The 140,832-nt window shown below is 43.3% G+C and overlaps 3 protein-coding genes, 1 long non-coding RNA gene and 2 pseudogenes across 7 annotated transcripts; 4 read left to right on the forward strand and 2 right to left on the reverse strand.

Moving 5' to 3' along the window:
- Positions 1–216: 216 nt before the first annotated feature.
- On the reverse strand, positions 217–87,027 carry MFSD14B (major facilitator superfamily domain containing 14B). 3 transcript variants are annotated; one of them, XM_055117861.1, is made up of 12 exons: positions 87,009–87,027; positions 46,015–46,110; positions 32,047–32,109; positions 22,760–22,887; positions 20,182–20,296; positions 16,099–16,317; positions 14,346–14,459; positions 9,741–9,812; positions 7,070–7,182; positions 4,821–4,918; positions 2,686–2,828; positions 217–1,975 (listed from the first exon to the last, which is right to left on the reverse strand). In XM_055117861.1, the coding sequence occupies exons 2-12, from the start codon at positions 46,021–46,023 to the stop codon at positions 1,724–1,726; spliced, it is 1,326 nt and encodes a 441-aa protein (XP_054973836.1). In that variant the 5' UTR covers positions 46,024–46,110; positions 87,009–87,027; the 3' UTR covers positions 217–1,723. The 3 variants fall into 3 exon arrangements, with proteins under 3 accessions (XP_054973836.1, XP_054973835.1, XP_063450388.1); XM_055117860.2 differs by lacking the exon at positions 87,009–87,027 and adding an exon at positions 86,476–86,994; XM_063594318.1 differs by lacking the exons at positions 46,015–46,110; positions 87,009–87,027 and adding an exon at positions 35,979–40,123.
- LOC117977860 (threonylcarbamoyl-AMP synthase-like) lies at positions 25,886–29,118 on the forward strand (annotated as a pseudogene).
- Positions 87,028–101,285: 14,258 nt separating the features above from the next.
- Positions 101,286–107,865, forward strand: LOC100975401 (prothymosin alpha). The gene is given in 3 exon segments (XM_024930205.4): positions 101,286–104,662; positions 104,665–104,799; positions 104,802–107,865. Coding segments are annotated over 3 exon segments (327 nt in total). The 5' UTR covers positions 101,286–104,553; the 3' UTR covers positions 104,885–107,865.
- A 5,635-nt stretch (positions 107,866–113,500) lies between these two features.
- LOC100982438 (proline-rich nuclear receptor coactivator 2-like) lies at positions 113,501–115,687 on the forward strand (annotated as a pseudogene).
- Positions 115,688–123,431: 7,744 nt separating this feature from the next.
- LOC117981758 (NUT family member 2G) lies at positions 123,432–137,972 on the forward strand. Of its 2 annotated transcripts, XM_057298688.2 has the most exons (8): positions 123,432–123,662; positions 126,301–126,997; positions 129,904–130,032; positions 131,001–131,140; positions 131,640–131,697; positions 132,058–132,340; positions 132,819–132,935; positions 134,550–137,972. In XM_057298688.2, the coding sequence occupies exons 1-8, from the start codon at positions 123,647–123,649 to the stop codon at positions 134,586–134,588; spliced, it is 1,479 nt and encodes a 492-aa protein (XP_057154671.1). In that variant the 5' UTR covers positions 123,432–123,646; the 3' UTR covers positions 134,589–137,972. The 2 variants fall into 2 exon arrangements, with proteins under 2 accessions (XP_057154671.1, XP_034823729.3); XM_034967838.4 differs by lacking the exon at positions 134,550–137,972 and adding an exon at positions 133,298–134,404 and having other exon boundaries at positions 123,632–123,662; positions 131,640–132,340.
- Positions 127,838–137,697, reverse strand: LOC134728573 (uncharacterized). The gene is made up of 2 exons (XR_010109121.1): positions 137,608–137,697; positions 127,838–128,491 (listed from the first exon to the last, which is right to left on the reverse strand). It is a non-coding gene; the product is annotated as an uncharacterized LOC134728573 (long non-coding RNA).
- Positions 137,973–140,832: the final 2,860 nt, after the last annotated feature.

Consider the following 140,832-nt stretch of genomic DNA (forward strand, 5'->3'; position numbering starts at 1 on the left):
AGCATCTGTAGTTAACGATGTTTTTTCAAGGAGCATCTGTAGTTACGATGTTTCTGAAGGGAGACTTTGAAGGAATTTTGTTAAAAATAAAATTTTTTTGAAAATACATACCTTTTGCATCAACTGAAAGATTACAACTCAGTTTAATTGAAAACCACCCAACAGAGAACCCAAAAGAGCAATACTATTTGCTTTAAAAAAAAGACACAAAAGACATAAAAGTAACCACTGTAAATTTATTATGCATTAGGAAGCTTAACCTAAAAACCAATAGCATAGTAAAAAGATATGTTATCTCTGTTCATAGCAGAACAGGTTTCAAAATATATTTTCTTTTAAATGTATTCAGTCAGTACACAATCCTTTATAAAAGTTGTATATATTTTTTCTGTCAATACCTTCATTACATTTATAAATACAAGATTTACACAGCACCCCATCAAAAAAAAAAATTAAAACCCTTTACAAATATCTACATATATTTCATACCTATAAAACTTTCAAAGGGGTGCTCTGTTAAAGGTGGGCCCTAGTTAATGGTCCATTTACTGGTGCAGCAAAATACATATAAATCTGTAAAGTTTTCTTTGTCCATAAAACATCTCAAAAAATAGCAAGACACTTATCGTGAAACTCAGCTTCATAAAACCTTATTTTAGAAAGGAACTTAATGTGCGTATTCCCATGCGATTCAAAAGTTAAACAGATTGAAATAAAGATGAATTGAAAACAAATGCATACTCAGAGCAGTTAAGGCAGGAGTGTGATGGATGAGAAAAACTTTTGAGAAGCAGGACATGGAAGACATGGGAAGAAGCAAATCATAATAATGCCTTTGAGTCTGAACTTGGATATAAACTTCACTCGTATCCAGTTACTAACTCTCATCCTACTTAGGAATTTCCAAATTGTTAATAACTTTCTTAGAAGCAGCCTACAATCTCTATGTTGCCACCAGAATGCTTGAGTTGTTTTTTTCTTCTGTAAAATCACCTTGGACCCAACCAGGACACCAGGTCCAGGAATCTGAGTTGTGAGTTTTACATGATTTAAGTTTGTAATAAAAATTTCTTTCATCTAGTAAAGGTAATTACTATTCAATATTATTTTTGTCCAGAAGTGTATATATGCTGAGTTTCATTCTAGCTAAGAATAGAAAGTAGAATAAAAGGAGACTAGGTTTTTATTTGACCTTTGAACAAAGACAGTAGATCCCTGATACTGAGTGACTCTTTAAGAGTGGCCACTCATCAACACCTATGGGCTGATTCAGAGAAACAGGAAGGTAGAAATTAAGAAGAGATTCTTTACCTGAAATCTTGCCAGAGATGGCAGTCCCGCTACTGTTCTGTGCCTTCTGCTGAAAAGGGCATGGAAAGATTGCTGCCACTCTTACTCTATAGTCATTACAGGAAAGCCATCCTTTCTACCAGAGAGATGACTTTTTCTATTTGAGTTTCACCTTGGGAGTTGCACATTATTTGCAAGGAAGTATTTCAAATCTTATCTTGTTCTAATGTATAAACAGGAAAAAAAAAAAAAGAATGTAAGAGAAAAAAAAAACAGGAGGAGGAAGAGCAGAATGATGGCGGTGGTATTTATCAAACTTGGCCCTGAAGGATGCCGCTAGCGTCTCCCATCCAGCACCATGAAGTCACCAGGGGTGTGGCTCCCTCCATGGCTCTCAGAGATGGCGTATGCAGAATCCCACTTTCTGCCGAGTTTACAGCTCAGTGCACTGATTCCCAGGCTCCTCAAATGAAGAGAGCTCCCAGATGCTGCTGTCTTGCAGTAGTGGCTCAATGTCCTCATCACTGCCCCGTTCTGGGGTGTTGGTCAGGCTGCCGCTGCTGCTGTTATTGTGTTTTTGAACTCCACTGGCTTTACTGTATTCGGGAATGAATAAGGCAACCAGAAAAGACATAAGGACTATACATGCCCCAAATAAAAACGGCGGGCCTGGGATGACAGCTCCCTGATGAATGTGGAAAACAAGTGGAGACAAAGAATACAGTTAGTCTTTTAACTCAAAATTATTCCTAGATTACCCAAAAAAAACCACACCACCAAAAAGTGAATCATATTCTCATAAGCAAATGTTTCATTAAATGTCAAGGCAAACTCCACTAGAGCTTGGTGTTTGGAATATGACAAAGGGCAACTAATTAACTGCTTTTTGTACCACTTCCAAATAGCTTAAGCAAAACTGTAAGCTTGTAAGCAACAGCTGTTTACCTATAATCCCATCCTATGACTTCAGATCATGCACCTTTGTACATGAACATTAATTCCAGCTTTGTATAGATATCTATACTAAATATGGCTTAGAGGGAACAAGGGAAGAAATTTCAAACAAATAGTACAAAAAGTACCCTACCTCAATTTTTAGCTAGATTTTTAGGTCATTTCAAATTTTAACTAGCCTGGGCTTATCCAGAGAATAGTGTAGTGATTGTGTAGGTGAAAATATAATCTGAACAAAGTTAAGACATATCTTTTACATAAGATATTAAATCACTAAAATGACCCCTCCCTGATCCCGAGAAGCAATGAACACAATACCTATTGCTGCCAAATAAAATATAGTAACATACAAGTAAGAATGCTCTCCAAATTTAAGGTCACAAGATTTTGCTATAATCATACATAATTGTTGTTACAAAACTAGACTTATGACCAAATTACCTGCAGGGGAACGTTGTTAGAATTCAATTTCGGGCCCAACTCAGTCAGTTCCACATGGAACATGTAGAATATGAAGCCATACAGTGCTGGCCCCAGGCCATTGCATAGTCCTCTTATTCCAGTTATGATCCCCTGGGCAACTCCTAAATCAGAACAAAGAAAATAATGCCAGTCTTCTCAGAAGGGCATCTCAAGATTTGGAGCTGCACAGTACTTTCTCATAACCATGATACACTAATTCGGCAAGACTGAGGAGAAGAGGAGAAAGCATGCTAATGAAAGTAGATTAGAAGACTTTATCCATTATAAAATAAAATCCAAAACTAATAAAACCATATAAAACATATAAAATCACATAAAAACATATACAATCCAAAACTTTAATATCTTCCCATTTCAGGCAATGTCCACTTTTCTGTCAACTGAGATTTCCCTGCTCTGGTCATTTACTGGTGCTTTCACAACAAAAACTTGCCCTTCACCTCTGGCAGCCCTGGTGTCAGGAATACAGACCAGTCCCCAGTAGGCAGACTTCATCTTCACAGGTGTATTCCAGCCTATCTCCCTAGAGACCTACACTGAAAAACCCAGAAGTGCCAAATTCCTAAATATCTCTGCTTTCTAACATAGCAAGTAAAAAGTTAGCTTGAACTGTATGAAATGAATGTTTCTGTAAATCAAAAATGGTAGTATATAATTCAGCCTAATACAATGTGTTCCAAAACTTTTATATGCTGACATTTAGAAACATGTATATTGACATGAATAAGTATAAAAACAGTCAAAAGAAAATCCATGCCCCAAATGACAGGACGGTGTCTGTCAGATGCCAAGGCAGTGACAGTCCTCCACGGATGGGTCACATCTTCACTTCAGACACAGCACCTCCCTAAGGATGCAAACCAACTGAGTTACTGTAGCCAGGAGTGACATACAGAATGTGTGGTCTTCAAGGGACAATATTTAACAATGAATATGAGTAAGATACCTAACTTCTGATATAGAAAAAAAAAAATGCAATGAATAAACCATCCTTTCCAATATAGTTTTTTACTAAAACTTTTAAAAGGGCTCTTAGGCATTAAAAATTTTTTCTCCCTCTAAAATTGTCTTCTGCTTCCTGAATACAATAAGGTGAGCCATTAGGAGATAGAGAAGGAAAGAGATTAAATCTAGCCATGGGAACTGCTTGAAAGGAAAGCAGTCCAGGCATGGGGGCTCACACCTGTAATCTCAGCACTTTGAGAGGCCGAGGCAGGCAGACTGAACCCAGGAGTTCGAGACCAGGCTGGGCAACATGGCGAAACCCCATCTCCACTAAAAATACAAAAAATTAGCTGGGCATGGTAGTGTGCGTCTCTAGTCCCTGGTACTTGGGAGGGTGACTGGGAGATCACTTGAGCCCAGGAGACGGAGGCTGCAGGGAGCCAAGATTGCACCACTACACTCCAGCCTGGGTAACAGTGAGACCCTGTAAGGGGTAGGAGGTTGGGGGTGGGGGGAGGAAGGGTGGGAAAAGAGGGAAGAAGGGATGGAGGGAGGACAAGACAGGACAGGAAGGGAAGCAGAGGCACGGGAAGGATGGGATATGGATCTAGATGGTAGAATGCTATTTTCCACATAGCAGTCTTAATTTTAATTTCATCTCTCACTCAACATCTAACTATCAACAACCACACAGACTTTTTCTTACTACTCTCGAACTATTTTCTAAATTAAGCTCAAAGACTTTGAGTTTTTCCAAATAATTAGTGAATAAAGTAATTAAGTAACTCGTGGTTAACTGGTTTTTCATTATTTAATAGACATCTGTTAAAATGTGATTATAGTCTGCTTAATTGTGACACTAAAGAAGAAAAGATGTATCAAAACTGAAAAGGGAAAATGAATAGTTCTATTTCTAATTGTTAGCAATCTGAACTGCTAAGTCTAGCTTTAAAAAACATAAGTGTAAGATCAAAGCAGAGAGGAAAATAGAATGTTCCTATCTGCCAAAGTAAATAGGTATGATAAAAGGGGCCACATGGCTGTCGGCTCCTGCTGTTGATGGGGAGAACTCAGAGCTTCTCCTGCTTCCAGCAGGGAGGTCTCCCGTTGAAGGAGAAAAACAAGGGGGGGGGGGGCAGTGACCTCACCTTGCTGATCTGACTCTGCATTCCGAGAGACGAGGGCACTGATTGCTGGAAACGTGATGCTGGACATGGCGGCCACGGTCCCTGCTGCCCACATCATCCTGCAATGACAGGACAGGCACAGTCAGGCAGCAGGTCAACCTCAAGGAGCTCACTATCCGGAATGCAATCAGTGGCAAAAGTACAAATGCCTTGTTTTCTCCTGTTACATTTTATTTATTTTTTCCTCTTTAAAAATGCATTTTTTTTTAACCTACAAGGTTACACGTGACACTGGAGAAAACGAATGGCCTAGGATGGGGACAGAAGGGCCAGGAAACCTTTGTGTCTTGATTTTACTTCTTTTACAAACTTTTCTTCTCCCTGGTCTCCCTACTGCTATCTTTAGACATAAGCTCAATGAAGTTTGCAAGGAGATTTCTTTTGTTGCTATAAATACCACATTTTCTCCACTGACTTTTCATTTTTTCTTTGTACCTCTCGAAGGCTCACTTTCACACTGCCCTCGAGCTACAGCTTGCTACCCCTCAACAGAGAGAGCATGGTGTGCACCCAACTGGAAAAACAGACCTGCCTTCCTCTTTAGACCTTTGTCCTCCTCTCAATAAGAGTCTTGACTATGTATCAATATGAAGTGTGAGTGAGTAAAGTGAGGCCCCAACTTTGGGATGGTCATTACTGAAAAAGAAAAACCTCACATGATGACAAAGTCTTTTTAACACTACATGAATGTGACTAAATCAGCTACTGAACCAAAGTTCACAGGAGCAAAATCAAAAAGAACAAGGAGAATCAAGCAAGTTAATCTGGTAAAAAGTCACAGACGGCTAGGGACAGTGGCTCATGACTGTAATCCTAGCACTTTGGGAGGCCAAGGCAGGAGGATTGCTTGGGCCCAGGAGTTCGAGACCAGCATGGGCAACATGAGACCTTGTCTTTACAAAAAAAAAAAAAAAAATCAGAATATTAGCCAGGCATGGTTTAAAAAAAAATCAAAATATTAGCCAGGCGTGGTGGTGCGTGTACATACTCCTAGCTACTCAGGAAGCTGAGATGGGAGGATCGCTTGAGGCTGGCAGCAAGGCTGTAATAGTAAGCCATGATTGTGCGACTGTACTCTGGCCTAGGCAACACAGCCAGACCCTCTCTCTCAAAAAAAAAAAAAAAAAGGAAAGAGCAAGCGGATCAAATGAAATTCCAAAATTCAGAAGGGGCACATGTACTTACTCCCCAAACTAAACATGATAACTAAGGCAACTCTAGTTTCTCTAAATTATGTTGTCTGTTTGTGTCCAAAGTAAGGACCAGCTCTACCGTCTAAAATGGAGAAGGCATTTCTGCATTTGCCCACCAGGCACATGGAGAAACCTGCCACATTAACAAAACAAAACTCACGATTCCTTCTAATTTTTCTTATTCCACTGAGCTTATTTGGACCTTCCTTCCTGTTTATGGGAATCTAATATGGTAGTAATAACTGCGGCAGAATGCACATGGTTTTGGAAGAAATTTTAGTGTTCAAACTCAAATGATTTATCAAGGTTATGTTACTGATAGCTAATGATAGTCATAGTGAAGCTTGCCATAATCAGTCATTTTTTTTGTATCTTCTTGTTTTGCTTTTGACTATATTCAATGTCTCTAAAAATTGGCATATGTGGCCAGGTGCGGTGGCTCATGCCTGTAATCCCAGCACTTTGGGAGGCCGAGGCAGGCAGATCACAAGGTCAGGAGTTTGAGACCAGCCTGGCCAACATGGTGAAACCCATCTCTACTAAAAATACAAAAATTAGCCGGGCGTGTGGTGAATGCCTGTAATCCTAGCTACTCAGGAGCCTGAGGCAGGAGAACTGCTTGAATCCGGGTGGCAGAGGTTGCAGTGAGCTGAGATCGTGCCACTGCACTCCAGCCTGGGCAACAGAGTGAGACTCCGTCTCAGGGAAAGAAAAAAAAATTGGCATATGCTTTAAAAAGTAGACATAAAACTTTATTTGGGGGCTGGAGGGAAGAGAGAGATACATTCAATTAAGGAACAATTCTGTGTAAGTCCAATGACATAAAGGCAGTCTTTATAAATAATCCTGTTATCTAGCTCCACATTTCCCCAAATTAAAGCCTAATGGTTTCTGCAATGTTGAATACACCAAACCAGCAAAATAACCCTTGCTTCCTTCTCATCACACCCAACCACCCCAAGCTCCTCTAAGAGGCATCTGTCTGGCAGTTCATGAGAATCTAAGAGTGAGGCTTACCAGGCCTGTGATCCAAAACCGTACCAGGCTAACTGGAGCATCTGGAAGCCCAAGCCAAGGAGGACAGTATTCTTATTTCCTAATGATCTCATCAAGATGCTAAGAAAGGCCGTCTGCAAAGTAAAGGAGACAACTCTGAAAAACCACATCAACACACAGAATTAAAATACAAGCTGTGTGTGTGAAGACCCTTCCCTGATGAACAGTCTGGGCACACTGCCTGACCTGCAACCTCAGAGTCTGGACAGTACTGATGACCTTCTACAGGGGTGGAGTGTTGGGGGCTCCCAGCCTGACCTGGGGCTCAATGCTTTCAGCCTCCTCCCTAAGAAGCCTGTCTACCTGGTGCTCTGCTGGCACTTCCTGAAAGGATATCACAACTGTTCACCAGTTACCATGACTGAGAGGGACAGCCTCAGTCTCTGGAGAAATACTAATCACTTAAATATCTGTGAATAGCAAACTCCTGCTGAACATTTACAGAATATGAGAGCTTCTGCTGGAAGTTTACAAAGTTGGAATTGGGATGTAAGTTTGATTTTAACAAATATATACTCTGCTAAATATAACTAGTTGAGAAAGTCCAAAAAGGGGTTGGATAAAAGATGACTGGGCTGGCCGGGTGCGGTGGCTCATGCCTGTAATCCGAGCACTTTGGGAGGCCGAGGCAAGCAGATCACAAGGTCAGGAGTTCGAGACCAGCCTGGCCAGCAGGGTGAAACCCTGTCTCTACTAAAAATACAAAAATTAGCCAGGCATGGTGGTGCACACTTGTAGTCCCAGCTATTTGGGAGGCTGAGGCAGTAGAATCACTTGAACCCGAGAGGCAGAGGTTGCAGTGAGCCGAAATCATACCACTGCACTCCAGCCTGGGTGACAGAGCGAGACTCCGTGTCAAAAAAAAAAAAAAAAAGATGGCTGAGTTTATGTTTGATTTTGTAAAAAACCAAAATGATCAACTTGAAAGGTTAACATAATTTACATTTGCAACACATTTCAACAAAAACAAAAATATAAACGGCCTTTGTTTTGATGCATTCCCATAAGCCTTGTCAAATGTCGTAGTTTTGCGGCCTTCTCATTTCTCCTTCAGAGAGGTTACCACAGAAGAATGCTCTGCTTTCCTGGTAACCATTTCAGGGAAAACAACCCCTAGGCAGTACCATAAAATATAGTGAATGTGCCTTGGCACAACAGTGAATTAATTTAAGGACAATATGCTTCATCTTTTCTGGTACTGTATTTACAATAGATAGGGAAATGGTTAATGCTCTCTACTCACTGAAAATCATGTATCAATACCTATATATAAAATAGATAGTTATATATAATATCTATTTTATATATATGTATATATATGTATATATATGAATATATGTATATATATGAATATATATGTATATATATGAATATATATGTATATATGAATATATATATGAATATATATATGAATATATATATGAATATATATATGAATATATATGAATATATATATGAATATATATATGAATATATATATATGAATATATATATGAATATATATATGAATATATATATATGAATATATATATGAATATATATATATATTCCCCCTCTCTCTTTTTTGAGATGGAGTCTCACTCTGTCACCTAGGCTGGAGTGCAGTGGCGCAATCTCGGCTCCCAGCAACCTCCACTTCCCAGGTTCAAGCGATTCTCCTGCCTCAGCCTCCTGAGTAGCTGGAATTACAAGCACATGCCACCACACCCAGCTGATTTTTGTATTTTTGGTAGAGACAGGGTTTCACCATATTGGCCAAGCTGGTCTGGAACGCCTGACCTCAGGTGATCCACCTGCCTCGGCCTCCCAAAGTGCTGGGATTACAGGTGTAAGCCACCGTGTCTGGCCCTCACTGAATATGTTTTAATGCTCTGATTCATATTTCTTCAGTCCTGGGAACAGCTGGAGTTGAAGCAGTTACAGATTTTCATTTCTGCTTTTCATTTCTACTTACTTTTCAACATTAAAATAACACTGAACCATTTTCCTAGTTGATTTTGCAATCCAGAGATAGATTATAATTATTTACTATTTCGGTTGGTGTAAAAGCAAATAAAATAATTGACCCAGCAGAGGTTACGACAAATATTCTAAAACATAGGGAAAGTTGTATCAAAGTTCTCCTAAATCATCTTTTCTGAGAAAACACTAAATGTCAGATGATGCCGGTGCAAGGGGAGCACCAGAGGCCCCCAGGGGCCTGGGATGGGGAACCACTGTGGCTTCCGAGACTTAGGCAGTGGCATCGGGGCCAGGGCCCCTGAGCTGAGGAGGCAAGGCTGAAGACAAGAGTGGATGCCAGTCACCAGGCTGGGCTGCCTGGTCAAGGATATAATTTTAAAAACATTGTTTTAAATAAAAACATAAAAAATTTCCCCTAAATTACAACCTCAAAAAAGAAAATAACCTCTACACATTATATAAGAAGGAACAGTTCTGTGGACCACATTCACATCAGTTTCTTGATCTGATATTATACTATAGCTTGCAAGACCTTACCATAGCAGGGGGTGAGGGACTGAGGTAGCAGCTCAGGGAATATCTTCCTGCATTTTTATATGTGGCTTCCTGTGAAACTATGGTTATCAGGATATTTTTAAAATTTTTTAAGTATAGATAAAATGATACTCACCTGAGCCACAATAGACAGAATTCCTACCATAGCTATGAATGCTGCAATTTTAACAGATCCAAAACCTATGACCTATGGAAATGGAATGAAAACACGTTAGTAATATAGATATTATAAAATAATAAGGAACATTATGTTCTATTACAATGATAAGTCTAGGAAAATTCATAAAACCAGTGGCAAATTAAGACATGCTGAAAGCTGAACCTATATAACCAGTAATTTATATCTAAAACTGATGTAAGAAATCGTTATAAGCAGGCACAACTTAAATTGTGAAATGTTTTATAGACATTTTCTATTATATGTCTACCTGTTGTTTTATATACCCTCTCCATCCCCAACCCACAAATTGATAAATATGGTATCAAGTAATAAAAAATGAAACAAAATGACTGACTTTTGATGCTGCCAATACAGCATTGCTCATTAGCAAAGCCAGTGGCTCTCAACTTTGCCTGCACATTAAAATCATGATGTAAGCAAAAGACAAGGGATAAGGAGAGCAAGGGAAGGAGAGCAGTGAGATGCTGGAAGACCACTGGAGACCAGTTAAATCAGGCTCTCTGGCGGTATGACCCGGGCACAGGTATGTTTTAAAAGCTCCCATGGTGATTCTAATAAGCAGCCAAAGTAACCTGGCATTGATTTCTAAGCCTCTGACCGTAACAGTATCTCTGAAATGTCTACAACTTTTAAGACTTAAATATCAAGTTTTTAAAAAGTTACGTTATTTTGGGGCTAGGCGCAGTGGCTCACGCCTGTAATCCCAGCACTTTGGGAGGCCAAGGCAGGCGGTTCATCAGGTCAGGAGTTCGAGACCAGCCTGACCAACATGGTGACACCCCGTCTCTACTAAAAATACAAAAAATTAGCCGGACGTGGTGGCGTGTGCCTGTAATCCCAGCTACTCAGGAGGCTGAGGTAGGAGACTAGCTTGAACCTGGAAGGTAGAGGTTGCAGTGAGCCAAGATTGTGCCACTGTATTCCAGCCTGGGCGACAAAGTGAGACTCCGTCTCAAAAAAAAAAAAAAAAAAAAGTTACATTATTTTGCCCTATATTAAAATTCAGGAAAAGGACCTTAAAAATTATGGGATTAAATTATATACATTATTCTCATTTCACAAATGAGTGTCTTCCTTCCAGGGACACAACTGGCTAATGAAAAGTCCTAGGGCTAGAACCTCTGGACAGCCAATCCAGTGCTGCTGACATTAACATTTTGTTTGAAGTTTTAAAAACTGGAACCGGAAAATGTAGATTTAGGGATTCTCAGCCTTTATTTGTAAATATATATTATTGTTAAAGAGCTTTATTAAGATAGAATTTAAATACCATACAATTCACCCATTTAAGTGTGTAGGTCAATGGTTTTAGTATATCCAAAGAGTTGTGCAACCATCAGCACAATCAAAAGTATTTTCATCATTCCTCAAAGAAACATAGCAGCCATTAGGAGTTCTACTCCCCTAACCTTCCCATCCCCTAACCGTTAGTCTACTTCCTGTCCCTATGGATTTGCCTATTGTGGGCATTTCATATAAATGAAATCATATAATGTGCAGTACTTTGTGACTGGCTTCTTTCTCTGAGCATGTCGTCAAGGTTCACCTATGTTGTAGCACGTATCTGTACTTCATTGCTTTTTACTGCTGAATAATTAACATTCTAATGTATAGGTATATTTGTTAATCCATTCATTAGCTGATAGACATTTGAGTTGATTCTACTTTCTAGACATTATGAATGATAATCTGTGTACAAGTTTCTGTGTTAGAAGTGTGTTTTCATGTCTCATGGGTATATATACCTAGGAGTATGTTTGCTGAGTCATATGGTAACTATATGTCGAATATTTTGGGGAACTGCCAGGCTGTTTTCTACAGCAGCTGTACCATTTTACATTCTCACCAGCAAGTATGAGGGCTCCGATTTCTCCACATCCTTGTCTGTCTTTTTGATAGCCATCCTAGAACATGTGAAATGGTTATCTCATTGTTGGTGTGACTTGCATGTCCTTGACGGCTAATAATGTTATTCTTCTTTTCCTGTGCTTATTGGCCTTTTGTAGATCTTCTCTGCAAAATCCTTTGCCTGTCTTTTCAACTGAGTTGTCTCTTTATTGTTGAGTTATTGTAAGATGCTATTAAGTCTTTTATTATAAAAGTTCTACATGTATTCTGGATACAAGTTATTTATCAAATATATGATCTTCAAATATCACGTGCAAATTTAACTAAAATGTTAGTCTGTTAATTGTTCTTAGCAGCCAGCAATAATGTAAAATAACATGGAATGATTCCGATTTGTCATAATTGGTGGTGGTGGTGACATGAGCGTATGTGTAGGAGAAAAGCTAGAAGAATAAAATAGTCATAGTTGTTTATTACCTACATAAAGAGATGTAACTTTTTTTTTAGCTTTCTTCCTTGGACTGTCTCATCTTCCTACATTATTTTCTGTGTTAAATGCATATGTAATGTAATGCACAAATTAATTTAGACGCAAGTATAATTTTCTACACTATCTCACCATTCTTCCCTCTAAATCTCTAGCATACAACCACCAAAAATGAACAAAAGAGAAATGTCTGGGAAAGGTCGGGTGTAGTGGCTCATGCCTATAATCCCAGCATTTTGGGAGGCTGAAACAGGCAGATCACTTGAGACCAGGAGTTCAAGACCAGCCTGACCAACATGGTAAAACCCTGTCTCTACTAAAAATACAAAACTTAGCTGGGTGTGGTGGCGCATACCGATAATCCCAGCTGCTTGGCAGGCTGAGGCACAAGGATTTCTTGAACCCAGGAGACAGAGGCTGCAGCGAGCCAAGATCACGCCATTGCACTCCAGCCTGGGCAACAGAGCAAGAATCTTGTCTCCAAAAAAAAAATAAAAATGTAAAAAGGTTTTATTTATATGCCACCACGTAAAATATTAATCCCATACCCTCAGGAAAACTATCAGAATGAAGAATTTAATACACTTCATTTTTAAATACAACCAGAAAAAGAGGAATTTATCTTAGGAGGAAGCTTGCTGTGTCAAAGTAAACCATTAGGAAAAGGCCTGCCTTCCAATGAAATCAGTAAAAGACCACAGGATGCAATGGAAAGGCAGCTTAGGTCTGAGCAATCCCAGAGAGCTGAAGAACAGTTGAAAGGGGAAGTTTTTTGTTTTCTTTTTTTTTAATTGCTTTAAGTCAATTATCTGTTTTGGGGGACAAAATAGGGTATAAATTTTTTTAAAGTGTAAAATACTCTAGAGAGGGAAGATTTTGATTAATGCTTTTGAGTCCCCCTGAAGTCCACAGCAGCAGTTGAGCTATGACCTACTGAAGATGCCTCAGCAAGCTGGCTTCAATCAGACCTGGAACAAGGGCAGGTCTGAAATAAGTTTTATCTGTTAAATTTAATTAATATTATTAAAGATTTAAAACATTACAGTACATGAATGTTACAGTAGCTTCATGCACAACTGTCAAAACTTTAAAGCAAGTAAGGTGTCGTTCAGTGGGTGAATGGATAAACTGGCAAATCCAAACAAATGCCAAAAACAAAATGAGCTATCAAGCCATGAAAGAACCTTAAATGCATATTATTAATTGAAAGAAACCAATCTGAAAAGGCTACATACTGTATGAAAAAAGGTAAAACTATGGAGACAATAAAGAGATCAGTGGTTGCCAGGGGTTGGTGGTGGAGGGAGAGATAAACAGGCATAGCATAAGGGATTTTTGCAGTGAAAATTCACTGTGTGATACTGTTAAGGGTTGATACATGTTATCATGTCATCATATGTTTGTCCAAACCCATAGAATGTACAACACTAAGCATGAACCCTAATGTAAACTGTGGACTTTATGTTAAGATAATTTGTCAATGTAGGTTCATCAGTTGTAAAAATTTCCCACCCTCGTGGGAGATGTTGATAGTGGAGGAGGCTATGCATGTATGGGGATAGGGGATATATGGGAAATCTCTATATCTTACTTTCAATTTTGCTGTGAACCTTAAACTGTTCTAGAAAAATAGTCTATTTAAAAAAAAAAAACAAAAAACAGGCTGGGCACAGTGGCTCACGCCTGTAATCCCAGCATTTTGGGAGACCGAGGCGGGTGGATCACTTGAGGTCAGGAGTTCGAGACCAGCCTGGCCAACACGGTGAAACCCTGTCTCTACTAAAAATACAAAAATTGGCTGGGCATGGTGGTGCATGCCTGTAATCCCAGCTACTCGGGAGGCTGAGACAGGAGAATCGCTTGAACTCAGAAGGTAGAGGTTGCAGTGAGCCAAGATCGTGCCATTGCACTCCAGCCTGGTGGACAAGAGCAAAACTCCATCTCAAAAAAAAAAAAAGATAAATTATGTTTCTGCTAATTCTGGTTAATTCTCAAGAAAAAAAAATTTCCACAGTAATTATCTTACTATAAATCATTGCATTAAAGGTGCCCTGTTTACTAATTATATGCCAGCACCTACATTTATAACTAGAAGCAAGTTCACATGTTTTTTCCTCTGCGGTGGTTTCCTCAAAATATCTTTAGACAAATCTCCATCTTTGATTTTCCTGGTATTGAAAGGCTACTAGCCACTCACTACTCACCTGCCTGAGATAGAGAAAAAAACTTGAATACTGTCCAGCTTCAGGAAGGTATGAAAGAAACACGGTGATGCAGATTAGTAAGACAGTAGAATCTTTTCCAACTTTCTTCAATGACTGAGAATAAGCAGAAAGAACACACTTAAAATGCCAATACACATTAATGTTGCCAATGTTCTGGGACATCAGCTTCATTATTTTGATCTATTAAGATGAAAAACAAAAGTCAAATGGTTAATAAAAGGAAGTTCTATCACCATCTTTCTGAGGAAGTTACAAGTCTTAATTTCAGAGGTATGTATTTCAAATCATATAGCTAGAAAAAAAAGAAAAAAAAAACCCACAAAACACACTTACTCATCTTTGTTAACACACTGATTAAAATCCCTGAACAGATCCCGAACTTCCTATAAACAGAACCTGGAAATATATTCCTACAGAACCTTTTAAGAAAATCACTTCTCTCAATTCATAATGTAACTTCTTTAAAGCCATATTCAGTACAGAGGTTTCCGTATATGTAAATTCACTCTATTCTTCAAAGTGTTCATGTTCAACTTTTATATCTGGTAGACAAATAAGTACGCTCCAGCCATAAGGTCAAACTGGTAAGAACTTGTTGAATGTTACAACCTTGTTGAAAAATCCTTCTTACATACATTGGATTGTTGAATAGAACGAAATGGTAAGTTAATACCAAAGGAGTGGAAAGTGCTACAGAGCTTCTAGCTCATCAGACCATAGCTTTTATGTAATTAATACGCAAAAGCAGCTAATGTTTGTTGAGACTTTGCTGGGCAACAGACACTAGGCTAGTTAATTTACACACATTAACAGTAATCCCCACGATTGCCCGGAAAAGTAAGCCACAGTAGCTCTACTTCACAGAGGAGCTTCGATGCATAACTTGATCACTACAAAGGAAGGTGGGAAGCCTAACTGGCTGGCTCCCAACCCCACTACTGGCTTCCTTCTCTAAATATTTCTTTTGGTGTCTGACATTGTGACAATAATAGAACAGGCAGGATCCCTAGGTCATGCCCTCCGGGGGTATTTTAGAAAAAGTAATTTCTGATTGATTACATGAATTTTTCTGAAAGGTAAACTTGGGGGACGAAAAGCAGAAACCAAACTGCTGGTTCTTTTTTTGTCTACAAACTTTTTTTTTTCCCCAAGAACAATTTCAAACCAGGTAGGGTAGAGAGAAGGTGAGAGATAAGATATGTTTTCCAGTGACACACCACCTTCCCATGCCAAAAAAGAAGGGGGTGGAAAAGGAGAGGAAAGGAAGGGAGGTAGAGAGGGAGAGAGAGACATATTACAGAAAACAATACTCAATCTGTAACAAACAAATTAAACGTCTCTGGTCAAAATTAAAATAACTCATTCAAACCAAAGGCATTTATCCTTTTTGAGTTAAAATGAGTGAAAATGACCACTTCAAATGACCACTTTCACTTATTTTGTTTAAAAAGGATGAAAACAACCATGCAAAAAGAAACTCTCTTCCCAAACTCTCACCAAGAATTAACTAGACATTTTCTCTCTCTTCGTTTATGACATGCTTAAGTACCAATTCTATATATTTCTTAATACAAAGACTAACTCAATCCCTTACTTGCAATTAATTTTTTCTATTTTTACTAAAGAAATAAGTCAACAACTGCTAGGATCCTTGAGGCTGCACATACATACTTTCATTTGCTTGGCTTAGAAAGACATTTAGGAAAGTAAATATTTCCATATTTTTATTTACCGCAAAAGGGTCTGCTTGTTTCCAAGAAATCTGAGCTCCCCAGGAAACCGGTCTCATTTTCTCAGGCAGAGATTCTGGAACAGCCACTAAGATGAAGCAGATGTCCAGAAGAGCCACCACTGTGGCCACCAGCACAACGAGGCTGTCTCCGTAACTGGCAGAAAGATATGCTCCAATGGCCGGGCTGCTGACAAGACTAGCCGCAAAGGTGGCTGAGACCTGTGGGAAAGCACACTCTCACCCAGGGTCCCATAGGTGAACACCTCTGGGGAAAGCATATCCTTACCCAGGTCTGCCTGCTGCAGGTACACACCTCCAGGAAAGCACACTCAACCAGGGTCCCACAGGTGCATACCTGCAGCCATGCTTCCCTGGCTTTAAGTAAGACAAAAGAAATGTGTTGCATATAAATTTTAAGAATGAAAGAGAATTAAAGTGATTTAAGAATGTGTTCATAAACTATTAACTGGAGATACCCTGCAGAGCTACAAGAGTAAAAAAGGATTATCTTATTACAAATAAAAATTGTAAAAACCTTCTCCACAAATAAAACATTAGCTCTTTGGTCTTCTTTAACTGGGGACCGGGGATGTGAGATGGTATGAAAAGAATTCCTGCAGGGCTGATGATAAAACTTACAAACTACTCAAGTACTGTGCTTGATTTAATCTTCTAAAAACTCTGCACTGTTTGAACATTTTATCATTTGGTGGTCATTTCATTAGCACTGCCTGGGGTCAGGGGGAACCCTCTGCTGTTCTTAGAAAAAAACTATTAACAACAACAGAGAATTTGTTGAGGTGGAAGTTGAAGCTTTTTGACTAGACAGCTGTAGATTTCTGTGTCTCTGTCACCACCTGACCCTATCCAGTATAGAGACCACAGAGCCAGCTAAGCACACCCACAACCTGAAGCCACATTGAGCCCCTTCACAGTGCACTCCTATAAGCATGTGGAATGTCCACTTTATTTTAGAACACAATCTGAATGATCAGATGCTTATCGGGCAAACTCCAAATTATAACCACACTAAATGTCAAATGCATATCTATAAGTTAGCTTTTTAAACTTCTAATGGATTTTATTAAAAATCCCAAAAATTCTGGCAATAAAAAATTCTTTTTCATCCATCATCTCCCAACTGAATTAAAAAACACAGTATATCTGAAATTAGTATTATACTAAAAGTACTATAAAAGCTAAAACTCAAGTATTTTTGGAGGGGAAAAAAGAATGTGGAAAATTCCAATGTGGGGAATAGGAATCCTTTGTTCAATATTTACTGAGAATCTACTATGTACCAGATGAAGAAGACAAAGCTCTTGCCCTCAGGTTTTCCCACTTTATTCAAGAATATCAGGGCAACCAAATAACTGCATTATAAACTGCAACGACAAGCAAACAGTTATGGGAACATTCCTACACTATTCTCAGGTGTTAAGGGGGCACTGCTGCAGCATCTTCAGGTGTTAAAGGGTCTATGGCCTCATGAAACTCTATGCAAAATGTGTCTATCTTAAAGCCTAAAGTAGCCTACTTGCTTAGTCTGTGTTTTTATCTAAACTCCTCTTTCACTTAACATTCAATACAACTCTGATGAATAAATCTAAAGAATGACTTCCCCACAACAAACTCTTAGTAAGTGTTAACTCACTTATTAACATGACTAATCATTGCCGTAGCCCTGAAAGAATTACCACTTTCTTGGTTTACTGAAGAAGTCTGAGTAAGGAAGGTGTACACATTTTTATATTGTTCTTTAATGGGTCTCAAAATGCTCCTTAGAACTTGACTGACACGTTCTGTAATTAATTGGCAATAAATTCTCCTATATCTAGAAGATAGGTAAACTGCAATCCAGGCAGCCTTGCATGCTGAGTTGCTTCTGCTGGCTGGGAGCACACTTCAGCTAAGTGCCGTCTCAGTCTGGATGTGTGCGCTCACTGATTGCTCTCAATGCCCCTGTGAGTAGATATTAACCCTAACTGCCATTATACAATGAGGAGCTGAGCTGGAGAGGGTAATTAAGTCACAGGTGCTTCTGGTTAGAACTCTCTTAAATCTTTCCTGAAAGCACTACTGCTCAGCACAACAGCTGTGTGAAGGGTTTCCCAGCTGAAAGCGAGAAACAAAAATCTAATATTGCAGAAAAATGAGTATCTCAACAGGTATTTCCCATGCTGTAGAAGAAAGCTGTCCCTCACTACTCTGTTGGCCAAGCCTTATGGGCACAACTTGAACAACCTGCCTTCTTGTTTTTGTTTTTTCTTTTCTTTTTTTTGGCGGGGCGGGGGGAGGTTGTTAATTTTTGGAGTTTTGGGGGACATTTTTTTTTTTGAGGCGGGTCTGACCGTCGCCAGCCTGGAGTGCAGTGGCGCGATCTTGGCTCACTGCAACCTCTGCCTCCTGGGTTCAAGCAATTCTCCTGCCTCAGCCTCCCAAGTAGCTGAGATTACAAGCGCACACACCACGCTCGGCTAATTTTTGTATTTTTAGTAGAGACGGGGTTTCACCATGTTGGCCAGGATGGTCTCGATTTCTTGACCTCATGATCCGCCCCCACCTCAGCCTCTCAAAGTGCTGAGATTACAGGCGTGAGCCACTGCACCCAGCCTATTTTTGTTTTTGGTGTTCCTGAGTGAGCTCCAAATCTTGTCTTCTTCAAAGCTTTCCTATCAGCTTCTATCTTTGTCCTCCTCCATCAAGACTCTGAAGATGCTCCTTTTTAGGGCATGACATGAGAGGGACATTCAGGAGTGGAGGGAAGAAGCAAGGAGAGAGAGAGAGGGAAGGTAGAAGAGTCAGAGGGAAGTGGGGTTGAAAGAGTAGTTTTCAAACTACTGATGTCTAAAGTCAACAAAGTAAAAATTGTTGTGTTTTGTGGAATAGTAGTAACCCATTTACATGCCCATCATTGATTCAGGAAGTTATTCATTCAGTCAGCAATGAATGAGAACTTACTCTATTCCAGGAAGTAGATTTAAAAGACCCAGGAAAAGGAGATAAATAACCTAAGTTTCTGGCATTCAATCTCCCTCCAACCTATTCCCCACAACCTAGCCAGATCATCTTTCTTCTTCCACTTTCTTATTCTGGATATTTTCAAATACAGAGGAAGACGGGAGAAGGGTACAAAGCATACTTCCATGTCTCACAGGTTCAGGCATGGAACACACATGCCCACACATGCACATCCACATGCTATGCTATCTTTTCCCCTGAACCATCTGAAAGTAACTGGCAGAGTCCTGACACTAATGTAAAACGCTTCAGCTATCTTCTAACAAGTCTTTCTTCTACATAATCATAATGCCATTATCATGCCTGAGAAAATTAGAAACACTGTCAGGTTTTAATTATCAGAAAAAAAGGTCTCCTATAACTTTTGTTATTCAGCAACTATGGATTTGATGAATGAGTGAATGTAGCCCTTTTCTACATACCATGTTCCAAATGTATGTCCAAAACACACAACCACTAATAGAGTTAACAATGGATTAACATTGCTGAGGTTTAGCACCTCTCCAAATTAGGTGCACAAAGAGCTTGTGCAACTTGACTGCTTAACGCTCCTCAGGGGATCAGTTAACAAGAAACAAATCAAACTAATTTTTTAAAAAATTCAAATGTTCAATTGTAATCCCCAATGTTGAAGGTGGGGCCTGGTGGGAGGTGATTGGATCATGGGGGTAGTTTCTCATGAATGGCTTAGCACCACCTTCCTTGGTTGTTAATAGTGAGTGAGTTCTTGTGAGATCTGGCCGTTTAAAAGTGTGTAGCACCTTCCCCTTCACTCTCTCTTCCTCCTGCTCCAGTCATGTGAAGATGCCTGCTCCGGCTCTGCCTTCCATCATCATGAGTAAAAGCTCCCTGAGGCCTCCCCAGAAGCAGAAGCCTCTATGCCTCCTTTATAGCCTGCAGAACTGTGAGACAATTAAACCTCTTTTCTTTATAAATTACCCAGTCTCAGATATTTCTTTATAGCAGTGCAAGAAAGGACTAATAAACTCACTTTCCAGTAAATTTCTAATACAATGTTAATTACTGTTCTGGTTAAAAAATATGTATAGTCTATTATCTTACCCATCCATAAGCTGTACTTCGCTCGTGCTCCTGAGTGACATCAGCTACATAGGCAAATATAACAGAAAACGTGACCGAGAAGACTCCAGACACAGAAATCATCGCAAAATACCACCTATAAAAAGATTATTTTAATGACCCAAGGGAAAGGGAGTGTATGTTCACTTTCATTACCTGAGCCAAAGACATCATGTAAAGATTACGCACCAAGAAATAAGTATACTTGTATATGTATGTATACTTAAATATATCAAAAAAATTTTAAGTTAAGACAGGAAGAAGTAGAAACATTCTAATTTCATCATTGTTCAAAGGGGGTCAGTACATGCCCCCTAAAAAAACAAAAGAAGAGGAAAAACAAAGAATAAGGGGATTAGGTAAAAGTTATATTTTTAAAGGTAGCCAACAGACAGAAAAAAAACTTCTCAAATATCCTAGCTGTAAGTAAGGAAAAGACATACAACAAATGATTTGAAAAGATCTACATAAAAGCAGAAGTCATAATGAAAAATATTAGTGTACTTAAGACTAAAAATTTATATCATGTGATAGATGCTTTTTTTAAAAACCCAGTTTAAAATTAACAAAGAAAAACCTTATAGAACAAAAAGTGGGGTTTACTCCAGGATAGAAAAATATTTTAATATTTAAAAATCTATTAATATAATTACTCATTTTAGTAGCTCTAAAGAGAAAAGGTGGGCGGATCACGAGGTCAGGAGATTGAGACCATCCTGGCTAACATGGTGAAACCCTGTCTCTACTAAAAATGCAAAAACTTAGCCGGGCGTGGTGGCGGGTGCCTGTAGTCCCAGCTACTCAGGAGGCTGAGGTAGGAGAATGGTGTGAACCCGGGAGGCGGAGCTTGCAGTGAGCCGAGATCGCGCCACTGCACTCCAGCCTGGGCGACAGAGAGAGACTCCATCTCAAAAAAAAAAAATAAGAGAAAAGGCAAATAATATCCATTAATGCTATAAAGTCATCAAATAAAATCTGACATGTACTCAATGTTTTTAAAAAATCTGTGGATACAATAGGAATATTTTTCAGTCTAAAAACCAGCTTAACACCTAATGATGAAACATTACAATACTCCCTTTATATATATGAAGAAAATAAGCCCAAAATCTTCACTTTGATTTACTAATATTCATTAGTCAAAGCAATTAGCAAAAGCAGTGAGCAGTATGAAAACTGGAAGGAAAGAGAAAAAATTATTTACAGATGACATTAATATACCTAGAAAACCAAGCAATTAGAAGAGCTCATGTTGTAGCAGAACAAAAAGGATAAAATTTATAGGAACAAAACTTAAGAAATGTATAAGATCTAAAGAAAAAATATTAAGCCAAAAAAAGGACATTAAAAAGTCCCAACTCATTGGAAAAGCATGACATCTTGGACATAAAGACTCAATACCAAAAAATTCATCAACTCATAGAAAATAAAATGATTATAAGTACCCAATAAATTTAGAATGTGATAGGTGTTAGCATAAAATTCCTACCAAATAATCAAATGAAAATATTTTCACACGAGCTAAAAAAAAAAAAAAAATCTATTAATAGGATTAAAAACCAAAACAAAACTTCCATATGTAAGTGTGTTCTTCACATAAGAAAGAGCATCTCTGCAATAGGAATACATACCAAAATACCATCTTCTGTTATCCAAAAAAAACAACTAAGTTACAGCTCACATGCAAATTCCAACCAACCTTTGGTAACTAAATGGGCTTTGGTCACATGCTAAATACTCTCCCGATTTATACAAAGAAAAAAAAAAAAAATTCGGCTGCGCGCTGTGGCTCACGCCTGTAATCCCAGCACTTTGGGAGGCCGAGGCAGGTGGATAACCAGGAGTCAGGAGTTCAAGGGAAGCCTCACCAATATGGTGAGACCCCATCCCTACTAAAAATACAAAAATTAGCTGGGCGTCTGTAGTCCCAGCTACTCAGGAGGCTGAGGCAGGAGAATTGCTTGAACCTGGGAGGCGGAGGTTGCAGTAAGCCAAGATCGTGCCACTGCACTCCAGCCTGGTCAACAGGGCAAGACTCCGTCTCCAAAAAAAAAAAAAAACAAAAACGAACTCAAATTCACATTATGATTTAAAATAGGCTATCAGCCTTATTATGGTATATTTTAAAGTGACTCCCGCCTATTATGATATAAACTATGTTTGTGTCAGTGCCCCACAGTGATGAGCTGACAAAAATAATATATTTACAAAGTCAACTAAAAGTCACAGTGATGAAGACAGGATTGTTAGCCCATTCTCAGGGTTAAACTCCCATACCTGACATCATGGCAACATCAGCTGCCTGAAGAGGCATCTTTTATTTCTATTTTTTCACCTAAGTAACTTATCTCAGACTTAATTCTAGAATGTCTTCACTACCCCATTTATAAAATGGATATAATGACAACTGTCCAAACTGGTTTTCAGTATTACCAGAGAGATCAAATGAAAACACAAGCACAACTGCTTTGTAATAGTTAAGAAGTGCTCTGCAAATATAAGTATAATTTACATGTGACTCAAAACAAGCAGTCAGGAGGTGAAGGGCCAAGTCACTCACCATGGGCTGATCCTCATCAGTGGGATTGGGAAGCAGGTAAAGAATACAGTGCCGAGGAGAAAGGGCTTCCTCCCCCACACATCAGACAGGGCACCAATGAGTGGGGCACTCAAAAAAGAGAGCAGACCCTGGAGAAGAAATCAAAGCAAAGGTTAGTTTTATAATCTGATCCCTCAATTACCTGTAATTCATATTTTCTAAATGCATTAGCTCTAATTCATTGTACTGCCCCCAAAACAGAATAATACTTTGAAACATTAAATACAAACTACAACTAAAAAAATAAAATTAGGCCTGGCGTGGTGGCTCATGCCTGTAATCCCAGCACTTTGGAAGGCCGAGGCGGGTGGATCACTTGAGGTCAGGAGTTCAAGACCAGTCTGGCCAACATGGTGAAACCTCGTCTCTACTAAAAATACAAAATTACAAAAAGTTAGCCGGGCGTGGTGGCAGACGCCTGTAATCCCAGCTACTCGGGAGGCTGAGGCAGGAGAATCACTTGAACCCGAGAGGCAGAGGCTGCAGTGAACCAAGATCACGCCTTTGTACTCTAGGCTGGGCAATAAGAGCAAAACTGTTGTCTAATTAAAATAAAATCTAAAATACAATTATAACCAAAAATGTAAATGTTCTATCAGAAAGGGAAGGAAGAAGTAAAAAAGCTTGTTTTCCAGAAGAAATTAGAAAAGAGCGATGACATGATATATATATATACCCACATTTGACCCTTAAGATGAAAACACACCAAGCATATGGGAAGAAGCTAGAAATTTGAATCACTTTAATAAATATATATGGCATATCAATTCTGCACAAAACTGCATTAACTGGTACAATGACACCCAAATGAATGTACACCATATACTATACCCAGGGCCTCACAGGGATAAAGAAGAGGAATGTACATATGCTTAATGATCAAAAGAAAACTAGATTCTTTGTCAACTTTGTCAATCAAAGTAAAGTTCTCTCTGCCTGATGAGTTTAGGAAGAAGGAGATAATCCAACCTGAACAACAACTACAGTTGAAACTAAGGGGAAGAGAGTCTGACATAGATAACACCACACAGAAGCAAAGGAAGTCAAGGAACTCACATTCACTGCTTGCCCACTATTTGCCAGTCACTCTGTTGGCTGGCCACCTTCATTTCAATGCTACAGATAAGCAGCAGGGTGGGGAGAGCAGGGATGGACAAGAGTAGAAAAATGCTGATGAATAATGAAATAGGTGATGAGTACACAGGTATTCATCACACTATTCTTTTGTGTATCTGAATTTTCATGATACATCTTAAAAATTCCTCAGCACATCACATAAATAGGACACTCCAAAACCCGGCTCCTGACACACATCCTCTGCTGTGGCTGCATGCGATACTTCCAGTTTTCTGGACATACAATGTTCCTGCGTGCCAACAGGCCTTTGCATGCATATCCATCCCACACTTGGAGCCTGGAAGCTGCTAGTGATTCTTCCCAACCCTGGGAGAGAAGCACCTCCTCCTCTATCTAGTCTCTTAGCTCTTCTATTATAATTTCAGCACTCCATTAAATCACTTGTTATTTGTCTACCTTCTCTACTGGATTCAAAATTGAGATTAAGGTCAGAAGGATGACATTTCTTCTTATCTCTGTACCCGTGGTGCCTATCACAGGGCCTGGTAAACACTGGTTTTCAAATACGTTTGGTGAATTGAATAGAACTTTTCAGAGAAAATCAACTTACAGAAGTCTCCAAGTTCACATAATTGGAAAGAAAAAGGAACAGATTCCAACCCCCTATCAGCCACCAACTGATTAACCCAGGACAGAGGACATAGGTAAACTGATAAGAGGAGGGACTCAAAGTGAAGCAGCTTCGTTGTCTGGGGAAATACCTGCAGTTCATCATCTTGCACCAAGAAGATTAAGGACATGGGCACACATGGGTGGGTGAAGGAGGGGAAAGTTTAATAGGCAAATGAAAGAAGAGAGCTTCCTCGTACAAAAGAAGGATTATTATTAATACTTTATATAAAAGAAGCTGTGGGTAAGTTTAGCTTCAGGCATAGCTAGATGGACACAGGGAAGGAGTTGTTCATATAGTGACATCTGGGTTCTCTCACCAATTCTTAGTAAGGTGTCTCAATATAGTAAGCAAGACAGTTTTTGCAATCCTAGGCTTACTACAAGTTAAGTAACCCCAGTAGACTGAGAAAATCGCAATACTTCTAGCAGAAAATTCCTCTGGAGAAATATCACTGATCTAGTTTGGATCATTTGCCCATTGTCCATGCAACTAGTTTAAATCTCTACACAGCCAACCCTCTGTATATGGAGGCTCCATATCTGTAGATTCATCCAATCATGGATGAAAAATATTTGGAAGAAAACAATTAAAAATAAGAACACAACAATAAAAAATACAAATTAAAAAATACAGTGTAACAACTATTTACACAGTATTAGGTATTATAAGTCATCTAGAGATGAATTAGAGTATAAGAAGACTGAGAATGAGTGGCCTAACAGGTAGAAAGAAAACTATGCTAGGTCAAGTGAAGAAAGCAAGTAAAGAAAGCCTTTTAAGAATGAAAAAGGGGCCAGGCATGGTGGCTCATGCCTGTAATACCAGACATGCTGGGAGGTTGAGGCGGGCGGATCACCTGAGGTCAGGAGTTCAAGACCAGCCTGGCCATGGTGAAACCCCATCTCTACTAAAAATACAAAATTAGCCGGGCATGGTGGTGCGCACCTCTAATCCCAGCTACTCGGGAGGCTAAGGCAGGAGAATCGCTTGAACCCAGGAGGCGGAGGTTGCAGTGAGCCGAGATCCTGCCATTGCACTCCAGCCTGGGCAACAAGAGCAAAACTCCATCTCAAAAAAAAAAAAAAAAAAAAAAAAAAAGAAGAAGGAAAAAGGTTCGGAATAATTCTGGTGGAAACGTGAGTGCGGAAGTCTACTTGTAATGAATGTAAGATAGCATGGCAAAGAAAGAAATGGGGTAGTAGCCTGAGGAGAAAAGGAAAAGAGGTTTTGTTTTTAGATTGGAGAACTAGAATGCTTGTATGCTGGTAGGAATAATGTAGAGGGAAAATTTAAAATACTGGGGAAAAAAGGCATAACTGCTGAATTCTTGAGAATGGATGAGATATGTGAAGAAGCTGGCTTTAGAAAGGAACAAGGACAGTTCATCCTTAGAAACAGGAGAGGAGGTAGAGTATATGAGAACAGATACATGTAGGTGGATAGTAGATGTGGTGATGGGAGACTGAAATTTCTCTTTGCATTGCTTCTATTTATTTAGTGACACAGTTAAGGTCATTAGATGGTGGAAAAGGTATTGCCTACAGACAGAGTAGCTGGAGAATTAAATTTTCAAGCATTGGGGTTTAGCCAACCAAGTGTGACAGAGTAAAAAGAGGGCACGCTTTATATGCAAAGCAGTAATTATAATGATTGACCACAGAATTTAAGCCAAGAAAGATGAAAGTGAGGATACATGGGTAGGGGTGACAGTGAAAGGCAGGTAGGATGGGTTTTCAGTGCTGATATACTGAGCTGTAGTAAAAAATAGAGTAAGCTAGAATGGTAAGGAGGTAGTGGTTGAATACTAGGATATATAGAGAAACAGTATGTATAATGGTTAGAGTTTGGATTCTGGAAGCAATACTTTTTGGGATAAAATTCTGATTTGAGCAATTGCAGCTGTGAAACAATGGGCAAATTATTTATCTTTCTCTCTCAATTTACTTACCTATGAAAGGGAATAATGAGTACCTATCTCTTAGAAAGTATGCCATTATTAATACTGTGTAATGGTTAGACTTAATTATAAGTGAATGGCTAACAGGGTGGAGTGAAATAGATCAAGGAACTGAAAGACCACTATTATTGGAAGGATAATCTGTGTGGATATTGAAACCACCAAGAAATAAGACAGGTCTTTGCCGGACACAGTGGCTCACGCCTGTAATCCCAGCACTTTGGGAGGGCGAGGCGGGAGGATCACGAGGTCAAGAGTTTGAGACCAGCCTGGCCAACATGGTGAAACCCCGTCTCTACTAAAAATACAAAAATTAGCCAGGTGTGGTGGTGTGTGCCTGTAATCTCAGCTACTTGGGAGTCTGAGGCAGGAGAATCACTTGAACCCGGACAGCGGGGAGTTGCAGCAAGCCGAGATCGCACCACTGCACCCCAGCCTAGGCGACAGGGTGGGACTCCGTCTCAAAAAAAAAAAAAGACAAGTCTTGAATATTGCTAAAATTTCCCATTCAGCCACTGGTAGGATTATATTGTTGCACATTAGTGGTAAACACAAATTACCTAAATTTGGTCATAATAGTTGTTAAAAACAAAATTTTTAAAGTATTGATTTTAAAACTATTTAAGTTTAATGTAGAATATTTTTTGCTAAATTTAAAATTTTACCCTAATTGTTATTTCACAATTTTTTCTTTTATATTTGTAGAATATACTTCAACAACAGCAGCAAAAGGTTTCTCAACAATCTAGAGTTGTTCAGAGTGAGACTGAAAAGTTGTATTAGCAGTTCATAAAGGTCTGTTGTATGTGGCAACACAATACATTGTTATAAAGCATAATGCATTTATGGAAGTAGAAGGTAGTTCTTTCCAAGTTTATGAGAAAAAACATTTCAGATTTTTAACTACTTTCCATTTTGAATTCATTGTTTCTTTCCAAGTTTATGAGAAAAAACATTTCAGATTTTTAAGTACTTTCCACTCTGAATTCGTTGTTTCTGATGTAAGTAATAAATGTATTTTTACTTTAGGATTCTAATGGTTTTGTGAGGATTATTCCAAACAAAAGAGTGGTAAATTGGGAATTTTATTTAGAAATGTACTTATGCATGAACTCTGTATGCTACTAATACTTTAGTCATAGTTCTCTGTTTTAACTGGAAACAGAAAGTCTGTAAATCATGTCTAGGTTGTGTTTCACTTGTTTATGTATCCAGTGTTTGTTAAATAATAAAAAGTACCCAAATGGGAGGATGTCTCTGGCACACCCAGCTAATTTTGCATTTTTAGTAAAGACAGGGTTTCTCGATGTTGGTCAGGCTGGTCTCAAACTCCCAACCTCAGGTGATCCGCCCACCTCGGCCTCCCAAAGTGCTGGGATTACAGGCATGAGCCACCGTGCCCGACCTACCCTGACTTTTTTTTTATGCAATGTGTCCTTCTGAACACTGTAGACCAAGCCCCAGAAGCTGCACCTGTGGGAAAGGCTGTATTTGTTATCTGTAGTCAGTCCAGGGGGATCCGAGGGCCACAGTGGCTGCCAGTGTGGGACAGAGCGAGGGGGCAAGCCCAGAGTGTTCAGCCATGGCTGAGCTGTACACCAGCACCATGGTAGCCATCCCACCAATATGCCACATGGCCTGGCCTGCCCGGCAAGCTGCTCAGTGGCCCTGCGCATTGTGTACCGTCTCAAGGGCTGCAGGAAGGCCAAGTTACTGGCTGTATGAGAGTAGTACCCCAGGAGCTCCTGAAAGACCTAGTGCCAGGACCAGTGTCCCTGGTGATGGAACGTTCAGAGGAGCTCAACAATGACCTAAACCCCTTTACTCCTCTTACAAGGTATCCGGATTCCAGATTATGCCTTTATGCAAGACTTGGCCAAGATGTATGAGCATCCTCTTGCTCTCACTAGTGCTGACCTCAGCTCCCAGGACAGTTCTCTGAATGCCATGGAGTTATAAGACCTCTGGCCTCAGTTGTCCTTGGTCATTGATGGGGGACAAACTAGGGATAGCCAGATCCCTGAGTGTTACCTTGGCTCAACTGTGGTTGACTCATCTGTGCATAGAAAGTTTGGCATCATTCGTCCAGGCTGTGTCCTGGAAAGTACTACAGCCTTCCTTCAACAGAGGTATGGGTTGCACCCCTCATGTGCATCCTACTTGTGAAACTCAGGAAGCAGGAAGGCCCATGGTCTGGTGCTGGACACTCTGTGTCCGTCCACTGATAATTGCCAAGCCCTCACTTGCAGAAGCCACTGGGGCTCCTGCAGTAGTCTGACTTTTTTTTCTTTTTTCTGAGACGGAGTTTCGTTCTTGTTGCCCAGGCTGGAGTGCAATGGCACGATCTCGGCTCACTGCAACCTCCGTCTCCCAGGTTCAAGCAATTCTCCTGCCTCAGCCTCCCAAGTAGCTGGGGTTACAGGCATGCACCACCACAACCGGCTAATTTTGCATTTTTAGTAGAGACAGGGTTTCTCCATGTTGGTCAGGCTGGTCTCAAACTCCCAACCTCAGGTGATCAGCCCACCTCGGCCTCCCAAAGTGCTGGGATTACAGGCGTGAGCCACCGCGTCTGACCTAGCCTGACTTTTTTTTTATGCAATGTGTCTTTCTGAACACTGTAGACCAATCCCCAGAAGCTGCACCTGTGAGAAAGGCTATATTTAATACTTGTAGTCTCATATATCAGCCAAAAGCTGAATGGAGAGATTAACAACATTCCTAGGTGGCATTATTCTAATAAGTTTATTTTTTTAATTGAAAAGTAATTTAAATAGCAGATTTAGAATCTAATGAGAGCCTCCTTTCTGCTGGGTGGTAGCATTCAAAATGGTTCAGACCAGCTACAAGTGCCAATGCTGTTTAAAAAGTCTCAGGTGACCAAAGGCATGGGTTGGCCTCCTGAAGCTGGAACCAGGTAGAGCCACGGGCCAAACACTCTCTCCTCTGAACCAGTGGAGCTAGTGGTGTCAAATACTGTAATTGCTGGTGGGGAGAGCAGTCATTTTGATCTAACGCTGGGACGTCGGCTCAGTTGGTGGGGGTGGTCCAAATTAAAGAATATTGAGAAATAAATCTCCACTATCCTTTTCAGCCAGGGACTTTTTTCTTATTTATTCATAAATTAAGTTGTAGTTATACCTGTAACACTTTTATCTAAGTCCAGTGTTCTCAGTAGCCTTTGGTCTATTTATGTGTATAAGTGTTCAACATAATTACTGTTGGGCATTTGAACTCGGCTTTTCTTTAGTAAAAAGACATACAGCTATAAAAAAAAAAGTACCCAAATGATAAAAAATAAATAAAATGCCATTTTACATATAAATATCCTCAAATTACTTTTGAAAACAGGCAAATAATAAATATTATTTATTAATATTTAACATTATTTATTATATGAATGTTTTTTAAGAGCTATGAAAATAACGAATTACAATGGCTAAATTCAGCACATTACTAGGGCATAATTTTTTTTTTTTTTTGAGACGGAGTCTCGCTCCGTCGCCCAGGCTGGAGTGCAGTGGCGCAATCTCAGTTCACTGCAACCTCCATCTCCCAGGTTCAAGTGATTCTCTTTCCTCAGCCTCCCCAGTAGCTGGGACTACAGGGGCCCACCACCACGCCCAGCTAATTTTTTGTATTTTTGGTAGAGATGGGGTTTCACCATGTTAAGCCAGGATGGTCTCCATCTCCTGATCTCGTGATCCGCCTGCCTTGGCCTCCCAAAGTGCTGGGATTACAGGCGTGAGCCACCGCGTGCAGCCTTGGGAATAATTTTAAGTATGTTGTTCAGTACAATGTATAATTATGCATAGATTGACATTATCTAAACTGGAAAGCACAAATTAGACCCTATACTCATATGCTTTACTATAAGAGACTAAAAAATACTATTATACTTTAAACCCCTATTTAACTCTTTTCCTATTTAGAGAAAACAAGTGCAGCTCACTGCCAGCATTCATATGATTTCACATACACACACTCTTTGAGGCTGAAGCAAATATGATTGATTTTTCAATGTGAAAATAAAATATAAAAAGTGTTCTTGGAGTTATTTCTAAACAGAACTAACATCAGAATCACCTGAATCATCAGAATTGTCTATTTCAAAAAAGTGGATTCATCAAATGAATCTTCAGCCGGTAACTGTTCGAGAACAATGTTAACATCACAGGTAGAAGTGCTGCGTTTTCCAGGATTTGACATTTTCAGTGATAGAGTGTTACTATAGTTTGTAACTGGAAACACCACTACTAAAAACAGAATACAGGCCAGGTGCAGTGGCTCATGCCTGTGATTGCAAGACTGTGGGAGGCCAAGGCGGGCAGATCACTTGAGGTCAGCAGTTTGAGACCAGCCTGGCCAACATGGTGAAACCCCATCTCTACTAAAATTACAAAAATTAGCTGAGCGTAGTGGTGGGCACCTGAAATCCCAGCTACTCAGAAAACTAAGGCAGGAGAATTGCTCGAACCCGGGAGGTGGAGGTTGCAGTAGGCTGAGATCGCACCACTGCACTCCAGCCTGGGCAACAGAGCGAGACTCCATCTCAAAAAAAAAAAAATTATTTAAAAGAATGAGGAACAGTCAGGTGCAGTGGTTCACGCCTGTAATCCCAGCACTTTGGGAGGCCAAGGCAGGCAGATCACGAGGTCAAGAGATCGAGACCATCCTGACCAACATGGTGAAATCCTGTCTCTACTAAAAATACAAAAATCAGCTGGGCGTGGTGGTGCATGCCTGTAGTCCCAGCTACTCGGGAGGCTGAGGCAGGAGAATTGCTTGAACCCAGGAGGCGGATGCTGCAGTGAGCCGAGATCTCACCACACTGCACTCCAGCCTGGTGACAGAGCGAGACTCCATCTCAAAAAAAAATAATAATAAATAAAGAATGAGGAAAAAGAATGCTATCAATAGAATGATGTCTTTTGTTCCCAAAGTCTATATACTAAAGCAATGCAAAAATAATAATAAAAGCAACATGTTTTGTGGCAAAGTTATCTTGGAGTAAATGCAGCACCGCTGGTGAGTATTCTCGGTGCAAACAGGAAAACGGTTTAAAGCCGTTTTTATATATATCATATTAAAATCGACATAATGAATTAAAACTAATTAAATCAAGTGGCTGAGTTATTACAAAGCCATGGCCAGTGTTACCAGCTTGGCTTCCTTCTTCCTCAGATATACTTCTTTTTAGTATACCTAAAAAGGAGATGGTAGCAATTGCCCACTTTATTCTGTTGATAGGCAGAGAAGTTAAAAGTTACATAATAATTAAGCCCTTTTGTGTACACAATAATAAAAATGAAGTTAGGCCTATAGAGTATTCACACTGCTATTTGCCAGTAAACCATTCTATGCCTTATGTATTTGTGTTGTATTTTAAAGTGACTTTTAATAACCCAGCTAAAAATTTAGATTTCAGTCTCCAGAACAAATAGTATTTGTTTCCCAAAGTCCCACTAAAACTTCCAGAGTTAAACTACCAAGGATTCCTGACTTTGGTTCATTACAAACCACATAAAAATTTTTTCTTACCTTTACACCTTGAATGAGACCATTCATGAGGAATGTGTGTTGAGAAAATGTTTCATGTAGAACCTACAAAAAGCAAACAAACATCAAGACAAATTCAAATTTAAGTTAAAGGAAAAATTTTCTGCCTCTCTTAATGGCATGCTACATAAATGAGCCCTGCAATGAAAAATTATAAAATATCAATAAAATCAAAACAAATAAATAAACAAACTGTGGTACATCCAGACTATCACTAAAAAGAAATGAGCTACCAAGCCACTAAAAAACATGGAGGAACCTCAAATGCACATAGTTAAGTGAAACAAACCAATCTGAAAAGGCTACATATTGTATTGTATAATTCCAAGTATATGACATTCTGGAAAAGGTAAAACTATGGAAACGATAAAAAGATCAGTGGTGGCCAGGGACTGTGAAGGAGGGAGGGATGAATAGGCAGAGCACAGGGGATTTTTAGGGCAATGAAAATGCTTTGTATGATACTATGATGGTGGATACATGCATTATATATTTATCAAAACTCAGCATATAGAATACCAAGAGTGAAACCTAAACTACAGAATTTGGGTGATAACAGTATGTCAATGTAAGTTCATCAAATAAAACAAATGTACCCCTTTAGAAAGGAATGTCCATAGTAAAAAAAAAAAAAAGGGGGGGGGAGGTATGCATATGTAGGGGAAGGGATACAAGGGAAATCTCTGTACCTTCCTCTCAATTTTGCTGTGAACCTTAAATGACTCTTTAAAAAATTAAGTCCTTAAACGGAAATTAAAATCTACTCACAAATTATTTCCAACCTTTCCTCTAACAACATTATTTTTAAGGTTTAGAAAAAGTTTGTCATCTCAGCTACTGACATTTGAACTCTACTTGCCTGTACTGAAGAAAAAGAAAAGCAAATGAAGGACACCAAATATTTCAAGTGAAATACCAAAGTTATAAGAAAAAATCTTCCAAAAATAATAAATGTAAGTCACAGAGATACAGAAATTTTCTTTAAAGAATATAAAGACTAGAACTGTTGAATAACTTGATTTGTCACATGCATCACAAAAACATGGTAAAATGCAAAACAAAAACGTATTTTTAAAAAATGCTTATCGGATCATGTCAACTTTTTTTTTTTTTTTGGAGATGGAGTCTCACTCTGTCGCCCAGGCTGGAGTGCAGTGGTGCAATCTCAGCTCATTGCAACCCCCGCCTCTCAGGTTCAAGCGATTCTCCTGCATCATCCTCCCGAGTAGCTGGGACTACAGGAACCTGCCACCACGCCCAGCTAATTTTTGTATTTTTGGTAGAGGTGGAGTTTCACCATATTGGCCAGGCTGGTCTTGAACTCCTGACCTTGTGATCCATCCACCTTGGCCTCCCCCAAAGTGTTGGGATTACAGGCGTGAGCCACCGCTCCCGGCCTGATCATGTCCATTATTAACCCATTGTCTCTCAGTCCCACATTCTCCCTTCTATACTCTTATCAGATCAGAGATAAGAGATTATGGACATTCCTCTGACTCCCTTTCCCCACAGGCTTCCTCTTAGTTTCTTTCAGTGGGAAATACAGGGTGGAGTGAGTGCTGGTCAACACTGCACCAACACCTCCAGGGTTCTCTCATGCTGTCAAAGGAGCAGCAGTGCTGATCCTTCCCTGCCCCCACCTCAAACCTCACCCTCTCGACCTCAGACCACTGCTAGAATTCTACATGGAAAATGATGCAAACCTGCATTCCCTTTGTACAGGTGATGCAGTTTAGGAATAAGAGATCATCATTTTAATTTGGCAAAACCGTATCTATGGATGAATGACAAAATACATACTTAATGAGTTGCACACTAAATAGATCTCATGTAATTTCTGACCATATGGGCCCATTTCTGAGCAATCAAGCTACCATGCAGGCAATTCCTCTAAAAATGTTCAATCCATGCTTTTAAAAACTTTTCTACTGTTTTCTACCCACCCTCCCCCAAAAAAGGAAACAGTGAAATCTTACTAAAGAAAAAAGTAAAACAAGTCAATAATAATTTTAAAAGGCTAACCTTCATAAAATAAAGCAGTTGTAAATAAAACAGATATATTCTACTCAGGCTTATGATAAAGTTTAAAAACCAAAATAAAGTATGTAAATAATTTAGCTACAAAAGGCAACAAATGTTATCAGAATAAAGTAAACCTAATAATAAAAGGTGTATTAAATGGAGAAGATCAAAGCTTTCATTTTTAACATCTCTGTATGAAAAAAAATCTCAAGCTTAGCCAGGCACAGTGGCATACACCTGTAATCCTAGCTACTGAGGAAGCTGAAGTGGGAAGATTGCCTTGAGCCCGGAAGATCAAGTCTGCAGTGAGCTATGATTGCACCACTGCACTCTAGCCTGGGCAACAGAGCAAGACCTTGTATCTATCTATCTAGATAAATAAATAAATTAAAATAACTCAAGGAAAATATCCCCTTTAAGTATTCTTGAGAAGGACTACAGTAAACATAAAATAAAATGGCATTTGCCTGAAAAAAATAGGAAACATTTTAAAAGAAAAAAATGACACTTGCTTATCACTTTTAAAACAATAACTATAAAGTTTTAAGAAATGAACTGTCTTCCAGTACAACAAAGCTTAGAAATATCTACATGTAATAAACATACACAGAGCTGTGTTTCTCCACTTCCACAGATATAACAGAAAAAACATGAAATTAAATTTACAGCATTCCTAGAAAGCCAAGAATCATAAGGCGCTTCTGGATGATACAGAACAGATGAGAAAAGACTGACAACAAAAAAAGAGCTGAAGAAAAGTAGCACTTGAAGGTGAAAGAGAAGACCTTGAAGAAGTTCATTTTCCAGAACCCAGAAAGAAACCTCCCAAATCAGAGGAGTAGGAAAAAATAGCCATAAATGAAAGGGTACTAAAAGGTCACAAAGTAAGCTCCCTGGTGTCTTCCTCTCAAAGCTGCTGACCTACAGATATGGCACCAGGATAACAATCACAAGCATAGTTCTCTGAAAACTGTGGGACTTCTAAGTGGGATACTTGCAGAATTGAATGGAATGAGATTCAAAAAGGATGGTGCCCCAGATCTCTTATGGCTGCCAAAAGTGCACAAAGTCCTATGACCACATAATCCTATAGAGTACTTCAGTACTCTAGAATATCCGCACTTTCACAGAGCAAGAGTGCCTATAACCAGTCCCTGCATTAAATTTTAGGGAATAAGGCTTTCCACCTGGGCTGAAGAACTACACTCTAGTAACCACAGGTATCTAGACTACAGGTGGAAAACTGGCTACAGCCTGACTGTAAACTTGAAACAGCCTTTGCAAAATTATGACTGAGACAGTGAAAGATCTAACTTAACCGACTCCATCTTACTTCTAACCTCCAAGCTGTCCTTGTTCATTCCTGGGCATAGCATGAACTTTGGGAGAAACTTAGTTTATAGTTTTTTAAAACAAAGACAATAATAGCCCTTTCCCAAAGCAGACCTCCTTCTTGCCTGGAGACTAGACTGCCTTTGTAGGACCAACATTAGCCACAAGATTAGAAATTATGGTTTATGAATCAGGTAGCTAGAGGCTATAGGATTCTGACCCTCCCCAAACTGCTCCTAATATCACTGCTTGAGATATTTTGCAGACCCTGCACTTAATGGATCAGCTGACACCACCCAGATCGATAAACTGGCTCATCTGATCTTGTGGCCCCAACTCAGGAACTGACTCAACTCAAGAAGACAGCTTCAACGCCCCATGATTTCATCCATGACCAATTCTGTAGTGTGGCTCATTTTCCTCAAGATTGCCTTAGTCTAAGCCTTTTTTATGTCTCCATATATTTTATAATCAGCTCTTCAATAGCCACAAAATAACTTGCGAAGAATTTTGATTATGATTGCATTGACCACAGAATAATTGGGAAAGAACAGACATACTGTCTTTTTGTTGTTGTTTGATTCAAAGTCTCACTCTGTCACCCAGGCTCAGGTGCAGTGGCACGATCTCGGCTCACCACAACCTCCACCTCCCGGGTTCAAGCGATTCTCCTGCCTCAGCCTCCCGAGTAGCTGGGATTACAGGAGTGCGTCACCATGCCTGGTTAATTTAGTAGAGATGGGGTTTCGCCGAGGTTGATCTTGAACAAAATAGGGAAACAGATGTCATTAGACAAATACCACAGTATAAACTGTTGCAGACAAGCATTTATGGATGCTAAAATTAGTAGGACAACAGAAAAGGAACAAGATATCTGGACAGTCTCAAAGTATTTCTCCACAACATACTCACTTGAGACCAGGAGTTCAAGACCAGCCTCGCTGAAACCCCATATTTATTATTTAAAAAAAAAAAAAAAAAAAGCCAGTTGTGATGGCACACGCCTGTAGTCTCAGCTACTCAGGAGGTCGGGGCAGGAGAATCACTTGAACCCAGGAGGCAGAGGTTGCAGTGAGCTGAGATCTAGCCACTGCACCCCAGCCTGGGCAACAGAGTGAGACTCTCAATCAAAGAAAAAAAAAAAAAAAAAAAAGCAGAAAACAATATGTCCATTCTTCCACAATCAATCTATAGTCAATGCAATCATAATCAAAATTCTTAGCAGATTATTTTGTGGGTATTGAAGAGCTGATTATAAAATATATATATACAGACATAAAAAAGGCTTAGACCAAGGCAATCTTGAGGAAAATGAACCACACTAAGGAATTTATACAAGATATTATGGCTGGGCGCAGTGGCTAACACCTGCAATCCCAGCACTTTGGGAAACTGAGGCAGGCAGATAACCTGAGGTCAGGAGTTCGAGACCAGCCTGGCCAACATGGTGAAACCCAGTATCTACTAAAAATACAAAAATTAGCCAGGCATGGTGGTGCATACCTGTTATTCCAGCTACTCAGGAGGCTAAAGCAGGAGAATCACTTGAACCCAGAAGGCGGAGGTTGCAGTGAGCCGAGATCGCACCACTGCACTCCAGCCTGGGTGATAGAGTGAGACTCCATTGCTCCCACCCGCCAAAAAAAACATATTACTATAGAAGTTAACACAGGATGGTGTTGGCACAAGGAAATATAGCTCAACAGAATACTAAAAAATTTAGAAACAAACCCATATATGGACGGTTGTCTCATTTATGACAAAGGTGACACAGTACAGTGGGGAAAGAAGAATTTTTTCAATAAATGATGCTGGTTCAACTATATATTCTTCTGCAACCAAAGTGAATACCGACCCCCTACCAAACACAATGATCTTTTTGGATGATAGGACTACATGAGAACAATAAACCAATTAAGGTTTGTGGTAGAAAAAGTTGTCTTAAACAGGATTTTTTAAAAACACTAACCATAAGCAAAAATAAATTCAACTACATAAAAACTTAAATTCAATTAAAATTAGTGTCATCCAAAGACATTAAGAGAACAGAAAGGCCCTGACATTGAAGAATTCAGGTGAAGATGCCGCCATTCTTGAACCCTGAAAGCCAAACTAGAATCTTCAGAGCAGCCTCAGTCTTAAAATTCAAGCTTCTTTTTCCTACTTTTTATTTCAGTGATATTTAGGACACTCTATACTTCATAAAAGTTATGATCTAACTGCCTCTATAAGCCCAAGTATAAAAATCCTTACCACCTAGCAAGAGACCCACAGAACTAGTCAGTAGTAAGACTGAGGTCACATATTGGAAAAAATATACTAGACCAGGGTTATACACAGGGACCATCCAGCAATAGAGATGTTGCTGGCAAGTAACCATAGTGGTGGGTGACCACTAGCGAAAAGGGCTGAAGAGACCTCAGAAGGTTATCCGGGTTATCTGGGTAGACCTGTGTCTTTTTCCATGCCCGAGGGTCACGACGTCACTATGCAGGGCACACGTGGCTTGGTTTAAAGGTCACCTTAATCTTAGCAAATGTAATAAATCATTTTTTAGATCCTGAAATTTATAATAAAAATACTTTACCTACCCTGAAAAAAAAAAAAGAGAGAGAACAGAAAGGCAATCCCAGGCTGGGCATTCTGGCTCACATCTGTAATCCCAGCACTTTGGGAAGTCAAGGCAGGCAGATCACTTGAGGTCAGGAGTTCAAGATCAGCCTGCCCAACATGGTGAAACCCCATCTCTACTAAAAATACAAAAATTAGCCAGGCTTGGTGGCACGCGCCTGATTCCAAACTACTTGGGAGGCTGAGGCAGGGGAACTGCTTGAACCCGGGAGGCAGAGGTTGCAGTGAACCCATATCGCACCACTGCACACTCCAGCCTAGGCAACAAGTGCAAGACTCCATCTCGGGAAAAAAAAAAAAAAAAAAAAGGAAGAAAGACAATCCAAGAATAAGGAAAAGATATCAATAATAAGTATATGTGTGCGTATAGAGACAAACGTACACATGAAAAAAATTGTACCTAGAATATATAAAGAACTCCTACAAATAAGAAAAAGGGACACAACCCGATTTTTAAAAAACTGATGAAACACATGAACTGACACTTAACAAAAAGATATTCACATGGCCAATAAATATATGTTATACGTAAAGGGGGTTAACTTCATTGGTCGTTAGGAATATGCAAATTAAGACCATAATGTACCTACCAGAATTCAAATTGCTGGTGAAGACATGGAGTCTGCCTGGCTGAAGAGTAAATTGTTCACCCACTCTGGAAAACTTTTAGCACTACATAGTGAAGCTGAACACAACCATGCAATTTTACTCCCAGATATATACTCCAAGAAACACGTATACATGTTTACCAAAAGATATATACAAGAAATATTACAACAGCAATATTTGTAATAGGCAAAAACCGGAAACCCAAATGTCCAACACCAGAATGGATTTGTGTCAATAGACTCCAGGACCATCTCTAAGTTCAGCAATTTGCTAAGAGGATTCCAGGACTCTGAAACTGTTATACTTACAGTTTATTACAGCAAAAGGACACAAAGCAAAATCAGCAAAGGCAAAAGGGACATCAGGCAAAGTCTGGAGGAAGCCAGGTGCATGCTTCTAAGAGTCCTCTCCCAGTGGAGTCACACATAAAGCATTTAATCCCTCCAGCAATAAACTGTAACAATGGCCAGGCACAGTGGCTCAAGCACTTTGGGAGTCCGAAGCGGGTGAATCACTTGAGGCGAGGAGTTTGAGACCAGTCTGGCCAACATGGCGAAACCCCATCTCTACTAAAAATACAAAAACTAGCCGGGACTCGGGAGGCTGAGGCAGGAGAATCACTTGAACCCAGGAGGCGGAGCTGCTGTGAGCCGAGATAGCGCAACTGCACTCCAGCCTGGGCAACAGAGCCAGGCTCTGTCTCGGAGGAAAAGAAAAGAAAAAGAGAAACTATAACAACATTATGTGAAGTGTTGTCTGCTATGGAAGCTCACAAAAGCCTAGGAGCCCAGGGTTTTTCTTGGCGGGTGATCTTCAAGGCACACAATGAATGACCAGCTACCAAAGCTCTCTAGTTCATGAGAAGGAAAGGTGTTCACCATAAATAATGCTGTTTGCACAAACTGGAACAGTCAAGTTCAAAGATTCAATCACACAAAACGCAAAATATTCCAAGAGCTCAATTCTGGCCTGTCAAGGAACAGTCACAGAAAATGGTCCTCTTGGGAACATGAAAGACTTGAGCAACTTGGGCCTGCTGAATTAATCCTTTCCTGCCCAAGATAACAGAAAATCATATGTGGTTATGTAAGAACACACTATACAACAATGAAATGTTGCTACATACAACATGGATTAATCTCATAAACGTACTAAGCCAAAAAAGCCAGACAACAAAGAGTATACATTGTATGATTCCACTTACATAATATTAAACACACAAACACAAAGGCCAAACTGTCATATTAGAAATGTGACAAGGACAGAAATTACTTAGGATTGTTTCTGGGAGTGTGGTATAGTACTGGATATATAAGTGTACTTACTGTATAAAAATTCATCAAGCTGTGTATTTATAATTTGTACATCTTTCTGTACACATTATACTTCCATTAAAAGCTTACACAAAAAGGTATCTGGTTCCTATTTTATTTTAGCCATGAGGAAACTTTAGGAAAATATATCATTCTATAGAATCATATTTTCCTCAGATCAAACTCCTAACACAGCTCAAAATCCTATAATTTTATATTGCGAGGGTAGGAGAACAGCTTTCCTATTTTCTGGTTTTTAGGACAATCAGGGAAATACAGAAATTGAAAAGTGCATAAAGTATTGAGATATCAGCTAATCCACTGGATTTTCTAACTATATTACTCAGAAATATTATAGGAACCCTCTAATGGTTTGATTTAAATTTCTTTATTTATTTTTTAATTTTAATTTTAATTTTTTTGAGACAGAGTCTCACTCTGCTGCCCAGGCTGGAGTACAATGGCATGATCTCGGCTCACCACAATCACTGCCTCCTGGGTTCAAGCGATTCTCCTTTCTCAGTCTCCCAAGTAGCTGGGACTACAGGCGCATGCCACCATGCCTGGCTACTTTTTATATCTTTAGTAGAGACGGGGATTCACTATGTTGGCCAGGCTAATCTTGAACTCCTGACCTCGTGATCTGCCCACCTCAGCCTCCCAAAGTGCTGAGATTACAGGCGTGAGCCACCACGCCTGGCCTTGAATTAAAAAAAAAAAAAAAGTATTATAAACCCAATATCTACAAGAAAAAAAAATTGTCAGACTTCTCACATTTGACATGACAGTATAAAAAGATTAACAAATTATCTTTCAGTACAGCTGTATAAACCTATTTCAGTGCTCTGGAATTCAACCAAAGGCATAAAACAAACTGGGAGCATTTATTTATTAAGTTACTGAACTTCAGGCAGAAATGGTGGTTTTCAGTTTTGAGCTGCTACCAGACTCCTGCCCCACCCCAACCCCAGCTCTGTGGGTATTAGTTTAAGCAGGGCATGCTGCTGCCTGAGAGGACTCGTTGGATTTGGAGTGTTGTCAAGTTAATGGGGCAAACACGGAAGACTAGTGGATTAGGCCAGGGATATAACAGGTAGTTGTAGGAGGTGAGACAGCCACAAGAGGCTTGAAAAGCTCTCCCCAAATTGGTTGACTCTAGACGATACACACACATATAAGAGACTGGAACACACTCAAGCCACTCATACATCCTTGGCCATCAGAAGCTGCACATACAGAGATTTCAAGAGAATCTGGCAGACAGCAAAAGCCAGGGAAGAAATGAAAATGGCCTGAAGTAAGAATGCACTTCCAGCTCACATACAGATCCATTAGTAGAGAGCTGAAAGTTTACTGGCTCGAGGTGTTTAACTATAATCTCTTACCAATCTGACTGATCCCTAAATAATGGAGACAGAGAACCCAAGGAAGCCAAGCTTAAAAATAAAAATAAAAATAAAAACTGAAAAGAGACATCAGCAGCTGCATACTGTAGAGACTTCAAAGATTTAGTCCAAGCAAGTTACTAAACAAGCAAAACAAAAACAACCTTCAAGGTGAGAAAAAAAATCAAAATCCATGGCCAAGTGTAGTGGCACATGCCTGTAATCCCAATGCTTTGGGAAGCTGAGGTGGGAAGACTGCCTGAGGCGAGGAGGAGTTCGAGACCAGCCTGGACAACATAGCAAGACCCCATCTCTAAAATAAAAACAAAAGGCCGGGTGCAGTGGCTCACGCCAGTAATCCCAGCACTTTGGGAGGCTGAGGCGGGCGGATCACGAGGTCAGGAGATCGAGACCATCCTGGCTAACACGGTGAAACCCTGTCTCTACTAAAAATACAAAAAAAAAAAAAAAAAAAAAAGAGCCAGGCATGTTGGCGGGCGCCTATAATCCCAGCTACTCGGGAGGCTGAGGCAGGAAATCGCTCGAATCCAGGAGGCGGAAGTTGCAGTGAGCCAAGATCGCGCCACTGCACTCCAGCCTGGGCAACAGAGAGAGACTGTCTCAAAAAAAAAAAAAAAAGAAAAAGAAAAAAAAGTGGAAGCTTTAGCCAAGCATGGTGGTGCACAACTGTAGTCTTAGCTACTCAGGAGGCTGAAGTAGGACAATTGCTTGAGCCCAGAAGTTTGAGGTTGCAGTGAGCTATTATTGTGCCACTATATTTCAGCCTAGGCAACAGGGCAAGACCCTGTCTCTTAAAAAAACAATCCAAAATTGCAAAACTATATTATCTAAATATACAGGTTTTAACAAAAAATGATTGCAATATGCAAAGAAACAAGAACATATAACTCACTCAGGTAAAAAAGGGAGTCAACAGGAGGAGTCTCTGAGTGTTCCCAGATGTTGAATATTGCAGACGAAAACTTCAAAGCAGGTACTATAAATATGTTCAAAGAACTAAACGAATCCATGTTTAAAGAATTAGAAGAGACCAGGTGTGGTGGCTCACACCTGTAATCCCAGCACTTTTGGAGACTGAGGCAAGAGGACTGCCTGAGCCCAGGAGTTTGAGACCAGCCTAGGCAACATAGTGAGACACCACTCGTAAAAAAAAAAAAAAAAAAGAATTAAAGGAAAGTATGGGCCAGGTGTGGTGGCTTACGCCTATAATCTCAGCACTTTGGGAGGCCAGCCGAGGCAGGCAGATCACTTGAGGTCAGGAGTTCGAGACCAGCCTGGCCAATATGGTGAAACCGTGTCTCTACTAAAAATACAAAAATTAGTCAGACGTGGTGGCACACACCTATAGTCCCAGCTACTCGGGAGGCTGAGAATCGCCTGAAACCAGGAGGTGGAGGTTGCACCTCGGCAGTGAGCCGAGATCATGCCACTGCACTCCAGCCTGAGTGACAGAGAAAGACTGCGTCTCCAAAAAAAAAAAAAAGTATGTGAATCACTCAGTGAATAGGAAATTTCAACTAGAATATAAAAATTATAAAAAAGAAATGTGGAAATGCTGCAGTTAAAAATCTGGTAATCAAAATCAACAATCCACTAAAGTGACAACACAGACAATTTAAGATGAACAAAGAAAGAAACAGTAACCTTGAAGACAAATAAATAGAAATTATTCAAACAAAAGCATAGAAAACAATTGGCAAAAAAATAAAAATAAAAATAAAAATAAACAAATAGCTCCTCAGAGATGTATGAGACATTATCAAGTGTAAAACACTTACCTATGACCAGGCACGGTGGCTCATGCCTGTAATCCCAGCACTCTGGGAGGCCGAGGCGGGCGGATCAGGAGGTCAGGAGTTCGTGACCAGCCTGGCCAACATGGTGAAACCCCCGTCTCTACTAAAAATACAAAAATTAGCCGGGCGTGGTGGCACACACCTGTAATTCCAGCTACTTGGGAGACTGAGGCAGGAGAATTGCTTGAACCCGGGAGGTGGAGGATGCAGTGAGCTGAGATCATGCCACTGAACTCTAGCCTGGGTGACAGAGCAAGACTCTGTCGGGGGGGTGGGGTGGGAACTTACCTATAAGGAGAGTCTCAAAAGGAGTAAAGGGACAGTAAAAATATTTGAAGAAATAATGGTCGAAAACTTCCCAAACGTGATGAAAAGCATTAATCTACAGAAACAAGAAGCTCAACAAACCCCAAGTAAAATAAACAAAAAAGACATTCACACCTACACACATTGTAGCATAGTCAAACTATCACAGAGTTGGGTTTGTTTGTTTGTTTGTTTTTGAGAAAGAGTTCTGCACTCGTTGCCCAGGCTGGAGTGCAATGACACGATCTTGGCTCACTGCAACCTCCATCCCCCAGGTTCAAGCAATTCTCCTGCCTCAGCCTTCCGAGTAGCTGGGATTACAGGCGTGCACCACCACGCCCAGTTAATTTTGTATTTTTAGTACAGACGGGGTTTCACCATGTTGGTCAGGGTGGTCTCGAACTCCCATCCTCAAGAGATCCACCTGCCTCAGCCTCCCAAAGTGCTGGGATTACAGGCGTGAGCCTCCGCGCCCAGCCTAAAGTTTCACTTTTAAAAGATGAAATGAGTTTTAGAGATGGCTGGTGGTCACAGATACCCAACATAATGAAATGTATCTAATACTACTGAACTGTATACTTCAAAACAGTGAAAATGATAAGTTTGTTATGTGTATTTTACCATAATTTTTTAAATGGGAAAAAAAGTGATTTGGTTTATCTACATTCATATTAAAAATGTGTCCTGAACAAACACATGTATTTGTTCAAAGAATATATTTATTAAGCACCAATTATATCCCAGGCAGCACTATGCAAACAGTGAGGAAAATTAGAATCTCATGAAACTCAAAATGGGACTAATTATCCTCATTAACTAATAACTAATAACCTACTATAGGTTTCCTACTATGAAGGAAAAACTACTGCAATAAGAAAAAAAGGATTAAGGATGCAGGCAATTTTTAAGTCCTTGTTCCACCCAAGTTATAATTTTAATGAATAAAACTGTATTTTTTTTTTTTTTTTGAGATGGAGTTTTGCTTTTGTTGTCCAGGCTGGAATGCAATGGCACGATCTCAGCTCACTGCAACCTCCACCTTCTGGGTTCAAGCAATTCTCCTGCCTCAGAATCCTGAGTAGCTGGGATTACAGGCATGCGCCACCATGCCCAGCTAATTTTGTATTTTTAGTAGAGACAGGGTTTCTCCATGTTGGTCAGGCTGGTCTCGAACTCCCAACCTCAGGTGATCCACCGCACCAGGCCTCAAACTGTATTTTAAATGTGCCAGAAGAATTAAAAACTTTAAAAGGTTCACAGCAAAGTCTTATGTAAGGCTAACGGGCTAACAGCCACTCTCTAAAGTTCTCTGCTGTCTAAACCTTATTTAAGAACAAAGATTATCCGTACCCAGAGGGATTCTTTAGTAAGGCAAAATGATGATTAGGAAGAGTTAAGCTCCAATTTTTTTTTTTAATTTTTGTTTTTTTAGAGATGGGGTCTTGCTATGTTGCCCAGGCTAGACTTGAACTCCTGAGCTCAAGCAATCCTCCTGCCTCAGCTTTCTGAATAGCTGGGCCTAAAGGCATATGCTACTGTACCCGGCCCATCAATAATTTTTAAAGAATAATTAAGACAACTGAAACTTAACTCCAGTTTAAAATATTTTATTAAAATTAAGTGATAAATAGTTGTAAGCCACCTAATATCTGCCCCCGCCATCTTTTCTTTGGCATCTCTCTTCCTTCTAACCACATCATAGATGAAACGTAAAAGTTCTTGCTAAGATATTCAATACCACCTCTGAAGAAATGGCTCTAGATAAGCTACGAAAAACTGAAATTTAGACATTCCTACAATTATTACTCATTGTTACAAAGTACTCACCAATCTGCTATTTACTATGTTCTTAAGTCAAAGACCATTAACATCCTCCTAAAGAAGTTACAGACTTCAACAATGCTCTGCAATTTCCTGTAGGACAGGACCCTATGAGTCCGTGGCCTGTTATGAACCCAGCCACACAGAGCAGCAGGCGAGCGAGCATTACCACCTGAGTTCTGCCTCCTGTCAGATCAGCAGCAGCATTAGATTCTCATAGGGGTGCAAACCCTACTCTGAACTGCGCATGTGAGGGGTCTAAGTTGCGCTCATTATGAGAATCTAACTAATAATGCCTGATGGTCTGAGGTGGAACAGTTTCATCCTGAAACCATCCCCCAACCAACCCAATTCTGTGGAAACATTGTCTTCCACGAAACCAGTCCCTAGTGCTAAAAAAGTTTGGGAGTTGCTGCTGTAGAGTATCTTAAAGATCTTCCTAAACATATACAGTTCATTTGTATAACAGCACCCCCAAGTTTACTTCAACAGGAGTGCAGTGCTACCCAGGAATATTTAAAGAGGTGTTCTGTGTTACATGTGGTTCAGAAACCACAATGGAAAAAAAAAAACAAAACAAAACAATGAAACAAGCTGTTTTAAATCACTATCAAGAGCTACTCCCAAACACGTATCTAGACATACACAGTGATACATGCCTAAGAACTTATCTCTTTCTCTTACAAAACACAAACCCAGTTCAGCAATACTTACAGTCAACATTGGAGTTGTCAACAGGCCCCACGCAAAGAATTCAAGGAAGATGACAATAGCAGCATGGTACACACTTGGTCGGCCAAAGCCTTGTAGCTAAAAAAGAAAGTTATTATGAAAATTAGCAAAGAAATATAAGAAATCTATTATCTTAAAATGGTATAAAAAAATGTGTAAAAATGTGTAAAAAAATTTAGGGCCTACCTCTGTCATTTAAAATAAAACTTCTGTGTTATCTTTGATGCCTTCACTTTCCCTAATAAAGGAAGGTGCTAAGATTATAGACTTTCGGTTGGGCGCGGTGGCTCAAGCTTGTAATCTCAGCACTTTGGGAGGCCAAGGTGGGCAGATCCCAAGGTCAGGAGTTCAAGACCAGCATGGTTAACATAGTGAAACCCCACCTCTATTAAAAAATACAAAAATTAGCCAGGCATGGTGGCGGGCTACTTGGTCCCAGCTACTCGGGAGGCTGAGGCAGGAGAATTGCTTGAACCCGGGTGCCGGAGCTTGCAGTGAGCCAAAATCCCGCCACTGCACTCCAACCTGGGTGACATAGCAAGACTCTATCTTGAAAGAAAAAAAGATTATAGACTTTCGATCTATCCCATCGACGCAAATCACTGGAGCTTTAGTAGAAAATCAACTGGATCTTCAAGAAACTAAGTTTCCAAGATCTGACTGCTCTGTCCCTTACGAATTACGTGTTCCTTAGCAACTTAACTTCTCTAGGGCTGAAGTTTCTTTACCTACATAATAAGAGAGATGGGTATGGGTATCACATGCTCAAAGGCCTAAGGGGCAGCTCGGATGACTTTACATCAGTATGGAATATCTTGAGATATCCCAATTCCAGAGATGTTTAGAAGCAGAGGATGAAAAGTGTGCAATAATGTCTTTGCACACTCTTATTTATCATCTCTCCCACAGATTACTGCAATGACCTGTTAACCCTGCCTTGACTCGTTTTCCCTGTCCCCTCCAAACTTGTGATATTACACTCAGAGTGAACTTTTTAAAAATACAAATCTTATTCCATCACTCCTGTGGAAAACTGCGAAAACAAAGAACTGCAAAAACAAAGAGCTACAAATTGCTCTCATTCCTGTACACACACATTTTCACAATATGACTTTGCTGCCAATTCCATCAAAAGGTTCAATCTGTTTCTCCATGTCCCTAGATCAAAGCTGGTTTGACAACTTCCTCTAACCAACAGTCAGGTGAAGACAAAACATGGATTTCTGAACCTAGATTGCCAAAGATCAAGACTACCACAAGGAGAAATATCTTCCTGCCACAGGCATATGAGAGGATAAGAAACTCTCCCTATCAAGGCCTCACAGGCAAACCAGTTAACAGCCATCACCAACTGTCAGACATAGGAGCAAGGCCATCTTAGACGACCCAATTACAATCAGGCCTGCAGGTCACTGCAGAAGCATGAGACACACCGAGAGAAATCAGTGAAGAACTCTCGCTGAGTTCCACTCAAACCCCTAACCCAAAGAATTGTAATAAATGGTTGTTGTTTTAAGCCATTAAGTATAAGCGTTGTTTCTTAATTAGCTTTTTTTTTTTTTTTTGAGATGAAGTCTCGCTTTGTTGCCCAGGCTGGAGTGCAGTGGCGTGATCTCAGCTTACTGCAAAGTGCTGGGATTACAGGTATGAGCCCCCATACCCGGCCCACATTCTTTTTAATAGCTAACTACTCAGTATCTCATTGTATGAATGTGCCATAATTTTAACCAATCGAATATTGATAGGAGTACATGGAATTTTCACTTATTTAAAACTGCTGCAATTAACTTTTTAAATTTTGGAATAATATTAAACCTACAGAAAAGTTGCAAAAACCAAGAGTTCCTGTATATCCTTCACCCAGCTTCCCCAAATGTTAAAATCTTCTATAACCATGGTATAATTATCTAAACCAGGAAATTAGCATTGCTACAAAACTTTAATCTACATACCTTATTTGAATGTTGCCATTTTTCCCATTTTCTTTTTCTGGTTCAGAATCTAATCAAAGATTTAACACTGCATTTAGTTCTCACATTTCTTTAGGCTCTTCCAATCTAAGTCAGTTCCCAAGACTTTTATTTTTTTACTTTCATGATCTTGATACTTTCAGGGAATACTAGTATACTCTTCACCAATAATTTTATAGAGTGTCCCTCAATTTGAATTAATCTAATATTCTCTCATGATTAGATTAAGGTTATACATTTTATTTTTTAAAAATATGTCACATCTCATAAAATTCACCATTTTCAAGTGCACACAAGTCAGCGGTTTTTGGAATATTCACAAGATTATACAACCATCACCACTATCTAACTCCAGAACATGTTTATCACCCCCCAAAAGAAGCCCTACACCTATTAGGAGACATTCTTCATTTCCTTCTCCCCCTACTTCCCCTCAGAACCACTAATCTACTTTCTGTCTCTATGGATTTGCCTATTCTGGGATCATACATAAATAGAATCCGTAAATGGAATCACACAACATGTAGCCTTTTGTGTCTAGCTTCTTCCAATCAGCATATTTTCAAGGTTCATCCATGTTGTAGCATGTGTCAGTATTTCATTCAATTTTATAGCTAAATGATATTCCACTGCATCGATATACTGCATTTTGTTTATCCATTCATTCATAGACACTTGGGTTGTTTCCATCTTTGGCTATTATGAATAATGCTGCTATAAACATTGATGTGCAAGTTTTTGTATGAACATGTTTCCAGTTCCCTTGGCTATACACATAAGGGTGAAAATGGTGGGACTATTAATATCCTTTTATTAGCATTCTAGGATAAATTTCTAGAAGTGAAGTTGCAGGGCCAAAGAATATACACATTCTAATTTAGAATCCAATTATAATTTTAAAGTTTCACTAATTAGGAGTCAAAAAAATACTTCATCTTATGTCACCTAATCAACTATCTCTAACATATAAAAAGCTTCTAAAAATGTTAAGAAAAAGACTAACAGCCCAATAAAAAGATTGGCAAGAAATATGAACCAGTTCACTGAAATCAAATGTCCCTTAGTAGCCTCACTTGTATTAAGAAACATGCAAAATTAAGCTAAATTCAAACACAAGTTCTCAGTATCAGACATTAAAAATTCAAAAATTCAAATGTTTGTAAACTATTGATGAAGCAACTGAAAAGAAACACAAAGTGCAAATAGGAATGAAAAATGGTACACCACTATGGAAGAAAATTCAGCAACATCTAGACAAATTACATATTTACCCTTTGAAGCAACAATTCTACTTTATCCCTAAACTATGAGGTGCCATATGCACAAAGCTAAAACACTGTAACAGCAAAAATTAACTCTGGGCCAGGGGAAGTGGCTCACACCTATAATCACAGCACTTTGGGAGGCTGAGGCAGGCGGATCACTTGAGGTCAGGAGTTCATGACAAGCCTGGCCATCATGGTGAAACCCCATCTCTACTAAAAATACAAAAATTAGCAAGGCTTGGTGGCAGGTGCCTGTAATCCCAGCTACTAGGGAGGCTGAGGTAGGAGAATGGCTTGAACCTGGGAGGAGGAGGTTGCAGTGAGCCAAGATCACACCATTGCACTCCAGCCTGGGCAACAAGCACGAAACTCTGTCTCAAAAAAAAAAAAAAACATCGGCTAACGAATGAAGAAAGGAATAATTAACTTAGAATCCTGCCACTTCACAGCCTTACTGAAATAGTGAATCTAGGCCATGACCATTAATGGCCACTGAAATCACTGGGTAAAAGCTGACAAGGTACAAGGGAATAATCAAACTGATAACACGTGAAACCTGATCAATCATAACATCACAGACAGAGATCATTTGCCACATGATGTAATACAACAAAAAAATACCACCACTTAAGAAGTATTCTTTGAAAAAACAAAGTGAAACAAAAAACCTGGATTCAATGCAGTCAAGACATAAACCAGTATACAGAAAATGCAGGTAAAACAAGATTGGCCTTGTTGCAGTAGGGTGATGAATATGGGGAGGTATTCCTAATAATATGTAAAGGTAACCACAAAAAAAGCTTTAAACAGATTGCTAAAAAGAAAAGAACTTACAGTCTCATTAACAATTTAAAAAAAGAACAACTTACAGTCTCCTTAACAATTCTGGAGGATACCTGTCCTGCCATATCCTAAGACTGCATAATAATTTTTTAATTTTTTGCCAGGTGCGGTGGCTCATGCCTATAATCCCAGCACTTTGGGAGGCCGAGGCAGGCATTTCAGGACCAGCCTGGCCAACATGGCAAAACCCCATCTCTACTAAAAATACAAAAATTAGCCAGGCATGACGGCAAGTGCCTGTAATCCTAGCTGCTCAGGAGGCTGAGGCAGGAGAACCACTGGAACCCAGGAGGCGGAGGCTGCAGTGAGCCAAGATCACACCACTGCACTCCAGCCTGGGGGACAGAGTGAGACTCCATCTCAAATAATAATAATTTTAAAATTTTTGCTAATTTGATTTTTTTAATGGTTATCTAATTTTATTTTGTATTTCCCTTACTCCCAATGAAGCTGAGCTTCTTTCCTATGATTAGGAATTTGCATTTCTTTTTCTGTGAACTGCCTATTCATCTTCTGTCAATTTTTTATTGGTGACTTTAATCTTTCATATTGATTTATAGGACCCCTTTAGAATCAATATTAAAAACATTTATACAATGCAACATCAAATTATCATTCTCAGCCAGGAGCGGTGGTATGCACCCGTAGTCCCAGCTGTTTGGAAGGATCACCTGAGCCTAGGAGTTCAAGTCCAGCCTGGGCAACACAGCAAGAACCCCATCTCTTAGGGGGGGAAAAAAAATAGGCCCAGTGCAGTAGCTCATGCCAGTAATCCTGGCACTCTGTGAGGCTCAGGCGGCAGGTGGGAGATTTACTTGAGGCTAGGAGTTCAAGACCAGTATAGACAACACAGTGAGACTCGATCTCTCCAAAAAATTTAAAAATTAACCAGGCATGGTGACATGTGTCTGTAGTACCACCTCCTCAGGAGACTGAGGCAGGAAGATCGCTGGAGCGCAGGAGTTTAAGGCTACAATGAGCTATGACTGCACCACTGCACTCTAGCCTGGGCCACAAAGTGAGACTCCAGTCTCGTTTAGGAAAAAAAAAAAGCCATCGTCCTCACCTACCGGCATCAATACTCTCTAAAAATAAAAGGCACAAATACACAAATCAACAATAGCTGGAGACTTCAATACCCATTTTCAGTAACTGATAGAACAATTAGAAGATCAGCAAGAAATAGAAGACTTCATTAACACTGTACACTAACTAAACCTAACAGACATTTATTGAACACTCTTCCCAACAAGATATAAATCCTCAAGTGCACATGAGAAGACTGTAAAACAAGTTTGAATAAATTTAGAAGGAGTTAATTTATACAAACTATGTTCTTGACCACACAGAATGAAATTAGACATCATTAACTTAAGAACATTTGGAAAATTCATGAATATTAAAATATTTAAACATACTCCTAAATAACAGATAAAAGAAATCACAAGGAAAGTTACAAAACTTTCATTTGAACAAAAATGAAAATGTAACACACCAGTTGAACGCAGCTTAAAGCAGCACTTAACAGGAAGTGTACAGCTGTAGATGTGTGGTTATAAAAGATCTCAAATCAATAATTTAACTTTCCACCGTAAGAAACTAGAAGAGAGCAAACTAAACTCAAAGCAAGGAAAGAAAGATCAGAGCAGATACAAACGTGATACAGAATAGAAAAGCAATACAGAAAAATCGACAAAATCAGGCCGGGTGCAGTGTGAGCCTAGCACTTTGGGGGGTCAAGGCGGGCAGAACACTTGAACCCAGGAGTTAAGACCAGCTTGGGCAACATGGTGAAACCCTGTCTCTACTAAAAATACAAAAAAGAAAAAGTTTACCCAAGCATGGTGGCACATACACCTATAGTCCCAGCTATTTGGGAGGCTGCAGTGGGAGAATCGCCTGAGTCCAGGAAGTTGAGGGTGCAATGAGCCATCATCATACCACTGTACTCCAGTCTGGGAGAAGGGAGTGAAACCTTGCCTTAAAAAAAAAAAAAAAAAAAAAAAAAAAAAGGTGGCCGGGAGCAGTGGCCTGTAATCCCAGCACTTTGGGAGGCTGAGGCAGGTGGATCACGAGGTCAGGAGGTCGAGACCATCCTGGCTAACAGGGTAAAACCCCATCTCTACTAAAAATTAAAAATAAAAAAAATTAGCCAGGCGTGGTGGCGGATGCCTGTAGTCCCAGCTACTTGGGAGGCTGAGGCAGGAGAATCGCTTGAACCCAGGAGGCAGGGGAGTTTGCAGTGAGCAGAGATCGTGCCACTGCAATCCAGCCTGGGTGACAGAGCGAGACTCCCTCTCAAAAAACAAAACAAAACAAAAAACAGAAAAAGGAAAGGGAAGAGAAAATCAACAAAACCAAAATTGATTTAATGAAAATATCAAACTAATGGACAAACCAAGAAAACAGAAGACCTGAATTACTAATACCAGAAATGAAACAGAAGATAATAATGGTCAACCTTACAGAAACAGGATTATAAGGGAGTCTCATAGACAATTAGCCAACAAACTGGATAAATGAAACAAAATGGATAAACTCCTAGAAACACATAACCTACTAAAAATGAATCATGAAGAAACAGAAAATATAAATAGACCTATAACTAGTAAGGAGACTGAATCAGTAATCAAAAACCTCCCAGAATTCCAGCAGAGTTAAAGAATTAAACCTCTTCCCAAGACATGAAGAGGAGAGAGCACTTTCTAACTCACTCTCTGAAGCCAGCATTACAGTAGTTGCCCCCTTATCCAAGAGGGATACATTCCAAGATCCCTAGTGGATGCCTCGAAAAGTACCAAACCCTATACAGCTGTTCCTCGACTTACAAAGGGGTTACGTCTCAATAAACCGACTGTAAGTTGAAAATATACTAACTTGAAAGTCGCTTTAGACTTATGATATATTCAACCTACGATGGGCTTATCCAGACAACCCAATCATAAGTAGAGGTGCATACTCAATGCATATTGCTTTTGCATGAAGGTAAAGTTGAAAAATCTTAAGTCCAACCATCAAATTTGGGACCATCTGTATATACTGTTTTTTCCTACACACACCTATGATTGAGTTTAATTTTTAATTAGGCACACTCCTCTTGTGCTTTTGGTCATTATTAAATAAAATAAGGGCTACTTGAACACAAGCACTGTGATACTGCAGTCCATCCGATAACTGATGGCTGACTGACTGACAGATGGGCAGCATATAGAGTGTAAATGCTGGACGAAGGAATGGAGCAAGATGGCAAAATATTTCATCACACTACTCAGAATGTGACGTGTAACTTAAAACTTACGAATTTTTATTTCTGGAATTTTCCATTTAGGATTATCAAACCTCAGCCCACTTCGGGTAACTGAAACCATGGAAAGCAAAACCACAGAGAGCAAAATCACAGATCAGGGAGTACTGCCATACTCTAAAAAAGCCAGACAAAGACACTATAAGAAAACTACAGAGCCAGGCACAGTGGCTCATGCCTGTAATCCCAGCACTTTGGGAGGCCGAGGCGGGTGGATCACAAGGTCAAGAGTTCGACACCAGCCTGGCCAACATAGTGAAACCACGCCTCTTCCAAGAATACAAAAATTAGCCGGGCGTGGTAGTGCATGCCTGTAATCTCAGCTACTCAGGTGACGGAGGCCAAAAAATTGCTTGAATCTGGGAGGCGGAGGTTGCAGTGAGCTGAGATCATGCCACTGCACTCTAGCCTGGGTGACAGAGCAAGACTCCATCTGAAAAAAAAAAAAAAAAAAGAAAACTACAGACCAATTTTCCTTACGCACATTGATGCAAAAATCCTCAACAAAATATTAGCAAACCAAATTCAACAGTTTATTAAGCAGTTTATTATGGTTATACACCATAACCAAGGACTTATTCTAAGAATGTAATAACAGTTCACCTATGAAAACCAATCAATGTAATACAACACATTAAAATAAAGAGGAAAAACCCACATAATCATCTTAATTGATGCAGTAAAAGCATCTGACAAAATTCAACACACTTTCATAATAAAAACACTTAGAAAGCTAAGAAAAGAATAAAATTATCTCAAATAATAAAGGCCAAATATGAAAAACCCATACTTCACATCATATTCAATGGGGAAAGGCTGGAAAAAGGCTGGAAACTTTTCCTCTAAGATCAGAAACAAGACAAAGATGCACACTTTCCCCACTTCTATTCAGTATAATACAATACTGGAAATTCTAGCCACAGTAATATGGCAAGAAAAAGAAAGAAAAGGCATCCAAACTGGAAATGAAGAAGTAAAATTATCTCTGTTCGCTGATGACAAGATCTCATAAGACCCTAAAAATTCCACACACAAAAAACCTGTTACAACTAATAAATGAATTTAACAAAGTTACAAGATACAAAATCAACATTAAAAATCAGCTGCATTTCTATACACTAAAGATTAACAATGTTAAAATGAAACTTAAAAAATTCAAATTGGGCTGAGTGCAGTGGCTCACACCTGTAATCCTAATGTTTTGGGAGGCCAAGGCAGGAAGACAGCATGAGCTCAGGAATTTGAGGCCCTCCCAGGTGACATAGTGAGACTTTGTCTCTACTAATAATCAAAAAATGGCTGGGCGCAGTGGCTCACTCCTGTAATCCCAGCATTTTGGGAAGCCGAGGCAGGCAGATCATGTGAGGTTGGGAGTTTGAGGTCAGCCTGACCAACATGGTGAAAACCTGTCTCTACTAACAATACAAAATTAGCTGGGTGTGGTGGTGCCTGCCTGTAATCCCAGCTACATGGGAGTCTGAGGCAGAAGAATCGCTTGAACCCGGGAGGCGGGGGTTGTGGTGAGCCGAGATTGCGCCACTGCACTCCAGCCTGCAACGACAGTGAAACTGTGTTTTAAAAAAAAATAATAATCAAAAAACTTAGCCAGACGTGCTGGCGTACACCTGTGGTCCCATCTACTCAGGAGGCTGAGGTGGGAGGATCACTTGAAACTCGGAGTTCAAGTTTGCAGTGAGCTATGATCACCCCACTACACTCCAGCCTGGGCAAGAGTGACACCTAGCCTCAAAAATAAAAAAAAATAAAAAAAAATAAAAATTCAAGTTGCAATAGCATCATAAAGAATAAGATACTTAGGAATAAATTTAACCAAGAAGGTGAATGACCTCTATGCTTAAAACTGTAAGACACTGCTGAAAGAAATTAAAGAAGGTATAAATAAACATAAAGACATCCCATGTTCATGGATTTAAAGATTTAATATAGTTAAGGTATCACTGTTACCAAAAGTGATCTGCAGATTCAATGCCAGTCCTATCAAAATCCCAATGATGCTTTTTGCAAGAAGAGAAAACTCCATCCTAAAATTTATATAGAATCTTAAGGGATCCCCAATAGCCAAAACAATCTTGAAAAAGAAAAAAAATTATCTCACAATTTCTGAATTCAGAACTTAGTATAAACATATGGCAATCAAAAACAGTGTGGTTCTGGCATAAAAACAGACATATAGACCAACGGAATAAAAAGCCCAAGTGGGCATGGTGGTGTGTGCCTGTATTTCTACCTACTGAGGAAGCTTAGACAGGAGAATCACTTGAGCCCAGGAGTTCAAGTCCAGTCTGGGCAACATGGCAAAGCCCAGTCTTTTTTTTTTTTTTTTTTTTTTTTGAGACGGAGTCTTGCTCTGTCACCCAGGCTGGAGTGCAGTGGCGCGATTTCCGCTCACTGCAAGCATGGTCCACCTCCCAGGTTCATGCCATTCTCCTGCCTCAGCCTCCCGAGTAGCTGGGACTACAGGCGCCCGCCACCATGCCCGGCTAATTTTTTGTATTTTTAGTAGAGACGGGGTTTCACCATGTTAGCCAGGATAGTCTCGATCTCCTGACCTCGTGATCTGCCCGCCTCAGCCTTCCAAAGTGCTGGGATTACAGGCATGAGCCACTGCGCCCGGCCTAGTCTTTTAAAAAAATAAATTAAAAGCCTGGAAATAAAAAGCCCAGAAGTAAATACATACATGTCACAAATGATATGCAACAAGGGTACCAAGGCCATTTAATGAGAAAGGAAGGACAGTCTTTCAGCAAATGGTGATGGAAAAACTGGATATCCACATTAAAAAGAATGAAGTTGGATCGCTACCCTAAACCATATATAAAAGTTAATTCAAAATGGACCAAAAATCTAAACATAAAAGCAAAACCTATGAAACCCTTAGAAGAAAACATGGAGGAAAGCTTCCTGGTATTGGATTTGACAATGACTTCTTGGATATGGCACCAAAAGAACAGCCAACAAAAGAAAAAATACATAAAAATCAAACTTCATCAAAATGAAAAACCTTCATATATCAAAGGATACTATCAAGACAGTGAAAAGGCAATCTACAGAATGGCACAAAATACATGCAAATCACATATCTGATAAGAGATTAATACCTAGAATATACAATAAACTTTTTCAACTCAGAGACAAAATAACAACTCAATTAGAAACAGGCAAGGAAACTGAATAGACCTCTCTAAAAGAGATACACAAATGGCCAAGAAGCACATGAAAAGATACACATAGGCCGGGCGCGGTGGCTCATGTATGTATGTAATCCCAGCACTTTGGGAGGCTGAGGCAGACAGATCACTTGAGATCAGGAATTTGAAACCACCCTGGCCAACATGGTGCAACCCTGTCTCTAGTAAAAATACAAAAATTAGCCAGGCATGGTGGTGCATGCCTGTGTTCCTAGCTACTCTGGGGGCTGAAGCAGAAGAACTGCTTGAATCCGGGAGGCAGAGTTTGCAGTGAGCCAAGATTGCACCACTGCACTCCTGCCTAAGAGACAGACCAAAAATCTGTCCCCCAAAAAAACAAAAAAGAGAAAGAAAAAAGAAAAGATACACATCACTTATCATTAGGGAAATGCAAATCAAAACCATGAGGTATCACCACATACTCATTAGGATGGCTACTGTCTTAATCTGTTTTGTGCTGCTATAACAGGATACTTGAGACTGGGTAGTTTATAAATAACAGACATTTATTTTCTCACAGTTTTGGAGGCAGGGAAGTCCAAAACAAGGTATTAGCATCTGGGGTGGACAGTCTTACAGCATCCTCACAAAGCAGAAGGTGGAAGGGCAAAAGAGGATGAGCCCTCTCCCACAAGCCCTTTTTAATAGCAGCATTAATCCATTGATAATGGTGTAGCCCTCATGACATAAACCCTTCCCAAAAGGCGCCACCTCGCAATACTCCTGCACTGGGAATTAAGTTCCCAACACATGAATTTTGGGAGACACATTCAGATGACAGCAGCTGTGATTTTTTTCTTAAATAAGAAAATAAGTGCTGGCAAGGACATGAAGAAATTAGAAGCCTTGCACACTGTTGGTAGGAATGTAAAATGGTGCAGCCCCTATGGAAAACGGTTTGGCAGGTACTCAAAAAATTAAAAATAGAATTACTCCATGACCCAGCAATTCCACTTTTGGCTATCTATTCAAAAGAAACAACAGCAGGGACTTAAACAGATTTTTATATACCCAAATTCACAGAATTCTCTCACAACAGCCAAACCGTAGAAGCAACCCAAGTGTTCAACTTATGAATGTTTAAACAAAATATGGTACATGTATACAATGGAATATCATTCAACCTTAAAAAAAAAAAAGGAAACTGACTGTCACAACATGTATGAACATTAAGGACGTTGTAGTAAGTGAAATAAGCCAGTCACGGCTGGTAATGGTGGCTCATGCCTGTAATCCCAGCACTTTGGGAGGTCGAGGTAGGTGGATCACCTTAGGTCAGGAGTTTGAGACCAGCGTGGCCAACATGGTGCAAACTCGTCTCTACTAAAATACAAAAAAATTAGCCAGGCGTGGTGGCGGGCGCCTGTAATCCCAGCTACTTGGGAGGCTGAGGCAAGAGAATCACTTGAACCCGGCAGGCGGAGGTTGCAGTGAGCCGAGATCGCACCATTGCACTCCAGCCTGGGCAACAAGAGTGAAATGGAAATGGAAATGGAAAGGAAAGGAAAGGAGCCAGTCACAAAAAATCAAATATGGCATAATTTCACTTATATGAGGTACCTACAGTAATTAAATTCATAGACAGTAAGTAGAATAGTGACTACCAGGGGCTAGGGAGTTATTGCTTAATGGGCACAGAGTTCAGTTTGGGATGATGAAAAAATTCTAGAGACAGACAGTGGTAATGAGTACACAACAATGTGAATGTACTTAATGCTACTGAACTGAAACTTTAAAAACTATGTTATGCATATAAACTAAAATAAAAATAAGTAACTCAAACTACATCATGCATTAAAAATAAAATGCAAAACTATTAGCTTCTAGAGGATTATTAGGAGAAAATATAAGTGAACTTGGTCACATGGTTTCAAGATGAGTCTGTAGGTACAAGACTAAAGTCATGCCACATGCAAGAAAAAGTTGATATATTGGACTTCACTAAAATTAAAAACCTCTGCTCTGCAAAAGACACTGGTAAGTGAATGAAAAGATAAGCCACAGACTGGAAGAAAGTATCTGCAACAATCTTATCTGATAAAGAACTTAAGAACATAGAAAGCGCCCTTACAAGTCACTAATACAACAACCCAATTAAAAAATGGGCAGATGATCTGAGAAAAGGGAGAGATGGAGAGTGACAGTTAATGGATAGATATAGGGACTCTTTTTGGGGAGATGAAAATGTTCTAGAATTAGATAGTGATAGTTCTACAACACCGTGAATATATATTAAAAAACCAAACTGTATACTTTTAAAATGATGAACTGTATGGTACGTGAATGTATCTCAATTTTTAAAATGCAATAGAGAGAAAAGAGAGCAGAGATTCTTTTTCTGCCTCTGGAATACTTTAACTGTATGTGAAGCCTAGAACTGTCAGAGGCGTGTGAACCAGAGCGACTCCATCTTGAATAGGAGCTGGGTAAATGAGACTGAAACCTACTGGGCTGTATTCCCAGACAGGAATTCTAACTCAAAGGATGAAGATAGGGAGCACAAGATACAGGTCATAAAGACCTTGCTGATGAAGCAGGTTACAGTAAAGAAGCTGGCTAAAACCCACCAAAAACAAGACAGAAATGAGAGTGATCTCTGGTCATCATCACTGCTATACTCCCACCAGTGCCATGACAGTTTACAAATGTCATGGCAACGTCAGGAAGTTACCCTATAGGTCTAAAAAGGGGAGGCATGAATAATCCACCCCTTGTTTAGCATATAATCAAGAAATAGCCATAAAAATGGGCACCAGCAGCCCTCAGGGCTGCTCTGTCTATGGAGTAGCCATTCTTTTGTTCCTCTACTTTCCTAATAAACTTGCTTTCACTTTAGGGACTTGCCCTGAATTCTTTCTTGTTCAAGGTCTATCCAGGAATCCTCTCTTGGAGTCTGGATTGGGACCCCTTTCCTGTAACTGAACTATGGCAGCCATCTTGAGACCATGAGAGCCAGACAAATCAACACACTGAAGATGGAAAGAACCTGGTCCTTGACGCAAAATCAAGGACCAATCCTGGAACTGTCTTTCCATCAGATTTTTTGTTAAATGAGGTAATAAATCCCGATGGTCAACAAGAAAAAGGGGGAGGGGTGACAGGACCGCAACAGTCTCCTCAAAGATGATATACAGATGGCAAATATGCCTATAAAAAGATGTTCATTGTCGGGCGCAGTGGCTCACGCCTGTAATCCCAGGACTTTGGGAGGCCCAGGTCTTGATCACCTGACGTCAGGAGTTCAAGACCAGCCTGGCCAACACGGTGAAACCCCATCTCTACTAAAAATACAAAAAAATTTACTGGTTGTGGTGGTGGACGCCTGTAATCCCAGCTACTTGGGAGGCTGAGGCAGGAGAAAATGCTTGAAATCGGAAGGCGGAGGTTGCAGTGAGCCAAGATCGCGCCACTGCACTCCAACCTGGGTGACAGAGTGAGAGTCCGTTTCAAAAACAACAACAAAAAAATTAGCCTGTGTTTGAGGGTCCTCTTTTCTATTGCAGTTGACCCCACATGAAAGAGCGAAACTCCGTCTCAAAAAAAAAAAACAAGAAAAGATGTTATGTGTCACTGTCATTTTAAAATGCAAATTAAAACAACAAGATTGTTAGAAGAATGGATCTGAAATGCATATTGCTAAATGAAAGAAGCAAGTCTGAAAGGCTACAAAGTGTAAGATACCATTTAAAGGGCATTCCGGAAAAAGCAAAACTATAGATAGTACCATATCAGTGGTAGCTGGAGTTGGAGGGTAGGGTTAAATGTATGAAGCAGAGGACACTTTCAGGTAGTAAAATTGTTCTGTATGATATTTTAATGATAGGTAAACAGCACCATGCATTTTTCAAAACCAGCAGAACTTCAGAGAACAAGAGTGAGCCTCAGTACATGTTAACTTTTAGAAAACATTTCAGAGGTGGAGAATCCCAGGATGGAATGCAGAATGTAGCAAAAGAATCTAATTGCAGTACAAACACATGAAACAACCTCACTAAAGGGGGTATGGGGAAAGGCAGTGATCCAAGTAACTCTGGGAAATAGTGGAGTCTTTTTTTTTTTTTCATTTGGAAGCTGGAATTTTATCATAGGCAACAAATATTATCAGTTGTTTTTTTTTTCCTTTAAGACTGGAGGCAAAAAAAGTTGCGCATAAATGAAACTGGCTCAATTTCCCCATAGAAATTATATGTACAGGTCTTTGAATAAACATAGAAACTGACCCTTCCAGTTTTAAAACCTAAAACTTATATTTGTCTCCAATGAGTTCTTTCCTCAGGCAACGGACTGAAACTCACCAAATCACCATTTGACAATGAGACCCCAGACACCTCTTTCCCCTCATAGGTCAGGACTGCTTCCTTATCCTTTTCCTAATTGCTGTTTTCCTCACACATAGTTACATTCCTTTTTTCGGTACATAAACTCCCCAGTTTTAGTTGGTCGAGGAGGCAGATTCGAAACTGATCTCTCATTCTCTTCTTTATTAGGCAACACCTAAATAAAAAGGCAAAATTTTTCTCTGGCCGGGCACAGTGGCTCTGGGTGTAATCCCAGAACTTTGGGAGGCCTAGACGGGCGGATCACCTGAGGTCATGAGTTTAAGACCAGCCTGGCCAACATGGGGAAACCCCCCATCTCTACTAAAAATACAAAATTAGCCAGGCGTGGTGGCACACGCCTGTAATCCCAGCTACTCGGGAGGCTGAGGCAGGAGAATCGCATGAACCCAGGAGGCAGAGGTTGTAGTGAGCCGAGATCGCACCATTGCACTCCGGCCTGGGCAACAAAAGCGAAACTCCATCTCAAAAAAAAAAAGGCTTTTTCCCTGGCAATACTCAACTCAGTGATTGGCTTTCTGTGTGGCGAGAAACAGGACCTAGATCGACCACCTGGCATTTCTGTAACTTAAACACTGTTGTGCTATAGTTGAAAGTTGTACCCCATGGAAATAAAGATTAACAATTCTGGAACCATGTATGCTGTGATTGACCAATTAAATAAACTGGATGGCAGATGGTGGGAGCCAGGTTTCTCACTGCTGGAGTGGAAGGTTACAAATAAACAAGAGAAGGAAGCAAGAATGATCCATGTAATCATGGATTAGAGTTGGGCACATCATTATGAACTCATTTTTAACTTCATATAGATACAGATGGTCACAAATGGAAATACAAATGTGTGTATTATATACACCTGTTTCCTCACTCTATCAGCTGAAAGAGCCTGAAAGAAACTACACCCTAGAAACTCAACAGCAATAAGCATATCTAGTGTGACACATCTTGGTTTCAAATGCCATTCTCAAATAAAAGAAACCAGGGCTCCTTGGAGAAACAGCTAATTCTGGGACTAGAGTGGGAAATATGTAAGAGGAGCGTGGAGTATCTTGTAATCCCAGAATATAAGCATGGCAGGCCAGGTCTCACTAACTCAGGCCCCCAAAACAACTGTTTCTGTACAGACTGAGTAGTTAAGTTAAATGTTAAAAGCTGAAAGAGCCAGCCGGGCACGATGGCTCACATCTGTCATCCTAGCCACTCTGGGAGGCCAAGGTGGGCAGATCACCTGAAGTCAGGAGTTCGAAACCAGCCTGGCCAAAATGGTGAAACCCCATCTCTACTAAAAATACAAAAATATTAGCTGGGTGTGGTGGCAGGTGCCTGTAATCCCAGCTACTTTGGAGGCTGAGGCAGGAAAATCGCTTGAACGCAGGAGGCGGAGGTTGCAGTGAGCCAAGACTGCCCCACTGCACTCCAGCCTCAGTGACAGAGCAGAGCAAGACTCCATCTCGGAGGGCGCGAAAGGTGGGGGGGGCGGGGGGGGGGGGGGGAGAGCCAGTACCCTTATGCAAAGGCTGGAATTTAACAAAAGCCCACCAAGAGTTTTGCCTAGGCCTTTCCTGGGCCTTAAAGCATGACAAAATAATGAAGGAATTCTTAAGGCCCATTTAGGATTAAACAAGTTTTACTGTGGGTCTAAAGAAACTTCCCAGGCCTCCACAAACAAGTTTATTGGGGTGTGAAGGAACTCCCAAACCTCCGTGATTTAGCAGGAGACAAGATAACGGTAATCACTCCAGCACCTGGACCCATTTAGATTAAGTAAATTTACTGAGGCTCCAGAAGAAGGTCTTTAAGACTCAGACCTTAGTTATGGACCAAAAGAAGTTAATCATTAAGATGAATGCACACTTACAGGCAGACATATAACTTAGAAGGTATATAAGCTATGGAAACTTTGTAATATTGAGTTGGCCTGGTGATAATTTCCAGGTATTCTCCCTGTAACCCATTGCAGAAATAAAAACTTTCTTCCTCCCCAGTTCATCTGCATCTCATTATTGGGCCTTAAGAAGTAGCAGCCCAACTCTCAGTTTGGTCCGGGAACATAAGTGTTTTAAAAAAAAACAAAGATAGGGTTATATATGTCAAAGCACTCCCAATGGCCAAAGCTAGAACAATTTGAACAAGAAAATAAAGCAATATTGGATTTGGGGATAATCCAAAGTACAAAATAAATATCTATGAGTTCATACTGATAAAATGATTAAATAGAAAAGAACAAGCAAATCTCCCATGCAGAGGAATTCCAAATAATTTATGCAGACACTCTGCCCCCAAGTAGGTGGAATATAACTACTCATTCTGAAAGCGTGGGCTGCACAGTGACTTCCTTCCAAAGTGTACAGTATAGAAACGGGTAAAAGAGCAACTTTACAGTGGAGAAATCTGATAAACAGTATCTCAGCCAGGTGATCAAGGTTAACATCAACAGTGGCACATACTGTTGATATCACATAATGAAAATGGTACTTCATCTCTATGGGCTTCTTCCCAAACACCCATAATTCCACTCTAATCATGAGAAAAACATCAAGATTAATCTCAATTGAGAGACATTCTACAAAACACCTGATGAGTCCTCCTCAAGACTGTCCAGGACATCAGAAACACGGAGCACCTAGGAAACTGTCACAGTCCACAGGAGCCCAAGAAGACACAACAACTAAATGTAATGTAGTAGCATGAGATACTGGAACAGAAAAAGAGCATTCAGTAAAATACAAGAAATCTCAGTAAAGTATGTATGGACTTTAGGGGTTTTTTCTTTGGCAGTGGATTTTTTTTTTCTTTTTTTTTTCCAAACACTCTCCCAAGTAGCTGGGACTACAGGCACACACCACCATGCCTGGTAATTTTTGCTTGTTTGAAGAGCGATGCCCAAGCTGGTCTTGAACTCCTGGTCTCAAGTGATCCTCTGGCCTCACCGTCCCAAAGTAGTGGGATTACAGGTGTGAGCCACCATGCCTGGCTGCTTTTAGCTGATAATAGTGCGTGGACATTGGCTCATTAATTTTGACAAATGTACCATGCCAATGTAAAATGTTAATAATAAGGGAATATGGGTATGGAGTATAGGAAAACTCTATGCTATCTGCAATTTTTCTGTGGATATAAAACTATTCTATAAAAAAGTTTTATTTAAAAAAATAAATGGACAAGAATATAAAAACATCCTGAAGGAGAAAAAGAAAGGGACAGAGGAAAAATTAGTACTATTAAATGTTAGAGGCCGGGCACGGTGGCTCACGCCTATAATCCCAGCACTTTGAGAGGCCGAGGCAGGTGGATCACCTGAGGTCAGGAGTTCAAAACCAGCCTGACCAACATGGAGAAACCCCATCTCTACTAAAAATACAAAATTAGCTGGGCGTGGTGGCGCACGCCTGTAATCCTGGCTACTTGGGAGTCTGAGGCAGGAGAACTGCTTGAACCCGGGAGGCAGAGGTTGTGGTAAGCCGAGATCCTGCCAGTGCACTCCAGCCTGGGCAAGAAGAGCGAAACTCCGTCTCAAAAAAGAAAAAAAATATATTAAGAGCAGGGGTTAGCTAACTACAGCCCACAGTCCAAATCTAGTCCACTGCTTATTTTTATAAAGTTTCACTGATATTTAGCAATGCTCGTTCATTTACATATTGTCTGTCTATGGCTGCTTTTGTGCTATACTGGCATAGCTGAGTAACATATGGCCAAAAAAACCCTATAACATTTATTACCAGGTCCTTTACAAAAAAAGCTTGCCAACCCCACCCCACTTTGTTTTCATTTTACTTTAATTTTTTGGAGACAGAGTCTCCCCATCTGTTGCCCAGGCTGGAGTGCAATGGTGCAATCTCACCTCACTGCAACCTCCGCCTCCCGGGTTCAAGACATTTTCATGCCTCAGCCTTCCCAGTAGCTGAAACTACAGGTGCGTGCCACCACAGCTGGCTAATTTTTGTATTTTAGTAGAGATGGGGTTTCAGTATGTTGCCTAGGCTGGTCTCAAACTCCTGAGCTCAGGCAATCCGTCTGCCTCGGCCTCCCAAAATGCTAGGATTACAGGTGTGAGCCACTGCGCCTGGCGCCAACTCCACTTTGAATAAATAGAACCCAATGCAGAGTTCACAAATACCAATTATATGGGTATATCACAAATATACCCATATAATTTATTATCTGAGCAGCTGCTGATATCCCATGACTTGCCTAAGCAGAGGCAGGTACTTCACTGCCATATCCCTATAGCTTCTTTTCCATTTAGCACACATCCTCCTCCTACAATACACAACTCTTTCAAAGACAGGCTCTAGTAATATTTCTCTAAACGTATCCTGAACTCAGAGATAGCAGACATTTGTTGTGGCAGAAAAGGCTGGCTTCCTACACTGCCCACTCCTCAGCTACTCAGGAGGCTGAGGAGGATCGCTTGCTAACATCTTCTCAGTTTTGTTCATGTTTCATTAACTGCATGCTTAAGCTGACCATGGTCACCATCTTGAGACTGCAGGCCAGAGAGCTCACTAGGTCCTGGAGATGAATCTAATTCAACCATAATAATTCCATGATTTAAGACAGGAATGAGCTACATGGCCCAACTGTGGTCAATGAGATATAAGGGAAGACATGTGGGAGGGCTTGTGAACGGTTTTTCACTCTCTAAGGGACGCATAACAAAACAGTTTACTTCCAATTTGGGGGCATTGCTGTGTAATGATATGCTACAGTTAGTTGCTCAGTCATCTTGAGACCACAAGGGGTCAATCCTGAAGATCAAAAGCCAGCACACTGGGAAGAGCAAAATAAGAATATAATGAGTCCAGGTCCTCAGCAACATCATTAAGCTGCTGTGCTAAGCACTCTATTCCTGGAGTTCTTATGTGCAATAATAAATCCCCTTATTATCAAATACATCATGTATAGGCATTTTGCACAATGCTAACTTATTTAAAATGAAATATTCAAGTTTTATTTTTATGAGAAAGTTAAGAAATCAAGAATATAACTGTCTAAACTGTTGACTCTACTGTACTTCTAAACAACAAAAAAAATTATTCTAAAATATATTCAAATGGAAAACTAGTGCTCCCTAATTTGAACATACTGCCACAAGGCCAAGCATGGTGGTTCATCCCCGTAATCCCAGCACTTTGGGAGGCTGAGGCAGGTGGATTACTTGAGGTCAGGAATTCAAGACCAGCCTGGCCAACATGGTGAAACCCCCTCTCTACTAAAAATATAAAATTAGCCAGGTGTGGTGGTGCACGCCTGTAGTCCCAGCTACTCGGGAGGCTGAGGCAGGAGAATCACCTGAACCCAGGAGGTGGAAGTTGCAGTGAGCCAAGATCACGCCACTGCACTCCAGCCTAGGCGACAGAGCAAGACACCGTCTCAAAAAAAAAAAAAAACAAAAAAAGTACTGCCACAAGACTCATAGTCATTTCTGTATTAGTAGTGAAGACATATATAAAAAAGTATGTTTCACTGTAAGCTGCCAATATCTTCATAATTCACATATTTGCTATTTTTTGCCTATATCACTTATAGCTATCTGGTTAGTAAAATGTTCCATCTAAAAAATTACTTATCTGGGCCAGGCACAGTGGCTCACACCTGTAATCCCAGCACTTTGGGAGGCAAAGGAGCTCAGGACTTCAAGACCAGCCTCGGAAATGCAGTAAAACCCCATCTCTACTAAAAATACAAAAATTAGCTGGGCCTGGTGGCACATGCCTGTGGTCCCAGCTATTCAGGAGGCTGAGGTGAGAGGAACACTTGAGCCTGGGAGGTGGAGACTGCAGTGAGCCGAAATCCTGCCACCACACGCTAACCTGGGTGACAGAGCGAGACTTCATCTTGAAAAAAAAAAAAATTCTTTATCTGAAAGTTTTTACATAAACATAAGGATGTAGAAGATGAACCATTTTAAAAACCAAACAAATGACTATATACTTGAAGACTTTGCAATTTCTCCCCCTACCTAATAATAATATTGGAATACAAGCAGAAAAAAGAATTTTACTGGTTATCTCTCCAGATAAAATAACTTTTCTATAAAAATTATAAAAATTGTATCAGCACTGTATTAAATGGTTGAATAAATGGCATGCCTATCTCATTGGACAGACCAAGCAGCATTCATTAAATATTTACAAAATAACTGCTTTTCACAATTTTCAAACAATTTATTAACCACCACCCAAATTAATGCAAACTAAGAGGCCAAGAACTGTTTTTGTAAGTACTCTTATCTCTACCAAGATTTTTTTTTATTTTTTTGTGGGTACATAGTAGGTGTGTATGTCCAACATTCTTTAAGAGTGAAAATACTCAACTCCAAACGATTCATTCACTCAACAAACATTTGTTAACCTTGACTATACCAGCTAGGTGTTGGGGACAATGGTGAGAAACAGGATACGGTCCTTGCTCTCATTTCACGGAATGTAAAATTATAAATGGAAATATACGCTCTGAAGGAAAAGGACAGAGGTTATTGAGTATATTATAAAGACCCCTGAGCAACATCTGGGCAAAAAGTATAATTATCTTATAACAGCAGCAACAATAGCAGCAACAGATATTATGTGGGGCCCTAATCAAAGCACATTGTATATACATACCTTCATTTTATCCTCACTACAACCTTTGAGATAGCAACTATTATTATCCCGATTTCATAGATGACAAACTCAGATGCAGAGAATTTAAGCAACTTTCCCAAATCACATAGTAAGTGCATGAACTGGTATTCCACCAAGATAGTCACACACCTCCAGAGTATGTGCTACTAACCACTGTAATACATTACTTTTCTTATACAGCCCAAATGTTTCCACAAATAGAATCAGTACATACATATGGCAGCCAGCCTGCATTGCTGCAACCTGAGTAAGTGACAGGAGTCAAACGTAGCTAGTTCCTCAGGCAAAGCAAAGCGTAGACCTTCACTTGACCACTAACCCTGTTCCCCACACTAAGGAGTTCTAACCTGCTACTGTGTACTTGAGCAAAAGGGCAGTCTCTACCAACCCCTTTGCCTACTTTCTCAATATGACCCAAAAAGTTCAGATGAACTAGGCACCTGGCTTTTCTCAATCAATCAGGTCATCTGCTGTCCATCAAAAAAAGATAAGGTTGGAAGCTGTTCCCATACATGATGGCCAACTCAAAGATCACAATACACAGTAAATATCAGCAACGTGAAAGCAAAAGGAGATAGACTGTCATTTCCCCTGGACATGCAGTGTCATGGCTGTTCTTCCTCCTTGGCTCTGCCTGCTTTCTAATTCCACATGGATGGCCAAGAAGAGTTCAGAGGCTAATGGACAGACAAGATAACCACCTCAGTAAGAGAATTAATCACTAGCTTTTCATGAGATAATTTTTAGAAGGGGGTGGTAGCAGCATGTTATTAGTCCCAGACACAAAATGTGACCATTCCTATAAAGTAAAATCTAGATAAGATGCCTTAATTGGGAGGAAATACTAAAGATGATCATTGTGTAATCTTAACTTAAAATTGCTTTTAAGCCGGGTGTGGTGGCTCATGCCTGTGATCCCAGCACTTTGGGAGGCAGATCACAAGGTCAAGAGATCGAGATCATCCTGGCCAACATGGTGAAACCCCGTCTCTACTAAAAATACGAAAATTAGCTGGGCATGGTGGCACAAGCCTGTAGTCCCAGCTACTTGGGAGGCTGAGGCAGGAGAATCACTTGAACCCAGGAGGCGGAGGTTGCAGTAAGCCGAGATCACACCACTGCACTCCAGCCTGGCAACGGAGTGAGACTCCGTCTCAAAAAAAAAAAAAAAAAAGCTTTTAAATACAAAGAAAATACTCCCACTATACTGCAATCTTTCAGTTCAACTGAAGATCTTGAGACAGATATCACACATTTAACAACAGCTATAATCTTCCTCAAAGGCAGTCTAAGGAGTCATGAGAAGTCAGGGTGGAGCCACAGTTAAGAGAAGGTACAAGGCATGTATAGTCTGAATGCTGAAAATAGGAAGCCCACCACTAGGAAGGATCAAGAACAAGTATCAATAATAAGGATGGACAGCATGTATCAGGAGAGCAAAATATCAGAAATGTCAGCATTCCCAAGAGTTTCTTTAGAGTATCACTTCTCCCACCCCTCAATCTCCTGCTCTCTTTCAATCTTATGGGCTCAGTTGACACTACAACTTTGATATAAATAACCAGTGTCTCTGCCTCCAACATCTCTCCCTGATTCCTATCTCTAGATTTTCTCACCATCCAGCCTCAAAAACACATATCAGGAAAAAATAAAGGGGGTGGGGGGGAGGCGCAATGGTTCATGCCTGTAATCCCAACACGTTGGGAAGCCAAGGCAGGAGGATCACTGGAGCCCAGGGGTTCAAGACCAGCCTGGGCAATTTAGTGAGACCTTGTCTCTACAAAAAAAAAATTTTTTTTTGACACAGGGTCTCGCTCTGTTGCCCAGGCTGGAGTGCAGTGGCGCAATCTCGGCTCACTGCAACCTCGTTCAAGGGATTTTCCTGCCTCAGCCTCCCAAGTAGCTGGGACTACACGTGCCAACTACCACACCTGGCTAATTTTTTGTATATTTAGTAGAGACGGAGTTTCACTATGTTGGCTAGGCTGGTCTCAAACTCCTGAATAGAGGCAATCCGCCCGCCTCAGCCTCCCAAAGTGCTAGGATTACAGGCCTGAGCCCCGACACCTGGCCAAAATATTTTTTAAAGAGTTCACATCCAAGTGCAGTTAGCACTCTCAAAATCAACAAAACCAAAAGAAAACTAATCATAGTAATTAATTTCTCCTCCTGACTTCTCTAGTGATAGTACTGTACTGATTTTTTACCTGATTACATTTTCTCATTACCCAAAATTCAATCTGCTTCTAGCTCCTCTACTAGTTCCTTAACATCTCTCACATTAATCACTTTCCTTTTTCCTTTTTTTTTTTTTTTTTTTTTAAGACAGAGTCTCGCTCTGTTGCACAGGCTGGAGTGCAGTGGCCTGATCACAGCTCACTGCAGCCTCGACCTCCCAGGCTCAAGTGATCCTTCTGCCTCCCAAGTAGCTGGGACTACAGACACACACCACCAAGCTCAGCCTCTTTTTTTTTTTTTGGTAGAGACATTAGGCTGGTATCAAATTCTGGGGCTCCAGCAATCCTCCTGCATCTGCCTCCCAAAGTACTGGAATTATAGGTGTGAGCTACCACATCCAGCCAATCTTTTTCCACTAGGTCAAGACCCTGGTCCAGAAGCTCTTTTCTCCCAAAGTTTTGCCTCCTTATCAATCACTTAACTCTTGTGTCTCTCCACACTCAGGCACTGCATCAGATAAATCTTCCTGAAGAACAATCATGAGCATAGTTTCTCATTGTTCCCATGATCAAACTTGTCTAAACTTGTGAAGAAAGGAAGTAATAAGCTATGCATAGTTACACAGGCAGCCTTTGAATTGAGGTACTCCTAATTCCTAGAGACTGTGCTCTTCATCAACCAGCCTTGCATGTATCAGTACTACCCGACACTTTCCAGCCACTATCAAAAAAAGTTGTTTCATGGTCTGTGACATAAAGGAGAAGGTAAGAAAAGAAATTTAACAAAGTATTACATATTTCAAAACATAAATGTTCAGGCATGTCTACACTAGACAAAAATCAAAGCAGTCACATGTGCACATCCATATATGGGATCAACATGTGTCCTCAGGCACGCATATCATACTGGGTAGCCCATTATTTCATCTTCCTAAGCTGAGCTCACTAATCCTTCCCCAATAAGATTAAAAATTAATGGACCGTCTTGATGCAGCTTCAACTATCATCTCCAAACAAAAAATGCTCACAAACATATCCCTCTCTAAATGATGTCTCAGCTACTTTTACCGACTAGAAAATAATGACTTAGATGTCCTGGCAACACCTTCAATTCAACATATGAAAAGCACCTTACTCTACAAACAGCCTTTCCTTCCAACCATTCCAATTTCTATTCATGGATCCTGGTTACAGGGTTAGTCTGTATGACACTTTCCATTATGCCTGTTTCCCTTATGAGCGGGGTAAACATTTATCACACAAACGAGAACCTTTTTTTTTCTTTGAGATGGAGTCTTGCTCTGTTGCCGAGGCTGGAGTGCAGTGGCGCGATCTCGGCTCACTGCAAGCTCCGCCTCCTGGGTTCACGCCATTCTCCTGCCTCAGCCTTTTGAGTAGCTGGGACTACAGGTGCCCGCCACCACGCCCGGCTAATTTTTTGTATTTTTAGTAGAGATGAGGTTTCACTGTGTTAGCCAGGATGGTCTCGATCTCTTGACCTCGTGATCCACCCACCTCGGCCTCCCAAAGTGCTGGGATTACAGGCGTGAGCCCCTGCACCCGGCCAAGACACTTTTAAGAGTAAAAGAGGGGTCAGGCATGGTGGCTAATGCCTGTAATCCCAGCACTTTGGGAGGCTGAGGTGGGAGCACTGCCTAAGGCCAAGAGTTTGAGACTAGCCTGGGCAACACAGTGAGACCCCATCTCTGCAAAAAAAATAACAAATTAGCCAGGCATGGTGGTGCACACCTATAGTCCTAGCTACTCCAGAGGCTGAGGTGAGAGAATCACTTAAGCCCAGGAGTTTGAGGCTAAAGTGAGCCATTATCGTACCACTGCACTCCAGCCTGGGCAACAGGGCAAGACCTTGTCTCAAGTAAATAAGGAATAAAAGGGGGTCCTTTTTAAGAATTAAGCATAGGCTGGGCACGGAGGTTCACACCTGTAATCCCAGCACTTTGGGAGGCCAAGGCGGGCAGAACACTTGAGGTCAGGAGTTTAAGACCAGCCTGGCCAACACGGTGAAGCCTCGTCCCTACTGAAAAAAATATATATATACAAAAATTAGCTAGGGGTGATGGTGTATGCTTGTAGTCCCAGCTACTTGGGAGGCTGAGGCAAGAGAATCACTTGAACACGGGAGGCGGAGGTTGCAGCGAGCTGAGATCCCACCACTGCACTCCAGCCTGGGCAACAGAGTGAGACTCTGTCTCAAAAAAAAAAAAAAAAAAAAACAGAATTAAGTGCAGACAAAAGGCATAAATTGAGATGTCTGATCACCCTACTTATGAAGAGCACACATAATATGGAAAAAATTCTCAAGTAGAAGCAAGGAAACCTGAGTTCTATTCCTGGCTCTGCTGCTAACTATTAATAGCTTCCTGTCTTTAACCAATTTTCTGGCCTTTAGTGCTCTCATACATATACTGAGAAAACTAGGACTGGCATCTAAGGCCCCTTATAGCCTCTAGTGCATATATATCTGAAAGCAGGATCAACTCACACAAAAGGGGGATCCTTAGACAGGCAATGAGGAAGGACGGAAGATAGGTCAGAAAACAAGAAAGAGCTTGAGGCAACCCAAACACTCAGGACCAGGAAGTCTGTGAGGCAACGGTGTGTCTAACTTCCAGTAGTCATGTATCCTTTCCACTGGTCTTTTTATTTTTTTTCTTTTGGCTTTGTAACTCATACATGTTTAGTAGAAAACATATAAATGAAAATAAAGAAACAGGCAAGAAATTATATTAAAATCAACAAAAATCTCAATATCAGCAATGATCACTAGTGTTTTAAAGTTTGGTATAAACCCTTTCAGACATTTTTCCATGCAAATATATAAATGTATTTTTAATGTGATAAAAGTTGTGTAGCCGATTTACATAAAAATAAATTCACCATATTCATATCAATAGGCATATAGTCATTTCATCACTTTTAACGGCAGCTTAGTACTCCACCTAATGTATGTGCCACAACTGTTTCACCAAGTCCCTTTTAAATTACAATCTTTCATGAATATATACAATTAGCACATACATATTTTACAAATATACCTCTGTGGTCTTGTCCCAATAGTGCCTTACAGTAAGTTCCTTGAAGAGTGACTGCCAGGTCAATGGGTATGGGCTTTGTTTTAGTGTACATTAACTGGCCTCCATAAGTTTCCCACCCAAGGAGTATGTAACAAAAGAATGGTAATTTAAGAACTGAAGATTTCTCCAAAGCAGTATCCAAGATGCCTAAAGCTAAAAATAATCTTCACATTTCACCACACAACATTTTATGACTCTTTTTTCATGACCCATGATACTCACATGTATCTGGCTGACTAATAATTTAAAATATAAAGCCACTATTTTTCTTCAGGGAACATATTACCATGCTACAGATCTTAAATGAAGTTTCTGTACTTCTATTGCATCACAATATAAAGAGGTATTCCACATTATGTGCAAAAGATACTTTCATTAATTACTTAAGTACTTCAAAGATCTATGCACAAAGAACTACTAATATATAAAATTCATACTTTTGCTATTTTTAAATTGAAGCAGTTAGTCAGATGAATAGTAATTACCAAGAAGCACATTATCCACAGAATTTTAAGTTTTTCTTCAGATCTCCTCGTGGCTTGACCTAATTTAACAATAGACAATGTAGAGCAGGGGAGCTATTTAGGCACGGAGTGACTACATGACAATGCCTAACTCTGTGACAGCACACAAATGACAACAAAAAACAATGCTCAGACAACTCAGGAGTCTTCTTCCTACCTCTACTCTTGAATACGAAAAACAAAATTGCCTATATAGGCAACATAAGGAACTAAGCTGTCAAATAAAAATTAGATTTGAGAACAGAGATGAGGAAAGTCCCAGCTCCATTGTTCAGTCAGCCTGGTCACTTTCAGCAAGTCAATTTATCTCCATGCACTGATGTTTCTCACCATTAAATCATGCACTGCTCTATCGCCTACTTCAAAACTATCATGAGAATTGATGAGTCATAGTCAATAAAAGCATATCACATTCCTTAGAACATTCATTAGAATATTCATGAATTCTAAAAAAAAAAAAATAGCAAAACCAGGTGAGATACACTCACTTAATTAAGAAGATTAAATTTAAAAGGCAGGAAAACATTCAGGTTTTTAGGTGCTTAGTTATTCTGCCTCATTGGAAAGGTCTAATACTGTATATAAACAATATTAATACGATTTCTAGTAGAACAGTAGATTTCAAAAGAAGTAAGTGCAGAAAGGGATGTGGGAAGCACAGGAAAATGAAGATGGTGAGGGAAAAAACTTTTTTACATCATACATAGTGCCTTTCCTAGGAAGTGCCCCTTCCCACCCACCTTAATGAATGTCACAGTAGACATGAGAGTGTTCTCCACAAAAATATTAAAAGGATGGCCCAGGGCTGATGCGAAAGGAAAGAAAAGGTAGAAAACCACCGAGTATGGGGCAAAATAGTAATATTCATATTGAAATACTGATTTTGTAAGAGGAAGAAACTTTTAAGCCAGAGAGAAGACAATTGTTAATGTAAAATTAATATAAATGGATACTAGAAAAAAAAGTCTGAAAAGCTGAGTTTTTCATCCATCTCAAGAAAGAGCCACAAAATCAATCTTTAACAAAGTGGAAAAAAAAATAGTTAACAGTAATCAAAATTACCCCTCTGCTTTATACAACCAAGACACACTGGATGCCAGGCAATGAAGGTCAGAGATCCCTGAAAATCAGGAAAGAAAAGATGTGCTGTACTATTATCCCAGCTTACTGCCTGATACAGATTCTAGGCCTCTGCTCTGGTAGGAAGAACCCAGACAAAGCCTGGAGGACAACTTTCTGAGTTGACATGAAAGTGAGAGCTAATGGAGATCAAGGCAGAACAGAGTAATGGAGGGAAGAGAGATAGAGAGAAGCCCAGAGATCTGCAGAAGATCCACTTCAAGAATTCAGCAGGGTACTGATAAGCACACGCATGTGACATAACTATCAAAAACCAGGGAAAAAACATCTGAACAGTATACAGATCTGGCCAGATGTCACTCTGAGCCTATGCATGTTTCCACCATCTAACCTTAAAAAACTTTTTTCACTCACATAGTGCTGAGTACAAAATCAGGAAAACCTTGCCTTAGTGGAGAATAATTAGTCTTACAATGAGCACTGCTCCAAATGTGCCTAATAAGATAACTGCAGATTAGACAATGCAGAAAAACGATACAAACACATGATATGTTCTATACATACATGAAATTAAGAAAGTGATTTCATTTATAACAGCATCTAAAAGAAAAAAAAATACCTAAAAATAAATTTAACCCAGGAGGTGAAAGACTCATACACTGAAAACTACAAATCGTTACCGAAAACAAATTTCACCTAAATAAAGACATTTATGTCCACAGGAAGGAAGACTTACTATCACTAAGCTATCAATACTATTCAATGTGATTTACAGATTCAATACAATCCCTATCAAATTCCCAAAGACTTTCCTGCAGAAATGGAAAAGCCCAGGAGTTTAAGATTACAGTGAGCCATGACCACACCACTGCACCCCAGCCTGGGCAACACAGCAAGACCTTCTCTCAAAAAAATAAGTAAAGAAAAAAAAGGAGGTCCTTATTCAGAATTCAGGATCACCTCAAATTCATATGGAATTGCAAAGAACACCAAACAGCCAAAACAGTCTTGAAAAATTACAAAATTGGAAAACACACACTTCCTGATTTCAAAACTACAAAGCTACAGTGATTAAAACAGTGTGGTACTTGCTTAAGAATAGACATACACCAATGGAACAGAATGGAAACTCCAGAAATAAGCCATGTATGGCCAACAGATTTTGAGCAAGGGTGCCATAAAAGAATGGTCTCTTGAACAAATGCTATTAGAGCAACTAATGTTTGGCATGTGAAAGAGTAAAGTTGGACCCCTACTTCACACCATATATTAAAATTAACTCAAAGGGATTAATGGCCTACACATAAGAGCTAAAAACATAAAAGAGATAAATCTTGGATTTAGTAATAGATTCTTATATATGACACTAAAAATACTAGAAAAGAGAGAGAGAGAAGTTGGGCTTTCTCAAACCACAAACTTTTAAAATGAACCAGACCTATCATTAGGCTTAAAACTATAAAACTTAGAAGAAAACACAGGGCAAAAGCTTCATAGTATGAATTTGGCAATGACTTCTTGGATATGACAACAAAAACCCAGGCAACAAAGTCAAAATAGATACACTGGACTTTATCAGAATTTAAAACTTATGTGCATCAAAGGACGCAATCAGCAGAGTCAAAAGGTAACCTACGGAATGGGAGAAAATTTGCAAATCAACTACCTGCAAGGGAGTGTCTCAGTCTATTTTGTGCTGCTATAATAGAATACCACAGACTGAGTAATTTATAATGAAATGAAATTTACTGGCTCACAGTTCTGGAGGAGGAGAAGTTCAAGAGAGAGGGAACAGCATCTGGCCAGTGCCTTCTCACTGCGTTATCCCAAGGGAGAAGGCAGAAAGACAAAAAAGAGACAAAGGGGAGCCAAACTCATTATTTTATAAGGAACCTACTACCAGGATAACAAAACTCACTGCATTAATCCATTAATTAAGGGCAGGGCCCTCACAGCCTAATCACTTCTTAAAGTTCCCACTATTTTTTTTTTAACCATTTTCTTCAAAAGCCCTGACAGTCCCACCTCTTAATACTATTACAATGGCAATTAAGTTTCAAAGTGAGACATTTGCACCATAGCAGGGAGTTAATACCCAGAATATATGTATAAAGAATTTTACAACTCAACAATAAAACAAAACGCAAATAACCCAATTTAAAAATGGGCAAAGAGGCCAGGAATGGTGGCTCATGCCTGTAATCCCCGCACTTTGGGAGGCCAAGGCGGGTGTATCACTTGAGCCCAGGAGTTTGAGACCACCCTGGGTAACATGAGAAAACTGCAGCTCTACAAAAAATACAAAAATTAGCTGGGCCTGCTCGTGCGCGCCTGTACTCTCAGCTACTCGGGAGGCTGAGGTGGGAGGATCGCCTGAGCCTGGGGAGGTCGAGGCTCCACTGAGCCGTGATCATGCCACTGCACTCCAGCCTGAGCAACAGAGAGAGAGAGACCATGTCTCCCCCCACCCAAAAAAAAAAAAAAGGAAAATTTGACACACAGCACACATGGACAAACCTTGAGGACATTATGCAAGATGAAATAAGTCAATCACAAAAAGATAAGGATGAATATGGTATGATTCCATGTATATGAGGTATCTAAAGTAAGTCAAACACATAGAAACAAAGGAGAATGGTGGTTGTCAGGGAATGGGAGGGTGGCAAAAAATAGAAAGTTGTTGTTTCATGGGTATAGAATTTGTTTTGAAAGAAGAAGTAGTTCTGGAAATTGGCTGCAGAACAATGTGAATCTACTTACACTACTGAAGTCTACACTTAAGAATGGTTAAGATGGTAACTTCTTTGCTATGTGTATTTTACCACAATTAAACAATTTTTAAAAAATCAACCGTATTTCTATATGCTGGCAACAAACAATTGTGAATTTAAATTTTAAAAAATTACATTTATGTAATGATACCATTTACAATAACGTCAAGAAATATGAAACGGAATAATCTGACAAAAGATGGGAAAGATATGTCAACTGAAAACTACAAAACTCAGCTGAAATTACAGATCTAAAATAAATGGAGAGATACTACATTCATGCTGATATCAGAAGACTTGATCAATTCTTTCCAAACAGATCTTCATGGCAAAAGAATACCAATAACAATCCCAAAAGGCTTTCTTGTGGAAATTGCCAGGCTAATTCTAAAATGCAAAGACCCAGAATCACTAAAACGACTTTAAAAAATAACAAGATTGGGGGACTGTTAGTTTTCAAGTCTTATGAACCTCCAGTAATCAAGACTGCAGGGTACTGATGTAAAGACAAATAGATCAAAGGAACAGAATAAAGAGTTCAGAGACTGACTAATATACGGACAATTGATTTTTGACAAAGATGCAAAAGTAGACCAGGCACGGTGGCTCACACCCATAATCCCAGCACTCTGGGAGGCCAAGACGGGTGGATAACGAGGTCAGGAGTTCGAGACCAGCCTGGCCAACATGGTAAAACCCTGTCTCTATTAAAAATACAAAAATTAGCCAGGTGTGGTGGCATGCGCCTGTAATCCCAGCTACTCGAGGCTGAGGCAGGAGAATCGCTTGAACCTGGGAAGTGGAGGTTGCGGTGAGCCGAGATTGCGCCACTGCACTCTAGCATGGGCGACGGGAAAAGACGCCATCTCAAAAAAAAAAAAAAAAAAGATGTAAAAGCTATTCAATGAATAAAAACATATTTTTCAGCAAATGAACAACTGTTCATAAACAAATAATTTCCATCCTTATTTTGCACCATATAAAAATGTAATCAAAATTAAACACAAACCCAATTGTAAAATCTAAAACTATAAAGCTTCCATAAACACAGAAGGAAGGCCAAGCACAATGACTCACGCCTGTAATCCCAGACTTTGGGAGGCCGAGGTGGATGGATATTAAGGTCAGGAGACTGAACTCATGCCTGTAATCCCAGCACTTTGGTAGGCCGAGGCAGGTGGATCACGAGGTCAGGAGATTGAGACTATCCTGGCTAGCGTGGTGAAACCCCGCCTCTACTAAAACTGCAACTCTACTAAAAATACAAAAAATTAGCCAGGCGTGGTGGCGGATGCCTGTAGTCCCAGCTACTCGGGAGGCTGAGGCAGGAGAATCGCTGGAACCCGGGAGGCAGAGATTGCAGTGAGCCGGAGATTGCAGTGGGCAGAGATTGTGCCACTACACTCCAGCCTGGGCGACAGAGAAAGAGACTCCGTCTGAAAAAAAAGAAAAAATAGAAGGAAATTCCTATGATTTGGGATTAGGCAACAATTTCTTAAATATGAAACCAAAACCCTGATCTATAAAAGAGCAAATTGATAAATTTCATCAAAGTTTAAAATTCCTGTTCTTCAAGACACTGCTGAGAGAATGAAAAGATGGACCACGGCCTAGAGAGAATGTATTTGCAAATCATTTGACGAGGGACTTGCATCCCAAATATATAACGAACTCTCAAAACTCAATTACAAGAAAACAACCAACCAACAACAACAACAAAAAATAGGCAAAAGACAAGAACAGACATTTTGCCAAAAGGGATATACAGAAGACATATAAGCTTAGGGAAGTTGGGCACATGGCTCACACCTGTAATCCCAGCACTTTGGGAGGCTGAGGCAGGCGGACTACTTGAATCCAGGAGTTCAAGACCAGTCTGGGCAACATAGTAAGACCCCATCTCTATAAAAAATTAAAAAATTAGCTGGGTATGGTGGCATACGCCTGTAGTCTCAGTTACTCGAGAGGCTGAGGTGGGAGAATTACCTGCGCCCAGGAGGTCAAGGCTGCAATGAGCCAAGATCACGCCACCGCACTCCAGCCTGGGCAACCAAAGTGAGACTCTGCCGGAGGAGGAAAAAAAAAAAACCTATGGAAAGATACTGAATGCCACTAGCCATAGGGAAGCACAAATTAAAAGAACAATGAGACATCACTAAAGACCAATTGGAAGGGCTAAAATTGGCCAGGTGTTGGTAAGGATATGGATGAACTGGAATTATCATACAGTGCTAGCTGCAATGTACAACTGTACAATTACTTTTAAAATAATTAGTTTGGCAATTTATTTTATTTTATTATTTTTTTAAAGACGGAGTCTTGCCATGTTGCCCAGGCTGGTCTCAAATCCCCGGGCTCAGGCAATCCTCCTGCCTCGGCCTCCCAAAGTGCTGGGATTACAGGCATGAGCCACCATGCCCAGCCAACAGTTTCTTAAAAAGTTAAATACATCTACCATATGACCCAGCCATTTCACTCCTATTTACTTTTAAAAAAGTGTATTCTGTACAAAGATTGGCACACAGATGTTCACAGCAGCTTTATCTGTAATAGCCAAAAACTGGTGAGAAGCCGAAAGTCCATCAACAAGGGAATGTACAAATCGTGGTTCATCCACAAATGGACTACTACTCAGTAATTAAAAAGAATGAACTACCGATTTACATAACACTGATAAATCTCAAAATAATTTATGCTGAACTTTTTAAAAGCCAAAGAGGAGAATATGCTGTATTTATAAAATAACAACAACAAAAAAAAGCTAGAAAATTCAAACCAGCTGGGGGCAGTGGCTCACGCCTGTAATCCCAGCACTTTGGGAGGCCGAGGCAGGCGGATGGTCTGAGGTCGGGAGTTTGAGACCAGCCTGACCAACATGGAGAAACCCCGTCTCTACTAAAAATACAAAATTAGCCTGGCATGGTGGCGCATGCCTGTAATCCCAACTACTTGGGAGGCTGAGGCAGGAGAATCACTTGAACCCAGGAGGCGGAGATTGTGGTGAGCCGTTATCACGCCATTGCACTCCAGCCAGGGCAACAACAGTGAAACTCCATCTCAAAAAAAAAAAAAAAAAAAAAAAAAAAAGGAAGAAAATTCAAGCCAATATATAAGTGACAGAGTAGATACATTATCGCCTGGAAATGGAGGTGTAGAGGGAGGTAAAAAGAAACATTTGAGGGTGATGAATATGTTTACTATCTTGATTATGATAATGGTTTCACAGGTGTATAGACATGTCACAACACAAAACTGTGCACTCCAAACACATACAGTTTATTTTATGTCAATTAAACTGAATAAGGTTGTTTAAAAAAGACAAGCAAATACAAAGCTAACTATAAAAAAGTCAGACTAATGCTGGGCACAGTGGCTCACACCTGCAATCCCAATGCTTTGGGAGGCCAAGGCAGGAGGATTCTTTGAAGCCAGGAGTTCGAGACCAGCCTGGACAACAAAGCAAGAGCACATCTCTACAAATAAAAATTTAAAAATTAGCCAGGCATGATGGGACGTACGTGTAGTCCCAGCTACCAGAAGGCTGAGGCAGGAAGATCACTTGAGCTCTGGAGTGCCCGGGTGCACTGAGCCATAATCACACCACTGCACTCCAGCCTGGATGAAACAGTAAGACTCTTGTCTCAAAAATAAATAAATAAATACACATTAAGAATAGATTTCTCTCCAATTCTCACAGAACAATGCTCTTGCTATGCCATAACCTCTTTCTCCATAGCATATCTAAGATTTCAAAACCACTTGTGAAAGTTCTATGACATGCTGAACTGGAGGAAGGGAAGAGGGAAAGGGGAAGAGAGAACACATGTAAGAAACTGAGAAATTTCTTTTTTTTTTTTTTTTTTTGAGAAACAGTCTCGCTCTGTCGCCCAGGCTGGAGTGCAGTGGCACGATCTCCGCTCACTGCAAGCGTGGTCCACCTCCCAGATTCACGCCATTCTCCTGCCTCAGCCTCCCAAGTAGCTGGGACTACAGGCGCCCACAACCACGCCTGGCTAATTTTTTGTATTTTTAGTAGAGACGGGGTTTCACCGCGTTAGCCAGGATGGTCTCAATCTCCTGACCTCATGATCCGCCTGCCTCAGCCTCCAAAAGTGCTGGGATTATAGGTGTAAGCCATCGCGTCCAGCTGAAACTGAGAAATTTCAAAAATGCTTCCATAGGGTAATAAAGCACGTTTACGTGTATACAGCCAAAAGGATACCTAACAGTAAGAAAAAATTAATGTATTCCTGTTATGTAGAGGAGGTTGTATGCACTTTTACCATTACCATTGAATACTTTCCTGGATATTCTAGTTCATTTAACATCAAAGTAAGATATAAAATTATCAACATATGCAATATTTGTGAATATTTATCCAGAAGATCCCACAAAATTAAATATTTTTTGAAAGACAAAGCACGAGTTATCAATGCAGAGTACCAGCCAGGCATGGTGGCTCATGCCTATAATCCCAGCACTCTGAGAGGCTGAGGCTGGAGGATTACTTGAGGCCAGGAGTTCAAGACAAGCCTGGACAACACAGTGAGACCCAATCTCTACAAAAAAATTTAAAAACTAGCCAGGCATAGTGCCACGTGCCTATAGTCCTTGCTACTAGGGAGGCTGAGGCAGGAGGATCATTTGAACCCAGGAGTTTAAGGTTACAGCAAGCTATGATTCTGCGCCACTGCACTCCAGCCTGGATGACAGAGTGAGGCCTCACCTCTTAAAAAAAAAAAAAAAAGGGCCAGGCGCAGTGGCTCACGCCTGTAATTCCAGCACTTTGGGAGGCCAAGGCAGGTGGATCGCCTGAGGTCAGGAGTTCAAGACCAGCCTGGCCAACATGGTGCAACCCCATCTCTACTAAAAATACAAAATTATCCGGGCATGGTGGCACATGCCTGTAATCCCAGCTACATGGGAGGCTGAGGCAGGAGAATCGCTTGAACCCAGCAGGCAGAGGCTGTAGTGAGCCAAGATCACACCATTGCACTCCAGCCTGGGCAACAACAGTGAAACTCCGTCTCAAAAAAAAAAAAAAAAAAAAAAAAGGAAATGCACACCAAGAATCCCTACAGAAGGTGAAAAGAGCCTACGAGGTCATTATTCACAACTTTATGCCAACTAATTTGACATTTTAGATAAAATGGGCAAATTCCCAACAAAACACAACTTACTGAAACTGACAGAACTAAAAATCAAACAGAAAACCTACGCTGTTCTAGAATTAATCTCCAAAAGGCCAAGAACTATAAAGTTCTAGAACTGTATTACCAATCTTACACAAATTCTTCCACAGAATAGAAAACCAAACTACCCAATTTGTTTTTAAGGCAGATAGCATTTGGATATCTGTCTCCTCCAAATCTCATGTTGAAATGTGACCCCCAGTGTTGGAGGTGGGGCCTAGTGGCAGCTGTTTGGGTCATGGGGGCTGATCTCTTCTCAGTTGTTTGGTGTCCTTCTCACAGTAATGAGTGAGTCCTCGCTCCATTAGTCACCACAAATCTGATTGGTTTTGTTTGTTTTTGAGACAGAGTCTCACTCTGTCACCCAGGGTGGAATGCAGTGGCGCCTCCCAGTTTCAAACAATTCTCCTGTCTCAGCCTCCCAGGTAGCTAGGACTACAGGCATGCACCATCACACCCGGCTAATTTTTGTATTTTTAGTAGAGACGGGGTTTCACTATGTTGGCCACGCTGGTCTCCGACTGCTGACCTTAAGTGATCCACCGCACGCGGCCAAGATCTCATTGCTAAAAGGAGCCTGGCACCTCCTCCCCTCTCTCTCTTGCTCCCTCCCCCACACGTAATAAGCTGCTTCCCCTTCGCCTTCTGTCCTGATTGCAAGCTTTCTGAGGCCCTCACCAGAAGCAGATGCTGGTGCTAAGCTTCCTGTACAGCCTAAAGAACCACCTTTCTTGATAAATTCCCCAGTCTCAGGTATTCTCAGGTATTCCTTTACAGCAACGCAAACAGCTAACACACACCTCCTTTTTTTTTTTTTTTGGAGATGGAGTCTCGCTCTGTCGCCAGGCTGGAGTGCAGTCTGTCGCCAGGCTGGAGTGCAGTGGCACGATCTCGGCTCACTGCAACCTCCGCCTCCCAGGTTCAAGCGATTCTCCTGCCTCAGCCTCCTGAGTAGCTGGGACTACAGGCGCCTGCCACCATGCCCAGCTAACTTTTGTATTTTTATAGAGACAGGATTTCACCATGTTGGCCAGGATGGTCTTGATCTCTTGACCTTGTGATCCGCCCACGTCGGCCTCCCAAAGTGCTGGGATTACAGGTGTGAGCCACCGTGCCCGGCGACACACCTCCCTTTTCTAGAAGGAAATGATCTCTTGGAGTAAATACTTGATTCTCTTTTATTTTTCAGATTATGACATCTCTCTGCCAGTATCTTTTTCTGGTCAATATATCTCTTTGCCAAATAAGGTAGAAAAAAGTTGTCAGGCCAAGCATCATGGCTCTAACCTATAATCCCAACACTGGGAGGCTGAGACAGGAGGATCATTTGAGCCCAGGAGTTTGAGACCAGCTTGGGAAACAGAGGAAGACTCCATCTCTACAAAAAATAAATTAAAAAAAAAAAAAAAAGCCAGGCATGGTGGCACATATCTGTTGTCCCAGCTACTCAGGAGGCTGAGGTGAGAGAGGACTGCTTGGGCCCAAGAATTTAAGGCTGCAGTGAGCCATGACTGGCCATTGCAGCCTGGATGACAGCAAGACCCTATCTCAAAAAAAAAAAAAAAACACAGAAAACAAAAAAGAAAAAAGTTATCAGCTGGACAATCTTCCCTGTGATTACTAGTAGCATCTAAGAACCTGAAATCATGAGTGTCATTGAAACCAAGCTGTAAGGACATTCCAACACATTAAAATGAAATCAATTCATATAGGGGCTATAGGACACAGCACCTGGAGGTGACATCAGAAACTGCAAACAGGAAAAATACATAATTCAGGGGTACTAGCATATGACACAAACATATATGATTAAAAGCATTCACTGTTCTCCCAACGTCCACACACTCAGAAAAACACTGCTACCTGCTCATGCTAGCCTTCCCACTATCTACAGCAAACACCAAGAAAACTCAGTATTCATCACAATTAACATCAACTCCATGCGTTCTCAGAGAGGAGGAAAGACCAGGCAGGAATCTACCTGTGCCCAAAATTAGGTTACCATCAGGATCCAACGGAGAAAGAACTGGGGAATAAACTGAGTCTAGGTTTCTTTGAGTAAACACCCCTCACAAGTTTCTGCTCTTAAGCACATAAATTTAGCAACTTTAATTTCTAGGTTGGGGTCTAATTCCTGTCAACACTAGGAAATGGGAGACAACTACTTTTATCACGGTCAGATCACCTATAGATTGTGATCATTCAATCATACATGCAAAGAATATTACAAAATACTAACAACATTAGTATGTATTAAGGGGCTTACTAGATGCCAAGTTGCAGCAACCCTCACAACCCTCTGAGGTAAATGCCATTATTAATCAGGAGTTACGTTAACTTATCGAACTGTGGAAACTGGGATTTCAAGCATGCTCGTCTAATCACTATACTAATAATGCTTCAACCTGCCAATTTATTTTTTATTCTGTAAGCCATAAGGAGCCAATGAAAAACATTAAGGACAGCAGTAATGATCATCTTTACATGCTAGAACACACTACTCAGCCACGTGCAAGGTGGACTGACGCTGGGGTGAGCAAGGGTCTTGAAAGAGATAGTCAAAGTCTGGGTCAAAAATGCTGAGGAAATTCTGAGCATAAGAATGCATAGGAGAGGATAAAAACCTAAAATCTGTATCTAATAAACTTAGCTAGACTTTCTGATTGTTGTAAGTATGGGAAGGGATGAAGGAAGCTACCTCGCAGGTTACTAGCTGGGCCACTAGTTAGTAATTACTGTCCATCAATTCATGAGACAGGAGGAGGAACTGGTGCTTTAGTTTTGTGTAGCAAGCAGGAAGAGGACAAGTCTACTTACCGCGAATCAAAATGAGAGCAAGCAATTATACAGAATTTCTCTCCCTCGACAAGATAAGCTTCTCATATTACAGCGATCTTAACTTTGAAATGCTTTTCAAAATAGGGAGTCACTTGGGCTGGGAGGGGACTTCAACTAAGTCCTCATTTTACAGAGGAGGCACTGAGGGGCAAGGCTGTTTCAATACCCTGTCCAGAGTGCGCACTGTTCAGGCAAAACCAGGACTAAAAACCAGCTCTGCCGGATCCGTTCTACCTACTGCTCCTTCTGCTTCAGCTGCCCTCCCAACCTACTAATAGGGATTTACATCCCCAAATACGTTCATGTAAACACTTAGCATTCTTCAACTAAACACAAAATCAGATATGTAAGCTAAAAATCTAAAGCCAAAAAACATGTATTTAATTTCCATAAAATTTCTACTTTTCTTTGGAAAAACTTTCCCATTGTGTCAGTTTCTATTCACTGTACCATTCTCTATATTTCAGGTCCTAAGACCAAAAAAAAAAAATCCTTTTTAAACTTAGGCCTTGAAGAAACGACAAACCCTCTAGGCTTAATATTCCACCATATGAAACCACTGACACAGACAAGGCCTGTTCTGCCGAAACCAGGCCAGTTAAGTCAGGGCTCAATTGCTTCTGTATTATTGTCAGAAGCCATCTCGACCTCAAGCAAAAGTAAAACTGGAGAAAGAGGCCGGCCTAACTTGCTCCTCGGCTGGTCCCCAGCAACGCCCCTGGAAACTCTGCTCCCCATCGCTAGGACCGCCCCTCCGACGCCGGGAGAACACGGAAGGAGCAGCAAGGCGCTGCCCGGCATCTGCCGCCAACTTCCCCGTCGACGGTCTGATTCAAATGCTCCCTACCTGTTTTCCATGTAGACTTGGAGAGAAACTGCGCCAGGAAAACTGTTACCAACTGTTACAGGGACGGAAAACGCCGATTCAACTGTTACAGGGACGGAGAACTCCGAAATAACCAAATTACTACTTATATTCACTGTCCCATGTCTAGCGCCTTTTGAAACAATAACCAAATCCTGTAAAGTTTTGTCTGCGATGAGCAGTCACTAGGAAAAACCTGTATTCGTGATGAATTCGCCTCCTCCCCAGAAAAGGACCGACTTTCCAAGAGCCGAAGCCCCTGCCCGGAGCGGCGGGCTCGCGGGCCCTGGGTGCCCCCACCCAGCCTCCCTGGGATTCAGGCAGCCAGGCCCCGCGCCCACGCTCACCCAGGTGCTCCCCGCGGCCTGCGCGCCCGCGCGCTTCTCCGGCATGGCTCCCGCCTCGGGCTCCGACGCCGCCTTCTCCTCCAGCTCCGGCGGCGGCTCCACGCTCATGCCACGGCCATGCCCGCGCCAGCTCGGGGCGCTCCGGGACGACGGCGACGCCGCGGAGGCGGCGGCGGTGCCCGCGCCCTCATGGGCTCTGCGGCCCGCGGCGGCCTGCGGGTCAGGCGGCGGCGCCAGCGGCGGCGCCGAGGGCTGAGGAGGCGGCGGAGGCTGAAGCTGCGGATCAGGCTAGCAGAAGACCGCAGCTCCAGGAACCGACCACTTAGCAAACCGCACCGACCCCGACTCTCGCAGTTACCGGCGGCGTCAGGGGCGGGCTGCACGGTTAAGAGACTGTGCCCCGCCCCGCCTCCCCACAGGCCGGCGCCGGGCAGGAGGCCCCGCCCCGCACCTCAGCTCCCGCCTCGAGAACGAGTCCCGCGCCTGAGTAGCCTCCAGCGATGCCACGCCCACTTCAGAGACCCCTCCTTTACCTCGCGACTGGCCCCTTGGCATCAGGACTTCGCGGCGCGCGGGAAGTACGTCATTTCGAGAGCCCGTACGACTGATTTCTTTTTCCGGAGAATCTGGACTGAGGCTAGCAAGCGGGGAGGGGCAAACTCGTGGGGGTTTGGTAGTGATTGCAGTTCAGTTTTGGTCTTGGTTTGCGCCAACCCGCCAACCTCTCAAGTTTTTCTATGGTTCTCCAAGAAGAAAATAATATAATAGAAATGTTTCCCAAACGTACTTGAACGCAACACTTTTTATTCTTGACACATGATTAATATCTTGCAGAATGTGTAGGACGCAGTTGGAAAAGCCTGGCTTTTTATGTTTATTTATTTTGAAAGATATGCACCTAATACTGAAATATAAAAAAGCCTACAGGCCTGGCGCGGTGGCCCACACCTATAATCCCAGCACTTTGGGAGGCCGAGGCGGCTGGTTCACCTGTTAACCATCATTCTGAGCAGACTATCACAAGGACAGAAAACCTTGACACAGGGCAGGAAACATCACACATGGGGGCCTGTTGTGGGTTGGGGGGCAGGGGGAGGGATAGCATTAGGAGAAATACCTGATGTTAATGATGAGTTAATGGGTGCAGCAAACCAATATGGCACATGTATACCCATGTAACAAACCTGCACGCTGTGCTCCTGTACCCTAGAACTTAAAGCATAATAATAATAATAAAAAGGTAGAATTTTACGTGACCCAGGCAAAGGGTTTATTCTACAATGTGTGTGAACCATGTAAAAAGTAGGAACGTAAGGACTTTTTTCCTTGCCCTACTTCCGTTTCACATGCTAGAAATATATACAGCATGCTGCCTGCTGTCCCTGTAGTCTTCGCAACAGAAGTGATACCATCTCTATGCCAGAAGCAGGAATTGCTGATGTAGGTCAGCCCCTCTTTTTCCTTGTCACCCTCGCATAGTTAATGATCAAATCTTGCTTATGCCCTTTCTCACCTCCTATCTCTTTCACCACTCCATCAAAGCAACTGTTGTGCCCTATTTATTTTATATGTCAGATTGTTCTATGCCTGCTTACTGCCTTAGTTCATACCCTTCCCATTTCTCAGCAGTTTGCTGTACATCTTTGGGTTCATTTCCACTTATGCATGTACTCTTCACACAAAATTTGTCTTTCTCACTAAAAGCAATTGTAACAACAGCAAAAATTGACAAATGGGATCTAATTAAATGTAGGAGCTTCTACATAGTTAAGAAACTGTCAACAGAGTAAACAGCCTACAAAATGGGAGAAAGTTTTTGCAAACTATGCATCTGACAAAAGTCTCACATCCAGGCTGTATTAATATAAGGAACTTAAACAAATCAACAAGAAAAAAAAGCCAACCCCATTAAAAAGTAGGCAAAGGACATGAGCAGACACTTTTCAAAAGAAAACATACATGCGGCCAATGAACATATGAAAAAAAGCTCAATATCACTTATCATTAGAGAAATGCAAATCAAAACCACAATGAGATACCATCTCACACCAGTCAGGATGGCCATTATTAAAAAGTCAAAAAATAACAGATTCTGACAAGGTTGCAGAGAGAAGGGAATGCTTTTACACTGTTGGCAGGAGTGTAAATTAGTGCAAACCATTGTGGAAAGCACTGTGACGATTACTCGAAGAGCTAAAAACAGAACTATCATTCAACGTAGCAGTCCCATCTCTGAGTATATTACCCAGAGGAATATAAATCATTCTATCATAAAGACACATGCATGTGAATGTTCACTGCAGCACTAGTCACAATAGCAAAGACATGGAATCAACCTAAATGCCCATCAATGACAGATTGGATAAAGAAAATGTGGTACATACATGCCATGGAATAGTATGCAGCCATAGAAAAGAATGAGATGATATATTTTGCTGGATCACTCATGGAGCTGAAGGCTATTATCCTTAGCAAACTAGCACAGGAACAGAAAACCAAATACCGCATGTTCTCACTTATAGGTGGGAGCTAATTGATAAGAACTCAATGACACAAATAGGCGAACAACAGACAGTGGGGACTACTTGAGGGTGGAGGGTGGGAGGAGGGAGAGGATTCAAAAAAAATAACTATTGGGTACTAGGCTTAGTACCTGGGTGACAAAATAATCTGTACAACAAACCCCCATGACACTAGGTTACCTATATAACAAACCTGCACATGTACCCCTGAACCTAAAAGTTTGGGGGAAAAAATGGTCTTTCTAAAATACAAATCTATCTTACTACATCACTTTCTTGCTAAAAATTCTTCAAGATATCCCGTTTTCATGAAGAAAAAGGCTCTGGTGCGTTAGCATGACATGAATGCCTCAGGCTCTGGCCTCTCCCCACCTGTCAGCCTTATCTCCTGGCATTTTTCTACACCCATATCATTGGGCTCCCATCATCTGTGAGGCTCCCTCAGTCTGAAATAGCCTCTTTCTCCTTCTCCTCCAGCCATTTATCTAATTCCTGTTTATAGGTATTCTAACTCCTGTTAAGACTCAGCTCAGGTATGGTCTCCACCAGGTTTTCCCCAAGTTTCCTTTCCGTATTGCAAAACCTTTCCTTGCACCTTCTGTACACTTTGTTTAGATTTCTGTCAACATATAGTTCTCTGAATGTTTAAAAAAAACCCAAAAACCAAAAACCAAAAAAAAAACAACAACACATAATCTTGCCGGGCACAGTGGCTCACGCCTGTAATCCCAGTACTTTGGGAGGCCAAGGCGGGTGGATCACTTGAGGTCAGGGGTTCGAGACCAGCCTGGCCAAAATGGAGAAACCTCGTCTCTACTAAAATACAAAAATTAGCTGGGCCTGGTGGTGGGTGCCTGTAATCCCAGCTACTCAGGAGGCTGAGGCAGGAGAATCGCTTGAACCCGGGAGGCAGAGGTTGCATGAGCCAAGATTGCGCCATTGCACTCCAGCCAGGTGACAGAGTGAGACTCCATCTCAAAAAACAAAAACAAACAAACAAAAAACATAATCTTATCCAAAGAGATAGTGAGCACATGCCAACATTTTATTTATCTCGGTAATAAGGGAACCCATAAAGTGGGTTCAAAAGAGAATTTGAAAAACTAGGATTGTTACAGTCAATGTGAACAAAATGGAAGGATGAATTAATATTGGCACATTAGATGCAGCCCTAGTTAATGTCCTATTGGGCAATTAAACTGTAGCAGTTGGGGTGATCTCATTTTTCCACCATGGAAAAGAAAACCAACTCATCAGTTTCTTAGGAGATAATTTCTAACTTTACAGGGCTGTAAAATATCTGAGCCTATCAGTCATAACGTCAAAAATAAATAGTCAAAACCCTTTGAGAGTCAGAAGACCCTTGGATGGGTTTGTCAGACAATCGTCTTATAGCATGACATTGATGGAAGTGGAATCTCTTTACTTTGTTTCCACGTTTTGAGTAATTTTGCCTAGCACTATCATTGTTTACCCTGATGCTATACTTTTTAATTCACTCAATCCTGGCGTATACTGTGAACTTGAGAGAACTTAAGCGTTGGTGTTCAAACTGGGGTACGTATACCCCATGTAATATGGAAAGACTTTTCAGGGGTTACGTGGCCATGGATAGCTTTTAGATGACCAATTTCCAGGCCCTCGTCCTAGGTGTGTACCCTTTCCTACAGCTAACCTGCTCCCTGAAGTGTCTCTGTTTTGCAAGTTCCTCTTTTCCTCCCAGTCCAATCACCCTTCTGCCACTTCACCAAAGCCTCCCACCCATCCCAGCCTGCTCATGAGCACACCCTGAGACCTAAACACTCCCATTTTCCATTAAGCAAAAGAGCCAAATTGGCCTCAAAAGTCTGACAAAAATATACTGAAAGCCAGTCTATAATATCCTGGAAAATACATTCTTTATCACAAACTAATGATAAATGTAAATGTCAACTTAAAAGTGTAGCGGGGGACGTTAAACAGTTTATTAACATTTTTTTTTTCCTTAGGAGACAGGGTCTCACTCTATCACCCAGGCTGGAGTACAGTGACATGATCATACTTCACTGCAGCCTCAAATTCCTGGGCTCAAGCAATCTTCCAGCCTCAGCCTCCCAGAATCCTGGGATTACAGGTCTGAGCCACCATGCTGGGCCTCACATGTTAGGTGTTTTTTGTTTGTTTGTTTTTTGTTTTGAGACGGACTTTTGCTCTTATTGCCAGGCTGGAGTATAGTGGTGCAATCTCGGCTCACTGCAACCTCCGCCTCCTGGGTTCAAGTGATTCTCCTGCCTCAGCCTCCCAAGTAGCTGGGATTACAGGCACCCGCCACCATGCCCAGCCAATTTTTTGTATATTTAGTAGAGATGGGTTTTCACCATGTTGGCCAGGCTTGTCTCGAACTCCTGACCTCAGGTGATCCACCCCTCGGCCTCCCAAAGTGCTGGGCTTACAGGCGTGAGCCACCACACCCAGCCACGTTAGGTTTTAATGAGGTCTCTTAGTTTGCAGCTAGGATCAAGTCCTCTCTCTTACCTCTCACTGATTCAGCCACATACAATTATTTTGATCACCTGCTATGCACCTATGGTGTTCTTGGCACTAGGAATCCCGCTGTGAGTGAAGCTGAGCTCCTGCCTGTGTGGAGCCTGGGCCACATGGGTCTCCCAGATGTGCTCTGAAGTCACTGTCAAAAGTCATGGGCACTGGAGAGTTTCATGTGCCTGACGCTACGGAAGATACCAAATTCTACATTTGCCTCCAATGGACACAAATGTCAGTTTCCATCAAGCTCCACCCTGTCCAGGTGACTCCTGTTGTGGCTCTTTTCATATCATCTCCCCTTCTCCCACAAGTGCCACCAACAGGCAAAGGTGGGGAGCTGGGTTTGGAGATGCTGGTCTGACCCTTAGGTGAAATCCTCTCCCCTGATGTTGCAGGAGAATGGGTGCTCAGATGGAGAATCAGCACTCTTCTCAGGATTGGAAGGTGCTGTGGCTGGGGGAGTCTGCATTATGTTCTGGGCTGTGAGCTTTTCCAGAATTCCACTCCACAGGCACACGTCTGCTGTGTATGCATTTCTTGATATAAATCAGAAGTCCCTGAGTTCTCTACTCTTGAATGTCTATGTAACGTGTCTAGCCCCATCTGAGGATGCTGGAAGTCGAGTCTGTTAGGAGGCCCCTGAATATGTGCTTGTCCCGTTGGTGCTCCAGGAGGTTGCCTAACCCCTCATTTCTCTTTTGTTCTGTGTTTCTTGCTCTAGGCTATTGCTCCATTTTCTGTAGGTCACCTCCTGCCACCTCTTCTCCAGGGTGATGCTGTTTGCAACACACAGTTCCTTGTCTTGGTTTCCTAAGCATCTTACTTCTGAAGGTGAGATATTGGCTGTAACAATTAAACTATTATTACAAGCTTGGGGATAACACTAGGTACTTAAGAAAAGAATAAAATCAAACCTGAGCTGCAGATAAGGATCACAGGATTAATGCCTGCCTTGTACCGGACAATAGGGATAAAGACCAGTTGCCTCCACAAGTGACTCTCCTCAGGTCCCAGCCAGCTGACAACTGCATGCACTGATTATCTCTTTCTTTCCTTTTCTTTAACTGCATACAGGTTTCCAGGCCTTTGCTCACCCTGAAGGAGTCTCTGTTGCAAAAAATTGAGGTGAAATTCACATAATATAAAATTAGCCAATTTAAAACACACATTTCAGAGGCATTTAGTATCTTCACAAGGTTGTGACAAACATCACCTGTAGTTCTAAAATATTTTCTTCACATCAAAGGAGACCAAACCCTGTACCCATCAAGCAGTCACTCGCTATTCCCTCCTCCCCCAGCCCCCAGTACCCACCAATCTGCTTTGTGTTTCTATGAATTTACCTATCTTGGACGTTCCATATAATTGGAACCATACCACAACATATGACCTTCAATTTCTGCCTTCTTTCACTTGTCATAATGTTTTCTGGATTCATCTACATTGTCAATGAAGTATCAATACCTCATTTCTTTTTAAAAATTGTGGCAAAATATACATAACAAAAATTTATCATTTTAACCATTTCCTTTTTTCTTTTCTTTGAGACACAGTCTCCCTCTATTGCCCAGGCTGCAGTTCAGGGGCACAATCTTGGCTCACTGCAACCTCTGCCTCCCGGGCTCAAGCGATTCTCACGCCTCAGCCTCCCGAGTAGCTGGGATTACAGGCATGCACCACCATGCCCGGCTAATTTTTGTATTTTTAGTAGAGATGGGGTTTTACCATGTTGGCCAGGCTGGTCTCGAACTTCTGACCTCACGTGATCCACGCACCTGGGCCTCCCAAAGCGTGCCACCCACCTGGGCCTCCCAAAGTGCTGGGATTACAGGCGTGAGCCACCGCGCCTGGCCCATTTTAATCATTTCCAAGTGTACACGGTTCTGTAATATTTAAGTACATTCTCATTTTGGGACAACCGTCACCACTGTCCATCTCCAGAACTTTTTCACCTTCCCAAACTGAAACTCCAAGTCCATTATAGACTTTCCACTCCCTGTCCCCCAAATCCCTGATAACCACCATTCTACTTTCTGTCTGCCCGGTTGTGAGTATTCTAGGTACCTCCTATAAGTCGAATCATATAGTATTTTTCCTTTTATGACTGAGTTATTTAACTTACTATAATGTTTTCAAGGTTCATCCATGTGCCAAAATTTCCTTCTTTTTAAAGTGAGCTGAGATCACGCCACTGCACTCAAGCCTAGGCGACAGAGTGAGACTAAAAAAAAAAATTATAGTTATCCTTGTAGGTATGATGTGGTACCTCACTGTGGTCTTGATTTGCATTTCCCTAATAAGTAAGGATGCTAAATATCTTTTCATGTGCTTGTTGACTATTTGTATATCTTTAGAGAAATGTCTAAGTCCTTTACCCATATTTTAATCTTTTTGTTGTTTAGTTGTAACATTTCTTCCAGATATTGGACCTAGGAGCTCCCTTTAAAGATCTTGGACCATAGGTACTATATTGGTTCATTTTCTGTTACTTATATCAGAATACCTGAAACCAGGTAATTTATAAATAAAATGAATGCATTTCTTCCAGTTATGGAGGCTGAGAAATCCAAGGTCAAGGGACTGCCTCTGGTATTCCTGTCTCCTCCTTTTTTCCACTAAAGGCCTGGTTGCCTTGACTGCTTCCAAGAGACTGGCAGGGAAAAGCAGTCTAACCATCCACAAATGTTAGCTAGATGGTAAGCCTCCAACTCTCAATAATGAACCTGCCTACTGAGGGAAACACAGCCAACTCCAAATATAATGGGATTTTCTTGTGTTGTTTGTTTGTTTGAGACAGGGTCTTCCTCTGTCTCCCAGGCTGGGGTGCAGTGGCACCATCTTGGTTCACTGTAGCCTCAACCTCCCGGGCTGACGTGATCCTCCTACCTTAGCCTCCTGAGTAGCTGGGACTATAGGTGTGTGCCACCACATCCCGCTAATTTTTTATTTTTAGTAGAGATGAGGTTTTGCCACGTTGCCCAGGCTGGTCTCAAACTCCTGGGCTTAAGCAATCCTCTGACCTTGACCTCCCAAAGTGCTGGGATTACAGGCGTGAGCCATTGTACCAGGCCAAAATTAGTTTAGACCAGATCAGATTGTCCTGTTTAATAGCCTTTACTCTGAGATATTGGTTAAGCTCACAGAGCTGGGTCCCAGGCAAACTAACTGAGTCTAAGCCCCAGGGTGGTGGCACCTGCCCCAACCTCTGCATTGCCCAACCCTCACAGAGGCAGGAAATTCCTCCTTCCTGATGCTGCAATCAGTCCTAGTCAGTTTCAGAATCGGGGGTCATATGCAGATTACAAAAGGCCATCTTCAAAGAAGCTGCTTATAGATTTCATGAAGTTTCTTAGGAAGTAAAACTTTCTGACTTATAGACAGCAAATGGCTTCCAAGAAGAATAGTACTGCTCACATAATAGTGCAGTATGAGCCGGGTCCAATGGCTCACGCCTGCAATCCCAGCACCTTGGAAGGCCGAGGCGGGGGGATCACCTGAGGTCAGGAGTTCGAGACCAGCCTGATCAACATGGAGAAACCCCATCTCTACTAAAAATACAAAAAATTAGCCAGGCATGGTGGTGCATGCCCGTCATCTCAGCTACTCGGGAGGCTGAGACAGGAGAATCACTTGAACCTGGGAGGCAGACATTGCAGTGAGCCGAGATCGCACCATTGCACTCCAGTCTGGGCAACAAGAGCAAAACTCTGTCTCAAACAAAACAAAACAAAACAAACACTGCAGTATAACCTGAAATGGGGTATACAAGCATCTTTTCACCCATGATAGGCCACTCCTTACAAGAAATCCCATTATTCACTTTAAAAAAGAAATGGCAGCCAGGTGTGGTGGCTCATGCCTGTAATCCCAGCACTTTGGGAGGCTGAGGCAGGCAGATCATGAGGTCAGGGGTCATGAGATCAGGAGTTCAAGACCAGCCTGGCCAACCTGGTGAAACCCCGTCTTTACTAAAAATACAAAAATTAGCTGGGCATGGTGGTGTGTGCCTGTAATCCCAGCTACTCAGGAGGCTGAGGCAGGAGAACTGCTTGAACCAGGGAGGCAGAGGTTGCAGTGAGCCAAGATCAGGCCACAGCACTCCAGCCTGGGCAATAGAGCAAGACTCCGTCTCAGGGTGGAAAAAAAAAAGAAATGGCTATGTTAAAGTTTTGACAGTAAATAATTTGTAAGTCATTACTCTCATATGGTGAAAACATCTACTCTCCTATAATTGAAAAAAAACTTTTTTTTTTTTTTTTGAGACAGAGACTCTCTCTGTTGCCCAAGCTGGAGTGCAGTGGTGCAATCTTGGCTCACTACAGCCTCTGCCTCCCAGATTCAAGCAATTCTCCTGCCTCAGCCTCCTGAGTAACTGGGACTACAGATGTGCACCACCACGCCTGGCTAATTTTTGTATTTTTAGTAGAGACGAGGTTTCATTATGTTGGCCAGGCTGGTCTCAAACTCCTGACCTAAGGAGATCCTCCCACCTCGGCCTCCCAAAGCGCTGGGATTACAGACGTGAGCCGCTGCGCCCAGCCTGAAAAAAAAACTTTAAGGAAGGTTTTTTAAGGTTCCTAGGGCTGGTTATTGCTGGAAATCATAAACAAAGTGACCATTTAAGTATAAGAATCATCTGTATATCTAGCCTAGCCAACGTGGTGAAACATCGTCTCTACTAAAAATACAAAAATTAGCCGGGCGTGGGGCATGGTGGCACACACCTGTAATCCCAGCTACTTGGGAGGCTGAGGCAGGAGAATGGCTTGAACCCGGGAGGTGGAGGTTGCAGTGACCAAGATCGCACCATTGCACCCCAGCCTGGGCAAACTCGGTCTCAAAAAAAAAAAAAAAAAAAAAAGAAACATCTGAATTTGACTTTTAAAATTATGACTATATATCATAATTCAATCAATAAATATGTTAAATGATTTTTTCTATGAAGGATAAAGTAATATTTTCCCTAAAACCAATCATAAGAAGAAAAGTACTTCCTTTAGTGCAAAGTTATAACATAGGCCAGTGGTTCTCAAAGTGTGGCATAGGGAACCCTGGAGAATCCCCAAATCTTTTTTTAGGAGAACGGTCTATGAGGTCAAAAGTATTCTCAAAACAATACTGGGGCCGAGCGCAGTGGCTCACACCTGTAATCCCAGCACTTTGGGAGGCCGAGACAGGCGGATCACCGGAGGTCAGGATCCCTGACCAACTTGGTGAAACCCTGTCTCTACTAAAAATACAAAAATTAGCCAGGTGTGGTGGCAAACACCTATAATCCCAGCTATTTGGGAGGCTGAGGCAGGAGAATTGCTTGAACCTGGGAGGTGGAAGTTGCAGTGAGCTGAGATCACGTGAGTGCGCTCCAGCCTGGGCAAGAGTGAATCTCCATCTCAAAAAAAAAAAAAAAAAAGATACTGGGAATGACTTGTCTAATTTACTTTCATTGTCTCATGAGTGTACAGTAGAGCTTTGCTGAGCCTGTAAGATACATAGAATTACATATATACAATTGAATCCAGTGTCTTCTGTTAAGGCAGAAAAAATTCTTTGCAAAATTGTAAAACAATGTCATTCTTCTCACTATAACTTTTTTCTTTTGGAAATTCTTTTGTGAAGTTATTTTTTGCATAACTATGTTATTTATGTTAAATTTTTATTGTATTCATGTAAACATTATTTTATATATTTTAATTTTATTTTTAAGTTAGCCTACAGTAAAATTGACTTTTCTTGTGTACAGTTCTATCAGTTTATTATTATTATTATTATTATTATTTTGAAACAGGGTCTCACTGTCACCCAGGCTGAAGTACACTGGCATGATCACAGCTCACTGCAGCCTCCACCTCCTGGGCTCCAGCGATCCTCCCACCTCAGGCTCCGAAGTAGCTGCGATTACAAGCATGCACCATCACACCGGGCTAATTTTTCTATTTTTTGTAGAGATGGGGTTTTGCCATGTTGCCCACGCTGGTCTTAAACTCCTTGGCTCAAGTGATCCTCCAGCCTCGGCCTCCCAAAGTCCTGGGATTACAGGCATAAGCCACCATGACTGGCCAGTTCCTGAAGTTTTAAAAAACACAGATTCATATAACCACTGCTTCAATGCAGATACAAAAGAGCTCTATCACCCTAAGAAACTCCCTCGTGCTGCTCCCTTAAGGCCACATTCTCCCACTAACTCCTGGCAACCACCGATTTGTTCCCTAACATTTATAGTTGCATCTTTTTGAGGTTGTCATAAATGAAATAATACAATATGTAAACCTTTGAGACGGGCTTCTTTCACTCAGAATGTTACCTTTGAGATCAATCAAGTTGCTGGGTCCCTTTTTTTGCCGGGTAGTCTTCCATTCACTGTATGGATGTACCAAAGATTACTTACTCATTTACCAGTGGGAGAGAAGTTTTCAGTGTTTCCAGTTTGGGGGTATTACAAACAAAGCTTTATGAAACACCGCTATACAAGTTTTCATGTGACCATAACTTTTCTTTTTTTTAAATTTATGTTTTTTTTTTTTTTTTTTTTTTGAGACAGAGTCTAGCTCTGTCGCCCAGGCTGGAGTGCAGTGGCGCAATCTCGGCTCACTGCAAGCTCCGCCTCGTGGGTTCATACCATTCTCCTGCCTCAGCCTCCCGAGTAGCTGGGACTACAGGCACCCGCCACCACACCCGGCTAATTTTTTGTATTTTTAGTAGAGAGGGGGTTTCACCGTGTTCGCCAGGATGGTCTCGATCTCCTGACCTTGTGATCCACCTGCCTCGGTCTCCCAAAGTGCTGGGATTACAGGCATGAGCCTCCGCACCTGACCATAACTTTTCATTTGCTAAGGTAAATACCTAGGAGTGGGACTGGTGGGTCATATAGTAAGTATATGTTTAACTTTATAAAAGGCTGCCAAGTGTTCTTCCAGAGTGACTGCATCATTCTCCATTCCCACCAGAAATGTGTGCAAGTTCTAGTTACTCCACATTCTCCACATCACTTGGTCAGGTCAGTTTTTCTATTTTAGCTGATGGTGTGGTGTCTCACTATGGTTTTTTTGGTTTGTTTTTTGGGAGGCAAGGTCTCACTCTGTCACCCAGGCAGGGGTGCAGTGGTGCTATCATAGCTCACTACAACTTCAATCTCCAGGGTTCAAGTAATCCTCTCACTTCAGCCTCCCAAGTAGCTGGGACTACAGCGGTATGCCACCTATTTTTTATTTTTAGTAGAGACATGCCCAGCTATTTTTGATTTTTAGTAGAGACAGGGTCTCACTATGTTGGCCAGGCTGGTCTGGAACTCCTGAGCTCAAGCAATCCTCCTGCCTCAGCTTCCCAAAATGCTGGCATTACAGGCATGAGCCACTGTCCCCAGCCTCACTATGGTTTTAATTTGCACTTCCTGATAGCTAATGATGTTGTAAATATTTTCTTGTGCTTATTTTCCATCGATATAACTTCTTTGATGAAGTATCTGCTCAAGTCTTTTACCCATTTTTTACTCAAACTCTATTTTCCTTCTGTTGAGTTTTGAGAGGTCTTTATATGCTCTGAATACTAGTCTTTGTCAGATAAGTGATTTCTCAACATTTTCTCCAAGTCTGTGGTGTGTATTTTTATTCTCTTCACAGTGTATTTTTCAGAGCATGGGTTTTAAATTTTGTGAATCCAATTTGTCATGTTTTTTAGTGGATCAGGCTTTTGACATCATATCTAAGAACTTTTTGTCTAACTTCAGTTCATGAAAATTTTCTTCTGTTTTCTTTTTTAAATATTATGCTTTGAATTTTTACATTTACGTGTAAAATCAATTTTTAGTTAGTCTGTGTATAAGGTGAAATTTAGGTCAAGGTTCATTTTTTTGCAGGATGACTAATTATCCCAACACTGGTTTTGGAAAGACTGTCCTTTCTCCTTTGAATTACTTTTGCACCTCTGTCAAAAATCAATTGGCCATCACCTCATACCCATCAGAATGACTACTGTAAAACAAAACAAAAAACAGAAAATAATGAGTGTTTGGTGTCAGAGGCATTTGAGCCAGAGCAACTCCGTCTTGAATAGGAGCTGGGTAAAATAAGGCTGAGACCTGCTGGGCTGCATTCCCAGGAGGTTAGGCATTCTGAGTCACAGGATGAGATACAAGGTCAGCACAAGATACAAGTCACAAAGACCTTGCTGATAAAACAAGTTGCAGTAAAGAAGCCGGCCAAAACCCACCAAAACCAAGATGGTGATGACAGTGACCTCTGGTGGTCCTCACTGCTCATTTTACACTAATTATAATGCATTAGCATGCTAAGAGACACTCCCACCAGCACCATGACCATTTACAAATGCCATGGCAATGTCAGGAAGTTACTCTATATGGTCTAAAAAGGGGAGGAACTCTCATTTCTGGGAACTGCCCACCCCTTTCCCAGAAAACTCATGAATAATCCACCCCTTGTTTAGCATATCATCAAGAAATAACTATAAGTATACTCCAGTCAAGCAGCCCATGCCGCTGCTCTGCCTATGGAGTAGCCGCTCTTTATTCCCTTACTTTTGTTTTTCTTTTTTGAGACTGAGTCTTGCTCTGTCACCTAGGCTGGAGTGCTGGAGTACAGTGGCGCGATCTTGGCTCACTGCAACCTCTGCCTCCTGGGTTCAAGCAATTCTCCTGCTTCAGCCTCCCAAGCAGCTGGGACTACAGACATGCGCCACTATGCCCAGCTAATTTTTGTATTTTTATGAGAGACAGGGTTTCACCGTGTTGGCCAGGCTGGTCTCGAACTCCTGACCTCATGATCCACCCGCCTCGGCCTCCCAAAGTGCTGGGATAACAGGCATGAGCCACCGTGCCCGGCCTATTCCTTTACTTTCTTAATAAACTTGCTTTCACTTTACTCTATGGACTTGTGTGAATTCTTTCTTGGGAGAGGTCCAAGAACCCTCTCTTGGGCTCTGGGTCAGGACCCCTTTTTGGTAACACTGCTGAGAATATGGAGAAACTGAAACTCTTGAGCACTGTTGTCATGAGAATGTAAGATGGTGTAGCCACTAAGGTAAACAGTATGGTGGCGCCTCAAAAAATTAAAGAGAGAATTACACTATGATCCAGCAATTCTACTTCTGGGTGTATATTAATAATAATGTATGCTAAATAACATATACTACTAATAATAACCAAACTTGATTTATCCTGCTATACTCACCAACACAGAGTACTTCAGACACCAGATGTGTATGGGGTTCTCCCCACACACCAAGTAAGTAACCAGCTCTGCAGCATGGACACCAACTGGGTGTCCTCTAATTCAATTCAATTCTGACACTATCTACCTGGAGAGAGCATCAGATCCCACAGGTTGAGTGCTCAGTCCACAAGACTGCCCCCCACTTCCTATGCCAATTGCAAGCCCCAGGTTGCTTTACCTGCACTTCTTACTGACTGGCTATAAATAGGGGATCCCCACCTCTGGTCCGATTAATTTGCTAGAGTGGCTCACAGAACTCAGGAAGACACTTAACTTTTAACTTACATTTACCAGTTTATTATAAAGAATATTACAAAGGGTATTGATGAAAAGATGCCTAGGGTAAGAGATGAAAATAGACATGGAGCTTTTATACCCTCCCAGGCATGCCACCCTCCAGGAACTTTCATGAGTTCAACTATTCAGAAACTTCCCACACCCTGTCATTTGCAGTTTTTATAGAAGCTTTGTTAGGTAGGCATAATTGATTAAACCATTGACCGCTGGTGATCAACTTAACCTTGAGCCCCTTTTTCCTCTCTAAAGGATGGGGCTAGGGCCAAAAGTCCCAACCTTCTAATCATTTCTGGTGACCAGCCCCCATCCTGAAGCTACCTAGGAGCTGCCAGCCATCTGGCAACTCATTAGCACACAAAAAGACATCACTTTGGAGATTCCAAGGATCTTAGGAGTTGTATGCCAGGAAATTGGAACAAAGACCAAATATATATTTCACAGTACAACAATACCCAAAAGAATTGAAAGCAGGGAATCGAACAGATATTTGTATACTCATGTTCATAGCAGCATTATTCACAATAGCCAAAAGGTAGAAGGAACCCAAGTGTCCATGCATGAATGAATGGATAAACAAGATGTTGTATACACAAACGAGAGAATATTATTCAGTGTTAAAAAGGAAAGAATTTCTGACAAATGGATGAACCTTGAGGACATTACATTAAGTGAAATAAGCCAGTCACAAATACTATATGATTACTTATATGAGGTACCTAACATAGTCAAGCTTATAGAAAGAGAAAGTAGAATGCGGGTTGCCAGGAGCTGGGGAAAGGAGAAAGGGGCAGTTGTTGTTTAATGGAAATAGAGTTTGTTTTGCAAAACGAAAAAGTTCTGGAAATTAGTTGCACAACAATATGAATATATTAAACCATACTGAACTGTATGCTTAAAAATGGTTACGATGGTAAATTTATGTTACATGTATTTTACCGCAATTTAAAACAATCAATTGGCCATATTTGTGAGGATCTATGTGTGGGTCCCATTCTGTTCCATTGATCTATATGTCTAAGTCTTCTCCAATACCACACTGCCTTGATTTCTGTAACTTGATAGTGTCTTTTTGTGTGTGTGTGTGTGTGTGTGTGAGACAGAGTTTCACTCTTGGTCGCCCAGGCTAGAGTGCAATGGCATAATCTCAGCTCCCTGCAACCTCCATCTCCTGGGTTCAAGCGATTCTCCTGTCTCGCCTCCCGACTAGCTGGGATTACAGGAGCCTGCCACCACACCCGGCTAATTTTTGTATTTTTAGTAGAGATGGGGTTTCACCATGTTGGCCAGGCTGGTCTCGAACTCTTGACCTCAGGTGATCTGCCCACCTTGGCCTCCCAAAGTGCTGGGATTACAGGTGTGAGCCACCGTGCCCGGCCTTGATAGTGTCTTAAAATTGAACATTGCTTATTTTTTATCTGGGGGAAGGGGGTGAGGTAAGACGGATAGCTATAAACAGAAATACTAGTATTGGAAATATATTCTTAAATAAACACAATGGACACAGTCTGATAAGCTTTATGCTGAGAAAGATGGGGACATGTTATATTTCTCTGTTTTCCAGTGCCCAGGCCAGTGCCTAACTACCATTGAGTAAGCACTCAATAAATGTTTTTTTTTGTTTTTGAGACAGGGTATTGCTGCGTTGCCCATGCTGGAGTGCAGTGGTGCAATCATGGCTCGCTGCAGCCTCCAGTTCCTGGGCTCAAGTGATCCTCCTGTCCAGGCTGGTCTTGAACTCCTGGGTTCAAGCTATCCTCCTGCTTCGGCCTCCCAAAGTGCTGGGATTACAGCACTTGAGTGCCCAGGCACTCAATAAATTTTTGACAAAGGAATGAAGATATAACTTTCTTCACCCATTGCAGCCTAAAATGCAAGAGAAGCTCTGGGATATTAAAATGAGAAACAGTCTTGGAAAAAAATTAATTTGAGCACACAGAATATTTTCCAGTGTGCACTACAAAAAACATGTAGTCAAAAATATCCATAGAAGTGTTGCTTAGAATGGGGCAAAAGCCCAAGGGAAAACCCACCCTCATAGGTTTAATGAGAATTACAAGCCAGGCTTTAGGCTTGTATTGTAGTCAGGCATCAACCAGCATGCACTGGTGTGCTCTGACTCATTTCCCTGCAGCTGCTAACTAATCGAGGGTCATGCAGCACAGTGACCACCTGCTCCCCCATTGCTCCCATAGATAGAATCTGACACTGGACCTTTTTACCCAAGAATGGCTTAAGGTGTTTTTCAGATCCTGAATTCCAGCAGAATGGCTGATGCCAACCGTCTGAAAACCCCTACCAAGAAAACGACTCAGCATCTCCTGGTCCCATGACTTCACTCCCCACTTCTCAACCAGTCAGCAATCCCCATACTTTAGCCCATCACCTGTCCAGACCCCTTAAAATCCCCATCCCCAAACCTCTCAGGGAGGCAGATTTGAAGTTTCCTCTTGTCTTGTCTTCTCGTTCGGCTGCCCTACAGTTATTCACCTCTTTCTCTGCTGCAATCTCCACTGTTCTGGTGCATTGGTTTGTTACCATGCAACAGGCAATCGAACCTGGTGGTCCTATAACCATATTAAAGTGAAACTGAGAAATAAATAAATAAATGTGAAACAGAGAGGTGTGACTTAGAAATTGTACACATTGGGTGTCACAACTTCCCTATACTTTGTGTTTTCATACTGACCTTGTTCACACTAATAAAGTGCCAACCTTGACTGACTGATTGTGATTCTGATGATGAGGAGGAAGAGGAGGAGAATAGGGATATGGTAAGAAGATTTTAAACCATTCTCTTTTCTCATCTTCCAAGTATTTACAAGTGGCTCAATTTTTCCAAGTATTCCTTTCTTTCTACAGAACTTCCATTAAAATAAAAAACAATTCTAAATCAAGCCTTATGGACAAGAATTAATGGTTCTCCCTAATATATCCCAAATCGGTGTGTCACTTGGGCAAGTCACCTCTCTCCCAGATTCTTATTTGTCCTACACATAACTGGGGTTTTGCAACAGATGTTACTCTTCCTTCTCCTTTCCAGGTCTGTTAGAAACTTTATTAGGAAAGCCTGAAAGTAAAATCTGTACTGTTTACATCCAGAGAAATGTTTATACTGACTAAATAATTTCCTCAAATCTGGTCACCTTTCTATGGGAAAATTCCTCATCTTAACAATGTTTCATGCATAAAGTCATTTGGCCTCTTAACTGCATTGTTGGATATTTTTAAGACCAAAAGCTTGCTAAACCCAAAACAGCGAAAGCATTCAGTTGAAAATAAAGTGAAAAGCCACATATGTCTTAGAGGGAGAAAACAGTGCTAATGATTTTAGGCCTTAATAGTTTCAAGATCCCGATTGGCTGCTCTGAAAAGCCATCTTTGCATTGTTCCTTGTCCAGCTCCTTGCTCGCGGCGGCTGCCTCCGCCGCAGACTCTGGCAGCTTTATCGCCGGAGTCCGTGAACTCTCGTTTTCTTTTTAATCCCCTGCATCAGATCACCGGCGTGCCCCACCATGTCAGATGCAGCTGTAGACACCAGCTCTGAAATCATTGCCAAGGACTTAAAGGAGAAGAAGGAAGTTGTGAAAGCGGCGGAAAATGGAAGAGACGCCCCTGCTAACGGAATGCTAATGAGGAAAATGGGGAGCAGGAGGCTGACAATGAGGTAGATGAAGAAGGGGAAGAAAGTGGGGAGGAAGAGGAGGAGGAAAAAGAAGGTGATGGTGAGGAAGAGGATGGAGATGAAGACGAGGAAGCTGAGTTGCTACAGGCAAGCGGGCAGCTGAAGATGATGAGTATGATGATGTCGATACCAAGAAGCAGAAGACCGACAAGGATGACTAGACAGCAAAAAAGGAAAAGTTAAACTAAAAAAAAAAGGCCGCCATGACCTATTCACCCTCCATTTCCTGTCTCAGAATCTAAACGTAGTCACCTTCCAGTATTGAGGCCCGCCCCCCCACCATGGGCAGTGCCACCCACAGATGACACACACTCTCCACCACCCAACCTAAACCGTAAGAATTTGCAACAGGGGAGGAAAAAAGAACCAAAACTTCCAAGGCCCTGCTTTTTTTCTTTTTTTCTTTTTTCTTTTTTTTGAGGCAGAGTCTTGCTCTGTCACCCAGGCTGGACTGCAGTGGTGCGATCTCGGCTCACTGCAAGTTCCTCCTCCCGGGTTCATGCCATTCTCCTGCCTCAGCCTCCCGAGTAGCTGGGACTACAGGCGCCCGCCACGACACCCGGCTGATTTTTTGTATTTTTAGCAGAGATGGGGTTTCACAGTGTTAGCCAGTATGGTCTCGATCTCCTGACCTCGTGATCCACCCACCTCGGCCTCCCAAAGTGCTGGGATTACAGGCGTGAGCCATCGCGCCCGGCCTGCTTTTTTTCTTAAAAGTACTTTAAAAAAAGAAATTTGCTTGTATTTTTAATTTACATTTTATATTTTTGTACATATTGTTAGGGTCAGCCACCTTTAATGATCTCGGATGACCAAACCAGCCTTCGGACCGTTCTCCGTCCTACTTCTGACTTTACTTGTGGTGTGACCATGTTCATTATAATTTCAAAGGAGAAAAAAAAAAAACTTGTAAAAAAAGGGCCAGGCGCGGTGGCTCACGCCTGTAATCCCAGCACTTTGGGAGGCCGAGGCGGGCGGATCACGAGGTCAGGAGATGGAGACCATCCTGGCTAACACGGTGAAACCCCATCTATACTAAAAATACAAAAAATTAGCTGGGCGCGGTGGCGGGCGCCTGTAGTCCCAGCTACTCGGCAGGCTGAGGCAGGAGAATGGCGTGAACCCGGGAGGCGGAGCTTGCAGTGAGCCGAGATCGCGCCACTGCACTCCGGCCTGGGCAACAGAGCAAGACTCTGTCTCAAAAAAAAAAAAAGATTGTTTTTCTGTTGTCGTCTTTGCTTTTCTTACAAGTTTTTTTTGTTTTGTTTTGTTTTGTTTTTGAGAGTTAGTCTCGCTCTTTCTCCCAGGCGGGAGTGCAGTGGCGCGATCTCGGCTCACTGCAAGCTCTGCCTCCCGGGTTCAAGCCATTATCCTGCCTCAGCCTCCCCAGTAGCTGGGACTACAGGCGCCCGCCACTACACTCGGCTAATTTTTTGTATTTTTAGTGGAGACGGGGTTTCACCGTGTTAGCGAGGATGGTCTCGATCTCCTGACCTCGTGATCCGCCCACCTCAGCCTCCCAAAGTGCTGGGATTACAGGTGTGACCCACCACGCCCAGCCCTGAAAAACAATCTTATTCCCACCATTGCAGTAACTTTTTTGTGTATGTACTTAGCTGTACTATAAGTAGTTGGTTTATATGATTTGGTTAAAAAGGCCGGCTGGCATGGCGGCTCACGCCTGTAATCCCAGCACTTTGAGAGGCCGAGGCGGGCAGATCATCTGAGGTTGGGAGTTCAAGACCAGCCTGACCAACATGGAGAAACCCTATCACTACTAAAAATACAAAAAATCAGCCGGGCGTGGTGGCTCATGCCTGTAATCCCAGCTACTGGAGAGGCTGAGGCAGGAGAATCGCTTGAACCCGGGAGTCGGAGGTTGTGGTGAGCCAGGATCCGCCATCGCACTGCAGCTTGGGCAAGAGTGAAACTCCATCTCGGAAAAAAAAAAAAAAAAAACTAACTAAAAAACAGGCCAGGCGCAGTGGCTCACACCTGTAATCTCAGGCCTTTTTTTTTTCTGGGAGGCTGAGGCGGGCAGATCATGAGGTCGGGAGTTCGAGACCAGCCTGGCCAACATGGCAAAACCCCGTCTCTACTAAAAATACAAAAAATTGGCTGGGTGTAGTGGCGGGCGCCTGTAATCCCAGCTACTCGGGAGGCGGACATTGCAGTGAGCCGAGATCGTGCCACTGCACTCCAGCCCGGGCGACAGAGTGAGTTTCCATCTCAAAAACAAAAAGGCCAGAGATAAAAGGCTTCTTTTTTTTCCTTTTATTTTTTTGAGACGGAGTCTCACTCTGTTGCCCAGGCTGGAGTGCAGTGGCACGATCTTGGCTCACTGCAACCTCCACTTCCCGGGTTCAAGCGATTCTCCTGCCTCAGCCTCCGGAGTAGCTGGAATTACAGGCGTATGCCATCACGCCCGGCTAATTTTTGTATTTTTAGTAGAGACGGGGTTTCACCATGTTGGCCAGGCTGGTCTCAAACTCCTGACCTCATGATCTGCCCACCTCAGCCTCCCAATGTGCTGGGGTTACAGGTGTGAGCCACTGCGCCCGGTCTTTTTTTCCCCTTTTTTTGTTTATAAAGTTGCTGGGGGGTTTTTTGGCCTGTTTGATATATGCATGAAACAATGTTGTCCAACAATAAACAGGAATTTTATTTTGCTGAGTTGTTCTTAAAAAAATAGTTGCAATATACCAGAGAGAAAAGTAATAAACAAGTAGGCTTTCAAAAATATCAAGGTTATTGGTATTTAAAATCAAACTATGGCTAGGCACGGTGGCTCACACCTGTAATCCCAGCTCTCTTGGGAGGCTGAGGAGGGAGGATCACTTTAGGCCAGAAGTTCGAGACCAGCCTGGCCAACATGGTGAAACCCCGTCTCTACTAAAAATACAAAAACTAGCCAGGTGTGGTGGTGCACATCTGTAATCCCAGCTACTTGGGAGGCTGAGGCAGGAGAACCACTTGAACCTGGGAGGCGGAGGTTGCAGTGAGCCGAGATCACACCACTGCACTACAGTCTGGGTGACAGAGTGAGACTCCATTTCAAAAAATTTTAAAAATAAAATCAAACCATTAGAGTAGTTCAGACCTTCCCCTAACACTTGCAGGGCCCAGACTAAGAATGCAAAAGAAGGCCCAAATATCCTATATCCAGGTATTTAAGTTGCAAATAGAATTAAACTGTCAGAGAAAACATGCTCTATCTTCCTAGCTTGACAAATGCGCCCTTCTAAAACATTAAACTTTTTTTTTGGCGGGGGGTTGGAGGGGACGGAGACTTGCTCTGATGATGCCCAAGCTGGAGTGCAGTGGCATGATCTTGGCTTGCTGCAACCTCCACCCCCCCAATTCAAGCAATTCTCCTGCCTCAGCCTCCCAAGTAGCAGGATTACAGGCATGGGCCACCACACCTAGCTAATTTTTGTAATTTTTTAGTAGAGACAGGGTTTCACCATTTTGACCAGGCTGGTGTCAGACTCGCAACCTCAGGTGATCTGCCCACCTCAGCTTCCCAAAGTGCGGGGATTACAGAACATTAAACTTTTAAAATTGGTTTAAAGCTCTATTTCTCCTAAGGTAAAAAAATGGAGCTAGTGCAATGGTGTGCACCTATAAACTCAGCTACCCAAGAGGCTGAGGCAGAAGGATTGCTTGGCTCAAGAGTTTGAGACCAGCCTGGGCAACGCAGCGAGACCTTGTCTCAAAAAAAAAAAAGGCAAAATGTCAAGATAATTGAGTGTGATTATGGTTGAATGTGTCTGGATGCTCTGATGATAAGCTGGTGATTAGGGGATGAGTAATAAAATAAAATACATATTGCATGATTATTATTTTTTTGGGCCTTCACTTATGTTATTTTATTTTCCAAGACGGAGTCTCACGCTGTCACCCAGGCTGGAGTGCAGTGGCGTGATCTCGGCTCACTGCAACCTCCGCCTCCTGGGTTCAGGCAATTCTCCTGCCTCAGTCTCCTGAGTATCTGGGATTACAGGCATGTACCACCATGCCAGGCTAATTTTTGTATTTTTAGTAGAGACGGCGTTTCACCATGTTGGCCAGGCTGGTGTCCAACTCCTGACCTCATGATCTGCCCGCCTTGGCCTCCCAACGTGCTGGGATTACAGGCGTGAGCCACCGCGCCCGGCCCCACTTATGTTATTATAATTGAAATCGGCACATAATTTATGCTCTACTGACAGTATAGATGCTTGTTACATCTAGTCCTACATACATACAAATGTAAGAATAGCATGCATCATTCAGTGTTAGAAAATGTTTCTCAGGTGCTATACGCAACTGTGGTGAATACCAAAGTAATTTAAGTACCTCAGGAATCAGAATCGGAATGTGAAAAGAACATGAATGCTCAGCATACCAATATTTCAATTAGGCAAGAGCTAATTGCTTTAATGCTAACCACGTGTAAGGATTTGGCAGGCAATTATGTTTTTTTCTTTCTTAAGTGCTTCCTCCTCTGGAATCCTTCCTCTAATTGGAACAGTATCTGCTTTGACATCAGTGGCATACAACCCACAAACTCTCATGACCTTTGTATGCAGGTGCCTTGTGTGTTGGGAGCATAGGTCAAGAGATATCCCTTGGTGAGCAGTGTTGCACATAAGCGTTGATGTTTAGGGCTTTAGGTCATGCTGTGCCAGCACAGGGCATGGGGTCCTGAGAGACAAAAGCACAATTTGCCTGTAACAAAGCAACATAGGTATTGGGGTGCATAAAATGTGTTGGGGTGCCAGGGTTCACAGCAGGGTCCCTCTTGCCTGGGTCTAAAGGAGATATTGCTGCACTTCATAAACAAAACATTTGTACTAATTATGCCAAGAAAATTCTTTGTTCAACCTGATTCTACCCCTTTTAGGTATCCAATATAATAAATTACAACTCCATAGTATTAAATTAATGTCTTCTTAAAGTAGAATCATAAGAACAGTAGAGGAATATAGTAATAAGGGAAACAATAAATTGGGGTCCTGTTCACTAGCAAATCGTGCCTGTTCTTTGTTGAAAATGTGAAAATTAAGGTAAATAGCATTATTTTCTAAAGCATGTACACAGGGTAGAGCTGTTGTAATTGTGTTTTTGTTTTTTTGCATTTCAAAAAGTCTCCTAGGCCGGGCACGGTGGCTCATACGTGTAATCCCAGCACTCTGGGAGGCCAAGGCGGGCAGATCACCTGAGGTCAAGAGTTCGAGACCAGCCTGGCCAACATGGTGAAACCCCGTCTCTACTAAAAATCACCCATTTTCCCTAGTTCATTCAACAGTGGGATTCCTGTGGACTTATGTTTTCTAGTTTTGTGGGGGAAAATCAGAACTACTTTCCCAGAGGAAGTGAAAGTTAAGCTGAGACTTAAGGAGGTGGCATTCAGCCAGGTGAAGGGCAGTAATCCAGGTAAAGTATCGAACCATATATCCCCCCAGTTCTCAGTAGTGCTCAGGGGACATTCCCATTACTGATGATTCATGTGGCAGTGAGCAGGAGAAGCAGCTGACTGCCACGTAGGACAACTGCTGTTTTACTCCTAGCTATCTCTCTTGCCCAAGCAGTAGTATACAAGTGGGCATGTCATATATTGAAAAATATATATTCAATATATACAAATATGTATCATATATTATTTATATTACATATATCTATAGGTATCCATCTATCTATCTAGGAAACAACATAAGAAATGTAAGAGCTGGTCCCTTGCATTGGAGAAGTTTATACAGCAGTGAAGGATATAAACAGGAGAATCAGACTTAGGGAAAGTGAATAAGGAAAAAACATCACGAAATGCCAGGTGAGTGAGTGACCTGCATCATACTTGCACTTAAAGCTTCGTCTCTTCACTCCCTGAACAACCAGTGAAACAGAAAGCAAGGATAGGGGAACTGGCTAACAGCTGGTTTTGATGTCTTGTCCCAAGAACTCCTTTCTGGCCTGGCGCAATGGCTCACGCCTGTAATCCCAGCACTTTGGAGGCTAAGGCGGGCGGATCACTTGAGGCCAGGAGTTTGAGACCAGTCTGGCCAACATGGTGAACCCTGTCTCCACAAAAAATACAAAAATTAGCCAGGCATGATGGCGCACACCTGTAGTCCCAACTACTCAGGAGGCTAAGGCATAAGAATCGCTTGAACTTGGAAGGCGGATTTGCAGTGAGCTGAGATTGTGCCACTGTACTCCAGCCTGGATGACAGAGTAAGACTCTGTCTCTGGGAAAAAAGAAAGAAGTTCTTTCTGATATCCGGAACCCCTTCCGTCAAAAAGAAAAACACCACCAAAAGAAACCAGTCACCCCATTACAGTGTGCAGGTAAAGAGCACTGAGTTAGACTTCTTCCTCCAAGGGCTGGTCCCAAGCTGCAACCTGGACACTCCTATAGCTAGATGCCTGTGGTGTGCAGTGGCTCCCCAGCCCGAGGCCTTTGCGGAGGCTGGGCTCATCCCACTCACCTAGGCCTGGTGAAGGGGGAAGGGAGGAGGGCCAAAGGTATGGGGCAAGGGAGGTTGAGGAGAAAGAAGGAAGACAGAGACTACAGCACTCCATGGTCAATGGCATAAAAGAGGGCCGGCTACCTGTTGTCAGGGCCACTATCACAACCTCCTGCTACTCCCATGCATGGGAGGGGCAGGGCTGGGCCTGGGTGCTACCTGGGAGGGGCATCCATCCATAATCTGGATCCAGGCCCCACCTGTGCCCCTTCCCTTCTGGAACTCCCACCCTCACCCGCTTCTCTCTGCTGGGTTCAGTCTTTCCGTCGGGGAAACCTGTGGCACTGTTTGTCTAGGTAAAATCAGGGCCCCGGCTTTATTCTGGGAAGCTCTGAATAATAATTACTAGGGAGAAGAGGGAGGAAGCAACGCGGTAAATCAAGAAAGGACTGGGCGCTGATGAGGTCCCCGCCACTGTGTTGTCACTGAGCTGTTGTGGTGCTGCTGTCAGCACACCCGGGCCCACCCAAACCTTTCCATTTCTTACCTACCTTTGGTCTCATTCATTCGCATCTAGAAATGTATTCAAATGAAAAACAATCCAGGATATAGGCATATGTTAATTTTCAGGGATGTTTAGCAAGGCTATTTGTGGTAGAAAAATTGGAAGCTACATAAATAACTAACAATAGGAGACTGATTCTAAATCATGGAAATTCGTTTAGTAAAACTTTTTTTTTTTTTTTTTTTTTTTTTGAGACAGAGTCTAGCTCTGTGACCTGGGCTGGAGTGCAGTGGTGCAATCTCGGCTCACTGCAACCTCTGCCTCCCGGGTTCAAGTGATTCTCCTACCTTAGCCTCCCAAGTAGCTGGGATTACAGGCGCCCACCACCACGCCCAGCTATTTTTTGTATTTTTAGTAGAGACGGAGTTTCACTGTGTTGGCCAGGCTGGTCTCAAACTCCTGACCTCAAGTGATCCCCCCGCCTCAGCCTCCCAAAGTGCTGGGATCACAAGCATGAGCCACCGTGCTCGACCAGAATTTTTTTTTTAGACAGGGTCTCACTCTTTGCCCAGAATGCAGCACAGTGGCATGATCATGACTCACTACAGTCTCCAGGTCCTGGAATCAACCAATCCTCCTGCCTCAGCTTCCTGAGTAGCTGGGATTACAGATTCATACCACCACTCTTGGCTAATTTGTGTGTGTGTGTGTGTGTGTGTGTGTGTGTGTGTGTGTGTGTGTGTGGAGATGGGGGTCTCTCTGTGTTGCCCAGGCTGGTCTTGAACTCCTGGGCTGAAGCCACCCTTGCGCCTCGGTCTCCTGAAGTGCTGGGATTGTAGGTATGGGCCACCACACCCAGCCTTTTGGTAGAATTTATTGCGCACATTTAAAGTCATTTTAAGGGAGAATATTTATGATTGGCAGAAAATGCTCACTATAGGCCAGGTGCGGTGGCTCACGCTTATAATCCCAGCACTTTGGGAGGCCGAGGCAGGTGGATCACTTGAGTCAGGAGTTCAATGCCAGCCTGGCCAACATGGTGAAAGCCTGTCTGTACTAAAGATACAAAAATTAGCTGGGCGAGGTGGCCTGTGCCTGTAGTCCCAGCTACTTGGGAAGCTTGGGAAGCTGAGTGGGGAGAATTGCTTCAACTCCGGAGGCAGAGGTTGCAGTCAGCTGGGATCATACCACTGCACTCTAGCTGGGCAACAGAGGGAGGCTCCATCTCAAAAAAAAAAAAAAAAAGCCCACTATATATTGAGTAAGGAGAAAGCAGTTTACAAAACAGGTTTTGGTGGGCTTCAGAAGAAAACAGGGAGACATAATATGGATGGGCAGAGACAGGAAAGTGGTATCTCTAGGTAGCTGGCTGCTAGGAATAAATTTTATGCCATGTTATTTTTGCAAAGATAAGAGACAAAAGGATATGTTTTAAATTGCGGGGGTGGTCAGCAGTTCACTCACCGGTGCTTGTGGGCTTTGTTCCCTCCCTGGAAAGGGACGGAGAATTCCACATCCAGAGGGAGCCCTGCCGTCCATGGTTCTGAGCTTGAAGTCACTAGGACTTCTTTCAAACTTGTGTGCCGAGGAGACTCCGATGTTGGCCTCAGTTCCCAGGCTGAACTCAGCAGCTCAGCCCATGAAAACTTCTGTATTGAGACAAAGGAAAGGATCTGTCAGAAAGCAACACCTATTGTCCTGAACTTGACACTAAGAAAGAGGACAAGTGATAAAGAAACTGAAGACAAGTGGTAGAGAGAGGTGTAACATTCCAGCCCCTCAACCTAGAAATGTTAGTAGAATCAACAACAGCTTAATAGACCAAGAGTCAGAATCCCCCAATGAAGATTCTTCATAAGAAAAAAGAAAGAAGACAGGGATATAACTCATCAGCAGCTGCAGGGCAGGCCATGCAAGACGGGGGAAAGAACAAAAATGTTCCAAAAAATCAAAATTGGAACTCTGAACTTTTCAGGTCCCAGCTTACTTTTTAAATCTCAAGCTAATCAGAACTTTGCCAGGGCCAAATGTAGTGAACCTCCATCACCAAGTGTTCTTCCCAAACCACCAAGCTGTTTCCTTTAATTCTTCCGATAAGGCAATAATGACATTTTAACTTAAAACCTTACTTAAAGTACAGGTACAAAATAAGATAAAGTACTAATGTTTACATTTAGCTATGTTTACAGATAGTTGTCAACTGGTCTAAAACAAATACACCAAGGGATTAATGTATTAGTGTAGAACTGTTAATTAGTATAAAAAATAAAATTGACTTCATCTCATTTGTTTTATGTGTTGGGTGCACTGTGATGTAATGATAGCATCAGTGCAACTTAAAGTAACTAAATTAAAAATTGTACTAACTATTAAGGGTTCTCAAATGAGTTTTTTTTTTTTTTTTTTTTTTTTTTTTGAGACAGAGTCTTGCTCTGTCACCCAGGCAGAAGTGCAGTGGTGCAATCTTGGCTCACCGCGACCTCTGCCTCCTGGTTTCAGGTGATTCTCCTGCCTCAGCCTCCTGAGTCACTGGGATTAAAGGCGTGCACCACTACGCCCAGCTAATTTTTATATTTTTTGTAGAGACGGGGTTTCACCATGTTGGCCAGACTGGTCTCAAACTCCTGACCTCAAGTGATCCGCCTGCCTTGGCCTCCCAGAGTGCTGAGATCACAGGCATGCACCACTACACCCAGCCTCAAATGAGTAACTTTTAAGTGAAACCATTCAAGTTTAGATTTGGGGACTAGCAAGGGCATCAACTTTTTCTATTGAATGTTGGGGGAAAATAGTAATATAAGATTATTATTCATGGATAATAGATTGCTGAAAGTGAATCAGATTGTAAACATCTAGCTAAGACACAGGATTAAGAAGTAGGTAAACTTCTGAAAGTTCAGTATACTAGAAGCACTCAAACCAGTAATATGCCAACAACCTGATGCACTGCCAAAAGAAAATGTGAAGTTTTCCTAATAGTTGCATTTTAGTAAATTGTACAGTGGTGAAACTGGAAAGGGCACTTGGGGTTTATTAGAACGAGGCAGAGTATACCCCAATGTCCCTTTCTCTAAATGCAATGGATAGGTGTCTGCCAACAAATACACCAAAACCTTTTTTTTTTTTTTTTTTGAGATGGAGTCTCCCTCTGTCGCCCAGGCTGGAGTGCAGGGGCACGCTCTCTGCTCTCTGCAAGCTCTGCCTCCCGGGTTCATGCCATTCTGCCTCAGCCTCCTGAGTAGCTGGGACTACAGGCGCCCACCACCATGCCCGGCTAATTTTTTGTATTTTTAGTAGAGACGGGGTTTCACCGTGTTAGCCAGGATGGTTTTGATCTCCTGACCTCATGATCCGCCCTCCTCGGCCTCCCAAAATGCTGGGATTACAGGCGTGAGCCACCGCGCCCAGCCCAAAACCATTTAAAAAAAAATAAAACATCATTTAACGGTCACTCAATAGCTTTCAAAATACATTTTTATGGCTGGGCACGGTGGCTCACACCTGTAATCCCAGCACTTTGGGAGGCCGAGGCAGGCGGATCCAAGGTCAGGAGTTCAAGACCAGCCTGACCAACATGATGAAACCCCATCTCTACTAAAAATACAAAAATTAGCCAGGCACAGTGGCACATGCCTGTAATCCCAGCTTACTCAGGAGGCTGAGGGAGGAGAATCGCTTGAACCCAGGAGGCAGAGATTGCAGTGAGCCAAGATCTCGCTACTGCACTCCAGCCCAGGCAACAGAGCGAGACTCCATCTCAAAAACAAAACAAAACATTTTTATATTATGGCACTGCCTAAGCTATTCTGATAGTAATACGACCTCATCATTTCTGCAAAGCTTGCCTTGGGGAGAGGAAGCTTGCTTTGGAGAGTTGTATAATGTGAAAGTTTTAAGTAACTAGGGAAGAAAGAGCCATGTAAATACATGTAATAAACTTGTAGCATATGTAAAGTTTTCTTGGCCTTTATCCTACAAAAACGGAATATTTTAGTATGAATTTGCTGAACATAAAAGAGTGTGGACTTTTTTTTTATAGTATGGTCTAATTTTAAAGGTCCAAAATAATTTTTTTGTTTTTTAAATCACTTTATTCTGGCCGGGTGCGGTGGCTCACGCCTGTATGTAATCCCAGCACTTTGGGAGGCTGAGGCGGGCAGATCACGAGGTCAGGAGATCAAGACCATCCTGGCTAACACGGTGAAAGCCTGTCTCTACTAAAAATACAAAAATTAGCCAGACATGGTAGCACATGCCTATAGTCCCAGCTACTCGGGAGGCTGAGGCAGGAGAATTGCTTGAACCCAGGAGGCAGAGGTTGCAGAGAGCCGAGATCACGCCACTACACTCTAGCATGGGCAACAGAGCCAGACTCCGTCTCAAAAACACAAACAAAAAACAGAACTTTATCTTAAACTAAAGCCTGTTGCCAGGCACAGTGGCTCACACCTCTAATCCCAGCACTTTGGGAGGCCGAGGCAGGCAGATCACTTGAGGTCAGGAGTTCGAGACCAGCCTTGCCAACATAGTGAAACCCCATCTCTATTTTTTTTTTTAGATGGAGTCTCGCTCTGTCACCCAGGCTGGATTGGAGTGCAGTGGCACAATCTCGGCTCACTGCAACCTCTGCTTCCCAGGTTCAAGCAATTCTCCTGCCTCAGCCTCCCAACTAGCTGGGATTACAGGCACCCACCACCACGCCCAGCTAATTTTCGTATTTTTAGTAGAGACCTGCCTCGGCCTCCCAAAGTGCTGGGATTACAGGTGTGAGCCACTGCACCTGGCTGATAATTTGCATTTTTAACTGCTTCCCAGGTGATGCTGATGCTGATGGTCCAGGAACCACACTTCCAAGAATCACGGAAACAAAGCCTATATTCAACAACAAAATTTGCATAATTCTGTCTCCCTTTTATCTCAAATAACAGCTTAAAGGAAAGAAAATAGATTAAGTATCATCCAGAATACACATAATGTCATTTTATTTAATTCTCACAACACTCTACAACATAATTGTTACATCATTTTGTGGAGGAGGATGTTACATCTCAGAAATTAAGCAACTTGCTCAACATTATACAGTAAGGAAGGGGTGAACAAATGTGTTTGACTTCAAAATCTACATTCTCTGTTATACCTTGTTGCTTCTAACGATGTTTAGCCAGCATAATTGTATTAGCCCAGAATTTTAACTTCATTCTACTTTCTATGTCGTGGTCTGTCTTCTACTTTGTTGTAGTCTATTTTAAAATTTTTGTTATAAACTGGTTCAAATTATCTAAAGAAGGCCAGGCACGATGGCTCATGCCTGTAATCCCAGCACTTTGGGAGGCCGAGGCAGGCAGATCACTTGAGATCAGGAGCTGAAGACCAGCCTGGCCAACATGGTGTATTATAATACACAATAAAAGATGGCTATTAAAATTATAACTTGGGGCCGGGCCAGGTGGCTCACGCCTGTAATCCCAGCACTTTGGGAGGCCGAGGCAGGCGGATCACGAGGTCAAGAGATCGAGACCATCCTGGATAACACGGTGAAACCTCATCTCTACTAAAAAAATCCAAAAAAATAGCTGGGCCTGGTGGCAGGTGCCTGTAGTCCCAGCTACTCAGGAGGCTGAAGCAGGAGAATGGCGTGAACCTGGGAGGCGGAGTTTGCTGTGAGCCGAGATCGCGCCACTGCACTCCAGCCTGGGCGACAGAGCAAGACTCCGTCTCAAAAAAAAAAAAAAAAAAATTATAACTTGGGGGAAGTGTAAACCACACTAACCACATGACAAAAGACATTATGAAGAAACACATCTTACTGCTCACCGGTAGCATAGGTCATTGTTCCTTAGGAACTGGTCCACCATATTCTCCACTCGCACAAACCAGCTGGGCACTGCTTTGTAAACGAGGGGAGTGTCTCTCACATCGCCAAGTACTAACCAATAACTGTATCACATACCTCTAATACATATAAATTCAATTCTCTCACTCTCCTGTATAAACACAGAACCCCATCTCTCTATCAGAGACACATATACTACATTCCCAGAATATATAACCCTAATAACCACTTACTGAAAAATACAAGCACAAAGCTCCACAAAACATTCATCCAAACTGCCATGCCCTTGAACACACACACACACTCAATACTCATGGAGTTCCCTACATGCCCTAAATATACCTGCGATTAACTAACACGCCACAAATATGCAAACATGCCACCTCATATCCCCAAATACACATCCAGTCCCACAATACCTGCACATATGTAATCACACCTCTAAATGCTCACACAGAAATAACTCCTCCATTTTCCAAGACACGGAATCATACAAAGTCCACCTCACAACTGCACACATTCATTCTACCAGTCCCCCAATAGTCATGGATCTGCCCTCACACATTGAAATGGCCATACACAACCCCTGAAAATCGTGAAAAGAAACACACACAATGATGCAACATATCCTAAGCACACAAATGGTCTTCCTACATTCCCCAAATATGTAAACCACAGTGTACATCCACAAAAATAGACACAAGCACTTTCTCTATTATTGCCCACATGCACAACAAGATAATTCTTCCAGATCTGCCAAACATTAGACAAATACAAATCCCTAACATTCATTTCAGAAAACTTATGGAAAATACATCTTCACAACCCAAATAATAAATATCGAACCCCAATTCTTCTTGTATACACATATTACACCTCATATCCTCCAAATATAAACACTCACACCTACACACTCTCACAAAAGCAGTTATGAATAGTTATGAATGACCTTCTTTACTTTTCTTTTTTCTTTTTTTTTTTTTGAGATGGAGTCTCGCTCCTACCTTGAAGTGCAGTGGCGTGATCTCCTCTCACTGCAGCCTCTGCCTCCCGGGTTCAAGCAATTCTCCTGCCTCAGCCTCCTGAGTAGCTGGGACTACAAGTGCATGCCACCACGCCTGGCTAATTTTTGTATTTTTAGTACAGATGGCGTTTCGCCAAGTTGGCCAGGCTGGTCTTGAACTCCTGACCTGAAGTGATCCGCCCACCTCAGCCTCCCAAAGTGCTGGGATTACAGGCATGAGCCACCATGCCCAGCCCAATTATGACCTTCTTTAATCTGCAATCTCCACACAGACACCACCAACCCAGACAGGTGAATACATATTAGATTCTCACGAATTAAATACGCAACAAATTCCAAACTAAGCATTCATATAAACACATTTTCACATACACACAGCCACCTCCACAAATCTCACACCCCCCAAAATGCAAAACAAATCTTTCTCACATTCTCAAGTACACACACTGACCAACTGCCCAAGACGCACACGTGTGTGCAGTAAATTTTAGATATAATACATGTGTAGTCTACAATTTACGAATAATAATATACACTACTTTTTATTTAAATTCCACATAAGTAAGCGATTCTCATAGAAGCTTTTCTTGACTTTGGCCACACTCTTGCTTCCACAACCAACTTGTGGAACAAGTTGTGAACAGACTATGAGTAAAGGCCTGTTCTTCCACTTTGCAGCTGCTCGTATCATTGACAAACGAGCGTATTAGAGCATGCATGCTGGCTGATCATTCTGATTAAGGCAACAAGCTTCACAACTCACTCAATGAGGTCGTCCGTGAGAACTTCACTGATTTTACGAGGACAGGAGCTACTTCTTTGCTGAAATGCATCACGGTTTCAACTGCTGAGGTTTTCCTCAACCTTTTGCATTGTTTGGAATGTGAGCAGCACGGCCGAGACAAACTTTGGGGTTCCCACTGCATTGTTAAACCTCCCCCTTCACTTCAAGGCCAGGCGAGCAAGGGAAAGGAGCGCGGCCTGGGCGTCCCGCAGGGCCCCACTAAGGACCGCTCCCGCCTTGAGCGCAGCCACAGGCCCTCTCTGGCCACAAGGATGGGGTCGCCCCGCAGACACTGGTGACCAGCGGAAGCATGACCAGGAGGCGATTACCTTCTAATCACAAATAACTTTATTTTTAGGTAACACCACGGAGGACGCCATGAGAGCTAAGGCCGTTGGGTAACCGCCCTTTCCGCTCGCGCTGCGTCGTCTCCCTGCCCCGAACCACCGGCAACCGATGCTGGGAGCGGTTGAGGGCGGCGGCTGCGCGCTGGAACCCCGCCCGCCTCGAGGCTCCTGCGCAGGCGCGCGGGGCAGGCCTGGAGCCCACCCTGGGAGGGCCCCGCAGGAGATGGGGAAATGGAGGGACGCTGCACCTGGGCGCTTTCTGGGGCCAGGCGACGCCTTCTCCTTGGAGCCTCCAAGACCGTCCCTCCTAGAAACGAGAGAGTCTGACCGGGCGCAGTGGCTCACGCCTGTAATCCCAGCACTTTTGGAGGCCGAGGCGGGTAGATCACCTGAGGTCAGGGGTTCGAGACCAGCCTGGCCAATATGGTGCAATCCCGTCTCTACCAAAAATACAAAAATTAGCCAGGCGTGGTGGCGTGCACTTGTAGTCCCAGTTACTTGGGAGGCTGAGGCAGAATTGCTTGAACCCAGGAGGCGGAGGCTGCAGTGAGAGGAGATCACACCACTGCACTTCAAGGTGGGAGCAAGACTCCATCTCAAAAAAAAAAAAAAAAAAAACTAGTACAGAAGCAACTCACTGACTTGAGTTTGTAGTAGCTCCAGAACAAACTTTCATCATCAGATCCTTTCTGCTCATTTGCAGGATTCCTACCGTCTGTCTCCACGTGATGACACTGAAGAGCCTTCACGTCTATGACGGCCTAGGGCCTCAAGTGCAGAGACTGAGAGCTCTGCCAGACACAGCATGGAGCCGCCATTCCTCTACTGTTCAGTGATTGGGTGGAAGAGCATCTGTCCTCTGAACAGGGGATCCAAGCCCTGAGATGATGTTTCTCAGCAGTCAGTGTGGCCCAGGACTTTCTGTGGGCATGCTCAGAGAGCAGGGGCCAGAGGACTTTTAGCCACCACCTTCTATGGCCAGTCTTCACAAATTACCTTTGGCTAATTTGATTGTCTCTCCTCCTGGGGTCTAGGACTTCAAACACATACAGAAGCGATTGCAGAATTGAAACAAGACACTTCCACAATATACTTTTTGTATCAGTGGCTCAGAAAAAGACTCATTCAAATCCTGTATCAAAGCCATGTGTGAGCATCTTGAGAAAGCATTGACTGACCAACTTGACAAGGGAGGAAGCAAACAAGAATTCTGCCCTTCTTCAGTGCCTGAGTGTGATATTTTGCCTCAACATCCCTCTTAGATGAAGTTACTGATTGAAAATCATTTCAGTTTTTGCCCCATGATAAAAGATCGAGTCCTCAGAAAGATCTCCAAAGCATTTACTGTTTGTTTGGTTTGGTTTTGGTAAGTTTACCATGATTTTGCTTGAATTGCTCTCCGTTGATCTTCTCAGCTAAGATCGAGGTAGAGTTGCACAGCAGAAGAGGGCTGCATGTAAGGAGGCAGCTCTGTCTCGGAGGACAAAAGGCCTGGGAGCATCCAGACAGGCAGTCACTGTGTGGAGGTCATTCCCCTCCCAGTGGCCACTGTGGAGGCATTTCATAGAAATGCTCGCTGGACCATTCAGTTTTAGAGTTGGGACAAAACCGAGAACTCATGAGGATATTGGACAGGAGTTAGGAAATGACTTTTTCACACAACCCAGGCGAGGAGGGGGAGAACCCTGGGCTTGAGACTTGCAATCCACTGCCTGCCCCTGCAGTGTGGCCCCTGTCACGTTTTCTGCAACTCTGCCTTCTTGAGTCCAAATGTCTTCGAAAGGGGCAAATGCTTCTTAAGTGCCAACAGGGTGTGTTTCAGTGAATGTTCACAGTGTGCACTGGTCCGGCTGAAGGCCTCTTCCCTTCCCCAACACCCACCCATCAGTGCAAAAGACTGCTGCCCAGCAGGGAGTGACATCTGTGTCTCAGATTTTCTTGCTGTGCTCTGAGTACTCACTCCTCATCTCCTTTGACCAGTTTCCTAACACTCCCCTTGTTCACAACACAGAACATGAGTGCTCTTTCCTGTCATTTTGACGCTGACAAACAGCAATTCTCTGTGTGAAAATGAGAATGAAGATTTTTTTAAAGACAGGCTACAATAATTCCCATGCTGAGAACCACATGTGATGACACTTGTGTTGAAGATGAGGACAGCAACGAGCTGAGAGACTCCAGCCAGGATTCACACATGCGAGGGGATGCATGAGAATGGGGATGGGACATTGGTGGTTAGCATCCTTGCTTGTCTCAGAATGGACGTGGGTTGTGGATTTCTAACTCCTGGAGAAACCAGAGTTCTAGGAATTGTAAGCCACTTTATGTTAGGAAAGAAAAAGACGGTGTTCTGCTCTCCTGTCCCTTAAAACTGTGCGTACTGCCACTAAACCTGGAAGCTGAGAACGGTATAATGGCTACTCCTGACTTCCTTTCATCAAATCAGCCTGCTATTGTTTTCTGCAATGGTTGTGGTGCAGAATCTTTTTGTGGTGCAGCCAAGATTCACACTTGAGTCTCCTTACTGCAAGTTCGCACTCTCACAGTGGAGAGTTAACAATGATTGCCTAATATGTTACACTTTTTTGGGAAGAGTTACCAGATAAAGTGCAAGATCCCAGTGAAATGTGAATAGCACAGATAAAGGACTGATTTTTTTTTTTGTAAAAGTGTACTCTAAATGTCATATGGATCATAATTATAGTAAAAACTAATTCACTGTTTATCTTCAATTCAAATTCCACTTGGTATTCTTTATTCATACTTGCTAAATCTGGCCACTATGTTCTTTCATGTATTTTTAATTTTAAAAAACAGTCCAACATCTCATTCTAGCAATTTACCTACAGAAATAAAGAGAGGAACCACATTACTGGGACAAATACAGTCACTGCAAATATCAGAAGAATACTAGAACATATTAATATATTAATTTTTACCCCCCAAAAGACTGAAAATATTTTTAGACAGCAAAAATAGCTTCATTATGCTTTTGATTGCATAATATATCTCTGGAAAGATGAAAAAGAATCAGATAACACCTATTTCCTCCAGGAAAGAAAATGTGGTGGCCAGAGAAAAGAGGTGGGAGGAAGCCTGGTCATTGCCTATTCCACTGTGCACAATTTGAATTTGGAACCATGCAAAAGTATTGCTTAGTTAAGTTAAAATCATGTAAAAGATACAAAATAAACATTTAACACCAGCACAATATGCTGGGAAACAAAATGAAAGGATTTCTGGTCTCGGTGCTGTAGGTCACATAGCCACTCTTTCCTGGACTGAGTCTTCCTAAGAAAGGGGACGGGAAGTAAGGCTGGCCTACTGGTGTGGACAGATTCCAGCAACATACATGACCTGGGGGCACAAGGACTGCTTCCTAAACAATGATGAGCACACAGCCACCTAATAGCCTGGATCAGCTGAGGCCATTCTGATTTCAAACACTCAGTCCCCTTGCCTTCCTAAGAACCCCTGTGTTTCTCAGACTGAAAACGTGTTCTGAATTTTGTTAAGTAAGTGTGGCCCCTGTTGAAATTCATCAAGAGTGGGAAAGAGCCAAAGTGGGAAGAAGCATGGGTTGATTGGCACAAAAGTAGGTCTGTTGATAAAGAATGGAAGTAAAGGGGACATCAGGTAGAAGCTTTTGCTGTGAGTCAGAAGGACAATTTAAAAGTTGCCTAAAGAGGCGCACACTGTCTGTGTTGCTGCCGTCCAGTTGGAAGGGAACCTCAGGTTCTTGCCTACTGGCCAGAGCCCTTCACAGAATGTCCCCCACCCCCGCCAAGCCCGGCTGCCCACTGCCCCTCCCCCTCTGCAGAATGTCTGGGGTCCTGTGTTCCAAACCTGTTTATATGCAAATTATCCCTGCTCCACTTGGACTCAGGAGGATCTGCTGAGTCAGGTCACTCTCTGGGTCCTGCCCTTGACTTTTTTCATTGCGGAAGCTGCCAGACAGTGGTGGTCAGTGCCCAGCCTGAGGGGATGGCTTCAAATGGAGGTGAGCCTGTAGGGATGGGGCATTATCCGAGCCTGCCTTGCCTCAACTCCTTGGGAATTCAAATTTGAACTGTCCCTGGGGACAGCTTATAGGGCTGATGTTGAGGGAGGGAGCACTGGATGTCCCCAAGGACATCACACCTGGGGATGGCCATGGCACCCTGAGTCTGTGGTTAGGGAGGAGGGCTCCTTAGAGGTGGACCAAGATGCCTGGGGGAATACACCGTGTAGTGGAAAGGATGGAGAGGATGGGTTGATCCTTTCTAGAGGGGGACAGGTCACGTCATTGTGTTTGTAGGGAGTGGTGGGATCGTGTTGTGCTGGTGGCCCAGGGAGAATGACGGGCAAGCCTGAGCCCTGTGCCATGTCTTCAGGCACCTGGAAGGTGCCCTTCCATAGTGTTTAGAGGGATTTGGACTGGAGTTTTCTAGTTCTTAGAGAGGAGTGGGGAGAAGTGGTCTCAGCCAGAAAACTGTTGGGTGGGTTGGCTGTGACAGAGCATGTAGTGACAGCCTCTGGGTGGGCAAGGCTGGGGGCCACTGTAACTGCCACAGCCCAGAGCCTCTCAGCTTCCTCCCCAGAGATGGCTTCTCCATCAGTTCAGGTAGCTGTTGGCTTTGATTTAACAGGGGTGGGGGCAGAATGGGGAAGTTCAGGCAACACAGGGCCTGGGTTTCCTGAGTTGTTCTGAATTGTTTGCCCTTTGGTGGAAGCTCAGGTCTTCAGACCCACTTCCTCTCGTCAGCTAGCTCATGGCCCGTCCTCTGTACTTTGTGTTACTGTGGAGGTGAAGAATTTGCTCCTGTTCCATTTATACTACCTCATGAACGGGCGACAGGTGTGGATTCTTGCTGGTTCTCAGTGGAAGGGTCTGAAAAGGCTGGTTTCCTTTTCAGTAGAGGAAGGAGAGTAGCGCACAAATAGGAAGACAGTCCTATTATTATTCAAATGAGGATGTGTGTCCTGACTGATGAGGTGCATGTGCTGTATCCCTTATTCCCCTTGACTAGAGACTGCATGAGGTCCTAGTGAACAGGGATGAGTTCCAGACAACTTTGCCTCACCTGGCCTGTGGCCCAAGAACCCCTGGTTCTTCATTGGTCCCTATGTTCAGTTACTGGGAGCTCAAAGGAGAAGGACCAGAGATGGGCTCCCTGTCCCACTATTTAGTGTAACATGACTAGCAGCTGTGAAAATCCCTGGCCGGGCGCGGTGGCTCACGCCTGTAATCCCAGCACTTTGGGAGACCAAGGCATGTGGATCACGAGGTCAGGAGTTCAAGACCAGCCTGACCAATATGGTGAAACCCCCGTCTCTACTAAAAATACAAAAATTAGCTGGGCATGGTGGCGGGCGCCTGTAATCCCAGCTACTCAGGAGGCTGAGGCAGGAGAAGTGCTTGAACCTGGGAGGCAGAGGTTGCAGTGAGCTGAGATCGCACCACTGCACTGCAGCCTGGGTGACAGAGCGAGACTCCATCTCAAAAAAAAAAAAAAAAAAAAAAGAAAAAAAAGAAAATCCCTAGACACCTCCCCTGATAGCCCTGCTGCTCACCATTTGCTGGCTGTGTTCTAGTCATGTGCAGCTGTTGCTGGCTACACAATGACAATATCTCAGGGGACTCCACCACTGCTTCTCAGATCTGCTCCCTGGGAACTGAGCTTCCTGAGTGGCAACTGGGACCACTGAGCACTGAGGAATGGGTGGCCTGAATCTGACCCCTATTTAACACTTGTGTGGGTGGTGCCAGGACAATCACTTGCATGCTGGGCGTGATGTGTTATGGGTTATCTTCAGGGTTCCTAGGGCGCTGGCTTGGGTGAGTTTCCATCCAGTGGTTTTCTTTTTTTTTGAGACGGAGTCTCGCTCTGTCACCCGGGCTGGAATGAAGTGGCACGATCTCGGCTCACTGCAGCCTCTGCCTCCTCGGTTCAAGCAATTCTCCTGTCTCAGCCTCCTGAGTAGCTGGGATTACAGGCACGCACCATCAGCTAATTTTTGTATTTTAGTAGAGACGGGGTTTCACCACGTTGGCCAGACTGGTCTTCAACTCCTGACCTCAGGTGATCCACCCGCCTGGGCCTCCCAGAGTGCTGGGATGACAGGCATGAACCAGCACGCCCGGCCTATCCAGTGGTTTTCTTTTGTTGTGTTGAGCTAGGAAAGAAAGGGGTTTACAAGAGCTTCAGGGAAAGGAAGACTGAAGAGGAGATGGGGCCATAATATTTGGAAACTTCTGGTTTCCTGTCGGCCTTCTGAATGCCCCTCACCTGCTGCTGAGCACACTGAGAGCCACCAAGCCACCGAGAGACTCATCCCTGACCCATGGCTTGGGAGATGCCTGTGAGGCTGGTGCAGTCTGCCAGGGACACCCGAGGGAGACCCTTAGAGACAGCAAAGGCTTGGCTGTTTCTTCTTGGCAGACAAGGGTCAGGGAGTCTTGGTGACTGGCGCCAGGCTCTCTAGTGGAGCGACTCTGCCGTGGAGGAACAGAGCATCTGATGCACACTCAGGGACACTTGCAAGCTGCAGAGTTTCCCTGTCACATGCCCTCAGCTGTTGGGACTCCCCTGATTCCCCAGTGACTAGTGTGGACCTGGAGACCCCAGCTCATTCACCTCTTTCCTTTGTCTCCACAGCATACCCAGTGCTGGGACCCGGCGTGACCGTGAACCCTGGCACCTCCCTGTCTGTGTTCACGGCTCTGCCCTTTGCCACACCCGCTCCCGGCCCAGCACACAGGCCGCCCCTCGTGACTGCAGTGGTTCCTCCAGCCGGCCCTCTGGTGCCCTCTGCCTTCCCCAGCACCCCTCTAGTGGCAGGACAGGATGGCCGCGGCCCGAGTGGGGCCGGGACTTCCAACGTCTTTGTCCAGATGAGGACAGAAGTGGGGCCTGTGAAGCCCCCTCAGGCACAGACCTTGATCCTAACTCAGGCCCCCCTCGTCTGGCAGGCTCCAGGCACCCTCTGTGGAGGTGTCATGTGTCCACCTCCCCTACTCCTGGCAGCTGCTCCTGGGGTGCCCGTTACATCTGCCCAGGTGGTTGGGGGCACCCAGGCCTGTGAGGGAGGCTGGTCCCATGGCCTTCCTCTTCCACCACCACCACCGGCTGCCCAGGTGGCCCCCATCGTGTCCCCAGGGAACGCTGGGCCATGGCCACAAGGGGCTCATGGAGAGGGCAGCCTGGCTCCCTCCCAGGCCAAGGCCCCGCCGGACGACTCCTGTAAACCCAAGAGTGTCTATGAGAACTTCCGACTCTGGCAGCACTACAAGCCCCTGGCCCAGAGGCACCTTCCCCAGAGTCCTGACACTGAAGCGCTTTCCTGCTTCCTCATGTGAGTGTCCTCAGGGCGCCGGAGCTTGTCCTGCAGCTCACTCATAAAGAGGCTGCTGGATGGACAGGAGGTCACACTGTTCAGGGGAGCTTGCAGGGTGGTTGTGAGGGTGATGGGTTGTGCTATGGGAAGGTACATTTTCAGCAACATTAATCTGGCTGCGGCTCAGGACAGACTGTCAGGGGCCTCATGTCAACTGCCTGTCACTGTCCCGTGAGTCCAGCCAATCCTTAATTTTTTTTTTTTTTTTGAGATGGACTTTCACTCTTGTTGCCCAGGCTGGAGTGCAATGGCGCGATCTCAGCTCATCACAACCTCCGCCTCCCGGGTTCAAGTGATTCTGCTGCCTCAGCTTCCTGAGTAGTTGGGATTACAGGCATGTGCCACCATGCCTGGCTAATTTTGTATTCGTAGAGATGGGGTTTCTCCATGTTGGTCAGGCTGGTCTTGAACTCCCGACCTCAGGTGATCTGCCCGCCTCAGCCTCTCAAAGTGCTGAGATTACAGGCATGAGCCATCATGCCCCGCCCCAATACTTACTTTCTTTTCTTTTCTTTCTTTTTTTTTTTTTTGAGATGGAGTCTCACTCTGTCGCCCAGGGTGGAGAGCAGTGGCGCGATCTCGGCTCACTGCAAGCTCTACCTCCCAGGTTCACGTCATTCTCCTGCCTCAGGCTCCTGAGTAGCTGGGACTACAGGTGCCCGCCACCATGCCCGGCTAATTTTTTTGTATTTTTAGTAGAGACGGGGTTTCACCATGTTAGCCAGGATGCTCTCAATCTCCTGCCCTGGTGATTCTCCCGCCTCGGCCTCCCAAAGTGCTGCGATTGCAGGCATGAGCCACCGTGCCCGGCTTTTACTTTCAATAATTTTCACAACCATGTTTACAGAAGACCCAGGTCAGAGAGGGTTCTTGGTGTGACGTGAGCCACGGTTTGGGTTTAGGTCTTTTTTGTTTGTTTGTTTGAGATGGAGTCTCGCACTGTCACCCAGGCTGGAGTGCAATGGTGCGATCTTGGCTCACCGCAACCTCTGCCTCCTGGGTTCAAGCGATTCTCCTGCCTCAGCCTCCCAAGTACCTGGGATTACAGGCGCCCGCCACCATGCCCGGCTAATTTTTTTGTATTTTTTAGTAGAGACGGGGTTTCACTATGTTAAGCAGGCTGGTCTTGAACTCCTGGCCTTGTGATCCACCCGCCTCAGCCTCCCAAAGTGCTGGGATTGCAGACGTGAGCCACCGCACCCACCCTGGGTTTAGGTCTTTGAGTGTACACCCCAGTGCCTTCCCTCGAACTGAGTGTCAATGGCCAGGGGCACATCACATGGGGCTGGGGGGAGGAGCTGCAGGGCCCAGCAGAAACCTGGCACACACCCACACTCTTCTGCTGCGGTCCAGTTAGCACAGCGGTGGTGGAGCCTGCACAGGGGGATGGTCTTGGGACCCGCACTAGGGTCGATGCTGAGCAGGTATTTGCATCTTCACCGTCAATCCCCCCTAGAAAAAAGGACAATGGTGCTTCATTCAGAGGATGGCAAAGAGATGACTTGAGCTCACATATGACATACGTAGCACAGTGCCTGGCACATACTATGACACATTACATGACAGCAATTATGATTACTGTCCCCATTACTACCATTATCAGGACTAGGCCATCTAGGAGAGTGCTCCCCAAAGCCACGGGCTCCAGTGATAGCTCTGAGTGCACCACGAGCCCAGCAGCCCAGAGCCGTGGACTGTGGTGACTGTGAGGCAGCAACATCAGCATCTGGGAGAGTTTGTGGTTTCATTCCCAGTCCCTGCCTCTCTCCACCCCGCGGCACCTCTGTGACCCTGTGTTTCCCGCTGATGAGCAAACAGGAGCTTGAGCATATCCACCGTGCAACACACTGGCCGTTCCCCTAGGGGAGTCCCCTGCCTGGGGTGTAGGTGAAGGCGGCCCCATCTTCCTCCCCAACAGTCTCGCTGCCCCCACACCCTGGAACTGGTTGCATCCCCCCTTGGAGCGGAGTCCCGGTGCACTGGGGACCCTGATTCTTGGAGTGTAGCCGCCCCGGGCTCACAGGCCTTTGCCTTGGCTCCTGTGGGAATGTGGGAAGCTGTGCCTGGCTGCTTGCAGTGGCTTGGACACCGCTCTGCTTTGGTTCTGGACGTGTGCTCCTGCTCCTCAAGCTCCAGGACCCTGAGGCTGTGTCCCCAGGGGCTGCCTTGCTCCAGAGTCCCCAGGAAGCTGGTTAAATGCTCAGTCCTGTGGCCCAGGAACCTGCACTTTAACCCTCGCTCCCAGGTCATTCTGTGTGCATGGTGTCTCAGTCAGCTCAGGCTCTGCCGTAACGAATCCCATAGACTGGGTGCTTTATCAAGACACATTCATGTCTCCCAGTTCCAGAGGCCAGAAGTCCCAGATCAAGGTGACAGCGGATTGGGTGTCTGGTCAGGGCCCTCTTCCTGGCTGGAGAGAGCTGCCTCTGGCTGTGTGCTCTTGTGGCTGAGAGCAAGAGCCCTGGTGTCTCCTCCTGCCCTTATCAGAACTCGAATTCCATGACTGGGACCCATGCTCATGACCTGCTCTAACCCCGATTGCCTCCAAATACTGACACACTGGCACTGAGGGCTTCAGCACAGGAATGTTGGGGACACACATGTTCCACCCATAGCACTGAGTTCACTTGTCAACATCATAACACCGAGGACTTGAGGGGCAGTCGGAGAGGCCACTCAGTGGCTTCTGTTGATGTTGGATCTTGGGGGTGTGTCCTGGAGGCTGAGGAGCCCACATGGGGGAGAACAGGACAGGGACAGATGGCAGGACAGGTGTGGGGAGGACAGGAGCCAGGTGTTGGGACCAGGTGGGCTCGGGATGGAGGGTGGGCTTACAGACTGGGACTGACTGCACTGGTTTACAGCCCAGTTCTCCGATCCCTGGCCCGGCGGAAGCCCACCATGACGCTGGAGGAGGGACTGTGGCGGGCCATGCGGGAATGGCAGCACACGAGCAACTTTGACCGGATGATCTTCTACAAGATGGCGGAAAAGTGAGTCTGGGGTCCTGGGGGCGGGGCCCGTGTGGCGGGGTGAGAGTGAATGACAGAGGCCCGGTGGCCGTGGTGGCTTCTCAGCGTGGAGCATGAGGAGGGTGTGGACAAACACAGGATGCCCTGGGCCCCTGGCTCCCTCAGGAAGCTGCTCTTGCCACCTAGAGTGCTCTGGGGTCTCTGTCCCACCCTCTTGGGAAGCACCCCCTGCCTGGCCTAGGGCCAACCGCTGCCTTGACACTGGGGGTCATGGCGGGAGCAGCCAGCATCGCAGCCCAAAGGGGGTCTCCTCCAGCTGTGGGGATGGGGAGAAGGGGCGCTAGTGACTAAAGACAGAGTGGGGGGCAGGCTCCTCACAGCAGTGGCCAGAAGTCGGTTTTCTCCCATCCCAGCCTGGCCAGGGAGTTGGGTCAAGGGAGACCTGTACCTGGGACACCATGAGACCCCTCTCTGGCCTGACTGCCTTTGCTCCTGGGCAGAACCGTCCGTGAAGACAGACAGACAGCAGCCTCAGGGGAAACGGGCCCTGTCCTCTGGGCTCAGCTTTTGCTTCCTCCTGACCAGGGATCTCCCGGGCCTCGTGTCCCTGGGTTATCCTTCAGGGGCCCACAGTCCCAGCCTCAGGACTCCTGCATCTGGACATCATCCCTGACGCCTTCTGCCATCAACCCCACCCCCGGCCAGCTGATACCTGGAGGAGGGGTTCCCGGGACCCTCCTGGACCTCGTGGCCCTGACTTGAGTCAGGAAGCCCCATTGATGCCATGGGCTCTGCAGGGGCCGGGTGAGGGAGGGTGAGCCCAGAACTCTGGGAGCAGCTCCCTCCTGGGATTGGGGGATGGGTCCCAGTGAGGGCCTGGACAGCCCGCCGGAGGCACTCCCTCCCAACCCTGCCCTCGGCTGCTGCCTGGTCCTGGGGGGAGGGGGCCTGGACCCTCTCAGCACAGCCTGGGCCTCCTTCACCCCCAGGTTCCTGGAGTTTGAGGCTGAGGAGGAGATGCAGATTCAGAAATCGCAGTGGATGAAGGGGCCCCAGAGCCTGCCTCCTCCAGCCCCGCCGAGGCTTGAACCTCGAGGACCCCCTGCCCCTGAGGTGGTCAAGCAGCCAGGTACAGCTTCCCACATTCCCACAGGAGCCATGGCAAAGGCCAAAGGGGCCAAGGGAGGCCACTGTCCCCACACCCCATGCTTCCCTTCAAGAGGGGGATTTGCTCCCTCCAACAGGACAGCTTCCAGGAGTGTATGTTGGGTATTGACCAGGTCAATACCTACTTCATGGGTGGCCCGTGATCACGAAGCAGGGTATTGACCGGGTCAAGTTTCCTACTTACTCTCTCCCCTTACCTGTCCAAAACTCCACGTATGCTCTGCCCAGGAAGCAGGGATGAGCGGGGAGAGTACACGGCATATCGGTGGCTCCAAACTTCCTCCCAAGCGATGCTGTCTCAGATGTGCCCCTCCTGCGGCGTCTCCTCCGGGGCGCTGTGGTTCAGGTGGTCCTGACCCAGCTGGGACCCACTTCACATCCCCAAGCCCTGCCCTCCCCTGTGTGGTGCAGGCAGGAGGAGCGGCCCTCACCACACCCATCCTCCTCCCTCTCTGCCTCAGTGTACCTTCCCAGCAAGGATGGCCCCAAGGCCCCGACTGCCTGCCTGCCACCACCCAGGCCCCAGAGGCCAGCGGAGACCAAGGCCCACCTGCCACCACCCAGGCCCCAGAGGCCAGCGGAGACCAAGGCCCACCTGCCACCACCCAGGCCCCAGAGGCCAGCGGAGACCAAGGCCCACCTGCCACCACCCAGGCCCCAGAGGCCAGCGGAGACCAAGGCCCACCTGCCACCACCCAGGCCCCAGAGGCCAGCGGAGACCAAGGCCCACCTGCCACCACCCAGGCCCCAGAGGCCAGCGGAGACCAAGGCCCACCTGCCACCACCCAGGCCCCAGAGGCCAGCGGAGACCAAGGCCCACCTGCCACCACCCAGGCCCCAGAGGCCAGCGGAGACCAAGGCCCACCTGCCACCACCCAGGCCCCAGAGGCCAGCGGAGACCAAGGCCCACCTGCCACCACCCAGGCCCCAGAGGCCAGCGGAGACCAAGGTCCCTGAGGAGATCCCCCCTGAAGTGGTGCAGGAGTATGTGGACATCATGGAGGAGCTGCTGGGGTCTCACCCTGGGGACACAGGGGAGCCTGAGGGACAACGGGAAAAGGGCAAAGTGGAGCAGCCGCAGGAAGAGGACGGGCTGACCTCAGACCCGGGCCTCCTGAGCTACATTGACAAGCTGTGTTCCCAGGAAGACTTTGTCACCAAGGTGGGCTTGCCTGGAGTGCTGTGGTCTATAGGATTCCAGGGGGTGGCACTTCCAGGTCCTTGGAATTAAGCTCTGTTCCTTAGCTACTCAGTAGTATGTGTATTTCTATGGATTTGAGTGTCTGTGTATGTGACTGTGTGTGTCTGCGTGTTGCTGTGTGTTTGTGTCTGTGATTTGTTACTGTGTCTTTGTCTGTCTGTGTGGGTGTGAGTGTGGAGTGTGTATGTTACCTGTGTCTGTCTTTTCCTGTGTTGTACATGGGTCTGTGTGTCTGTGTGTGGTTTGTGTGTCTCTGTCTGTATGTGTGTATGCTATGAGGTCTGTGGTCTGTGCGTGTAGCTGGTGGTCGCCATGATATGAAACAGCCCCAGGAGGGTGGGAATGGGGCCCTCCCCGCTTTCTGCATCTCCTCCGGGTGTCCTTGGCTCCAGGTTACTCCCTCCCCAGGAAGTTCACACCTTCTTCCTTCTGTTTCCAGGTGGAGGCCGTCATTCACCCCCGATTCCTGGAAGAATTGCTTTCCCCAGATCCACAGATGGATTTCTTGGCCCTAAGCCAGGAGCTGGAGCAGGAGGAAGGACTCACCCTTGACCAGGTAGAGCAGCGGAGGGAGGGGAACCCAGGTACTCCAGGGGCAGGAGGGACCCGGCACACAAGGCCCACCTGATTGTCTAAGCCCACCCTGCTGGGGATGCTCAGCTTCTTGGGGAGCCACTCCGGGGTGGGAAGATGCAGGTTCAGAGGGAGTAGGATGGAGAGGAGCCAGGGAGGGGAGTCAGGATGCAAGCTGCAGTGAGGCCCAACGGGATGCCCGGCAGATCCACAACCTCTCTCTTTGACACGAAGCCCAGCTGCCTCAGGCTTCCCTGCCTCCCACCCAAGTGCCCTGGTCTCCACCATTCTGGGCCCTGCTCACACCTGGGGCAGCGCCAGTAAGTGCCCCCTTTCCTTCCGCAGCTAGTGGAGAAGCGCCTCCTGTCCTCGAAGGAGAAACAGTGCGGGAGGGCAGCCCCTCGACATGGCACGGCCCGGTTGGACTCAAGTCCTTCTAAGTTTGCAGCTGGCCAAGAAGCAGCGAGAGAGGTCCCTGACCCCCAACAAAGGGTCAGCGTGGAAACCTCCCCACCCCAGACGGCTGCCCAGGACCCTCAGGGACAGGGCAGAGTGCGCACTGGCATGGCCAGGTCCGAAGACCCTGCTGTGCTTTTGGGATGTCAGGATTCCCCCAGGCTGAAGGCTGTCCAGCCAACCTCTCCTCCCCAGGACCACAGACCCACCTGCCCCGGCCTGGGGACCAAGGATGCCTTGGGTCTCCCTGGAGAGTCTCCTGTCAAGGAGTCACACAGGCTGGCTAAGGGGTCAAGTGAGGAGACGGAACTCCCTGGCATGGTCTATGTCGTGGGTTCCCACTACAGGCTGAGGCCCTGGAGGCTGTCCCAGAGCCCTGTCCCTTCCTCGGGCCTTCTCAGCCCAGGAGGGCGAGGACCCCAGGGAGCTCTTCAGTCTCCATCTGCTCAGAAAAGAGGCCTCAGCCCAGCACCCTCTCCCACCAGCAAGTCCAAGAAGCGACCTCTCTTTGGAAGCCCATCCCCTGCTGAAAAGACACCGCACCCAGGGCCTGGGCTCAGGGTCTCTGGGGAGCAATCCCTGGCTTGGGGGCTGGGTGGCCCCTCACAGTCTCAAAAGAGAAAGGGTGACCCCTTGGCCTCCAGGAGGAAGAAGAAGCGGCATTGTAGCCAGTAGGGGCCGCCATGGGGCAGACTCTCTGATGCCAGTCCCCAAAGGTGGGGGTCTGAACTCTCGGACCCTCATGGCACCCGGTGCCCCAAAGCAAAGGCTGCTTCTCCTCCAGTGCTGATCTTGCTGGGCCTTAGCTTTGGAGAGTAGGGGAAGGAGGGGAGGGAGGGGAGGGAGAAGGTGGCTGAACGGGGAGGGCAGGAAGGGAGGAAGGTAGGGGAGGGAGAGAGTGGCTGAATGGGGAGGGCGAGAAGGGAGGGCCTGGGGGGTGGGAAGCAGTGCCTTGGGGGCCTTCTGTGTAAATGTGAATAAATGTAGTTGTTTTGGAAAATGCTCTGAGGGCTGCTGCCTCTGCCCTTGGCGTTGTGCTGCTTTGTGGAGGGTGTCTGTGAGGCCTCAGGGCTGAGGAACTGGGAGAGGCCAGGCACTGGGAACCCACAGGGGCTGGCCCCACTCTTTCCTCCTGGTATAGGGGGCCCCTTCAGATGCTCCGGGGACTGACAGATGCTGAGGAAGCCCTGATCCCTCCCACCACCCACTCACAAGGCCCCGCCTGCTTTAGGGAGGCTTCTCGGGGCCTCCCATCATTATCAGTATCCCTGGAAAATCCTGGGATGGAGAGAGCTGGCTGGCTTTTGTTCTGCTCGGTGGGAGCTGAGGAGAAGGCAGCTGCCTGCAACATGGACATGGGGAGAGGCGGCCGCTCCTGCTTAACCCTCATCAGGAAGAGCACGGGCACTGGGCTGAGGGGAGACGTTGAGGTGACCGTCCACATGAGTGTGTTTGGGATATGATGAGGGGTGCAGAGCAGGGGAAGTCCCTCTGCCTGTTTCTGGGCAGGAGAGAGTCTTGTCCAACTGGCTGAAGCAGATGCTCCTTGCTGTGGCCACATGGAATGGCCTCAGGGGCCCTCAGGGTCTTGCATGGAGCCCCCCCCACAGCTATGATTCCCTTCCCATATGATGACTGAACTCATGTGGAATTGATGTAGACACAGATTTACATTGGCATCTAAAACAGTTCCCTCCCAACACACCATCACCAACGGGAATAAGCATGACCAGCCTGCCAGGCGCAAGGTGGGTGTGTCTGCTGGTCCCAGGGCCAGGGGAAGCTGGGGCCCAGGCCGAGAGGGGCCGAGGCTCAGTCGCCCTTCTGCCAGGCACAGACCCCAAGGGCAGAGCAGGGGCTGCCTGGGATGTGGCACTGGCTGTCTGGGAAGTGCCCTGAGAGTCGGGGGCCAGGTGTTCACTGAAGGGAGACTTCTGGAGTCTATGAGTGAGATGAGGACTGCATCAGGAGAGGGACTGAGGCTGGGGAGGATACTCTGCTTTTTCCCAGGTTGTCCTGTCCTCCCCATCTCTGCTGAACTCCCCTCACCCCATGTGGCTGACCTCTGCCCCCTTACCCCTAACCCACCTCTCAGAATCTCAGATCCCAGCATGGACAGGACCCAGCACCTGCCCTGGTTCCCTCCTGGCCAACACCTTCTTCTCCACAGTCTGAGTTCTGATTCCTCCCCAGGGCCCTTGTTGGCTCAGGACCACTGTGACTGCCAGAGCACTGGTCCCAGCACTGCCTGCATGCAGAGCTGTGGTCATGGTGCTGGGAGTTGGCCCAGCAGCAGAAGCTGATGGGGCAAAGCTCTCTGGTATATGGCGGCCTGGTCCCTCTGCCAAGTGACAAAGGGAGCCATGTTTGGGTTCTCTCTGGTCCCATCTGCCCACAGAACACAGCAGTCAGCCAGACAGATGCCTCTCTGCCCCATCCCTTCTGCTCCATGTGGGCAGTGTCGGAGGCCTGCCACCCGCTTTCGCCTTTGGGAAGGAGAGTTTATCTCGGCAGGGCTTCCCCAGCTGAGTGCACAACAGGCCCTTGGGGAAAATGTGGGGAGTGAAGAGTCACTGGTGGGTGATGTGGGCAGCTCCCGTGACTCCTCTACATTCAGGGCCATCCTCAGGAGACAAGGTAACACCTCCCCTTTGCAGGGTTTAGGAATGTTAAGTGAGCCATGTTTGAAGGGAATGTGGTCTGTACTCTGGCGTGTGTGGGTGCTCAGCCAACTTCCTCACCTAAGTGTGAAAGTGATACCTTGGTTTAGTGACACCTCGGGGCTTCTGCTGGTTTACCCCACTAGCTGTTTTCTGCCCCACTGTCCCTGTCCTTGTTTTGGCTGAGCCATTTCCAAGAGGCAGAACCTATGCTTCCTCCAACTCTGTGTCCCGCCTGAGCCCTACAATCTGCCCCTAAATGGGCACAGTGGGGCTGACTGGGGGGCTCTGATGGACTTAACATGTGTCCCCCCCACCTCCAGTTCCTGTGTTGAAGCCCTAACTCCTAACGTGATGGTATTTGGAGATGGGGCCTTTGGGAGTTATTCAGGGTTAGAAGAGAACATGAGGGTGGGGCCCTAATGATGGGATTAGGGCCATGGTAAGAAGCAGAGATCCCAGCGCTCTCTCTCTCTCCCTGACATGAGGACACAGTGAGAAGGCAGCCATCTGCAAGCCAGGAAGAGAGCCCTCACCAGAACCTCACCTTGCTGTGACCCTAACGTCGGACTTCCAGCCTCCAGACTGACAAATACATTTTGTTTCTTAATACGCACCGCCTCCCCCACCCACCAAGTCTAGGACACTTTGTCCTAGCAGCCCTATGTGACTAGGACAAGGTCTATCATCTCAGGAACTTCCTTCCTGACTGGTATCTGGAAACTGTATCAGAGCCATGGGAAAGAATGAAGAAAGGCTCGGCTCTTTACGACTCTCAGCACACCTCCACGCCAAGTGCAGTGTATCACACGTGAACCAGGACTGCTGTGGGACACAGTGCAAGGGAATCTGTAAACACCCATGACATCGTCATATCCACACTTAGGGAAGCCAAGCAGCTTGCTCACAGCAGGTGCTGGGGGTATGCTGAGGCTCTCGGTGGGTTTGGCCTCCCTGCTCATGCAGCCAGGTCACTCTCTGGGAGCCAGTGCAGTTGGGGCAGCCCCGGGCAGGTTTGCCTCCAGAAACCACTCCCTTCACCACTGGACGACAGATCCCTGAAGAAGCCATGGCCTCCTGAGAAACTCCATCTGACAATGTGAGCAAGGCCGGCCCCCGTTAGTAAACATGCAGTGCTTTCTGACAGCTACCAGGATGGACTTGCTCCAGGTGGCTGCCCTTTTGTAGCTGCACTTTGATTCTAACTTCAGCATCCCATGATGTCCTTCAGGTCTTGGTGCCCTGGGCAATGTTAGTGAGAGTCACCTGGTTTGGGGGATCTGGGCCAGGCTGCCCCCTCCTGGCCAATCAGCTGATACCCGGCCAGGGCTGCCAGAGTCATTGTCACTGAGTCCCTGACCATTACTGGGTGCAGACTCTCAACAGTGGCCCCCACCCTGGCACATCCCCTGTGAGGGAGCTGATCCGCTGGGTTTTACTGAATTCTGAGTTATGATGTCATTGAGCATGCTTTGTCTGCACACTTGTGCCCTTTGAGCTCATTTTAGGCAAATGTATCCGGACTCAGGTTGTATTTACCGATGGTTCATTTTCCATCCTCATCTCAGTCCTCGGAAGGATGAATTCCACCTCTCATGCCATGGTCCTTCCTCAGAATTTCCTTTGTCTTAGTTCATTCCAAAGATCATGTTGTAGGGACGTTTATCACGTATACGGTATTTGCATAAACTGTACGAGTGATTAAAAGATATTCTCTGACATTAAACACAAACAACACAGAAATCTCACGGGTGACGATAGGATCACAAGATTCCTAATCAATGTAAGTGGATGGTTAGTCAAGGTAAATCCCTTCATCCCCTTGCCCTTCATTAGAATAGACAGAAACTGACTGTATACAGGCTTTACTCCTTTATAATGTTCCAAAATAAAACCCCAAAGCACAAATCGCACAAACCAAGTCATGCCACTGGGACCATCGTGTGTCATCTGAGCTAGCTGGGCCATGCCAACTCCTACTCCATCTTCTGCTTTTCCCTGCATTCCTCATGAATGGGAGCTTCTGTGTGAGCATTCATAAGACATCCTGCATTCACGTCCACTGATGTGTTTTCTTTTTTAAAAAACTATGCACATTTTATTAGGAATGTTTCAACCACATAGAAAACATATAATAGAAACCAATATAGACACCACATAGACGTGGGCCATGTTAACATTCTACCGTTTGCTCATTTTTTAAATAAAACCTTTATGAAGACATTCACACAGCATGCTTTCACTCATTGAAATTGTACAATTTGGGTTTTTCATAGAATTTGCAACCATCACCACATTAAATATATTTATAGAATTTGCAACCATCACTGCATTAAGTCTACTTATAGAATTTGCAAGCATCATCACTATAAACTTTAGAACATTTTTATCACCTCAAAAAGAAAACCCCTAGGCTGGGTGCAGTGGCTCACGCCTGTAATCCCAACACTTTGGGAGGCCGAGGTGAGTGAATCACTTGAGGTGAAGAGTTCGAGACCAGCCTGGCCAACATGGTGAAACCCCGCCTCTACTAAAAATACAAAAATCAGCTGGGCATGGTGGCACACATGTGATCCCAGCTACATGAGAGGCTGAAGCAGGAGAATCGCTTGAACCGGAGAGGCGGAGGTTGCAGTGAGCCGAGATTGTGCCGCTGCACTCCAGCCTGGGTGACAGAGTGAGACTCCATCTCAAAAAATGAAGAAGAAAAAAAAACCCTTGTCCTTTAGCTATCACCCCCTGCCCCCCACCGATCTACACATCCTAGGCCTACATAACCACGAACTGACTTTCTATATAGCTTTACATGCTCTGGACTTGCATATGAATGGAATCATACAATATATGTCTTTCACACCTGTCTTATTTTACTTTAAATATTTCCAAGGTTCATCCATGTTTTTAGCATCTATCATTACATCAAACCTTTTTATTGCTGAATAATATTCCATTGGTGGATATCCTGAAACTTATTTATTCATCAGGTGATGAACATTTGGGTTGTTTTCACTTTTTGGCTACTGTGAATTATATATATATAAAATATATTATATATAATATATATATTATATTATATTATATATAATATATATAATTTATAAATTATATATAATATATATAATATATAATATATAATATATAAATTATATATAATATATACAATATATAATATATAATATATAAATTATATATAATATATACAATATATAATATATAATATATAAATTATATATAATATAAAATAAAGAAAAAGAAAAAGAAAAATATATTATATATAAAATAAAAAGAAAATATATATTTTATTTATATATATATATATATTTAAATCCTTTACAGGATATAATTTGCAGAAATAGTCTCCCATTCCATTGGTTGTCCTTTCTTTTTTTTTTTTTTGAGACAGAGTCTTGCTCTGTTGCCCAGGCTGGAGTGCAGTGGTGCGATCTCGGCTCACTGCAAGCCCCACCTCCCGGATTTACGCCATTCTCCTGCCTCAGCCTCTCGAGTAGCTGGGACTACAGGCACGTGCCACCACACCTGGCTAATTTTTTTTTTTTTGTATTTTTAGTAGGGACAGGGTTTCACCATGTTAGCCAGGATGGTCTTGATCTCCTGACCTCGTGACCCACCTGTCTCAGCCTCCCGAAGTGCTGGGATTACAGGCGTGAGCCACTGTGCCCAGCCTCTTTTTTTTTTTTGAGACAGAGTTTCGCTCCTTTGCCCAGGCTGGAGTGCAGTGGCGTGATCTCGGCTTACTGGAACCTCTGCCTTTGGTTTCAAGGATTCTCCTGCCTCAGCCTCCCCGGTAGCTGGGATTACAGGCATGTGTCACCACGCCTGGCTAATTTTTGTATTTTCAGTAGAGACAGGGTTTTGCCATGTTGGCCAGGCTGGTCTTGAACTCCTGAAATCGTGATCCGCCTGCCTCGGCCTCCCAAAATTCTGGGATTACAGGCCTGAGCCACCGCGCCTGGCCATCATTTACTTTCTTGACAGTATTCTTTGAAGCACAAAACTTTTTTACTTTGGATGAAGTCCAATTTATCTATGTGTTCTTTTGTTACTTGTGCTTTTGGTGTCATATTTAAGAAATCATGAACTAGTGCTAGGTCATGAAGATTTATTCCTATGCTGCTGCTTTTAAAAAAAATCATTTAAAACATTTTAAAGTATACAGTTCAGTAATGTTAAGTATGTTTACATCATTGTGAATATACTTAACACGTTAAGTATACTCTTACTTCTTAATCTTTAGAAATTTTTCATCTTCCAGAACTAAAATTCTGTACATATTAAACACTAATCCCACCACCACCACTCCCACTCCCAGCCCTTGGCAACCACTACTGTGATTTTGACTACTTTAAATACTTCATATGAAAAAAAAAAATCTGTCTTTTTGTGATTGGCTTATTTCACTTAGCATAATGTTCTTGAGGTTCACCCATGTTCTAGCATGTCACATGGTTTCCTTCTTTCCGAAGCCTGCTTAGTCTTCATCTATATATACACAAATACACATATATACACCATATTTTATCCTTTCATCCACCAAAGTCATTTGGATTGCTTTTATCTCTTGTCTATTGTGAATAATGCTGCAATAAACATGGGTGTGCAAATATCTTTTTGAGATCCTGCCTTTAATTCTTTAGGTTATATACTGAGAAGTAGGATTGTTGAATAGCATTGTAATTCTATTTTTCGTTTTTAAACAACCTTCATACTATTTTTCATCACTGGGCACAGAGTCTCAAGAGTGGC

Source organism: Pan paniscus, chromosome 11, assembly GCF_029289425.2.
Source record: "Pan paniscus chromosome 11, NHGRI_mPanPan1-v2.0_pri, whole genome shotgun sequence".
NCBI classification, from domain to species: Eukaryota; Metazoa; Chordata; class Mammalia; order Primates; family Hominidae; genus Pan; species Pan paniscus.

Bases quoted from the DNA above. Each gene is read 5' to 3' on its own strand.
- MFSD14B (XM_055117860.2), bottom strand. From the start codon at position 86,583: ATGAGCGTGGAGCCGCCGCCGGAGCTGGAGGAGAAGGCGGCGTCGGAG. The intron at 46,111-86,475 runs GTGAGCGTGGGC...TTTCTTTTTTAG, and splicing joins AGGCCGCGGGGAGCACCTGG to CTACAAGGCTTTGGCCGACC. The intron at 2,829-4,820 runs GTGAGGTCACTG...GTTCTGATTTAG, and splicing joins TGCAGAGTCAGATCAGCAAG to GAGTTGCCCAGGGGATCATA.
- LOC117981758 (XM_034967838.4), top strand. The intron at 130,033-131,000 runs GTGAGTCTGGGG...CTTCACCCCCAG, and splicing joins TTCTACAAGATGGCGGAAAA to GTTCCTGGAGTTTGAGGCTG. The intron at 132,936-133,297 runs GTAGAGCAGCGG...TTCCTTCCGCAG, and splicing joins AAGGACTCACCCTTGACCAG to CTAGTGGAGAAGCGCCTCCT.